At 38.5% G+C, this 108,572-nt stretch overlaps 12 protein-coding genes across 17 annotated transcripts; 5 read left to right on the top strand and 7 right to left on the bottom strand.

Moving 5' to 3' along the window:
- Nucleotides 1-414: 414 nt before the first annotated feature.
- On the bottom strand, nt 415-7,144 carry LOC120771366 (alkyldihydroxyacetonephosphate synthase). 2 transcript variants are annotated; one of them, XM_040099325.1, is made up of 6 exons: nt 7,037-7,144; nt 3,261-3,698; nt 3,101-3,187; nt 1,535-2,723; nt 1,364-1,468; nt 415-1,222 (listed from the first exon to the last, which is right to left on the bottom strand). In XM_040099325.1, exons 2-6 carry the CDS (start codon nt 3,452-3,454, stop codon nt 824-826), a joined length of 1,974 nt encoding a protein of 657 aa, XP_039955259.1. In that variant the 5' UTR covers nt 3,455-3,698; nt 7,037-7,144; the 3' UTR covers nt 415-823. The 2 variants fall into 2 exon arrangements, with proteins under 2 accessions (XP_039955259.1, XP_039955260.1); XM_040099326.1 differs by having other exon boundaries at nt 3,261-3,695.
- A 1,724-nt stretch (nt 7,145-8,868) lies between these two features.
- On the top strand, nt 8,869-10,650 carry LOC120771060 (DNA polymerase interacting tetratricopeptide repeat-containing, protein of 47 kDa). Its single transcript, XM_040098866.1, has 6 exons — nt 8,869-9,141; nt 9,214-9,503; nt 9,559-9,751; nt 9,814-10,097; nt 10,180-10,344; nt 10,408-10,650. Exons 1-6 carry the CDS (start codon nt 8,989-8,991, stop codon nt 10,511-10,513), a joined length of 1,191 nt encoding a protein of 396 aa, XP_039954800.1. The 5' UTR covers nt 8,869-8,988; the 3' UTR covers nt 10,514-10,650.
- Nucleotides 10,639-13,332, bottom strand: LOC120771061 (lactosylceramide 4-alpha-galactosyltransferase). Of its 2 annotated transcripts, XM_040098867.1 has the most exons (3): nt 12,490-13,332; nt 11,863-12,428; nt 10,639-11,060 (listed from the first exon to the last, which is right to left on the bottom strand). In XM_040098867.1, the coding sequence occupies exons 1-3, from the start codon at nt 13,068-13,070 to the stop codon at nt 11,044-11,046; spliced, it is 1,164 nt and encodes a 387-aa protein (XP_039954801.1). In that variant the 5' UTR covers nt 13,071-13,332; the 3' UTR covers nt 10,639-11,043. The 2 variants fall into 2 exon arrangements, with proteins under 2 accessions (XP_039954801.1, XP_039954802.1); XM_040098868.1 differs by having other exon boundaries at nt 10,639-12,428.
- A 380-nt stretch (nt 13,333-13,712) lies between these two features.
- Nucleotides 13,713-17,213, top strand: LOC120772601 (pre-mRNA-processing factor 40 homolog A). The gene is made up of 7 exons (XM_040101316.1): nt 13,713-14,442; nt 14,512-14,762; nt 14,823-15,874; nt 15,948-16,250; nt 16,316-16,384; nt 16,447-16,533; nt 16,593-17,213. Exons 1-7 carry the CDS (start codon nt 14,054-14,056, stop codon nt 16,881-16,883), a joined length of 2,442 nt encoding a protein of 813 aa, XP_039957250.1. The 5' UTR covers nt 13,713-14,053; the 3' UTR covers nt 16,884-17,213.
- A 462-nt stretch (nt 17,214-17,675) lies between these two features.
- Nucleotides 17,676-20,005, top strand: LOC120772605 (phosphate carrier protein, mitochondrial). 2 transcript variants are annotated; one of them, XM_040101321.1, is made up of 5 exons: nt 17,676-17,749; nt 18,502-18,672; nt 18,741-19,317; nt 19,419-19,606; nt 19,688-19,845. In XM_040101321.1, the coding sequence occupies exons 2-5, from the start codon at nt 18,525-18,527 to the stop codon at nt 19,843-19,845; spliced, it is 1,071 nt and encodes a 356-aa protein (XP_039957255.1). In that variant the 5' UTR covers nt 17,676-17,749; nt 18,502-18,524. The 2 variants fall into 2 exon arrangements, with proteins under 2 accessions (XP_039957255.1, XP_039957253.1); XM_040101319.1 differs by having other exon boundaries at nt 17,714-17,822; nt 19,688-20,005.
- A 491-nt stretch (nt 20,006-20,496) lies between these two features.
- LOC120772603 (ATP-dependent RNA helicase DDX24) lies at nt 20,497-23,590 on the top strand. Its single transcript, XM_040101317.1, has 9 exons — nt 20,497-20,736; nt 20,799-21,200; nt 21,267-21,738; nt 21,795-22,118; nt 22,181-22,300; nt 22,479-22,931; nt 22,998-23,181; nt 23,240-23,368; nt 23,434-23,590. The coding sequence occupies exons 1-9, from the start codon at nt 20,533-20,535 to the stop codon at nt 23,585-23,587; spliced, it is 2,442 nt and encodes an 813-aa protein (XP_039957251.1). The 5' UTR covers nt 20,497-20,532; the 3' UTR covers nt 23,588-23,590.
- A 7-nt stretch (nt 23,591-23,597) lies between these two features.
- LOC120772604 (sister chromatid cohesion protein DCC1) lies at nt 23,598-25,187 on the bottom strand. Its single transcript, XM_040101318.1, has 4 exons — nt 25,138-25,187; nt 24,047-25,013; nt 23,821-23,984; nt 23,598-23,754 (listed from the first exon to the last, which is right to left on the bottom strand). The coding sequence occupies exons 1-4, from the start codon at nt 25,185-25,187 to the stop codon at nt 23,655-23,657; spliced, it is 1,281 nt and encodes a 426-aa protein (XP_039957252.1). The 3' UTR covers nt 23,598-23,654.
- A 520-nt stretch (nt 25,188-25,707) lies between these two features.
- On the top strand, nt 25,708-29,677 carry LOC120772600. Its single transcript, XM_040101315.1, has 3 exons — nt 25,708-26,259; nt 26,321-27,944; nt 28,471-29,677. Exons 1-3 carry the CDS (start codon nt 25,730-25,732, stop codon nt 29,305-29,307), a joined length of 2,991 nt encoding a protein of 996 aa, XP_039957249.1. The 5' UTR covers nt 25,708-25,729; the 3' UTR covers nt 29,308-29,677.
- A 3,290-nt stretch (nt 29,678-32,967) lies between these two features.
- Nucleotides 32,968-36,681, bottom strand: LOC120772066. Its single transcript, XM_040100452.1, has 7 exons — nt 35,932-36,681; nt 35,803-35,870; nt 34,894-35,043; nt 34,543-34,815; nt 34,238-34,488; nt 33,650-34,157; nt 32,968-33,580 (listed from the first exon to the last, which is right to left on the bottom strand). The coding sequence occupies exons 1-7, from the start codon at nt 36,435-36,437 to the stop codon at nt 32,970-32,972; spliced, it is 2,367 nt and encodes a 788-aa protein (XP_039956386.1). The 5' UTR covers nt 36,438-36,681; the 3' UTR covers nt 32,968-32,969.
- A 1,794-nt stretch (nt 36,682-38,475) lies between these two features.
- On the bottom strand, nt 38,476-46,416 carry LOC120770527 (VWFA and cache domain-containing protein CG16868). 3 transcript variants are annotated; one of them, XM_040098074.1, is made up of 8 exons: nt 45,528-46,416; nt 44,491-45,081; nt 43,496-44,435; nt 42,764-43,432; nt 42,355-42,695; nt 41,935-42,259; nt 40,562-41,881; nt 39,662-40,494 (listed from the first exon to the last, which is right to left on the bottom strand). In XM_040098074.1, exons 2-8 carry the CDS (start codon nt 44,986-44,988, stop codon nt 39,662-39,664), a joined length of 4,926 nt encoding a protein of 1,641 aa, XP_039954008.1. In that variant the 5' UTR covers nt 44,989-45,081; nt 45,528-46,416. The 3 variants fall into 3 exon arrangements, with proteins under 3 accessions (XP_039954010.1, XP_039954008.1, XP_039954009.1); XM_040098075.1 differs by lacking the exon at nt 45,528-46,416 and adding an exon at nt 45,167-45,351; XM_040098076.1 differs by lacking the exon at nt 45,528-46,416 and having other exon boundaries at nt 38,476-40,494; nt 44,491-44,988.
- A 54-nt stretch (nt 46,417-46,470) lies between these two features.
- Nucleotides 46,471-47,915, bottom strand: LOC120770528. The gene is made up of 2 exons (XM_040098077.1): nt 47,866-47,915; nt 46,471-47,626 (listed from the first exon to the last, which is right to left on the bottom strand). The coding sequence occupies exons 1-2, from the start codon at nt 47,878-47,880 to the stop codon at nt 46,664-46,666; spliced, it is 978 nt and encodes a 325-aa protein (XP_039954011.1). The 5' UTR covers nt 47,881-47,915; the 3' UTR covers nt 46,471-46,663.
- A 7,129-nt stretch (nt 47,916-55,044) lies between these two features.
- Nucleotides 55,045-76,125, bottom strand: LOC120770802 (pro-resilin). The gene is made up of 2 exons (XM_040098381.1): nt 76,024-76,125; nt 55,045-55,698 (listed from the first exon to the last, which is right to left on the bottom strand). Exons 1-2 carry the CDS (start codon nt 76,123-76,125, stop codon nt 55,045-55,047), a joined length of 756 nt encoding a protein of 251 aa, XP_039954315.1.
- Between the last annotated feature and the right edge of the window lie 32,447 nt (nt 76,126-108,572).

The raw sequence follows: 108,572 nt of genomic DNA, 5'->3' as shown, positions 1-108,572 counted from the left end.
TATGATTTACACATTCAGTTGATATCTTAAGTGTGCCTGCTCTCTCGAACAACTTCACTTAAGAGTCATCGAAAAATAGTTTGTGGACTTTTTTGATGATTTCGTTGGTAACAATCTTTTTTGGGCGTCCACTGACCACATACCAATCCTTGATGGCTAATTTTCCAGATGTTGCGTCCAGAAGCTCACCATCAAGCCATATTTCAGACAGCTGTCAAATTTATACTAAGGCATTTTGAAGGTTATGGCTAACTAAAAATCAAGCCAGGACTTTTCAGTTGACGCGTTATATAATGTTACTACTAATATCCAACTGGCGAAGGTTGTGAGAAGTATCAACTGTCACCTTTTCCTTAACTTTTCTCGGGTTCGAAAATTTATGAATATTGCCTTGCCAAGTCATAAAAAGACAAATTAATTTTTATAACGGGTCTTATTTTATTTTTTTTTTCTGTACTAGAAAACTTCAAACACCTTTTCTAATCGTGCATATACCGAAGTTCCATATGCCAGTAAAGAGGAATAATAAAAATTAGTTAGTGTAAACTAGTGTAATAAATATGAACCGTACGTTTGAATTAGAAAATCACCCATTATAACAGTATATTCCATACAATAAGACAGAATTGAAGTCCTTAAACAAAACATTAAATAATTAAGTAAGAAAATTAAGTTTATGTACAACAACACTCATGTTAAACTAGCGCTAATACAAAAGTAAAAAAATGACAAACTTTTTGAGTTAATTCCACTACATTTCGCTAAAGCCAACATAAAACTAATGTCTCTTATCTGTGGTTTCATTTCGGTTGATACTCGAACTTTATAGTTTCGCCTTAACTAATGAACTCGACTCAACGGTGGTTTGATGCAGCGACGCTTCTACGCCACTCTTTTTGGTCAGCAAATTTCCTGCGGCGAAAATATTTTTCGGGTCGAGTTGTCTTTTCGCCGCCAGGTACAGTGCACTGCCGGATTTGGAAACGGTATTCTCATACCATTGGCTGCGTATTTTACCAACGCCGTGATGATGCGACAGCGAGCCGCCCGAGGCGAGTATCTCGTCGCGTGCACCCGTCTCAATCTGCTCGAATGTGGCGACAGGATCGGCAATGCCGGTGTGCCTAAAGCCGAAGTAGAAGTAAACGCAAGCGCCGGCGTCGTAGGTCTGCGTTACGCGACAGGAAATGATGAAGTTCTTAATGCTACGCTTGTGACATTCCTGAAATACAGAGATAGTTAACGGCTTTCGATAATTGAATCAACATTTTGAAAGTAGAGGTAAAACAGGAAATTGCCACGCTGTGTATTATCTATGTACACAAAACGGCAAAATTGCTTACACAAATGGCAAAGAACTCACCGCTTCCACACGGCGTTTCACATTCCGACACAGCGAACTGCAGCGGTCCCATGGCACAGATGTCTCAAAGGACTCCGCAACGATCTCTTGGTTTAATGCGAAATCCTGCAGCGGAGTAGAAATAAATATTATTACATATACCATTGGATTTCTTTTGTGTCTCGAACTCACCCTTATGTACGCTATGACGAATGTTAGTATGTAGCCACGTTCGCCATTATCACCACCTGCCGGAAATCCTTTAAACTGCTTAGCAATCTGATAAATGAGCGCCTCCTCTCGTCGCACATCTTCCTCATTGCCCTCAAATAGCAAAGTTGCCGCACACATTTTCGTTAAATCCAAACCCTTCCAAGCCGTGATGTAGGTTTTCTTCAATGAATCCAGCAAACCAGCCAACCAGCCTCGCACTGGCTTCAGTGTTTGTCCCATAACGAATTGTTCGTTATCCACTAACCGCACCGACGCCGGTTGGCAGCGGCGACGCGCAACTTCCCGCATAAATTGTACGCCGCTCTCGAAATCGGGGAAAACCAGCGAGCCATAACGTTTCACGGCGGGCAGTGGACGCACTTTCAGCACCACCTCAGTCACAACGCCAAGTGTGCCCTCGGAGCCCATTATCACATGGTTGAAGTCCGGACCACACGAAACACGCGGCGCCATACACTCACGCTCCAGCACCTCTCCAGACGCGGTAACCAAACGGACACGCACCACCAAATCCTCTATATTGCCGTAGACGTTCTTCTTCATGCCAGAGGCGCGTGTCGCCACCCAACCACCGAGTGTGGAAAACTCATAACTGTCCGGTTCATGACCCACAGTCAAACCGAGTTTTTGCAATTCGCGCTCCAAATCCTGTCCCACAATGCCCGCCTCAAAGCACACAGTCAAATTGGCTTTATTCAGCCACAGCATACGATTCATCTGTGACGTATCCAACACGCAGATCATACGTTGCTCTACTTGCGGACAAGTAATTGAGCCAGACACAGAGGTGCCACCGCCATACGGTATAACCACAACATTATGTCTATTGGCGAGCGCCACAAGCCGCACCACATCCTCGTGACTGTGCGGCCAGACGACTATGTCGGGAATACGCTTGAATTCATTGCGCCAAAGATAGTAGATATCGTGCAGCGTCTGACCGTGACAGCGTATGAGACGGTCCTCGCCAGACTGCGAGCTCGTCAGCTTAGTTGCTTCGAGTTCACGCAGGAAGGGCGCATTCACGGTGGGTGCCGGAAACTCGGTAGGCATTTTCGGAGAGGGTAAATTCTTCTCGATACGCAAATTGAATTTACTGTAAACCCATTCGGTGAAGTAGGGCAACATGCAGCCTTCAAGTGGATACCTGTGGAAAAGACGAAAAGCTGCAGTTTCCATACACTGATACGATAGTTTTCTTGGTTGTATATATGTAAGTGAGTACTTTGTTGTCAGCGTGAAGAATTAGAGTACTTCTTAGCTGCATCTACGCAGGTTCAATGACTCATTCAGACGCGCTAAATTAGCGAAGTCACAGGAAGTATCCAATATCGCCGCCAAACTGACTCGCTGATAATTGTAGCCACCAAACTCTGGCTAATACCAGTTTCAGCATAAATAACACACTCGCCTACATACATACAAACAATAAAGTCATTATGTAGCCTAAATAAAGCAAACGTCAGAAACAAACGTGTCTACACAAGCGCGTAAACAAACAAGAAGACGAGCTTCATTACATACTTGTCACCCTTGAAGCCGATGATGCCATTGTCCACATAGAACTGTGAGTCTTTGTAGCCCCAGCCGTACCACTTCAGCACGTCCTGACTGCAGCCGCACGGAAACGATAGAGATTTGTGCTTTTAATACAAATTTTCGTTAAACTTGCTTGAGTACTCACCGTCGCAGCGGATACACACCCTGCACTTGCCGCGAGAAGCGCTTATCCAGCAGCACAGTGGCGGGCGCAGCGACCGGCTCTTTGGCGTCGGCCAGCTTGCTGCTGCAGTTGTTGCTTCTGCATTCGCCGACACTGTGGCTCCCGCAGCTGGGGGCTTGAGGCAGCGCGTTGAAGCGTATATTTGCTGTCTCCATGCTTAATAATAACGCAGTTTTTGGTTTAGTTTTTGGAAATTTCACAAACAAATTGCAATTGACTTGTGTTGACGTGCGTCTCTCTTAGTGTATATGTGTGTGTATGTGTGAAGTATATATTTTTAAATAGCTCCGCCGCCTTGCGCGCACTTTTTCCGTGTCTTGCTCACGCACAAAAATCGATTTTTTTCAATCCGTCGCCAAACAAACTTTCAGCCTGCGTATCTCACGTGTTTTTTTCCTGCTTTTAGTTGTATTATTTATTAATAAATTATTTTTATTAGTATTTGTTTTAGTAAGCGCTTATTTCTCTGCAATTTTCATTCAACTTATGCACTTTGTTTTCGAAGGTATTTTTCCCTAAGTTCGCCAGCCATTCAGTTATGCTGTTAAGCACACACGTTGTCGCCTGCCGTTCAACTAACTAAACTCTAGTAGTGAGTAGCATTTCAGGGGTGTGCAGCGCTTTCGTGGGCAAAGCGTCAAAGGGAGGCATTTTCCTGTCATATATAATGTGCACGCTTTGAGTGATTCCAAGCATTGCCGGCACTCAGTGAGTACGCCTAAAAGCCTAAAAGCGCTCAAGTAGAGCGTCGCCTGCTTTGAAATGCGTGAGAGCGAAGGCGTATGGCTAAATGGTTCCTAATGTAAATTGAAATTCTACTCTTGTTTAATTTTTTTGCACAGCTGTGTGGCCCAGTTTCGCACCACAATATATCGCACAGTAGTTGTTGTATGTAAATACTGATATATATGTATGTTTGTATGTATTATACATAATGTATGTATATTGAAATGTTTATATATTTCAGGTCAGAAGCCAAGCCAACGCGTGTGTGGTTAAATGCTGCTTGTATTTTTTTAATTTTTTTTAAACAACTTATCTTTTTTTAATTTAATAAATTGGAAAGAAAGAGCTTTAGCAGCTTGAACCGATAATGGAAGATTGTTTCGTTAGAAATCTAGAGAGTTTATTGAGTCCAAAATTTACAAAATGCATAGTAGACAGTTAAAAAATGGTTTATGCGTTGCTTATATCATTAAAGTCATTCATATTATCCGCCTATCCACCTATTTTCATACACTTATCAAACCTACATTGGCTCAAAGTCCACCAGCCTTTCAGTATGCATATCACTTTTCAATTTAAAAGGCGTTCAAGTAAAATGTAATCGTTCGATTAGCTTATTATGATAATTAAAAATATATAACAAACTAAAAAAAATAAAAAGGCAATTGCGATAAACTCATGGTCCATTTTGTCACGTTTTTTCTACAAACTCGTATGCGCGCATTGACAAACTTGATTACAGTTAGGAATGCGTAAAAATAATATAAAAAAATTATAATTATGCGTCTACTCACTAGCACTAAACTACATACATATGTATATTCTATTCCTGCTTGCTGAACACACGGCATGATGTGTTTATGTGATATCACCTTTATGAGCCTTCAAGTCGTGCATCAAAAATTTTTATGCGAGAAATGGATAATGTTAAAATCAACAGGTCATAAAAGTATAAACATGAACGAATAAAGTTTAAGTGCAAGGTGTGAGCATTCCGAAATTAAAAAAAATGCCTACATTTTTCTTAGACGACTATGCACATTAGAGCGGGTTGATTTACAAGGAGCCATAAAAAAATGGATAAATCGCGCTTTGGAGATATTTTCTACAAAACATTCAAAACAACTTTGCCTTAGAGATTTTGGGTCTAAAAGGGGTTTCGAGCCAGCGATTTTTTGGCGTCTTTTTTAGGATTTTCCGAGATAGCCGAATAAAACTAAATACGTAGGCGCATTTTGTTATTCTCTTGCTCATTTGTCGAAATCGGTAAGATCGTATAACCACAGCACATTCCCCGGAATAGCCTTGAGACTCGATGAGCATGCTGCTTGGATCTTCTTTCATCGGCCTTTTCAGGCAAGGAAACAAAACCGGTTTTAGACCCACAGTCCCTCATGCAAAGTCGTTCAGAATGATCCGTAGCATATATGCCGCATTCCGAAACTTATAGAAACAAAATCGGCCCTCTCTAATGTACATGGCTACATATACAATAGACGTGTAATTGACTTGGCGGGTAAATATGACGCATACTATTTCATAGAATTCCATACACACTGCCAACCACATTTATATTAATACTTAAAAATGTATATTACTGCGCCCCCTCCCAGAAATGACAACACACCATGTGCACGCTGCTGATAAAAATCAAGCGTACGGCTGCTTGGCTGCGAAAGTGGCGCAATTTCTGTATGACTAAACGCACTCTCGCAGTGAAGACGCTCCAAAGCTCACTCCTTTCACGCGGGGGTGGAAAATGAGTGCAAAAGCTGGCATTTACCGGCTAGTTGAAAGTGTACGAAATGTTAGTGGAAAATATGCGCAGAAAATGAACTTATTTGAAGAGTACTACACCCGCTTACGCTCTGCTAGAAATAACTCAAGAGAAAAGCTAAAAACATGCTATCGCAAAGTATTCTATTAAAAAAAAAAACTGGAGCCCATAAAGCACTGTTATCGCAACGTTGGGTTTAGATAAGAACGAGTTGTTAGTGTGGGGAACCTTACAAGTTAAGCAGGTGTTGTCTTCAAAGGCATTAAAACATAATATAATCTTGCGCTTTGGCCTAATTTCTTTACGATAAATAGGGTATTTTACGGCGGTCCAAAGTAATTACAGATAAAGCAAGTTTTAGGGTACTTTTTTTTATTGTTGTTTAAACTAATTACTGTAGTTGTTGTGGAAGTAAAGGGTGTCACAAAATGAACGTAAGATTTAAATTTGTCAACATTTATGTATGTAGTAAGGTTTTCACAAGCCTAAAAAAATCGAGGGCTAACAGTTTAGGCTTAGAAAAAATGGAGCTTTACACAATGAAACAAGGTGACTTCATTGCACAATACTTCAAAAATAATGAAAGCTTGGCGGCCGCAGCGCGAAAATTTCACACAAAATGTGGTCAACTGTGAAGAGTTTATTTGAAATCGCGGCAAATTTAAATCTTGCGTTCATTTCGGGACACCCTGTATTTTTTTTAAATATTGGATTTTTTTATAGAAAATATAGAAACTTTTAATTTTCAAATATGTATATAAAACTTTGAAAAAACTTTTTTATTCCCCAAAATTCAATTCGGCATTTATTTTGGGACACCCTGTATTTTTTAATTTTGTAAGGTTCATCTAATTTTGAATATATTTTTATTTGAACATTTTTTTTATTCCTCAAAAATTCAATGCGGCATAAATGACTCCTTCAATTAAGGCACAACGTATAGTCAAATATTGTTTTAAGTTATGTACGTAGCACTGTTATTATTATTTTATGCTGCCTTACTATTTTACTATGCACTTAAAGCACTACACATGTAATTTCCATTATCACACTTGCTTTATTATTAGTTCGTCCTCACAGCTGGCGCCTTCACACAGTTAATAATAATGCACAAGCAATGCCGACACAAACTGAAAGAATTTCACTTGTTAGGGGTCACAAAGAGCCCACGTAACCTTACAACTGAGTCTTGAGTTTATGAATTACATATATCTACATATACAGCCTGACTCACGAGGGTTCCCGCGACTGCTGCTTTTCTTAAGCCAATGCAAGCGCTGCACTAAAAATTCTTTCAAAATTCACTTTAGAATTTAGCGTATACAAATGTATGTACATATGTACATATGTATACAAACTACGTGAAGCACAAAAATGCATGCGTTCTTTTGAAACACACTTTGTCGCGTCAAATTCAAATGCCTCCTTGGAATACGCGCCCTTCGCCATGTAAATCGCAACTGGCAGCCAGCAATCTGCGACTTTATCAGTTTCAACGCCCGCCAATGTTGTGTGAATGCTGATGAAACCAACCACATACATACATACATATAACATTGTGTGTTTGTAATTGTTATTGTAGTTGTTAAACACACACACACATAATAAATTGGCAAATATTGTATTATAGAGTTTTAATGCTTTTGCAGTTGTTTTGGTTTTATTGTTTTATTAATCCCTTCTAAAAGGCGGCAAACTCGTGCCAATACTACAATCGTACATATAATGAGTGCCGGATTGTGATCAATATTTGCAAACGTTCGAGGTATCGATATCCGTATGCACACACGCATTATGAATGCAACTACAAATATGAAAATTTACAGTAAACTGCTTTAGATAAATATTTAGATACCTTTGGGTGTCGCCCAATAGTAATAAATGCAAGTGAATGCGCACGCATACTTACGTAAATGTACAATAAGTATGTGTGTATGTGTATGTATTTATATGGGGTATAATTGCAAAATGTTTGAATAACTTTGAATACCGGAAATGGGTACTGAAGTCAAAGTCTCTTTTTTCATGGAAAAAATTTTACAGTTACCATTTAGACCAGAGAATATAAAACTTTACGAGTTTTATAACGACTTTTCAACAATACATTATTTTATATTTCTTAAGGGTGAACATACATACATATATGTACATACATAAGGAAGTATATTAAATATTATACATATAGGGTAGTCGAAAAAGTCTTTTCGTATTTCTAATCAAACTTCAATATATAGTATATGGCATAAAAGGAGTAAGACTTATACAAAAACATGCATATACACATACATACACTTGTATATATACATACATAGCACATAAGCCATTTACCTTCCATATGCAGCGAAAGCCCAAGCCACTTTCGGTTTCAAACGTATTTGACTAACTTAACAAATGTGCATACATTGTATGTATGTACATATGTATGTATAACTGCGAAAAGTGCACTGCGTTCATCAGCAAATTTGCACTATACTTGAAGGTGCTTTGCTCATTGCCGAGTTTGCAACAAAAAATAAAAAAAAAAATAAAAAAAAAATAAATTAAAAAAAATAAATAAAAAAAAACAATAAATATGTAAACACAAACACATTTCTATATAGCAAATACTACGAAGGCATATAATGCCACACACAAGTTTTACAATTTTTTACCGTTACAAATCTGTTAAAGTCAGGAAACAAGAAACGCGTTAACACCGTGGTTAACATGTTAGTTATCCATTAACGATGTTTAGACAAAGCGATAACAAGAGCAAATTTCCGCGGCACACCCTATAACAGCTTAATACTAGCAGTGCAACTAAGTCGGCTTTTGTGTCTGCGTATGTGTGCGACACATTTGAAAAGTTGTTAGGCAGCGGAGTAATTAAATTTCACTGCAAATCAGTTGAAATAATACAACAACAATGTCTTTTTACACATTTAAATCTTTCACTTTTATTTAAAACAAGCGCATATGTACATATATACGCACATAACGTATAGCATAAAATATTTAAAAAACAAATACAAAAAAAGTCCGTTAAAATTTTAGCGCAAGCACAGACTGCTCATATTAACAATTGCAACCCTGCGTTACAGCTGTGCTTATTAAACACAGCTGGAAATAAACATGTGTGTTATATAGAGTTTTGTTTATAAAATATTTTTGGTCGAGCAAGTGTTTTCCCTTTAAAAGTACATAAATATGGCTGATGAGAAATTGGATTTGCAGAAAACGTGGACAGATGAGGAGCGTTTAGCTTTGGCCGCAAAATTGGATGAGGAATTAGATGCGTTCATTGATGGTTTGGAGAAGAAACGCTATGAGGAAGGTTGGCCAGAGGATCGTTGGCAAGAAGTATGTAAACTTATGTTATGAAAGGTATTGCTATACAGAAAAGTAAATAAATATAATATGTTTTGTGCAAAGGAAATGGACAAGCATCCGTTCTTTATGAAAAAAGCACCGCAACCTGGCGACGATGTGCATCCCATGTTCGAGGGTCTGCAAAAGCTGAAGTACGATCCAGAGGAAAACACAGCGGAGGAACTGGCACTTAATTATAAGGAGGACGGCAATTTTTATATGAAGCATAAAAAATTTCGTACTGCCATTTATAGTTTCTCGGAGGGCTTGAAAGCCAAATGTGATAAACCGGAAGTTAAATCTGTGCTATACAACAATCGTTCTGCTGCACATTTCTTTCTAAAAAATTACCGGTAAGACGCGCTTCAACATATTCTATCTTCAGACTACAACTTCTTGTGCTTATAGTTCGGCACTCATGGACGCGCAAAAGGCATTGGAATATAACGCAGAATATGCCAAATCGCGTTGGCGCGCGGCACAGTGTGCCTTTTATTTGGACAAGTTCGAACTATGTGCCCAATTATGTGAAGAGCTACTGAAACAAGATGCAAATAATAACGAAGCACGCGACTTGTTAAAAAGGAATAAAACGAAAAAGGTTTTGTGAACACAAAAAATGCTCAACTGAAATATTCAACTTGGTTTTACCTACATTTGCAGCTGGAAATTGAACGAGATCAACGCAAAGAAGCTGCAGAGGCAAAGAAACGCATTGTGAGCTTTCAACGGCTAACTGAAGCACTAAAGGCACGCGACATTAAATTCGATGATATAAAAAATAATAAACCCATAACGGAGGAATTGTTGCGGCCAAAATTTCTGCCATTAGAAGATCATCCAGTTCATTTGGATAGTGACAATGAGACGCTTGTGTGGCCAACAGCCTTTTCATATCCAGAATTTTTATTTAGCGATTTTCAGCAACAGCTGTCGGAGCATGTGGTGTAAGCACATGCATTTTTTTTTTAATTGTACAGCAACTGTTCTTTAGTTATAAATTATTTTGATTTTTTTTCCTTTTTGCAGTATGGAAGATTGTATCAACGACATGTTTAAAGAGCCACTGCCATGTGACAAAACGAATAGCTATCGACCTGGCAATTTAAACATTTACTACGAGAACCGTAAAGTGGGATGCGTGCATAAAGTGGATTTAAATAAAACTATAAAGGAGATTCTAAACGAAAAGGGGTATGTTGGTCTATTGTACTATGCGATTCATGATACGAATATTATAAAATTTTTGAAATGCAGCTTCTTTGTTACTGGCGGCTCACTGCTGTTTTATGTTGTACCAAAGAATTCTCAGGTCGAGCGCGAATTCGTTAATCAACAAAGAAGACCATTGATTTATGCGTGAGAGTGAACACGTTAATTGTATGTTGAAATTGCGGGAACGAGTTCATGTATATAGCATTTGTAAACAATAAAGTAATTGTATTTTATGTACAGTAGTATATTTTGTATTTGATTAAAACAAGTTGATTCATTTGTGTACGGGTGCATGTATTTCTCATATAACACTTAATATCTTATACATAACAATTCTATATAATACACATTTGATTTCATTGTATAACTTTGATTAGGAGTCTCCACGCCAATTGACACACATATGTGTGTAATCGATGTGATGTCGTAAGTGCACAATGTAGTGCACGCTAAATAGATGTATACATAAGCTATTTCAACGTGTATGCCAATATTATATTTGTCTTATTATCAACTATTGCAAATCGGATTTCTGCTGCGATGTTTCAATCGCTTTTGAAAACAACGTATGTATAAAAATAATGTAGAATTTTTTCTCGTGGCAGGAATAGGTAGGATATTATTTATCTATATTCACCATACAAGTATGAGCATTACTTTACTGTGTTCGAGGTTAGCTTATATTAAGCTTTTTGCTAAAAAAATATAAAAAAACGTGTAATATTGTTAAGAAAAAAACTAATTGTGCGTATAAGAATTCAATGATCATTTCGAATTCAATAATATCATCTACAATGCTCTAAAATACATACATACAAGATTTCTACTACAAATTGATCCATATTTGAACTATAATATTTATGTACAAACTTTGGTTTCTACTACTTGCTATTTAGGGACAGTATTCTTTTTTTTGTTGAGATTCGTTAAGTAATACATATCATGTATATCTATTTACAAAATGTGAATGTGCTTGGTGTGTGGAATATATTTAAGCTAATGAGAATATACATACATACAGAAAAGGGTTATTATTCAACTAAATTGCATGCATGCAATTAGTAGGGATGACTCCCACGTTTATTTAAGGAGAAAAAGTGTGTTATTTGAGTAAGATTTATAAAAAAAATATTAATCGTTAGTGCTAGAAATCTAATAAAAAACATATACAAGAGATTCTACAAATGCTTTGCCTTAGTCGGACATACATATGCATACAATATAACATAAAACAATATAAAATAATTAACAAAACAATTTTCGGGCACAATTATAAATTTCGGTTCGAATAAAGTAAATACGATATGCCATTGGTATCCAACTAAAGTTTAAGGTCTGCCTCCGAATTAAACTTTCACAGATGCATACATACACAGAAACTAAAAACTATTACTTACTTTCGTTTAAACGAAATGCTAAAAATACTTTTTCTTTTTACCTTAACCTTTTTTAACATTAAATGTTCTTGTTTGTTGTTTGTGTTTTAAAAATACTCGCCTGCTGCTGCATACACTTTCGGGCAATGTTTTTCGGCGAGAATACCATAAGCTACGTTTGCACCCACTTTCACATGCCTTTGCTTGGAGTGTTTGTTCCATACATGCGCTATGTACGAATCACGCAACAAATTCAGGGTTTCAGTCAGGTACTGTGCTTCAAAGAAATATTCCCACTTTTTCCAGGGTACCGCATAAAATGCTTCTCTTGGCATTATGTGAAATCCCATACACCGTTTAGCATTCATCATTAACTCAATGTTGGCTGTCTTGCAGACATCATTCATGACACGCGTTATGACACCTGGCCCGTTGTTACCCCAATCACTGCCGTCGAAATTTAATAGGAAATCTCGTAAGCATTTTTCAGCAATTTCATGACCAAATCCATCGGGAGCGAAGTTCATTACCCCTGCTGCGAGGTATGTTGTTGATTCCGCTCCTGTATAATTTGGTGGCAATTTTTCTAAACTACGCAACACTACGACATCCATATCGAGATAAGTGCCACCCCAACGCCATAGTGTTAAATAGCGTAAAAAGTCGGAAAGGTGTGATAGCACATAACTGAAATTTTTACATATTAGATCCGCTAGATATCATTTAATTACTATTGTTTTGTTGTTACCTGGATCGAAAAAGTTTCCCATCTTTTAACCACTGGTACATAGGTGTTCCAGCTGCATAAGTCCATATATTTAGGTTCCGTAAATGTACATTTGGGTAGCTGAGTATCGCTTCTATCACTGGGGGAGTATTATTGTAATCACGGTAAGCGGGACTGGCAAAAAGTACAAAAACACTAAAACCAGGATTGTGTAATGCAGCCGATTCAATGGCACATGCTTCCCGTGCGGTAAGATCCATCATATTAATTGGTGCGCTGCCCAAGTATTGCATCCTACTACGTAGTTTTTCATTTGGACAACTGGTTTCGTGAAAGATAATGCTACGCCCGCTCGCATTTGGTTTCGGTTCCGTAAGCATTATATCGTCCAGGAGATGCGGACCAGCATCAAACTTATTTTGTGCATATTTTTGTTGTGCATATGAAACTGTTGGAGATGCACTGAAGCTATTCATGAAACAGTAGCGTATGTCTGTTTGATTTATGTCTGAACCATAAAGTAGACACCAGCTTATTACAAATAGCGATAGCAGGAAGAGGAGTATCCATTTCAATCTGGGTTTGGCTATAATTTGTTTCATTTTTTTTATTTCAGAAATACATTTAAGTTGTGAGATTCAAAGATAATAGAGAATGTGAAATTCCTATGTCATATTTTATTTAAGCGATATGTAATTGCTCAAATTCCCCCAAACCGAATAAAGAATCAGGCTGTTTCAGGAAGTCCACATCTTCGTTTAATAAGGATAATACCACGGCTTTACACTAGTTTGAACACAATCACTTAGCAAAAATATACAAGTTTTCTTATCGCTGTAATATTTATTTTATTGTACTTTTGACAACCTTGAAATTACCAGGGTGTCAGTTTTTTATACTTGAAAGGCACTATAAGCATTACATATGTATTTTTTTATTATCATTTGAAATGTTGTCTGGAATAAGTAAACAAACTTTTTAATAAAAGTATTATTTTAGCGAATTCAATGAGAGAACGAAAATTAATAACATTTGATGTATGTACATCTAGTTAACAAAATCCAAAACAGACTGTCCAAGGAAAACCTCTAATTTATTTCACATAATTTCGAAATAATTAATCTTGCATATAAAATCGTATAACAATTTTATTTGTAAGAACGACCAATTTTATGCAGTGATAACATGCCTGCCCTTGCTCAATTCACTGTGCAATTAACTGCGTAAAGTGCAACTCTGCTCGACGCTTTCAAATGTCAATTGAGCATTTTCTCGAGCCGGGGATTGTAATATTAAGCAAGTTTTGCATGATAATTTAGATAATGTAAACATTTACGAAATTAAAAGCAAGTACTTGCAAATTGAACAATATTAAGTGACTATATAATTTGTGTGTTAAAATAGCGTATTATTATAATTCTATCAGTCAGACTGGATTCAGTACAACGGCGCTGTTTGAGGTTAGAACAGTTTTGGTGTTGAGAGCAGTTTTTTGTTTGGCATACGTTGACAAGTTTGCGACCGGAAATTTGTCATTTTACCTGTAAAGCGTATTTAAAAATTTTGTCTTGCACAAAGCAGAGATATGAATGTACCTCCGGGAGCGGCGGGTGGTGCAGTACCGCCACCAATGGGCATGCCGCCAATGTTTAACATACCGCCACCAGGTTTTGGAGGGCCACCTCCACCAGAACTGGCGGCAGCATTTGGTGGTATACCGCCTAACACTGAATGGACAGAACACAAGGCTCCCGATGGACGACCATATTACTACAATAACAACACTAAGCAAAGCTCATGGGAGAAGCCCGAAGCACTGATGACACCAGCCGAACGGTTGACTCACCAATGCCCTTGGAAGGAGTATCGTTCTGATGCTGGTAAAGTGTATTATCACAATGTCAACACAAAAGAGTCACGTTGGGAGCCTCCACCAGAATTCGTAGAAATGCAAGCTAAAGTCAAAGCAGAAGAGTAAGATTTTTTTTTATTTTCTAACTTTTGCGACAAAAAACGTAAGTGCACAATTGTATAATGTTTTAGAGCTGCTGCTGCTGCCAAAGCCGTTGCTGCGATGACATCTTCCAGTTTGGCGGGAATGGTGCCACCGGCTGCGCTAGCCAGTATACTTCCGGCAACTCTACCCACCGTGGTAAATATAGCTACACCTGATATTCGTTCACCTATGACCCCAGGCAGTAATGAAAATTCTTCATCCGCCCTTGATCAAGCCATGGCTGCTACATTAGCTTCAATTGAAATGCCACAAACAGGGAAAGAAGAGAAGGAAAACAGTAATCGAATAATAACATTCCAATTTGTTTACGATAATAATTATTGAATGATTTTTACAGATAAAAAAGAATCACCTACGGAAGAACCCAAAATAGTATTTAAAGATAAAAAAGAAGCAATTGAAGCTTTCAAAGATTTACTGCGGGAGAAAAATGTACCATCAAATGCTAACTGGGACCAGTGCGTCAAAATAATTTCCAAAGATCCGCGTTATAGTTCCTTTAAAAATTTGAACGAAAAGAAACAAACATTTAACGCATATAAAACACAAAAACTGAAAGATGAACGAGAAGAATCGCGTTTACGCGCTAAAAAAGCCAAGGAGGACCTTGAACGTTTCCTTATGTCAACTGATAAAATGAACTCGCAAATGAAATATTATAAATGCGAAGAGTTATTTGCGTCCAATAAAATATGGACCAGTGTGCCGGAACAGGATCGTCGTGATATTTATGATGACTGTATTTTCAACTTGGCTAAGAGGGAAAGGGAGGAAACGCGTTTACTAAAAAAACGAAATATGAAAGTATTGGGCGAGTTGCTCGAGTCGATGACCACAATCACTTACGAAACTACATGGGCGCAGGCGCAACTAATGCTGCTTCAAAATGCTGCCTTTAAGAATGACGTTAATCTACTTGGGATGGACAAAGAGGATGCGCTCATAGTTTTCGAGGATCATATTCGATCATTAGAAAAGGAAGAAGAGGAGGAACGTGAACGCGAGAAGAAGCGTCTCAAACGTCAACAGCGCAAAAACCGCGATTCATTTTTATCCTTATTAGATGCACAACATGAAGCTGGAAAACTTACATCAATGTCGCTTTGGGTAGAGCTGTATCCAATAATATCGGCAGATTTGCGTTTTTCAGCGATGCTCGGCCAGCCGGGTTCTACGCCCTTGGATTTATTCAAATTCTATGTGGAAGACCTAAAGGCGCGCTACCACGATGAAAAGAAAATCATACGCGAGATACTCAAAGAAAAGCAGTACGTGGTACAAGCAAACACTTCCTTCGAGGAATTTGCTACTGTTGTATGTGAAGACAAACGCTCTGCAAATTTAGACGCGGGCAATGTCAAATTGACATATAATGCTCTGCTTGAAAAGGTAAATAAACTTGACATATTAAAAAAAATCCTATCTAAAGGCAATCATTTTATATTCTTGAATAAAAAAATAGGCCGAAGCCGTCGAAAAGGAGCGTCTGAAAGAAGAAACTCGCCGTTTGCGAAAATTGGAAAACGAAATCAAAGCGGAATGGCAGGAGGCAAATATTTCTGTACAGGAACCTTACGAAGCTGCAAAGAAGTTGGTGGAGCATTTAGAAGCATTCACTGTTTATGAAAAGGAAGTCGGTGTGAAAAAGATCTGGGAGGACTATATTAAAGAAAGCGAGGACGCCTGCAGTCATCATCATTCCCGCTCGCGAAAGTCGAAGAAGAACAAAAAACACAAGAAGAGAGTGCGCTCCAGTTCTAAATCGGTAAGCAACACAAGTGTACCAACAAGTTTCAAAACAATAACAAATTTTAAAAATATTAATTAAAGGACATTGAAAATGATCAAGATGAATTTGAGCCGGCAAAATCAAAAAAACGAAAGTCCCATTCGCGTTCGGTAAATATGCATAACCGAATTCTAGGATTTTTTACATTAAATTTACATTTATTTTTTTGCAGCATTCGATTAGTTCTAGCCTCAGCATGGAAAGTGAACGCATATCGAAGAAAAAGAAGAAGCGAAAGAGCAAAAAAACCTCACGAGCTGTATGTAGTGTACAATATACAATGAAAAATGTTTGAATAATGTTAATATTTCCTTACAGTCCTCCTGCGAATCTGAACGCGTCATCTCCTCGCCAATTGCTTCGCCAACCACTTCACAATTGGATGATATTACAGTTAGCAGAAAGAAAAAACGCGACAAAAAGAGCAAGAAGGAAAAGAAACATCACCGCTCTATTACACCGATAAGTGCAAATGGTAGCAATCAGTCCGATGTTGAAAATTCAGGTACTAGTTCGCGTAATGCCGAGGAACAAGCGCTAAGCGAAACCGAACTGGAATCAAAACGCGCCGCATTATTAGCACAATTGAACGAACAAATGGAAGATTGACCGACGGTGAAAAGTCAACTATGTTACAAATCGTCTAGACCAATAATGAACAGTCGCAGCAGCCAATAACTAAGCCAAGATCAATAAAGCTTTGTACAGAAATTGCAAGCATTAGATATTCGAAATTCTCTTTTACCATGATACATTGCGTACAGGACTTCTAAGCAACTGCGAGTCTTTTAAGAATAATATTTATTATTATTATTAATGTTAATTTTATGTATTTTATGAATTGCACATACAAACATATATGAATCTTGGCATATACTTAGAAACAAGTAATTGAGCAACTTGTACGATTAAAATAAATATTAAAAATATTGAAGTTCACTGGCGCTGTTTAAATTAAATCTAATTTTTCTTATAATACATACTAAAACTACACGAAATTAATTCGAATTAAACGATTTTTTCACTGAATTTCTCTTTTTAGAGGTTATAACATTTTGTGCACACGCGCTGACGTTTTTCTTGTTTCTTAAAAAATGTGTCACAAGGTCAGCGCCATCCTCACTAATCAGTTCATGCTGTTGCCCGTGAAAACCGCATAAGTTCAAATCAAGCAATTTTTACCACACATACAAACGAATGAGTATTTGTGCGCTGCATTTCCGAGGGATTGCCGCACGAGCAAATATTTGAAAACCCGAAACGTTTTCAATTTTCTCGAATTGCTTTTCATTCAATACACCTAGAAATTATGCTCTCGGCGCAGTTGCACTTAGCATGTGTAGAAAATGCAAAAATATATTGCAAATGCGAAGAGTTCTTTGTATTGGAAAATAATTTCGCCTGCAAGACAAAATAAATAATCCACACACTGCATTTCGGTTAGTGGTTTGGCGTGCAACGAACGTTTCTCCGTGGTAATATTCCTTTTTGAATTTAATTAATTTTCCACTCAGCTGTGGATTTTAGTTTTCGCTATTTCAAATCCAAGTGAGTTCAAAAATACAAGTACAAATATTAAAAAAAAGTTGTAAGTGCATGTGGACAGTGCAGGGGTTAACAAATATGGTTATAAGTGTTTGAAAAATATTTTTATTACGCAATAATCAGCAAATTGCATATTGTGGATGCTAAATATGAAAACGTTATGTAAACATTTAAAAAGAAACGCTAAAAAACGGTAAAAAAGAAATATATTGGTATAGAAGGAGGAGTAGGCAATACTAAAGCATTTTCATTAACAATATACATTTCCGCTAAAAACAATATACAGTACGGAGCAAAATTAATTTTTAAATTATTTTCTCAAACTGGGCTTTGAAATTAAAATAATCTTATACTACAAACTTCGAAGTTCGACTGAAATTCTCTATACCAAAAAATGCATAGACCTTCAATGTGTTAATGACCTTCTCTGTTGAAGCATATGTAGATAAAATAGAGACAGTTGGCCTCTAACTGTAATCAGCGTATTACATCATTTTTGGCAAACGACTGTGCTAACCTAAAAGTCAATAACTGACAGCGTACATTCATTTAAATTTAATTTGAAATATTTATTTTTAAATAATTAATTTTATAACTGAATTATTTAAATTTATGTTTTTATATTTATTGCATTTATTTTCTCTAATTTTGCTTTTATTTTTGTGGGTTCCATAACATGCAGCCTGAACTGTAAACATTGACGAAATGCTCTTCACATCCCTACTTGAAGCCGCCCAAAATTCTCCCTTTAAAACTCCCTTTTCGGCAGCCAGTTGTCAGGCGAGCAGCCGCAGCGATTGCTCAAAACTGACGCCAAACCACCAGATAATGGCTGCCGCAGCCGCCGAGGGAGGTAAGTTAAAACGACATCAATTTTGTTAAGGAATTTCCACAAATATAAATTTCTTTTGTTTTACTAAGACTCCTGCGAGTTCGGTTCGAACACCTACTTTGCACTCTGTGGTCTGGGTGGTATCATCTCGTGCGGCCTAACTCACACCATGGTGGTGCCGTTGGATTTGGTCAAATGTCGCTTACAAGTCGACCCCGTTAAATATAAGAGTGTGTTCAATGGCTTTGCCGTTACACTTAAAGAAGATGGCGTAAAAGGTCTTTCTAAGGGATGGGCGCCAACTTTCTTCGGTTATTCTATGCAGGGTCTCTGTAAATTTGGTCTCTATGAAGTATTTAAAGTGATCTACTCTGATGCGATTGGTGAGGAGAACTCCTACCTGTATCGTACTTGGTTGTACCTCGCAGCTTCCGCATCGGCTGAATTCTTTGCCGATATTGCTTTATCTCCTATGGAGGCGGCCAAAGTGAAAATTCAAACAACCCCCGGGTTTGCAAACACTTTGCGTGAAGCTTTGCCCAAGATGTCGGCACAGGAAGGCATTGCCGCATTCTATAAGGGTTTGGTACCATTGTGGATGAGACAAATTCCATACACAATGATGAAATTCGCCTGCTTCGAAAGAACGCTGGAACTTCTATATAAGTAAGTTAAGTGTTTTCAACAAAAAATTAAATATGTTTCTTATACCATTATAAGAGCACAGTTTTTCACAAAGTCTGATAAATTGCATTGTACCGTTACAGATATGTCGTACCCAAACCCCGTCAGGACTGTACGAAGGGTGAACAACTGGTCGTAACTTTCGCCGCTGGTTATATTGCGGGCGTCTTCTGTGCCATCGTATCCCATCCAGCTGATACAGTTGTATCCAAATTGAACCAAGCCAAGGGCGCCTCAGCCTTCGATGTGGCCAAGCAACTGGGTTGGGCTGGTACGTACATACTTTTCTGTAGCATTCTCTTATATTTATTAAGCTTCATATTTCTTATGACTTTCTCTTCCCCCCTAATAGGTCTTTGGGGCGGCCTTGTGCCTAGGATTGTGATGATTGGTACTCTAACTGCCGCTCAATGGTTCATCTATGATGCTGTTAAGGTATACCTGCATATGCCCAGACCACCTCCACCAGAAATGCCCGAGTCTTTGAAGGCTAAACTGGGTGTAGCTTAGTGTGGCGTATGAAATAATTAAATATTTAGTGATAATTGACAAGCGGCATTGTTAACTGTAAATTTACCCATGCAGTAAAAAGGCAAATATATTATACAATTCGCGATATCATAAGAAACGAAAGATTATGATGGAATAAAATTTATTAGAATTAAATTAACCAATGAATTATTTGTTAGTACACATTGAAGGGTTAGTTTCGTGAGACATTAAGACATTGCTGCCCTTAATTAGTAATGATCGCCGGTAGTAAAAATACAGTCTTCCCTTCTCTTAGATAAATAGATAGAAGCCCCAACCTAAGGTCTATTGTTCCTTCTCCTCTATCACACAGACTTACATAGTCCAGTACTCGGATAAATTCCAGTACCCTGATGGCTGTCATTTAGGCGATATGATCCTTTTCAAATATATAGATCCCAAGGCCTAGACACTGGGTCTACAAGCTCGCCACTCAGTTCATTCCCGACTACACTTTGTGATCTGGCACCCAGATGAGGAGCATTCGGTTCAAACCAAGGCTGGTCCACAGATTTTGAAGCCAAAATTAAATAAGTGACGGTTACCCTGCCATAAACAACTGATAGTACACTGGCTCCCAAATTTAATGCATGTATAAACAAATGCACGTGCCAGGCATAAATGTCAAAATAAATTTTGTTTTCAATTAAAACACGCACTAGGAAAATGCCTGCAGTTAAAACAAAAAAGATAAAAGTCCATCCGAAATCTAATAAAATAAAAACTATTGAAGATGCGCTGGAGAATAAAGCTTGGGAGAAAGTGAAAATCAAAGGCAATATAATCTCTGATGACGGTGGTGGCTTTGAAGGTCTCATTGGCCTAGAGGTGTTGGAAGAATATGACCCTAAATTAGTAGAAACTGCTAAGGTAAATAAAATATTATAGAGAATGTATTTATGTGCCTACAATTATCACCTTATATATTAAAGGGAAAACGCTCAAGGAAAGAAAAGAGAAAGGAAAGCAAGTTGGAAGCTAAAAAACGTAAGTTGGAGAAGCAATCAAATTCGGAAACTGATACAGAAGATGATGATGATGATACAGAATCAACTACGCCGAAAAACAGAAAGGAACGTCTGGCAGAGCGGAAATTAAACTCAATTGAAAAACGTAAAGCAAAACGTGAAAAACGTAAACAGAAGAGGAATGAAAATAAACAAGACGCTAATGTTCAGGTCGACAAAAGTAATGAAGAGGAATATCCTCCAGATCGCTTTGCTTTGCTGAGACCACCAGTTGAAGATAGTGATGTAAATATTGAAACCAGTGATGAGGAAACTGAGGCTCCACAGTTGATGAATGCGTCAGCGATAAGCGTTGATGACCTTGAGGTAAGAATAACTTATTTTGAGAATAACTTATTTATGATACAAACATGCATTTCAATTTAAATGCAGGGCTGGAATGGATTAGGTGTGCCACAGGTCATTCTTCAAGCTATTGGTGAAAAAGGCTTCAAATCGCCGACGGAAATACAGGCTATGACACTGCCTGCAGCCATTTTGGGCAAAAAAGACATACTTGGGGCGGCGGAAACTGGCAGTGGTAAAACGTTAGCATTCGGTATACCGTTATTAGCCGGTATCATGGAACTGAAATCGAAAAACCTACGTAGTGGGATACGTAAAGCGCCTAAAGTAAAGGGACAAACTCAGGATGTGAAATCCAAAGCAATTGAAGAAGATAGGGAGCTAACTCCACCACCAGAAGAACTTGATTTTTATCCGTCTTTACCTACAGAGGACGAAGCAAGTGATTCGGAGGACGATCAGGAACACAACGGACCACTGTATGCGGTGGTGCTCACACCAACTCGTGAGTTAGCAGTACAAGTACGAGATCACTTAGTAGCAGCCGCGAAGTACACTGGCAAGAAAATTCAATTATATTGATTAACTTATAGTAATAAACGCATTGAACCTTAGGTATAAAAGTTGCGGCGATTTTTGGTGGATTAGCTGTCGCTAAACAGGAACGTTTACTGAAACGTTGCCCCGAAATTGTTGTTGCGACTCCCGGACGCTTATGGGAGCTCTATCAACAAGAAAATCCACATTTAAGCAAAATTGAAGACATAAGTTTCTTGGTAATCGACGAAACTGATCGCATGGTAGAAAAAGGCCACTTCGAAGAACTTCGGAGCCTTTTGAAAGTGCTGAACGCAAATGAAGAGAAAAAGCAAACGAGGCAGAATTTCATATTTTCAGCTACTTTAACACTGGTGCATGACTTGCCCGACCATATGCAACGTAAATTGCTTGACTAAATTTATTTAACATATGTACATATTTTGATGATATTTAATTTGCAGGGCGAAATGTGGGAAAACGGCCCAAGTTTATAAAACAAACACCCGGCATGAAAATTCAAGGTCTTATAGAAGAGTTGGGAATTTCACAGCCCAAAATTGTGGACATCACCAGCAGTCAACGTAAGTTTAACCAAACCACCAACAATGTGGAAAGTTGGAAAAGTGGTCCCACTACTGAAACCTATGTATGAGACCCACCAACATATTGAGTCTTATAACAACTTACCACCCAAATGAGACTAGATAACCACTACAACAACAACAGCTTCCATGTAATTATTAAACCATTTCATTGCAGAAACGGCACATAGCCTCACCGAATGTCGTCTCATATGTTCAATCGATCAAAAGGACTATTATCTATACTATTTCGTACAGCGTCATCCAGGTCGCACTATTGTGTTCTGTAACTCAATTGACTGTGTGAAACGCTTGACAACACTCTTTGGTTTGTTGGAATGTGCACCTTTGCCGTTGCACGCAAATATGGTACAAAAACAACGTCTTAAGAACCTGGAGCGATTCCGCGACAATCCGAATGGATTCTTAATCGCCACCGATGTTGCGGCGCGCGGGTTAGACATACCAAATGTGGAACATGTGATACACTACCAAGTGCCACGCACCAGCGAAAACTATGTTCACCGTTCAGGGCGAACTGCTCGAGCAAATAAAAACGGCATAACCGTAATGCTTATGGAGCCCGGCGAAGTGAAGAACTATGTAAAGCTTTATAAAACCCTGGACAGATGTGAGTGCATAGTCGATTTTTTCTTTTTTTCGAATGTATATGCATATTAAAATTCAATACAAACAGCGGAAGATTTACCATTGTTTCCCGTTTCCGAGAAGTATCTACGTGCGGTAAAGGAGCGTGTGAACTTGGCCAGGGAGGTTGATAAGCTTGAACTTAAGCAACGTCGCACACAAAGTGAAATTGGTTGGATGAAGAAGCATGCGGAGGAGATGGATATGATAATAGATGGATTTAATGACGAGTCGTAAATAAAAATAGTGCAAATAATTAATGGTATGATATTTAAATTTTCTACATTTTAGTGGCAGTGACCAAGACGAAGACGCTTTCGTGATCGAACGACGACGCGATCGGATGCATTTGGAAAATACCCGTGGTCAGCTCAGGTCTTTGTTGTCAAAACCAATGTTTCCAAGCGGGTTCAGTTTTAAGTAAATTATTATTATTACTTTTTTAAATATATTTCTTAATTTAATCAACTTATTAAAATTCGTAGGTATCCAACTAGTACCGGACAATTGCAAATGCCGGCCATTGGCAACACCGTTACAGATACTGATAAAGGGAGCGCTGTAAACGTAATGAAGGCGGCAATAGAGGACTTAAAGGAAGCAAAGAAAAATCGGAATAAAAAACGAAAACTATCATAAAAATACACAGTTATTGAATAAATGATGTTTTAAAAATAATTATTAAATAATGTAAACTAAATATAAGTCAGTGTTTTGATACGAAATAGCGCACACCATTCTCCGTAAGAGAGCGTGCATGTTTGGCCAATAAGGTCGACACAGAGAGGGTAGGTGTACTAAAGCATCTACAAGAATAAGATTTATATAATGGGTGTTTGGTGTACTGAATTGTAACGGTAATGTTTACTCACTCAATATAAGGCTCCATTTCATCTTTCGTCCAACGCGCTTTGTTTTTGAACAAAATTCGCATTCTTTCGTGAATATTTGTTGGCAGCAGCTCTTCGACGAGCGATCGAATACAAGGAGTAACACCCTCCCTATCAATAATGCCCAGGCCACGTAAAAATTTTTCCTAAATTCAAAATAAAAAAAAAAAAATTTAAATATGAAAATGCAACTATTTTTTCTACTTACATCACAACGCATGCCCTCTGGTAATGCTTCTTGCCAAGTGCTCATAAATTCGTCTTTACGAAACTTTAACTCCGGTTGCAATATATTCTGTGCAATGATACGTGAAACAAGGCTCTCTTTATAGGTATATTTTCCTTCTTTGCCCTCAGTCGGCGCTGTGTAAATGCGGAAAAGTCCTTTTACAATTTCAGTTGGCGCGATTCCTTCCAAAGCCGACAAAGTCTCTTCATATTGCACTTCATCTAAAGGCCACGAATTTTCACTCAACAATCCCAACATAAAATTCACTATGCGCATTTCATATTCACATTCGAGTACGCGCATGCGTCCTTCGAATTCCATAGCACGAAATTGTATTAAGCCTTCATCGAATTGCTTACGACTACATTGTACTGTATCCAACAGTTGATCATATGTGAATAGCAATTTGCGATCAATATACTCCTCGTTTTCCGGTCCAGAATAACGTGTTAACTGTAACAGTTCGTATATCTTTCGGTAACGAGGTCTTATTTCGCGACATTCAAAGTATTCGTGAAATATTTTAAGCACTTTACGCTGCTCCAGTGCTCGATCAACCGAAATATCGTCATCATCATCGTTCAAACTTGTCTCAAGTGAAGAAGTCCCGGCGCGAGGACTCTTCAACGGTGATGTGCTAGTAGCAGCGGCGAATTTTAAATCCGGCACCAACAACAGACTGTTAGAGATCTCTGCGCCCTTCACGTCATACGTTTTCTCCTCAGTACATAGCACAATTTTTTCATTATGACCCCCTTTAAAGTAGAGCTTCTGACCAAGACGTATTTGTTGATGCATATGTGTATCCAACTCTAGCAGTTTTAAATTATCATCGTCCATTGTAGAAGATGGGTAGTAAAGTGCTTGGGTAACTTGTGTGAGATTTTTAGCATCCAATTTGGCATGTTTAATGATACTTTGGACATCTTCCAAGGTTCGCACATATCTAAAATATTGTAAAGCTATAGCTAATGCATTTCGCTCAATTATTTGTATCTGGGTATTACTTTATATCACTAAAATGTGTACCCAAAACCCCGAATGTTTTGATTTAGATCAAGATTACTTACGGTTTTTCTTCATTTTCTCCTAAATCTACTTCCATTTCCAACTCACTCATGTTTTCAGTAATAACCTTTAACAAACGTTTTATAAAGTATCAATTTTACGAATTTTGCGCCAACATGAAAACAGCTGTGTTTGTTTACAATACGAGTAAAAGCCATGTTCCAATGAATCATTTTTGGATCCCATACAGTTTTGAAAGAACTGTAATGTTTTTAGATTGTATTCACTTTTTGAATGATGATTAATGTGATTTAGCGCTAAAAACTTAAATTAAAATTGTAAAATAGATATTATTTAGATTTATGAATTACAATGTTCAAATATCAATATGGTTTCAATCAACTTAAGAATTTTACTAAAATAGTACTGATATTATACTAGTGTTGGATTTTACATTTTTCAAATTGTCGGCAACACTGAAAAGGAACGGTATCCTTCTTGAAAGTCTTGATGGGCATTCATTTATTTGTTATTGTACATACAAATTCAATAGAATTTTTTCCAGTGGCTTTTCTGAAAATATTGTTTTGAGTTATGAATTTTGTACTTTATACTGCAAAATATTAATTTTGTTATCAAAAAATAGTGTTTAAAATGGAAAACAATGAGATTACAATGTATATGGATGTTAAACTGGATATACATAATAAACGCCCAGATTCACTGAAGTTTAAGCAATGGTCCAGATGTGAAGTAAAAATTGAAGGCATCAAATGCCTACCTAGCTACTTACGTATCGCAATCACGGGATGTAATGATGCTGAAGGATGTCTGACGGAGGAACAACGTTTCCAATCCAAAAGATATATTAGTGTTTCCATTATAGTGCCGGGTGTTAGCATAAGTTTAGCATCTTCGCGAACGAAAGAGTTCAGCTATGGGCTATTCTGGACACAAAATCGAAAGCAGTGTTTCATTTATTTTGCTTTGGAAACAGAGATAAGTTGCAGGCGTCATATGAAATGGATAAAAAAGACTATAAAAAATTTAGAGTTACATCGGCAATTAATGCTGGAGCAGAATAGAATGAGCCGCGATCCAAGTATGGGCGTGGCTGGCAGCAACACAAGGCAGTTCGAAAAGGAAAATATGCAGATTCCGCTGCCAAAAAATTTGAATGAAGAGTAAGTAATCAAATCATTTAGAATATATTATAATATTATTTACAATAAAATAAAATTGCAGTTTGACTGAGGCTATTTATTCATCACTTGGACCTTTGCCAAAAATTCCTATATGCCATGATAATAACGAACACGGTTGGTCTAGGCACAATTCAGATATTTATGAAGAAATACTTGAATACGTTGACGGGCAGCCACGTCTTTCAAGGCGTGTGTCACGAGCATCAATTGCTTCCGGTATTTATGAGGAGATGAAACCTACTACAAAAACATTTAACGCCATACATGAAGAGACCGCTGAATCACAGCAGCGGTCCACAACTGGAACTACACCACCGCCACTGCCACCGCTTCCACCACCCCGCAAACGTATAAACACTTTCGATGGTCAAGGAATCTTAGGTGAAATACCGCGTTCGAATACAAATCCTGAGTCTGAATTAGCCAAGAAAAAGAAATATAAAAATGTTTTGGACAATATATTTGGTAGTGGACGAGCCAAACGTGCTGAAAGCGTAAGCGAAACACAGGCTTGCACTGCAGAAGATATAATTAACAGTATTACGCCGACTAAGCCGATTAAAAATTATGAAGGAACTACACCTATTTATGCAAACGATGTCATTGCAATAGCGCAGAAAAAGTCATGGACAACAACTGTGTCTGCTATATCAAAACGAAATAGTTTTTCCTCGCCAGACCTATCAAAAATCAACTACTTGGACACGTTTGATGAAAATGAAATCGTTGGCGGTGCATCGCATGATTCCATTGCAGCCTGTGATGATCTAAATTTAAGCGGCGAAAGTCTGCATAACGCTTGTTTCGTGCCGTCCAAAGAAGCATGTTTATTAGCCAATGGAAGGATATCAACGGATAGTCTAAACGTGTCTGAAAAAATTCCAAACAATTTTAATTTTTCTGCTATCAATTCGTCTAGTATAAATTTAATAGGCTATAATGGTGCCACCATACCTGCAAGTAATCAGAAAAGAAATAAAATATTGGTAGACGATTTAACAGGATATTGTGTGATGGCACCTATCCAACCCAAGAAAACGGAAGACACGGCTACCGACAAGGTACCTACCGACCCAACCACATCCGGTTACTCCACTAACTCATATCCATCGACAAGTTCTTCGTCTGCAGAAGAACCGAAAGCATCAGCTCCAAAAGTAAATCATAAAGACACTGCAGAAGAGAGTGCGATTTATGAGCAAATGTTGGATCTGCACAAATCTAGCACCGACGTAGATACCACATCAAATAAAAGTAATATGAAGCAAATCGATGATTCGGCTACTCTCAGCTCAGCAACTGCTTTGATATCTACCTCCAACGTTGATGATTTTACCGGTAATTTATACGAGAATTTATTGGCAGTTAAAGCATCACAAGAATTGGAACATAATCTGCCACCTGCGTCGCTAAGCACAAGTACCCCAACAGAGTCGCCACACACGCAACCAGCTGTGGAAACAGAAAAGTCGGCAGAGGAAGAGGAAAACTACTATCAAACGCCGCGAAAGTCAATTATCAGTGTCGATGACAAAATTCCTTCTTACTATCCGAACAGCTGTGATACAGCCAAAACTCGCCGCCACCACATATTGGCCACAGCGAGTCCGCAACAAACAGTGGCTAATTCTTCACCAACAATGTCTGGTGCGGGCACAACCGAGGTAGGCACACACTGTAAAAAGAAGAAAAAATACAAACTATTTTTGTTAAAATACGTTTTGTTGTGTTTATTTTACTTTGTATGTTTTTATTTAGTTGTTTTTGGGAGTTCGTCAAACTCTTTCGATTATTGTAGATTGTCTTCATTGTTGGAAACTTAGTTCGAGCGTTATTTAAAGAAATTCATAATTTATTGTTGTTATTATTATTGTTGTCTCTTGTTGCTGTTTTCATTTTGTTACTCCGGCTGTTGTTGCTTTTCCATCCTTCCTTTGTTGTTGGCGTTTCCCTTTCTAATTGGTGTTGTTGGTTGTTGACATTTTGTTGTTGTTCTTGCTGTTAACATTTTGTTGCTGTTGACATTTTGTTGTTGTTGACATTTTGTTGTTGCTGACATTTTGTTGTTGTCATTTTGTTTTTGTTGTTGACGTTTTTGTTCTAAAGGCAAAAACATTCCAGACAGTTGTTAGATGATTTCTCTCATAATGTTAATTTATGAGAAATGTTTGATATTTGATAATATTTCAGAAATCCAATAACCCCGCCTCATCGGTTGGTCTACGTCACTTAGTGACTTTGAAAATAAAGCGTGAGCGCAAAGAGAACCTTTACATGTCATCACCACAAAGCATCATAGAGCAGCGACAATGTGGCAATTATGCGACGGAGGCAGACAACAAAAGTGCACCGAAAAGCAGCAAAGTACATAAAACTCTACGGGCGGGTGCTTTAAAAATTGCCGAACATGTCTATACCGTTAAGCATGCTAAGCAGAAAACGAACAGTGCCGACAAGAATTTCAACAATAACAACAATGAAGCAGATGTGACGAATTTGGCCGATGATGTGCGTGAACGCCTGCAAACGGAGCTGCTACAGTTCGCACTGTTGCAAAAGATTGACTTCAAATTTGATGACACAAAAATAGCTGCCGATCAACCGAATCCATTGGATGGTCTTAAAACACCCTCACCTACCGGAAGGCGACAACCAACCAACGCCACCGATAAGGAGCGCATCTACGAAAATCTGCTGCACCACCATCTACAGTTGCGACAAACTGAAAACCGTTTAGCTGCTGGTATTGGCAGCAATTTGTCCGCCACACCGGTGTCTAGCAGCAGCGTGACAAACTCCAAATTGGAAATGCATCAGAGCTGCATGGCGGGTGTAGGCGATGAGACCAACATGGTCGACGGTGGCATGGCTGAGGCGGTTGACAGCTGCAGCGCAGACGCGGCTGGAGGCGGCCTGAGTGGTGTGAAAAAATTTGCTTCGTTGCCGCGTTTCAAGAAAATCGACTTTTCGCCACTGCGCTTGAGAATCAACAATGTGCTGCAACGCGGTCAGCAGCAGGATTTTTAATTGCAAGCACCATCCCACCCACAATCTATATCGGAAAGGGTGTGTTATGTAATGTAATTCAGTTTAAACGAGCGAATCGTTATTAGTTTAGCTGTAATCGCTTTAAAAGTGTGCTTATGTAAGCTCTAAATTATTTTGCACTTGTTGAGTTTTCTAAGCTATTTACCATTTTACGCAGCTTTAAGCTCTTGCGCTTGTGTTTAACCTCTAGTTGTAAGTTTTTATGTAAGCTTTCTCTCATTTCAAATAAGCTTTGGCTGTTCTATATATGTAAGTATGTATGCATTTGGAATACTGTATGTTTAACGCTAATCTCACCATATCAATTGTTATTGTTGCTTTTATTGGCCGACATTTAGAGTACAAAAACGTCGAAATTCGACTCAAAAATGTGATTTTCCGTGAATTATCGTATTGATACTATGTAACACTTATTTTTCCATAATTTTCACAATTTGTGCTTAATTTATATGTAAATATATATATTTTTCGTTTTCTTTATATAATTTGTATTTTAAAATATGTGTGTTTATTGTGTGCTGTATAAAAAACAACATTGTACAATGTACAAGAATTATATGCTCAAAATGAATTTTTAAATATTGCTATTTAATTTAATATATTATTTTATTTATATTTTATATTATTATAATGCTACTTTTACATATTTTTTATTTTATTATTTATATTTTTTAAAATATTTTTTTATAATAATTTTGTTTAATATTTTTTATAATTTTTTTTAAATATTTTTTTGTGTATACTTTCTCATTTTACTATTTATATATAACTCAATATTGTTTATCTTTACCTTACTTAAGCCATTTTATGTAAATATTTAAAATTTAATGCTGTCATTTGCTACTATTTTTTATTGAATTCTTTTAGTCGATTTTATCGCCGGCGTTTCTAATGCCTGTTTGTTTTTAGTGTAACGAATTATCTTGCTCAATCATATATGTATGTATGTGTGTTCAATAAGGAAAAGTCCAAAATAAATATCAACAAGTGTATATGAATGCTGCGAGCGCATGTGTTATATCGCATATTAAATAAATTAGATACTCAAACTAAAAAGAAGCGTACAAATACTTAACCGCCGATTTAAACGTTCTAAACATAGTTTATACATTTGTAACAACTAAGTAAATAATATTAGAAAAATAACATATAAATAAATTCGAGTTGTGTTAGCTCAAAATATTTTAATAACGAAATAGACTAAAGAGTAATATTATTGACAGCATGTTTGTGCTGCCAGCATGTTTTTAGCGAAAATATCAAATGCAAAGCAAAAATCTGAACGCAGCTTCATTAAAATAACAACTAACTTATAGTCTATATATTTAGGCATAAAAATATTCCTACAAAATCTAAAATTTAAAATATAGCCAAGCGAAGCATAAAAACAAAAAAAGACACACAAATGTTACTAAAAGCATATCCCATAAAATATCCGAAACTGCTCGGAAATTTAAGCGCAAACGCAACGCTTTGCTTATTACTTTATACAAATAACTACTATATAACTATAAATATCAGTATTCAATTTACTAAAATAAATGATTTAATAAAAAATGTGAATTATTTGTGAGAAAAATACTCAACACAGTGGTACTAAAATGTTACTTAAGTTAGGCTATTGCTGTGTTTTGTAAGTATGTAAGCGTATTTTGCTTACATTTGGCGTTAAAATACTAAAAAATATGTAAACAATGTCGTAAAATATGCTTAAGTAAATGCTTTTTGGCTTACTATTTTTGTTAAACTTAAACATATCATTCAAGCTGCAAACGAACTGCAAATCATCACAGAAATTCCAAGAATATCACTCAAATTATAAGAAGTACACATACATATGTATGTATGTTTATACATATGTACATATTATATACTAATTTAAATAACTTATTATATACATAGACGAAAAATGCTTGTAGGCAAACTAATACGCGCAAAATGTGTTCAACGACTGTTAAAATTAAAGCTAGCCATAAATAAGTTTAAGAAAAATGCCGAATATTACAAGCGCTTATTGCCAAAATTTCTGTTTCGAACAAGATTTTGAAATTTTCTATATGTATCATTAGAAAAAATTTAAAGATTTAAAAAAAAAAATTCGAAATTTTTCGAAAATAAAATCGGAATTTTTCGAAAAAAAATTTCAAAACCAAATTTCAAATACAAAACAACAAAAAATTTCAATAACAAATAAAGTTTTAAACTTTTTTCGAACATTTTCAATTTTGTTTTCGAAAAATTTCGAATTGTGTTTGGAAAATCTTTAAAAATTTTCTCAAGATACATATACATACAGAGAAATTATTATTATCGAATATTCCTACCGATTTGCAGATATTTCTTTTTCAAACAAAATTTTGAAATTTCTTTTTCGAAAAAATGTTAACACCTTTTTTAAATTTTTGAATAATTTTGTTCAGAAAAATTTTGAATATTGTTTTCGAAAAATCTTTGAAATCTTTCAACAATACATACTACATATACTACAAACATACATGCATACATATGCATGTACATATGTATGTACATACCTACTACATACATATGTATGTAGGATGTTTGAAAAATTTTGAGATTAATTTCTTTTTTTTCAACGAGACGTATAGAATTATTATTGTCGAATAAAGCCTATGGCTATATAAAGTCAAAATTTTGAATTTTTTCCATCGAAACATTTTTTTGGAAGAACTTTTGAATTTTTTACGAAAAATCTTTATATTTTCTACAAAAAATGTTCGGAATTCGTTTAATATCACATACGGAAATTATTAATATTGAATATTAAAAGCGCTTTTGCAAGACTTCTTCTTTGAACAAAATTTTGAAATATGTCGTTTGAAAATGTTTCTCAAGCTTAAATTCTTTTTTTAATATATTTGAGATTTTTTAACGATACGTGTAGAAATATCGAAAATTGCAATTATTTTTCTACTTTTTTTTTAATTTTTTGTTTGAAAAAATTTGGAATTGTTTTCAAGTATTTTCTTTCCGAAAAATTTTTTCGAAGAATTTTCGAAAATTTTTTAATGTTAGATATACAATTATTTTTTTATGTTTTTACTTATGTTATATAGAGCTTAATTGTTGTTGGTAGCATCTACAAATATAAATGTAAGAAAACTATTTTACGCTAGATAAACGTGTTGCAAGCGTATGGAAAGTAAGATATCAACACTACTGACGCTGAAATAGTGAAATTGCCGAATATTACAAATATAGAACATTTATAAAAATAAATAAATAAATATGCACTCGAAAAAGCTTTGTTTAAAAAGCTGTAGAAAACAAAAATGGTTTCGAGTTTTTAATTTGGAAAATAGTTCGAAATTAATTTTACAGTTACACTCACAAACCCATTAAACACACAACTGAAAATAAACGGGATAAACGCAAATTTTCTCACATTTCTTTTAAATTTTGTTTCATTTTTTTTTATTTTATAATTTTTTATTTTTTTTTATATTTATATTTTTTTTTTTTTTTTTTTTTTATAATTTTTTTATAATTTTTTATAATTTTTTTTTATAATTCTTTTTTTATAAATAATTTATTGGAATCAATTTCAATATAAAACACACTCAAACACACAGTCTTAAACACTAAAAATATATCTACAAAAGCACGCTCTTCCAACGGCCTCGTCACATGCATTCCACCTGCTGATAGCGCAGACAAGCGCCTATATTATCCTCCGCGCTGCCCTTGCCCGATCCGCTGCCGAAATGCACGCCTACATAGAAGGGCGTCACGGTTGATTCGATACGACATGGCCACACGCCGCTGGAGCAGAATTGTGTGCCACAATGCACCGGTTCGCAGCCGGGCAATGTCGGTGAGCCCAGCGGACCCATGCCTATGAAGTCTTCGATAATACAAGGCAGGGTGAGCCGATCTGTGCAACGCGAATACAACTGACGGGCGCTTTTTGGTGGTCTCTCGCTACCTCTGTGGTTTCCGTTCTTTTCTACCAATTGCCGGCTACTGCGTCGAAAGGTATGGAAATCGAATGCGCTGCGCAAGAAACCGAGCAAATCGAAGCCTCCACGCACGGGTCTAGGTCGACGCGTTGGGGCGCCAGCAATCGGGTCGGTATCACCGCCGCCAGAACCTTCATCTGCAATTTCATCGCTGAGCGTAGTAGAAGAAGTAGCCGGAGTGGTGCTGCTACGCGTGTCTAATGTGGTGGCGCTACTGCTGCTGGCCGGTGTTTCTGTTGAAGAAGCAGGCATTTCGGAGGCAGCTGGAGCGGCGGCTTTTTGAAAGCAATAACACGTCCAAATATACACACAAATATATATACATATTTTATGAAAATACTCACATGTAACCTCTGTGCTGCTGGGAGGTGCCGCGCTACTGCTCGCAGCCTCTGTTGGCATAGTGGCGGCGCTACTGTCCGTTGCTGCTGTGCTGGCATCCATTACCGCGGCGGTAGTAGTTGTGGCAGCATCCGGGGATGCGGCGCTAGACATCATAGCGGCTATTGTTGTTGCATCCATCATTTGCAACATATTGGGGTCGTCTGCAAGCACTGTAGACTGCATTGTAGGCATGGCATCCAACGCCGGATCGTCGTTAGATACAGCGCCTGTTGCCCCGCCACCGCCACCCATCATGGTGCTCATCACCCCAGCCAACATAGGATCCATCATTATTGCTGGCGCGCCCATATTAAGCATGCCTGGCTCCGCAGCGCTGCCTGGACCAATGCGAAACGATTGTTCATCACACGGCTGGTACATAATCGAACACATGTACTGTGCCTGACGCATGCAGATGCGATAGTTCTGGTTAGCCAAATGACGACCGTTCTCAGCGAAATTGAAAGTCTAAAGTGGAGAGAAAGAGAGTAAAAAGAGCATAATACCAGTTAGTTTCCTAAAATAAAGTCAGTCGGATTGACGCAGACCTGTATGATGCCTTCGGTGCCCGTGTGGTACTGCAAACAACCGACCGGCGCACGTTGACTGAAGGGAATTTGCGCGATGCGTATCTCCCAGAGGCGTATCGGTTGGAAACGTTGCGTAAAATTCATGACGATCTCAATAATCGGCATCGCGCCGTCGCTGCTGTTCGGATACAGCTGACTGAAGGTGAGCGGACGCAGATTACCAAAGAGTGTCTGTCGAGGCGCAGAAGCGCCACCCACTTCATAATAAACTGAAAGCAGAACAAAATTAGACACTCTCGCACTTTCGCGGCTCAATTACTCACTGTGCTGCCCGCTGTTTTGCCCGCACAAGGTCAGCGCGCCACTTGGACCGCCATTGACCGCAAACACGTCGCCGTCGCAAACGCCAGTTCGTCGATTCGGCTGCCCCATTGAAAAGTGGTAGAAGTCTATGCGCAGCTGACTGACCTCATTGCTCATAAGTTTTATTTTGTAGCTACAGGGTGCGCTATAATTGCTCGGCATAAAGCTGGGGAATTGCGGCGACACCAAATATGTGATGTTGTTACTAATGGTGGTGTTGCAACTGGCGATGACTGCATTGATGAAAGAAGCAATTTGTTGAATTTGTTGATATATAGGCATACGAAGATAGCGGTAAAGTCTATACTTACATATGCAACACACGCCAAAGCCCATTGCACAATCGCCCTTCGCGATCCCGCCTTTGGCCCTGCATTCGTATATGTTGAAGCAGTTGCCGATGCGTCGGCCATCATCCGAGAGACACTCGCCGTCCACGGGCACAGGAAGCAGGTGTATCACTAGGTAAATGTTAACTCAGTAAATAACTGTAAATTCTTTACAATATTATGTTTATATATTCGTTATTGCCACGCGAAAATTAAGCTATCTGTACTCCGGTCCGGAAAGTAATAGGACCGAGTCGATTTAAAAAAAATGTATTGGACCAATCGAGTGTTGAGAGCCGAGGTGCATGCTGCTTGATTCCCTTCTGTCGTCTCAAAATGCTTGCCTTTTATCGGCCTTTTCAGGCAAGGAACCAAAAAAAAGTCCGAGGAGGCCACATCTGGGCTGTAGGGCGGCTGCGGAAGCGTTGAGATGCCAGTATTGGTTAGGTAGCTGTTCACAAGAAAGGCGTTGTAAGCCGGGGCGTTGTCGTGGTGCAACTTCTAATCGGCTGCGATATCTTGTCGGACCCGATTGTCCCTTCGTTTGAGTCTCTTGAGAACTTCCACGTAAAACTTGGCGTTGATGGTTTGTCCAGGAGGAACAAATTCATGGTGGACAATGCCTCGTTCGTTAGCTAAGAACGCCCTCTACCGAATCCAGTCGTTGCACGTGGCTCAGAAGTACAGTCGTGGCGAAATAAAATCAGTCCTATTACTTTCCGGACAAACCTTGTATCACATTTCGTACAGTTAGAGCAACATTTTGTTTGCGAATAATCATTCATACTCAAAATTTTCGTTTGCACAGTTATGGCTAACGGTGCAAATGAACTTTTTTTGCCAGCGGAGAAAGTTTCCACGCAGAATTTGCATGCACACAAGGTCACTTACCGCGATTTTGGCGACTGTTTGGCGGGTCCAGTGTGTCTTTGCTTTTCAAATGCTTTTCAATGGTATCTCTGACTGCAAATAGATTACAATTGCATAATTTCGGCTCAGAAATCACATCTCTACTCATGCTTACCACGTTTTGGCTTCTTGTCCACTTTCTGCTGCACTTGTGTACCGTTAAGAGCACCGGATGTGTGTTCGTGGGGCGCTACAAAATCAGTACCAGCATGTTGAAAGTCCTCAATAGCATGCCATGACTGCACTTCCGGCTCCTCCTCAGCCGCCAGCTCAGCTCCGGAGCTCGACAGCTCTATTGCGCTCCAAATATCGATGTGCTGCAGGTTAGGTGGCCAAGCGTGTTCAATGCTATGCGTACCATTTGTGCGCAAGTCCGATTTAAGCCAAGCAAGACTGGGCGCAGCTTGCACCAGCAACGCTGGCGTGTGCGTACAACGGCTATTTAGCGCCAATAAAGTGCATGTCAAGCGCAACAAAGTCTGTAGCGCCAGCAAGCAACGTTTCGTAAACAAAGTCCAGTTTATGGTGCGTTTATCTGGCACAGTTCTACTTAAACAGCGTGTATTCCTTGCATTTGCGCTTAATACAGGTCGCGCATGCGCGTTTTCACTTTCCATTCTGGCGGCTGCGATTAAAATGCAAATGACTTCAAATCGAATATATTTTTGTGTGTCTGTTTGTCTTGCTGGACAATTGAAAATTCGCGCGTCTGCACCTCGGTAACGCTCAAAACAAAATGCACGCAGCCTACATTGTTATGATTGCGCTCAGCTACTGAGCCAGTGAGCCACTTGGCCGATTGGCTGTGGCCGCGACTAAATATTGTCATCAACGGGAGTCGCCGCAGCCTCCAGCAGCTATTATCGGATATGGTGGTTAGAGCGGTATTAGCTTGACGATTGACTACATGCGAGCATGCAACTAACAACAACAAGCTTTACAATATTGACACACTGCCACAGAGAGTCTCGTAGTTAATCGTGCGGTGAAATGAAAGTGGCGGTGAGAGTGTTTCTCGTTTTTCACGCCGCCACCGTTTGAAACGTGTTCTTTGAAAATGCTTGCTCTAGCCGATGGACACACACACCACTGGCTGCGCTAGTGTCGGCCACAGCGCTCCGACCAGACTCCTTGGTGCGTGTGTTTGTGTGCGTCTAATTGCACATCTAACGCACACGTAGGCCCAGCTACGTCTAAATCTTGGTCGCACTCCACATTACCGCATTTATTTGCTCATCGCTCGGTTTGTCCTCTATTGACGTCTCACTTTGCAGCACGCTGATTTGTTATCGTCCGCTTGTTGACATTTTGCTAGTTGTTTGTTATTGTTGTGCCACTGGAAGTTTAACGTTTATTTTGTATTTTAGCTTGTTTTGAAAAATTTCCAATTTTTTATGAAGAATTTCGAATTTTTTTAAATCTTTCAAACTTTTCTAACGATACATATAGATTGTTCGAACAATTTTGAAATTGTTTTCTTTTTGTTTGAAAAAATATTGAAATTTCTCCAACGAGACGTATAGAAGTTATTAACCTCGAATAAAGCCATTGCTCTAATAAAGATTTTCCCCAACAAAATTTTTAATTTTTTTCATCGAAAAAATTTTGAAATTTTTTTAAAAAACTTTTGAACTTTTTTCCGAAAATTTTTTGAATTTATTCATCAAAATACAAATAATAAAAGACCGTTTTTTTCTTTTAACAAAATTTTGAAATATTTCGTTATAAATTTTTTCTCAAATTTTTTATTTTTTTTCAAAAATATATCGAAATTATTCGTTTGAAATGTTTTCTCAAAGTTTTTTTCCGAATAAATTTTGATTTTTTTTTTCGAAACAGTTTTGAAATTTTTTTTAAACAATTTTTATTTTTCGAACTACTATAAATTTCATATTTGAGATTTTTATAACGATACGTATAGAAATTAATAACATCGAAAATTACAATCTTGTCAAAATTTTTTTCGAAATTTTTTTGAAAAAATTTTTAAATATTTTTTCGAATTTTCTTTTCAAAAAAATGTTTAAAAATTTAATTTTTTCGAATTTTTTCTTTTCAAAAAAAAATTTCGAAAAATTTTGAAATTTTTACTTTCGAAAATAAATTTATTTCAAATATACATACATATTTAATTTTATTAATAACATCGAAAATAACAAGAGCTTTTAAAAAAAAAATTATTTTTAAATTTTGTGTTTTTCAAAAAGATTTTTTGTTAAATTTAATTCTTTTAAATTTTTTCTTTCCAAAAAAGTAAAAAAAATAATTTATTTCGAGTTTTTTCTTTACAAAAGAATTAAAATTGTTACGTTATTTTGTAATTTAGCTTGTTTGTGTTAGAGAAATAGACGCAGTTTGATCAAAAATCGAAAATATGTACATATGTACATACATATGTAAGTGAAAAGTTCGTTGCTTAAGTCTTTTGTTTTGGTCCGGTGAAATACTTCTTTCGAAGTTTAACGCTTATTTTGTGTTTCAGCTTGTCTTCTTTGGTTAAATAACGGCATTTTGATCAAAATTCAAAAATAAGTGAAAAGTTCGTTGCTTAAGTCTTTTGTTTTGGCGCCGGAATTTGTTTAACGCAAATGAACTGTGGCACGGAAACCGCTTTACTGCTATATCTCACATATTTCGACAAAAAAAAACACAGAATTTTCATTCAATTTCTTACAATTATTTTATTCATAAAAAACTTCACCATAGTTCTGCCCTCAGCGGCAGCATAAGTTTGTGTAAATAATGAAGTGTTCATATTCAATAATATTTTATTTGAGTAAACAATTAGTTATTAGCTTAAAGTAATTACTTGGGTAAACAACGGTACTTTTTATATGCATTTTACTACTGCACAATTTGTTTTTGTATACATACATAAGTACATAGTACCTCACTTTAAATATATTTACTATATTTTTTAGACATAAAGTCGAAATCAAAGACATAGAAAGCATACAATTGCCGAGGTGCCGCCTTAACGACAGACTAAATGCAATTTATGTACTAGTTAATAGACGACTATATGCGGCAAGAAACAGTTTAAGTCACTCAATTTCATTACAACAAATTTCTTTAAACACTTTAATGGGCGAAAATCGTATATCTAATGGATGGTGGCATGTAATACTTATTTAATAGAAAAAACAAAGCCTTTGCTTTAACAAATCAAGCAAAGTCATGACATGAGATTGCCGTTAGTTAGTGTTGGCGCATGGAAAACAGTTGACGTATTGTTGCTGTGAACGTGCAATTGTGGTAATATTAATAATTAGAGTAATAAAGAGAGCGATTTCGCGACAATTTCACTTTCACATGAATTCGCATTGGCGATTACGATATAAAGTGATTTGCAGCGTTTTGCAGGTAGAGACGGTGTGTGATGTGTTCGTAGGTAACTTGTAACAGCACAGCTTTAAATGCAACATTTATGTGTGTATATATGTATGTATGTGTGTATGCATGCATTTGCGAGCTTAAATATATACACTAATCAATAGCTTAAAATGCAAACTTAACGCTAATAAAATTTTTGTAAAAAGCTGCAACAAGAAGCGATAGCTGGAGACAACTACATGCATGCATGCTTTAAAAAATTGACAAACAAGCGTGTAGGCCTAAAACTGTTAGACAATAAAAATATGTAAATATTTGCTTAAAACGTAGGCGCTTGGAAGTACTGATTGCGGTAAAGCATTACACATGATTTACGCAGCTTAAATTTAACTTATGCCCACATTTAAGTTAAGCAAACACTTGCTGGGTTAATACTTTCAACTTATGGGCTAATCTATAAAGAGCATATGCGATCAGTTGCCATAAAACAGTTTCGTCAACGCGGTAACTACGTTTCCGTCGGTTCCATATGTCTATGTACCGTTACCGGCGCCAGTATGTAGCGCGGCGCCGCCATGCAGTCCTCGGTCGAGTCGTTTAGCGGCAGTGTTGTCTGGCCATAGACCGGTGCAGCGTCGCCAAAGTGGCGTGTGGGTGTCACCGCCTGTTGGTACTTTTTCGGTGAGTTTATTTGGTAGCGCGTCGGCAGGATATCTTTTGATTGCGTCGGCGCTGGTGCTGGATGGTTGAGGTATGGGTTTTGATAGTGTGGTTGATGGTGGCGGTTTGTGGGGCTCGATATGGATGTTGATATGGACATGGTGTCGGACTTGCTGTGGCGTTTGTCATGCAGGAGGAGTGGTTCGGCCAGAGCGAAGCATTGGTGATCGGAGGAGTCTTCGTGCGGCGTCATAGTGGAGTAACCGTGGTCCGATTCACCGTTCGGCGGCCGGCGGTAGCTGCTGCCGGTGGACATATGGTAGGGCGAAATGTCGGCGGGATGTATAAGATTGCGCTGTGCGGACGGATGATCGTAACCACCATTGCTGCCGGGTGGTTCGTCATGTGCTTGGCAATCGTCGAAATTGAAGCGCGACAGTGGCAGACCATAATTCTCTTCTTGCATCGAGTCCACATAGAATTGCTCTTGCGATTGTGCGTCCATATTGTGGCGATAGCAGTATATGGCGAAACCCATTACGAAGGCCAACACAATAATAGCGCCACCCACTGGACCAAAGGCCGAGTATGAGCTGGGCTTTTGCCCGGGATTGTAGCTGTGTGCGGCAATTATGTCCACATCGTCCAAATCACCATACGGTGTAAGTGAGGAGAGCACACCTATTTGCGAAATTAAGAATGATTATTAAAACAAAAAACTGAAAATATTTGTGATTCGCGCACTCACCATTAAAGCAAGATGCCTGCGCGGCACAAAAGGACGCCGTAAAGCCATTGCCGTCTAGGTCTTGCTGGCACCATTCACAACCCATCACACCGAGACACTCACTCTGCGTGCCATACACGTCACAGTTGATGCTGACGCACGAATGCAAGAGCTGATATTCTGCGCTGACCGGCGGCAAGGCAATGAAATGTTCGCTGGGCGGTTCGCAATACGAAAACTGTTGCGTGTAATTTAGAAAACGTGCTATGGACGACTCCGCAGGGTCCGCTTGTTTTGCGCCCACAGCGCCATTGAAAACCTCCATTTCCATGGGGCATTCACACGGGCACTCGCAGTCCATCTGGTCCATACGATTGCAGTTCAAACAAATGCGATCAATCGTGCTGCAGGGACAGAACGCACCGCCATCGCAGGTCGAATTGAGCACGGCGGCAAATATGTTGCTGCCATAGACCAGTGCGATGGCGTATTTAGTGCGTTCGCCATGCACTACATTCGTGAGTATGTCGCTCAGCGAGGTGTTGAACACGTAGTAGCGTTGCAGCGTACGATTTTGGTAGTTCGCGCAAGCCAATTTGCGCACCAGCGATTTATGATTGAGTATATCGTTGGCTAGGTAGGATTCCTTGTGTGTGAGGTGCTCGTGTGGCCGCCGTTGGTTGCGTGTTTGTGTGCTCGCTTCTAGCATACTCGGATGCGCTAAAAGGTAACCTTCGTTTTCGAAGAGCAGACATTTGATATGCTTCATCTGGCAGAGGGGCGTGGAGTCAAGTATCATTTTGTAATAGTATGCGTAAGGCAAGTCGAGTGCAACAATGGCTACCGGTTCATCGCGTTCAACAGAGTGCAACGCATTTGATTTGCCCTCGAAAATCGTATGCGCAATGGTGACGATGTACCCCGCGCCGCCAGCATCCAAATAGGGTTCGGTTGTGATAATTTTACCAGGCTGTTGTAGAGCCTTACGGAACCACGGCCGACGTGTCGGATCATAATTAGTGCTAAGCAAACAACCTGGGTAGACTTGAAGTACGCCATTTACACTGGCTATGTAACGGCGTATGATGTAGTTCTTGAGTGTGCCACGTGCATCCTGATGTCGTTTCTTCAAGTGTCGCATGGCATTATAAAGCGCACTCACTTCTTGACGTATTTGTGGGCGCAGACCTGGATTCGCCAGGAGGCCAGTGGTGTCTTTCAAGTAAGCCATTATACTCTCCACCGTTCGTATCTGGGCACGTGGTGAGTTCACACGATTGTTGTGTAGAAAGGTGAAGGGCGACATGAAAGCGGAAGCACTCAAGAAAAGCGTGGGAGTATCTGAAAAAAGTAATTTAGTGTATTTCATTTTTGAGTAAAGACAATTAACATACCCATAGTGGCCACTTGGCGAAAGTAACGGCATGCCTGACCATTAGATGGTGGCACCAGGTCCAGCCGGTGATAAAGCAATTCCATGCTGGAGAAATAGTCATAATTATTGTTGTGGAACCGAGCTGTGTTCTCCTTGGTTATGCTGAAACGCTGTAAGTTTAATGGCAAGCCGGGTGGCACCGTTAGAGTTGCTGCTCGCAAGCTGTTATCAGTATTTGCTGCCGTGGAAGAGTTGCTGGGACTTGTTTCTGCTTTAAAAGTAGACACGAGGCACAGTATGTAGATGCCCAATATGGACTGCCATTGATAAATTCGCTCAAAAGACTGAAATTACAGCAAAACAGTGCGTCGGGTGAGAAGTTTTGTATTAAAAGGTACATTCATATAGTAAAAATTGTTTTATGTTTTCATGACCAAACCTCGATTTTACGGTCCCTGGTGAGGTAGACGTTCGTCGTCAGGTTTCCACGCTCTTCGTGTAGAATTTGTTTCCTCGTATATGCAAAATCCGTTGAGTTCTCCAAGAAGGCTATATCCACGGGAAATGGTGTCTGTTGCTGTGTCATGGGACGTGGAAATGCCGGATGCGCGATGGTTATACCGTTACGATCGATAAGGAATGCGTAGCTGAACTCATTTTTATTGGCGTTTTGTGTTGGTTGTCCATAGCTGATTACGTCCTCTACCAAATCGGTCAAATAAAGATTAACGCCCACTAAACCGAAAGGCGGCACGGCATGTGTGACTGATACAATAGCATCTGTAATGCGTACATATATTATTAATTCTATATAATTGCGGATTTTTATTTTAACAAGCTTTACGTACCACCACTATTTGGCTCCACCACAGGCAGCTGCACCTCCAGACTCTGGCTCAAATATCGCTCGCTAAATGTATGCTGAAATAATGCAACGCACAAGCGCATCAGTTCGTCCGTTTGTGTTTTAGTCAACACGAAAAATTTCCCGACCAATTCTTGGCGATCAGCCTCACCTTCTAACCATTCGTTTACCGGTATTTTGTACTTAGTATAGTTTTGTGTGGCGATATCAGTGAGAAATTGCTTCTCATACATTATGCGCTTTTCATCGGTGACCACCGCGCATGTGTGTATAACTATTGGATCTATTAATTGACGCTGGCCGTTTGCAATCACTTGGAGCACATGCATCGTGTCGGAGAGATTGGTGAGTAGACCACGCGTGACGTAAATAAATTGTATCGGATTTTGTTCCGTTATCACACTGATGTTCTGAAGCTGATATAGTGTTTGGAAGGCATATTCGAAGCCGAGCGAATGGTTTGTTTGGCTTTTTGTCACAGCGAGTGAATGTATATAATTCAGAATCTCTTCTTTACGTGCTCGGGTAGCATAGAAGACGCCGTTTGCTGCGTCGTTGGGGTAGGTATCGAACTGCATAAGATGTGCCTCATCGGACACCGTCGCTATGGAAATTAGATCGCTAGGCGATAGTAGTTGCAAAATATTTGCAGCTGAAATTAAATGGAAAAATCATGTATATTGTTATTTTTAGTTAACGGACTAAGCGAGTTTACCCAATGCCTTCGTTAGTTCCAGCAATTCCATATTCATAGCCGAACCGACGTCAAGTAATAGAAAAACGTATTTATTTTTTATGGACGATACATACAATTGCTGGAAATAGTTGTCTTCGTAATAGTGTGTGCGCAGATCGTCAGCATGATCGCTGCGCGATAGGAAGTATATATGTTTAAAGTGGTTTCCTAGGAATTTCAGTTTCGCGTTAGTTGTGGCTGTTGTTGAGGCTGTGCTGCGCACATTTGTCGGTAATTTAGTAAGCTCAATGGAAAAATCACTTTTCATTAATGCATTCTTCAAAGTTTGTAGTTTTTCGAGTATGTACGCATTGGCGCGCGCCTCAAAGGAACCTTCATCCATAAAAGTGTTGGAATGATCGAAATGCTGTAAGTACTGTGATTTATGGCTTGGTAAATCAGTCTTAAGATAGTTTAGGATTTGTATTTGTTGCTTGTTGTAATTTGACTCCGCAATTATTTGCCTATTGTTGGCATTGCTTTGAAAAGCCTGTATGCATGTGTGCAAATACAAGCGCAAATTACGCATGTCATGTCCTGTGTCCACCAATCCATCTAATTCATCGATTTCAACATCAAATTCGTCCTCTTCACTTTTAGCTTCGTTTTCTTCATCATCTTCATCTATCTCTATATCATCTGCTTCAGTATCGACATCGTCGTTTTCATCACCATATTCGGTTGTCTGCAGATGTTGCTGTAGCAGCACTTTTGTAATGTTTGTACGAAAGAAATCTCGCAGTTCCAGCACTACATGCGTCGCCTTTTGTAGCTTCTTAGCGAGTCGCTTGCCGAAGATCTGCAAATCTTGTTCTAGAGTGGCCGACAAAGAACTGTACAGTGCGTCGCTACTATTCTTCTGTGCGCCCAGGTTGAGTGCGGCGCTATTGCCACTAAAATGCATCGAGTCAAATAATTCCTGCAAAAACAGCGTTTAAGTTAACGTTATTTTATAATTCCATCTAAAAATTCACCTGTATGGTCGCAATACGCATTTCAACATTGCGTATAATCCGCAAACGCGCGTCAATGTTGCGCACCAGCTCCAGCACATTTTGCTGATTAATATAGTTTGTGAAAAACACGCTCGCTGAAGTTTGGGTGAATGGCGAAGAAGCCGATGGTGCGATAATACTGCTACTTACAGCGCTAGCATTAGATTCTTCACTTGTATTGTGTCTCAAAGACACTTTTTGAGGCGCCACACTGGTTGAAGACGGCTTTGGCACCGGTAATGCATTGATATTCACAGTGACAAAGTCCTTCGCCACTTTCGGCAATTCCGTGGTTACTTTCTGATATGCATTAAAGCTAGTATTACTTAAAAATAGAGGAACATTACTGTTAATGTGATTAGTAGTATTTGCATTGGAAGCTGTAACTGCATCACTGCCATCGAAATCATCCAGCACCACTGCGTCACAGCTGAAGAGCAAAAGCATTACAAATATCCACTCCATATTGCTAAGCATTAAAGGCGTTTAGTTTATAGCAATGTACACATAACCAGCTACTGAAATGTTCTGTAAATAACTTCCATTATCATTCTTGGTACGGTTGATACGCTGTAAAAGAAGAAGTATATATTTTTAAACCAATTAAAAGATTTGTTAAGCAAAACTGGTTCGTCAAGTAAGTTTTGTTTTTTACCGCTGGTACATGCTAGTTGTTTGTTAGTGAAAATAAGATGTAAATGTGGCCAAATTTTTGTTAATAAAATAGCTGCAATTTCTTATTGGTATAAATGAGTTAAGCTGGAGTTCATGTTTTATTAGAAATGTAGAAAAATTGCTTATTTTCGCTCGTCTAGCAAGCAACTATGTATATGCATACATACACACTATCGCTATGAACAAAAGTTATTGCGTTCGTAAATAAGCACAAATCGCGAAATTAAATGTAAATATTTATGCTTATTTCGTTTTCGCACACCATACGAGTTATATATATAGCAACAACAACATGTAGAACATATAAGCGGCAGACTTCAATCAGTGACTTGTTTTGTTACCTTTTATATTTTTTCTCGGGCTGGCTTTTTTGTTTATTTATCTATTTCCTTTATAGTTTGCCGCTCCGAGCAGTACATTCACACAAACTAACATACACCAAAAAGAAAAAAAAAACACTGAAAAATTTATTGACCATGCCTTTACTTCATTGGCTTCTGATCACTTTAGACTTATTTATTTCAAACTCCATTTAACACACAATTGTCTGATATTGTTTTAATACAATTTCTAATATTTTTACAGAAAATAAAAGCAACTTTTTCTCAATAAAAACTTTAAAACATAAATGTTACTATCGTGCTATGCGCAACCAAGCGATGAAAAACAGTGCTATACTGCGAATGTCATATAAAGCGGAAGGTGATAATTTTGATAAGCAAAGGCACAATAGAAAGTGGTGGATTTTGGATTTGGAGCGATTAGTGAATATTGTGAATTTCTTACAGCAACGGCAATAATATCGAAAAATTTACGATAATAATATAATTAATATCCAAATTCTCATAACTTTATTAGTTACCGTTTGAATATTCCATATTACTGAATATAGATTATTTAATCGAATAAATTCATTTTTTGTAGCTTGGCAACTTCAAAACTCTTGTGTATTTCGTTTTATTTTCCTTCTTTCCTCTTTTAGTGTTTTTGACAGTTAGCTCAGTAGAAAATTTACCGCTTTCCGGTGGCGTCGGTAACTGATTTTAACTTTATTTATTCTAAAAATTAAGCTAATAGAAATGAAAGTGGTAATAAATATCGATTCAGTGCAAAGTGTGAGTTCTGCCAATTCTGTGAGTGATGTGGCCCTCTTTAAAAAAATGGTGTTTGCAGAAGTCATTCGCCAGTTCTTTCAAAAGCTTTCATGCTAATTCGTGTGTGTTGTGTGTTTTTAAATTAAGTGTTGCAAGGGGAAATCCTGAAGTCTCGTTATGAAATTAGGAGAATTTATTTCGTCCAATAAGAAAACAAACACCAATCATTACATCTAAAAGGTATGCACTTATATATGTATATTCATTTACATACATATGTATTTACATCTGTCCATACACCTTAACCTTGATTTCAGTTATACATAGCTATAGTTATGTTTACACAGCCAAGGTATTATGTGGCGCATCTAACGTAAACGATATTATTTTTTAACAATTCTGACTAATTGCCCATTGCTGTTGGATTTGAAAATCGGATCGTTAATTTCACCTACAGGCGTATACTGCAATTGTGCAGTGAAACCACCATTCTTTCGAGCCTCCTCCTCACTTTGTGTAGTTGTGAAACGCACCAACTGCAGGCGATTATCAGGTCCCAAAACATAATATTGACCACGAGTCGCACGTGAGGCGGGGTAGCCGGCACTTGCTTTCTTTGTACCGTCAACGTTAACCTCCTGCACATCTGCCTCTGATGCACCGTCATCACTACTCACTGCATCAGCTTCGAGTTGACGATTGTAAGCGTCTTTGGCTGCATTAAGTGCTTCGATGGCAATACGCGTTGCTTCCTCCAATTCAGCATCCGCTTGCCGTGGCTCTAAATCATCCGGGTAGTTAATGGCAAATGTTTGCTCTCCTCCACTGCTTGGTGGCCCATAAGTTTGTGCTGGTCGAGATAAAGCAGATTGTTGTTGCACTCCGAAAGCGAAGTTTTTAGGTTTTTGTGGACGCAGAGGACGTTGTTGTCCCGGCAATTGTTGTTTGGTGTTTGATATTTGAAATATGCGTGTGTTCTGTTGCCCTTGTGGTCGATAGCCCGCTGTTTGCAAAACGAACTGGGGTCCTGGCTTCTGATAAGGAGGGCGTTGTACTTTTAAGTCAAAATCAGTGCTCTGTCTCCTTGGTGGCAAGTGTGCATTAGCCGGTCGCCTATTAGGAGAATTCAAAGTATTTTCTTGTATTTGTCCTACATATTCAATACGCTGTTTTTTGAGTTCTACTTCAAATATGGATTGTTGTGGTTGTCTTTGCTTTTCAATATCACGTGCTGGAGGCAAGTAGTCGGTAGGCAAGTTAAAAGGGCGCAGTGGACGCCAACCTGTGGCGGCATATGGCGCTTCAGCTAGAACACAGCTAACAAATAGTAAGCAAATAACACCGGTCTGTGGAAGAGAGCGAACGTTTGGTTAGTGTTTTAGCTTTTGCTTCAGAATTTAGCAACAAGATGTAAAGATAATTTTGTGAAAAAGGTTCTAACACATTAATAATTTCAACTCAGTTCATTAAATCCTAACCGTAAATTGATTTCATCACTGTTTAGTGGAATTTTAATAATATTTCAACTTTTTATTTATGTTATTAAGTTCTGTATTTTGCACATATTTCTTTTGTTTTCACCAACCTTAAAGCACAACATTTCTTGACTGTTTTTAGCACCGCAACACAACGAATATAACCGACAACTGGTTTCGTGCAATGCAACAAAACACATTTTTATACCCGAAAATGCACAAAGTTTAATGAATATGCATTAAAAGTGCAATGCAAAATATAAAATTTATTAAGCTTCCAAGCGGTACATTGTGATAATTGAAATTTCAGGCACGTGATAATCGAATGCACTAAACTTTGCTAAGGCGCTATGCATAATGTTCTCTGCAATGTTGCGGCGTTGCTGAGTTGCTGATGTCAACGCGGCCGACAATAAAAGGGTGGGATTTACGCATGTGCAAATTATTATAAAATATTGTAGAAACATGCAAGCTTGCTAATAAAACAAATGCAATGTGCAGTGATAATTGTTACAACAACAACATAACTTAAAAAAAACATTAACCGAAAATGGCTACATCCTCAGTGTGGACGCCGATGAATATTAATATTTTGTTTTCATCGTAAATCGCGTATATATGCATGTTAATGTGTGCATATTTTTATTTATATGTGTGTATGTATGTATGTATTCCTTATTACCGTATCAACACCGTGTACTTGAGTGTGCTTATGCTTTTGTGGATCTTGCGGGGTTGTCACGTTTATGTTTTACTTATTTATTTTAAATAAAATTTTTTCAGACTAATTTGTAATGTGATTACTCAGATACTCATGTGTTAAGCGTGGCGGCTTTTTTTGAGCGGCTGGAGTGAAGTCACTGGAGAAGAGGCGCAGCGAGCTTTTTTAAGGATGTATCGAAGATAGTAGGGAAGTTTGCAGGGGAAATTTTATGTTAGGCAGTATTAGCTTTAGGCTACCGGGCCACTGTAGTGGCTTTCATAAAGAAAGGTTAGAGGGGGACTTTTCTATGAGGAGCTCTCCGTCAATATTAGCTTTCGGACACCGGAACAGTGTAATGTTTTTCATAAAGAAAGGTATGAGGGGCTACCGTAAATATCAGCATTAAGCTACCGGACCACTGTAGTGTTTTTCCGGCAAAAGTTGCTGCTATCAAGGCACTACTACAAAGTGCTGCCTCTTTTAGGGATGTGTCCACTCATTGCCAAAGCAGAGTGGCAATACTAGCGCTGATCTCGCTAACTGTGCGCTCAAAACTTGTCAAGGTGTGTCTGCTTTCACTAGAAATCAAGCTACTTTATCATCAGACTCGTTTGGGTGCCAGGCCACACAGGAATTGCTGGTAACTGCAAAGCTAATGAGCTAGCCAGAGGGAGTAACCTTGCGCCGCTTACATCGGAATGGAACCGAGTTGGAACTCCATTGGCATCTTGCGCTCTAGCACTGGGCCAAAGAACTTCCGGTGCACTTAGCGTGCTCTTTTTCACCTGGAATAGAATGCAAGAGATCTACTGAACTACTTGCTTTGAGCAAAGCTCATCTTGTCATAATCCATATTCCCTTTCTCCGCTAACATAGAAAAGGGACCGAATTGGAACTCCATTAACATCTTGCGTTCTAGGTTTGGATCGATAGCTTCACGAGTAGCTTCTCTGCGACTGCGTGGTTCTTTTCACCGAGAATAGAATGTAGGAGATCTACTGTACTACTTGCCTTAAGCACAGCGCATTTTTCCATAATTCTAGGTGTTATTACGGGATACTGTCCGGTAGACATTTATTCGATGAGGTTAAAAATTTTGTGGGACGCTAGTTGTAAAAGTTGTATGGAGGAAGATAAGGTAGATATCCAGGTACTTTCTCCGCCATTGTCCAGCATAGGCGAGACTGGTATAAGCCGTCTCAACAAATCTGTGTTAGGCTCAAAGGGTTTTGTCCACTTGTAAGGGTATTATGATCCAGTATATATGGGTTTTTTGGGTACCACAATGCACCGGCGTACAAAAGCTATCCAAGTGAGACCGCTATTAGCATCGACGACTTAATCTAACCTGACCTAACCTAATCCAACCATGTGTTTACTTGTGTGGCAACTGTAATTATGCTACTTTACCGCGCGGTATATAACCAAATTTGTAAAAACTCATTCATATTTATCGTACAATCACACATACCAACACACACAACTCCAATTGGAGTCGCGTAAAGTGGACAGACAATTAAATTAGTTTGGTTAGCGCGACTACTGGTCATGCTACAGCATTTCGGAGACACCGGTAATATATGTATGTACATATAAATATTTATGTAAATAAGTAAGCATATATGTATGAAGATGTGAGAAAATAAGTGTCTTTATACTAAATGTTACAGCTGATTGTTTCGTAAGCTGACGAGCCAATGTGATTGTCTTGTAGCGCCACCAGTCTTTGACCTTTGCTTGTCTTTTTCCAAATTCAACTTCAACTTGACCGTCAATGTCGAGTGTGTCAATTAAAGATGAGTGCGCAAATTGTTTCTTGTTTACACTTGTTCTGGGATGGCTTGTCGTGTTTTATTATTGTAGCTGCATACATACATACATACATAAGTAAATGTATAATTTTTTAATAGCGGTAAACGGCACGACAAGAGGAGTTGAGCGAAAATGTGTAGTGCTATATTGTTAATTGCTTCTTTTGCCAAAATATTTACCATCAATAAATACTTTTAATAATAATTAATTTTTTATAACAATTTTCGATTGCCTCTTAATTGTTTTTGTCCAGTTTAAAAGTGATATTGCACCTTTTGATTAATAATAATTAATATTATGGCTTTTCAAAGCACTTAAAGCTTCTGCAATAATTTGCAACAACATTTAAGCAAAGCAAAATTGAAATTAATAACTCAGCCAAAAAATACTTATATTTCACCTTTAGCTAATGTAATTCATTTTAGATTAATTTTGAAAATTTAATAATTATATAACGATTTAACACTTTGAGTATCTGAAATTACAGACATTTCTTTCACTTACAAATCCAAACATTTGCGAAAAAGACAAGGCTTGAATAGCCGCGTGCTATTTCAGTGCCCCTTACAGCCTATTTAACTAAACACATTGCAACCGCTAATTTAGTATTGTTACAACATACATACATATGTACGAACAATAACCATTGTGCGCGCACAAATTGGTTTTATTGAAATTGCTTCGAAATTCGCTCGCATAAAATGCCTTTGCTTCATTGCCTATGATTTTGAGATCTGATGTGATTATTACGCCTACTTGCCACAAACACAAACTGTTTTTGTTTTTTTTTTCAAACAAATATGCATACTTAAGTGCTGCTATTAAACGGCAAGTGCACTCATACATACACACATTCAAATGTTTTATTTGCTCTCGAGATAAACCCGCACTTACTGAACACTTGTCTGAGGAAAGATGAAATCAGCTTTTATTTGTTTTTGCTAGAAAACAAAAATTTTTGTAAAATCGTGGCAATTTCAACACAGCAGACGTCACAACCTACACCAACAATGAAACGGAAAGTAAAATAATAGACTTTTGTATAGCAACAACAAAGCAATTGTAGCACAACGCCTGTGGCAACATGAAGCCTTAAGCATACAGTTCCTCACTTTACTGATCGAGTGCGCAGAACTTTTTAATTATTTCTTTGCTGATGTTGATAATATGTATTGCGCTAAGAGTGCTGTTAATAGTACCGCTACTGTTTCCATTCTTTGTAACTTGCGTGCCATCGAGTCACTGGCTTCTCTGAGCTCATTAGTTACAAAAAGTAATTGCGCTAAAGTGTTCAAGATTTAATTCCATTTTTGGCTGAGATGAGTATTTTAAGTCACTGTAAACAACACAAAGAGCGCTCGTATGCCAAATTTTCTTAGTATAGATGCCATAATTCGTAACAAACTGGAAAATTCGCCAAAACATAGGTCGCCAAGACCAAAATGCCTTCAGTCTCTGTCACTGAAGCGCAAACTAAATAGGTAAACCAGGGCAGTTGCAAGTGATAAAGCGGTAGAAATCAACAAGCGGCTCGGAAAAATGATCGGCTTAACGTTTGTGATGAAAGAATTCGCAACGTCTTTGCTAGAATTGTTCAAAGGGATGTTCCAAAGTGAAGAAATCTCTTTTAACAAAGCACTATATGAGATTCGCAAAAAAGCATAAAAATTTCACAATTGAGGATTGGAAGAAAGTGATCTGGTCTGACGAGAACAAAATAAATCGTTTTAGATGAGTTGGAGCAATGGGAGTGACGTCGGAAAGCTAAACAACTGTCGTCGAGGCACGTATGACCAGCCTAAAATTTGGTGGCGGTCCTTTGATGCTATGGGGTCATACAAGACTTAAATGGAATGCGGTCGGAAAATGTCACAGGATTTTAAGCCGAATGAGCGCATTCGATTATATTCATATTTTCGAACAAAACATCTTAGAAAGCTTGAGTTAATGGGTTCTCATTATTGAAAACTCAACTTTCCAACAGGATTATGATCTCAAGCATACCACAAGAGCTACAAAAAGTTGCTTCCAAGATAAACAAATTAAAATTTTGGATCTGCGCCGCAGTCACCGGACCTCAAGCCAATAGAGCACCTTTGGGGAGAGCTCTAAAGGTACTTGGCCAGTAGCGATACAGTTCGCCGAAATCTTGGCGAACTTTGGCAACAAGTGACAGCGCACGGGAAAAAATGACAACCGAATTCTGTCAGAAACTATTGAACGGAATGTCTAACAGAATAAAAGCTGTTCTATTTAAGGGGTGGCTATATTAAATATTGGGGTTAAACTCGCATCAATGATCGAAAGGCTTTATCTTTGGTTTGCTTCACTTTTTGAATGAAAAGGGTTTGTGTTTTTGAAAATATTAACCTCCCCTTTTGTTAATAAAAAAATTTCGATTTCATTTTGGATTTGTTTTCGATCATTTATTTGAGGAACTGTTACTGCCGCTGATGAAGCGCATCCTCTTGTGTATATGAGGAGGCAGCTACAGATGAAAGCGTTTATATACGTTTGTTTTTATGCGTGATTTTTTTTATCTTTTGTAATTACTCATCGATAGTGTGGCGGGAAAATACGTATTAAGCGCTTATAACTGTTTGCCACTTCAACTTGTCCGATTGTGTAATGAGCTTGAGACTGCGCATACGCCACCGCTTGGTTTGTAACGACGTCCCCTCATGTCTTGTCTTGTAGATATTTATATATACCCGTATTTGATATATCGACACATAAGCTGATACAGTTAAATGCCTCTTGACATCGTTTTTGAGAGCTCATTTTTTTCTTTGGCATTTAACTGCTCGTAAATTTTATCCAGCTGTCAAATTTTAATTTATTGTCTCTCATTTATTGACGCTTGGAGTGTGGCCAGACCAGTTTTGACTTCTTTTCTCCTGGTGCGCCTACAAACTATCTACGTACTACTTTTATGAGCTTTCTGTTCAAAAGCTCTAGCCCTTTTTTCTTCTTTTTCAGAATTGTATCTGTGACAATTTCTTTCACCTTTTTGGAAGTAATATGTCTGTTATTGTAAATTTTGCTTAGTGGTTTTGAGCATAAGCTTCCGCTTCCCCTACAAATTATCTGCGTATCAAGCTACGACCTCGATTGCTCGCAATTGCTAAGTTAATCACCGCAAAGGTTACAAAAGGTGGCCGCGCGAAAATGTTCATGATTTAATTCTATTTTTCGGCTGATATGAGTATTTTGAGTCACTGTAAACAATGCATAGAGCGCTCGTATGTCAAAACGTTCTGAGGATGGATACCATCAAAAATGTCAGACTTTACGATAAAGTTGGAAGTTGCCAGATTGCAACACTAGGCTTGTCAAATCCCTAAATATAAAAGGCAACCTAAGCACGATTGTCTTCTTAAATGTTCGTCAGTCAGTTACCAAAGTGTACTGCTGGCCTCTCTACAACATAGTGATGCAACAGTTGTTCTAAGCTGAAAACATGTGTCCAGTAAATCTTCAAAAAAAAACAAAATTTATAAGGTATAAAGATTTTTGAGTTGTTTTGGTGACAACTGCCATTATTGGCATTGGTTCAGAACCCTGTCTAATTATTCAGGCTAGAACTGTGCTGACTTATCAATCGAAGTTTTTTCAATTTTTATCATCGCAGAACTTACACAATTTATTTGATTTGTTTTAAATTTCTAATTATTCAATTATTTATTACCGCTTGATTATAAAATACTTTTGTTTTCTCTTCGAAATGAAATCCAGGATTATTTTTTAAACTTTGTTTTATACAAAAATGCTCTTTATTGATATTTTTATGACATGCACAATTGTTCTGGCTTACACGTTATTACATTATTAACTATTGTTGTTGCTTCACAACGACAATTACCGTTTTACATAAGTATTTTTGTTTTGTTTTTGCATTTATAAAATAAAAAATCGATGATTATTATGTAAAAAGAGTATAATGAATCTCGTGGGCACACTGTGTGCTTCCTCCTAAGTTTATGGGATGCATATGTGTGTGGATAGATGGGAGTATGTGTGTGTATGCTGGTATTTTATACAAATTGTATGCTTTTGTGTTGTGAGTTTTCAAAAGCTGCAGTTGAAATATACTAAAATGAGAGTGCTTATTGGCTAAGATAGATGGAGTGATAGCTGCTACGTTTAACGAATAACAAATTTTACAACAAGTGTGTTCCGCCGCAAAGCGCTGCTGGCATTGCTGCTTGCTGGTGTCTCGAGTTCTGTTGCTTTGTTTTGTAGTTGTTGTTTTGGTGACGGCGGAAGCAAATGGCAAGTGACGGGCATCGTTTGATTGATTAGTTGTCGTATGCTTTGTGGAGTTGCGTTGAAGGATCAAGTGTGTGTGTTGTTGTTGTGGCAGTTAGAAAGAGAGATACGAAAGAGGCGAGCCGATATTGTAACGGCGGGTGGTGTAATGAGATGAAAGTGAAAGCTCTTGTGCGGCGCTTTCGAAGCGCTTGCAAAGCGCGCACACACCTACGTATTAAATGAAGCTTATAATCTCAACTGTTTGGCTTAAACTAACAAAGAAAACCATGAAAACGTAAAAGGAGCAAAAATAAACAAAAACGTATTAAAAAACTTAGACACTTGGCGATAGGCCGCGCAAGTCACGGTAAATGCTACATAACGATTTCATCTCTACCACTAACGCACATCCTCTCTCACGCTCTTCCTTTCTATTTCGCTACACAACGACAAACCGCACTTCAACTTCTGGCAAAAATCGTCTACACTTGTTTAACGACACGCGTCCTCGGGCCTGGGCACCTTATTGGTAGCCAGCGAATTGGCCACCCTGTGCGCCACGTCCACCGGCGCCAGCATTGCCGTTGAAACCGTTGTTGACCTGTTCGTAACGGATGGTGGGACGGTAGCCATGTCCGTCAGCCTCGTAGTCGACGATCTGTTTGCGGCCATCGGGCAAGAGCACGTAGTAACGGCCAACAGCCAAATCACCATCGCGTTGTTCCATATGTCCGAAGTCATTGCCGGATTCGTAGTCTTGCACGTCGTATTTGAATTCGTATTTAGCTGGACCGTATTGTTCCTCGCCAGCATAACCGCCGTTGCCGCTGCCGCTGCCATAACCGCCATTACCGCCTTGCTGCTTGGAGAAGATGGCACCGGTCAGAGCAGGAGCACCATATTGCGAGCTGGGCGCTGCTGGTGCACCGTATTGTGAGCTGGGCGCACCGGCAGCGGGCGCGCCATAGCTGGTGCTGGGTGGAGCGCCAGCAGCGCCGCCGCTACGTTGTGGTGGCAGGTAGTTGCTGGACGGCGACTGGAATGACTGGGTGGGCGGCAAGTATTGGGCTGAGGGCTGTTGGCCACCTTGGTTGGGGGGCAAGTATTGGTTTTGGGGCACTGGTGGTTCGGCACGGGCGAGCGAGACGCAGGCAAGGAGAGCTATCGTTGCGAAGCACTGCAGGAATGAAAACAATTAAAAAAGAAAAGAATTAGCAAATTACAAAAATTACAACTGGCACAGTTAGGCAGTTAAGTTTGCATTTTGATAGCTTAATTAAAATGTTAATAGCCCTTTACGCATGCAAATGTGTGTTCTCAAGCGTTTAATGTGCTTAAAAGTTGCTGTATTATTGTCGAAATATCCAACTAAGCACCGCCCACTCGCTTATCTGCTGCACAAATCTTGCACGGCGCATTTTCAATTAACTTTTATAACCCATTGTGGCTTAAAGTCGACGTTATTGTCTGCCTAATTGTATTACATGAAAATTCATAAACTTAATTAACATTTGCATTCGGGCGAATATGAGGCAAATCTGCACGAGAAGACAAAAAAAGGGCAAACTACTCAAAATACTACACGTGAACGCTGTCAAACAAGTGCAAACAATGGCAATTAAGTTGTCAGATCTAATCTAATAAATCTGTCAGATGCGCAGCGATAACGTGCCTAAGACGCTGCCAGACGCCACAAGACGCCCCAAGACGCCGCAAGATGCTGCACGACACCCAGGGCGACTACAGCGCCTTCGCCGCCGCCACAGCGTGTCCGTACTCAACTGCTTTGGCGGCAGTGCGGGGAACGGCTGGCAAACTAGAACTGCGCCGAGCAGTGGAGCAGTGAGTGAGCCGGAACGCTCGCGGCGATTCGCATGCGCTGTGCAACTTGTAATTAGAGGAAATTAACATTTTATGCATGACGATGACAGTTGAGCTTTACAGCAGTCCATGCGCTGCAGCGGCGCGGTGTGTGCGCGCGAAATGGAGAAGCTGCACAAGGCTGGTAATGCGATACGGACCAAGCGCGCGCGCAGCCGCAGTCAAGCAAAAAGCGACAGTCACCTGCTGACGCTCTGCAAGCGCCGCTAAATCGAAGCGTAGCAATTGTTGTTGCTGTTGCTGCGCATGCTAATGCGCTGATGCATTTCGTAGGCCTGCGACAGCGTACCAGCGGCGACGCGCATTTGAATGAGCGATTGCAAAATTTTGACTATTTTCGATCTTTTTTGCCTTGTCGCCGAGAATTTGGGTAGGAAATAAGTTGGATTTCACAGCAACGGCGCGACAAATTGTAAATGCTGGCAATTGGGTCGCCAAGCAATGTGCATGAAGCAAGAAATGCAGCGCGTTGAGGCGGCGGCGGTGCCATTGTATAAGTGCAATGTTGCAAAGCGCTTGGTTGTTGCTGGAGCCAGCTGAAGTTTGTATGCAGATTTTGTGCTTACGCGCAGGGGCAAGGAAACTAATATTAGCAAAAAATGCTAATTATTTTATATTTGCGTTATTGCATTTGCTGCAGCATGTGACTGATGGCGGGCTAATTAAAGTCTCCGCCGCATATGACAACTTTGCTGCGCTTAAGCCGAGAACATATGCCGCCGCTGCTTCGTGCATTTTAATTTATTGCGCTGCCGTTATCTGCTACACGTTCTGGGAAATACAATTAAAGCGAAAAACGTTATGTGGCAATAGCAGTAATTGAGCGCTGCTCTTCTGCCACAGTTTGTGGTTGCAGCTCAAAAAGCGAAATATTACAAATTTGAAAGTGGCGCTTCATTAGTTGCCGCAACTGGCAATGCGCTTTAATGAGGAGCTAACCAAAAACAATTTTCGACAGGGTAAGCCTGAGTCTTTGCCTATTTGCAGCGTTTTTATTGCAACATTCGTGCGAATGGTGAACGTGCAGCATTCTAATAAGTGCGGCAAGGTCTGAAGTTGCAAGCAACCGCGCTAACATCTTCTGCGCCGTTAGTTGTCATTCTTAATTGAAAGTCGACCATGCGTTTGGCTGCGAACGTGCTGCCGTAGTTTTTTGCCTGTGGCCATATAAATCATTTTGATGACCATCAGCGATGTGTTGATTTGTGATTGCTTATGACTGATAGTTTTTGCTTCTTTGCCGTTTTATGTGTTCTCTTTAGTTTTTTTCAGTTTAGCTTTTTATTTCTGCGCTCTTTTATGTTGATTAACTGATAAATTGTTTCGAGCAAGCGTTAATTGTGTTGGCTATTAATTTTTATTGCTGCTTAAGTGAATGATTTTAACACCAACACAGGAAATATTGATAGTTAGTGTGAGAGGAATGTCTTCATTGCATAAGGCGCCTGATTTCAGCAGATAAAAATGAGGCGCCTTAGTTTGACAACTTTTATCTTAAAAGCCAACGATATTTATAATTATATGACTTGAGTCTCACCACAAGCTTTGATTTTTATAGCTAATAAACAAATTTGAACCAAAAATCCTAAATTATAACATTTCAATAACAAATATCGATAATGGCGCCAAATCATATTAAGTGAAAGTGTTTTCGAACCATTTTGCAAAAAGCTTTGATTTTTAAAAAAGTGCACTTAACTAGCACAAACAACATATATTTCGATTAAAATTTTGTAAAAAGTGCTCATAAATCAATAAATCATTTATTAAGCGAACAGTGTTGCACTTATACGCAGCTACCGTAACTCAACTCCGTCGAGGTTCGTTGCTTAAGTCTTTCGTTTGCCTTGCCACACACGCCAGCCGTGTAAAACTGATTGAATTTTGGCGTGAAAAATTCGAACGTAAATATTATACAAACAAAAGTAGTTGGAAAAAGTAACTGTGACATGCTATTTATTGCATGGCGGTTCGCCGAAAATCAGCAGCGAAAAAAGGTTAAGCATTTTAACGCCTCAAGACGAATGGCTTGTCAAATTAAGCGCCATGTATGTCTCGTATATCAGCTGAGTGCAGACGAAAGTGTGTATAAACGTGTTTAAAACAGTAATTGTTTCTATAAAACTGTTTGTTAGAGTGGAGGGGAATATAAGCGTAGCTAGGCTATTGGCTCTTACAACAACTTAAAGATCTTTTAATGACTTCTGCTGCCGAGTTTACTTCGAATAATAACTGTAAGTTGCTGCGAATGCAGGAAGCGGGTAATTTTGAGTTAAGTTTTCGCTTTTTTGAATTGAGATTAGAATAAACATATGAATACTAATCATTAAGCTTTAGGATGTTTGAACTTTGGTTTGCTGCTTGATTTTGCTTACTTAACTTTAGATTTTTTTTATTTAAAAAAATTAAAAGCTGCAAAAATTCTAAGCTTAAAAATTAAATTTCTGTGATAATCAAAAATTTATTTTAAAAAAATAATTAAGAATTTTTTTTTTTTATTTTTAGATATTATTAAAAAAAATAACTAAAAAATTAACTTTTATTCAAAAATAAATTTTTTATAAAAGAATAAATATTTTATTTAATTTATTTAAATTTAGTTTAATTTTTTTATTTCATTTATTTTAATTTATTTAATAAAAAATTTATTTCTTAAACAAAAAAATCATTTTTAAAAAATCAAAAATATTTAATTCCTTAAACTTTTATTTTTCAAAAAAAAAATATAACAAATTACTACCAACACCAAATTCATGAGAAAAAATATTTTTGTTTTTTCACAATTTGCAGCAAGTAGCAAGTTCTTTAAGCGAAATAAAAAAACATTATTTTTAATTATGTAACTTGTCTTGCACTTGTTGTTGTCGTAAGTTTTCAACAGGTTTCTTGCTTAAGTCTTTTGTAATGTTGTTTTAAACTAGATTATAGTAATTTTTTTTTTAATTTATTGAATGGGCAAGTGTTTGCAGAGTTTTACGATAGAAAGGATTAAATAGCCAGAAAAATTATGTTGGAAATAGTTTTTTCTTTTATATTTTTTTAAATAATTCTTTTAAATATTTTTTTAATAATTTCTTTCAAATAGTTTTTAGTTTTTTCTTTTAATATTTTTTTTTTCCTTTAAGCAAATATGTATATTGAAAAATTATTTTAAAAAATATCGAACTGTAAATTTTATTGTGAAATTGTAATGTTAACAAAATTTCAAAACAGTAAAATAATTTTTATTTGCAAGAGCACTGCAATTTTTTTCATAAATTTTTGTAAATAAAAAAAATTTGTTCAAAAATTTTATAAAAAAAATTTTAATCGTTATGATAAAAAAATTAAAAAATAAAATAATAATTTTTGTGTGCAAGAACACTGTAAATTTTTAAATAATTTTTTGCAATTTAAAAAATACAATTATTCTGAAATTTAAAAAATGTAATTTTATAAAAAAAATCCAAATTGTAATGTTAAAAAATTGAAAAAAAATAATTTTTATAAATTTTTGTAAATTAAAAAAAAATTTCAGAAATTTTATAAAAACAAAATTTTATAAAAAAAAAATCAAATTTTTATGAAAAATTAATATTATAAAACGTATTTCCTTTCCAATTTGCTCTTTGAGTTCGCCTGCTGTAATGAATCATTATTTCTTCCAAAACACATTTTGCTTTATTACACACAATACTTGAAAACAAATTGACTTTTACGCTGGCTCCCTAAAGCCAGCAAACCCTTTTACACATTTCTATCGATGATGTCCTTTAAAAACTCTAAATATTTGCCAGCATACAAATTACTGGGAGCACTGTGAGGCACTTGCGCATTTTCGCAAATAAAATATATTTTTCAAATATTTTTTGTATAAATTTTTTTAAAAACTGTTCTTTTGTGTTGGCGTACCTTCATTTTGTATATTCACTGGTTTGGGTTTTGAATTATCACACACAAAAGTTGTTTAGCTACTTAGCTGTTTGTTCTTCTTGCGAAGATGGTTGAATTGAATTTGATACTGAAACAGTTTCGTAGGCCACTATTTATATTGTTTGAAACAAATAGTAGTGCAGCTAGCAGTTAGCAGCTAACAGAAGGCAGCTGGCTGCGGCAGGCGAAGAGGCTGCCGAAAGCGTTGGCCCAAAGTGGCAGAAGGCAAACGCGGCAGCGGCATGAACAAGTGCCACCGCATGGCGGGGTGCAAGAGTGTTGCGGTGGCTGTGCTTAGGGAAGAGCAACAGATAACATTAAGAAGACAAAATTGCGCGCCAAATTTTTCAAAAACTACAACAAAAAGGCAGGCAACACAACAACGCCGAGACAGCTTAGAAACCAAAATTGTGCTTAGCTACATGCCAGCAAGCAAAATTTAATTGTATCCGGAGAGCAAATGAGCAAGATGTGTAGAAACACAAATGTGCAACAACAACGAGCTTGAAATGAAAAAGTAAGCGGCAAAACTGCGAGAGCACAGCGGCGCTGAGGTTGTGCAGATCGAAGTGGCAAGCGGCAGCAATGTGATTTGAGCGGTTGGAAGAGCGCTGGCGGCTGCAGCGAGCTCCCGCGAAACATTAGCAACAACAACATCAAACAACAACAACAACAACATCTGCAACTTAACGTACGAAGAAGCAACCATAATGTCGGCTGAGCTCACAGTTAACGCTAGTTGTTGTTGCTTTTGCCGCTGCCACTGCGTGTGCTGTTGTTGCTGTTGCTGTTGTTAGCATCGCCAAAACAACAGTCAAAGGTACAAAACAATAAACACTTGAATAATAGTTGGCGGCAACAACACCAAAACTCATTCGCAAATGTACGCAACAGCACAATGTGCGCTGCTTGAAGGCGCAAACACAAACAACAACAAGGGCATATAAAGCACGTTGCCGCTTGGTAATGATGTTGCTGATGCACAGCAATAAACAGTTACCATTATAGTCGAGCGCTGCTGGCCATTGCTGTTGTTTGCATTTGCGCTTCAGTTTCATTTTTAGGTTTATGTGAGCCACACACACGCACACTCAGGCGGCCGCCGCTTGGGCCACGAATGGGTGCAAATTTTTGTGTGTTTCTTCTTCTGCGTTTTTGGCAGGAAACATTGTTGTTTTCATGCGTTGCGTTTAGTGGCTTGTTGTTGGCGTCGGAGGATGCGGCGAAAGGCGCTTCGAATGCGTGCGAACACGAAAATTCCTGCAAACTCTTCGCACGGCGATAAAATTAAATGTGCTTTTGTTCACAGTTGGAGTGGTTTTATTGCGAGAGTTCGGGAAATTCATTAAAATATTGCTTCTCTTTTAAAATTAATAAAATTTTATTATTTTTTGTGCAAAATATGTATTTGGTAGTCGAAAAAGTTTTTTCGTATTTTGTTAATAGATGTTGTCGCAGGCGTATATCTCCAGCGCAAACAATCACATTGTGTCATACCATATAGTGTTGGAAAGGTGAGATTTTAAGTTTCATTTAACCAAAATAACAATTCGGGGAAGTTGAAAAAAAGTTACAGCTATTCAAAAAAGCGTTTAAATAATGAAGAAATTCGCTATGTTTTGAAAATTTTGTATAAAAAAGGGAAGAATGCTACACAAGCCACCGATAAAATTTGTGTGTGAATGTGGAGACGATACTGTATCAGTTCTCTCGCTTACGTTCTGGAAATTTCGAAATTTCGATTTACACTGATGAAAGTATATCTCTAACGAAAAATGGCAAAAAGAGGTCGACCAAAATGATACTTATTTGTTTTTTTATTTATTAGTCTAAATAAAAAAAAAATAAGTTGAAGTTTGATTAAAAATATTAGAAAGTCGACTACCCAATATATTGGTTACCATACACTAATATTAAAAAAAATTAGAACTTTCGTTATAAAATGAAGTTGAAGTGTGATTAGAAATACTAAAAGACTTTTTCGACTACCAATATTATTTGCGTGAGAATGGAAGTGCTTCGAATTCGATAGACATTTTGTTGATCTTTTTAGATCATGTGAACTTCTTTCTCACAGTAATTCTGGCAAAATAAGTACAAAATGGATGTAAATGATGTCTAACCAAGGGCAATAAGGACGATCTCTAGCTTAATAGATTTGGATCAAATTTTTCGTCAGAGAATAATATAATGTGTCATCTGTGGCACAAAGAAGGGACAAAAGAAGCAGTTATCGCCGAAAAAGTTCAAACTTTTGTTTATTTGGTAAATTTTATAATTTTTTTATGCACTCAGTGGTTCAGCATGGTTTACTTTGGTCAAATTTCATTGCTTCAATTCTTTTCAGCAATGCAAAGAACAAACAGGGCTCAAACCAGGCAAAAAAGATTTGTTTTTGAATGATCTTTAGTTGCCACACAGGCCGCATGAGCACGCAGGAATCATAACAGCGTCAGCACGCAGCAAAAGCATTAATACACGCGTCGCCTAAAACAAAAGCCAAACATAAATGCCAAATGCCGATACGACGTATGAAAAATAATGAAAAATAATCATATTCGCAATATGAGCGCAACAATGACTGCACGAGTGTGTGTGTCACTACGTGCAGCGCTTCACATTTGATAATGAGCTTTACACCGTTTTTCATTTGCCGAGAGAGCTCGCCAGCGCATACAACGGCGCTATCGCGTGTGTGTGTGATAGTGGCTCAGCAGAACGCTCATTCATCAGTCCAACTCCACTTAGCGGCATATGTGCTGTTGTTGTTGCCACCAGTAAAGCATACAGCAGCTATTTGTAAAGCAACAATAACATGCTGCAAAGCGGTTCGCGCTGCGCCTGTTGTTGCTGCAGTTGTTGTGACTGCTAACAAATTAAAAGTTTCATTCATTTGTAATTAATGTGCTCGCATATTCATTTGCATGTTGTTGCTGTTGCTTTAGCTTCATATTGCTGATGCTGCTGACTCGCTTGTGTTGCCGCAGCGTCTTCGCTCTCATAGCTTCGTCGCGAGCGAAACTAGTGCACAGCTGACTATATGCGATTTCGTGTGTACTCTCTCTCAGTTTGTTAGAAAATATTTTTGGCGCTCGGCCGGTCTGCGCAGTCGCTGTTTCATACTCGGCATGCTGTGTATTTCACTCATACGCCGTGTGTGCCACAAACATTGTTAACTGCTGTCAGTGCTATCAGTCTTGCCCAGTTGCTGACACAGTTTGGAGCTACCATTACAGACATCTTGGTTTAGTTTTTAAGTTTTGGTTAATTTTTAGGGGCTTGGGTAAACTATGAAGTTAAGGAGTTTTGGTTTTAAGAAAGGATTTTTGGAGTAAACTGGTGATTAAAATTGAGGAATAGTACACAATAGCAGCTGTTTACTAATTATTTACTAATTTACTAATTTTAATATATTTATTTATTGAACAAAAAAAAATTGTTTTTAACATTAAGAGCCGTTTTCTTAATGTTTGGTTCGCAGCCTTCACTCAGTTGAGTACTGGTTAATTTAATCATGACTCCTTTTTTCGGTCATTGAGAAAACAGCTCCTAGAGCAAGAAGCAAAGGTTGCTAAAGATTCTGATTATTGCAAATGATTGAATTAATATAAAAATAAGAATAAAAATATAAAAAAAAATTTAAAAAATCACGCATACCGGATTCAAAAAAAAAATAATAGTCCCAAAAACCGATTAAAAAATAATTTTTAATCTTTTAAGCGCTTTTTTTTTATTAAATAATTATTATTAATCCGGGTTTTGGGATTATTATTTTTTTAATTTTTTTAAAATAAACTTTTAATTTTAAATATGTTTTTTAAAAATTTAATAATGAATTGAAAACTACAAAAGACAAATCTTAACCTCAACAATATAATTTAAAAAAAATGTCCTAAAATTCGCAGTTTTTCGAATAAACATTAAAGAAAATTTAGTTTTTAGTCCCAACATTGCAACTAAAAAAAAAATTGAAAAAAAATTTCAAATGCTGTTTAAGAATTTATTTTTATTTTTTTTTTTTTGAATTGAAAAGTAAAAAAGAAAAAAAATTTCTCAAGTAACAAAAAAATAATTTCTCTTAAACATTTTAACATTTTTCGCGTTCATTTAAAATACAAAAATAATATTTTCAATGCCTACATCTTGGATTAAAACACGAAATTATAATAATTTTTAATCCCCACATCGGGATTAAAAGACGAAAATCCAATTTTTCCAAATTTTAAAGAGTAGGTAATTGTTTTTTAATCAAATTTTTGTAATTAAAAAAATTGCAGCCCTGTTGACAACAAATGACAAGTAAGTTGTTTCCCAGCAGGATTAATAAACGTATTTTAGGTTGGGGGTTGATATCACAATAAAAAAGTATTTTTTTTGAAAAATTTTGAAAAAAATATTTTTTGAATAATTTTTGGAAAACTATTTTTATTCAATAAATTTTTTTTTAATAATTTTTTTTTTTTAATAAATACATTTATATAAAAATTTTCGTAATAATTTTTTTAATTCTAAAAATTTTTAAAGCTACTTAAAATTTATTTTTTTTTAATAAATTTTTTAAAGCATTAGGCTTTTTGGTCATGTTGGTGATCAGTATTTTTTATTTTTTAAAATATTTTCTCCTTAAAATTTTTTTGTAAGATTCACTTTCAAAAATACTTATAATATTTGTAATTTTTTTAGCAAAAATCAAAAAAATATATATGTAGCAAAATATTTGAGGAATAAATTTCATACATAGTTTAAAAAGTAATTTTAGTATATTTTCCGTAAAATTTTGTTGTTGTAAATTTTACAAAAAAAAATAAAATATTTGCTATTTTGAAATCTTTCCATTCTAAATTTCCTCAGCCGCGCATTCACACGCTTCTTAATGTCACTCGCGTGCATTGAAGCACAAATCCGCACACTTATTGCCACAAATTGCGCAGAGCGCATGCGTGCGCTTCACAAATATGCATAAGTGCAAATAGATCATTTAAAAATACATTTAATTTTTTTATTAACCGCACGGCGCTCATTTGTGCCGCCAACGACACGCAATGCCCGCGCATGCAACATAACAATGGATGTCATAAAAGCGTACAAATATTTGTGCTGAGCAAATAAGCAAAGAGGGTGTTGAGGCCGCCAGCCGCGACCGAACAATAACGGTTTATTGTGCTTTCAACTGTCAGCGCCGGCTGCACATCGTGCGGTGTGCGGTTATGCGTGCGAAGTGTAATGCGAGTTGGCGCACAAAAGACTCAAGCAACGAACTTGACTCTGCTCGACGCGCTTCTAAGCGCGGCTTGGCAAATATTGACGAAAAATATAACAGAATATGCCGCAAAAATCGACGAATATGAAACGCGTATTTATGAAATTGCAAAATCTTGCAAGAAAAATGATTGCCGGTAAACAATACTAATAAGCAACAACAACTGCACATTCAAAGAACGCAATTATGGTGCGCCATAGTAGCAACAAGCAACGCAGATTTGTAGAAAACGAACAGACGTTAATTTGACGCAATTCGCACACGAACGCGGCATGCTGCGCTCGCGGCAGCTGAAGGTGCTGGCAGTTATGGCGGCTGCGCGCGGTGCGTCTCGCATTGAGAATCGAAATTGAAAATTTTGCAACTGCCTAAAATGAATTCGCAAAAAGATTGGGGCATTCGAAAGAAATAAATGCACGTACGCGCGTCTTTTTTCGACCTATCGAATGAATGGCTGGCAACAACAATGCGCAGCACAATCACCGATCGGCGACACACGCTGTCAGTGCATCGATTGAAGACGAGCGCGCCGTTGAGTTGGCGGCCTTTTTGGATGCAAACTACGGACAGCCGGCCACAGCCGCTATTGCAGCTGTTGTTGTGCACCTCGATCTGTTGTTAGTGTTGGACGCGCGGTGGCAGGGGTGCACTTACTGCTCGGCGGCTGCTCGTCGGCTGCTGGCAGTTAGCGCGTGGCTCACCCGCTGCCGGTCATTCTTGGTACGCTTCGCTACGTCGACTGAAGGTTTGGCTGTTTTAAGGCGCGCGAACCAAATGAGATTTTAGCCGCCAACTGTGCTGCCGTTTTTTTGCTACATTTTGCGAGTTTTTGAAATTGAAATTATAAATGTAAAAAAGCGAAAAGCGGCGGCATTGTGCAATGCGGCGTGGAATTGTTTATGCATCGCAAGGGTGTTTGCATGCTGATGAGTTCATGCGCTGCTCGCCGGGTTACTGTAACATGCGCTAGACGCTAGACGCTTTGTTGCTCGGCAGTCACAATCAAAGGCCGCCACTTTTGCTCGAATTTAGGATTTGTTTTTATGTCTGTTTCTACTTTTCTGTTGTTGCCACCAGCGTTCTATGCCAGATTTTGTGCTGTTACGATTTTATGAGCAACGCCACCGTTTGTTTGTGTTGTATGTGTGTAAGCTGTTGATTGTATTGCACCGTTTTATTGTTCTAGACAAAAAATTTATGAACACATTTTATTGCCTCCACCGCTTTGCGAAATTTCGCTGGCATCGCACCTAGGCCAAGTTGCAAGTGTGCACATGTTCCCATATGTATATCGTGTGCGGCTGTTTGACCCAGCTGCGTCAAAGTAATAGCTATAAAAATTTGCTTAATAACTGTAAGAATTCCTAATTATCCATAGCTATAAACACATTCACATTAACATTAGTTGTATTGCGGTGTGGTAATATTTTAAATATAAACAAATTAAGTTTTGCTATTAGATTAGCTACATGGAGGCATCTTCACACGATCTCCAAAACTTTATTTTTGCCGAAATTGCTTAATTATGATTGAATAAGAGGTGATGGTAGGCGGGTTCTTACAGCAGCAATACGTGAGAATGTTAGTAATGCAAGATTTTAATGCTTTTTGTACTAGAATATGAGTTCAGTATAATAAAAAAATTGTTAAATAAATAAAATCATATTTTAAGTATCTAATGTATTTTATTTTAAAAGAAACTATTCAAATTTGAAAATGGTCAAAAAAGAACTTTTGAATAATTGGCTTTTTTCAAATCAAATTGAGCTGTTTCGATTCATTTCCATACGTAATTTTTTGCCAAATTCTATTCTAAAGATAATCTCAAAATTTGAGGTCGATCGAATAAAAAAATGTTGCTTGAAATTTTTATCGCTTGAAAATTTTTTCTTCGCTACAAATCAACTTGAAACTTATTTTTAATGACAAGAAATATTATTAAACAAAAGGTTTTTTTCTAATTCTAAAGTCAAAATTCATAGTATGAGAGGAAATATCAGCAACTATTGATACTTCAACTTATTTTTTTATATTTATTATGAACTAGAGATATTATTGCATCAATGTAAAAATTTTCTGGTTTCTCGGCGAAAAACTGCGATAAGTAATTTTCACAGGCTTCTTTTGAAGCCAACTTTACTCCATTAAGAGAGTTCTGCATTGAGCGAAACAAATGGTTGCGCGATGATACAAGGTCAGTGCTCTATGGTGCATGCATCAAAACTTCCCAACCAAGCTCTCCCAGTTTTTGTCGAGTAATCAAAGATGTGTATGGTCTTGCGTTGTCCTGATGGAACACGAAGCCCCTTCTGTTGATCAGTTCAGGTCGTTTTTTCGATTGCTTACTTCAATATCATCAGTTGTTGACAGTAAATTATAGAATCAATCGTTCGACCGGGCTGGAGCAGCTCAAAGTGGATGATTCCTTTCCAATCCCATCAAACACTCGGCATAACCTTTCGAGGCGTCAATCCTGGCTTTGCGACCATTTGTTGAGCTTCACCACACTTGAACCATGATCTTTTTCGCACATTATTGTCCTATTTGATCCACTTTTGTCTCCTGTTACCATTCGCTTCAGAAATGGTTCGATTTAATTTCGTTTCAGCAAAGAATAGCAGATGTTAATTAAATTTTTTACAGACAATTCATGTGGTACCCAAACATCGAGCTTGTTTTTGTATCCAGCCTTTTTTAAATGGTACAAAATCGTTTGGTGATGAATGCTAAGTTCCTTAGCGATGTCATGGCGGCTTATGTGACGGTTCTGGTCAATGTTTTCCATAATTTCAGCGACTTTTTCAACAATAGGTCGCCCAGAGCGAGGTGCATCTTTCACATCGAAATTTCCAGAACGAAAGCATGTGAACTATTATTGTGCTACACGAAAAAATTTCAAAAATAAATTTCACAAATTTCGTTGGTGGCTTGCGTGGCATTCTTCCCTTTTTTATACAAAAATTTCAAAATATAGCGAATTTCTTAATTAATTTCACTCATTTTTGAATAGCTGTTAAGCTTTTTCAACTTCCCTGAAGTTAATTTTTGTTAAATGAAGCTTAAAATCTCATCTTTCCAACACTATATGGTGTGATTTAATATGATTGGTAGCACTCGAGATATACGACTGCAACCTGTTGACAAAATACGAAAATACTTTTTCGACTACCCAATATAGAGTAGTTGATTTAAGACGGATTTAGTAAAACATTACCAACTTTTTAAGCTCTTTAGATCACTTTAATTTTGTTAGGTTCACAAATCTGTAATTAAAGAGAAATAAAGCTTTAAAAAATATTTTAACAACTGCTAAAAATACAGTTATGCCATTCTTAAACGTTTTTCTAAGTGATTAAACGTGCTTAAGCATTTGCTCATAATTTTGTGCGCATGCGCCTAACCTCTTGCACTTAAACTTGAAACTGACCGCTTGCCGCGCTAGTTTGCCTTAGCTTAATTCTGTTTTTCTAATTTTTATTGCGCTAATTAAGCGATTAAAGCAAGGCGCTGCAAACATTATATGCCTTAAAGCGGGTGCAGGCTTGTCGCTTAAGTCTTTAGTTCATAAGTTGCCTGAGCAGCCATATGCGAGGTCTCATTTACTGGCATGTATAAGCGCAAATATTTGTAAATATGTAAGTTCGCTGCGTAATTTGGCACTTACATCAATTACTTTTCGCACATTATGAGCCCTTAAATGAAAAATTTCGAGCCACTTTAAGGCCTTTTTAGTCGAACAAGTTTTATGGCACTGCAAATTTGGCAGCGTCAAGGTCACACGTGCAGAAAAATCGTTGGTTTTTCATTTCTATGATTGTGATTTTGAATTTCATTTTCACATTTTGAACTAAAGTAGATGCTTGTTATATCAGCGCGTCAATTCTCTTTATATTATAATAAGTATTAAAAATTATATAAAAAAGCAGAAGTTCATGATAGATTGAAACCCATCGGAAACGAAATATAAAATAGCAAACATTAAGGGAAAAATAAGTAATTTAAGGGAATAATAATTTACGGGCGGTCTAACGTTGGCAAAAGAGATGTGAGGAGCGTGGTTATTAAGCGTTTGACGTGGTTTATCTTGATTTCTGGCAAAACTACGAGTCCTCTAGAAAAAAGTTATATGGCAATGTTGTATGTAATAAAGAGGTATATAACTTTTGCATACAGACTTCCCCATATAACCTCAAAATATATGTGAAAATTTCACATTACCAAATATTTGGGTTTTTTATTTTTATCTTGTACAGAAAAAATCTCAAGTCAAAATATCAAATTTTAATCAAAAGGCAGAAGTAGTTTCGCCAGAAAAATCAGATTGCCAGATTGAAATAAATTATTTCTATTTTTTAAATTTTTATAGCTAAAAAATGTATTTTTTTAAATAAACACTAAAAAATCGCTTTAATTGAAATTTCTTCTATATTATATGCCTGTATTGACATTGAAATTACTGTATTTCATTTGTGATAATTTTAAATTACTTTATAATTACATTTGTAATCAGATTGTTTTGGGCTTAAGAAACTAATTTAATCTTGAACTTCAACTTACAACAACTATGCGCACAGAATAAATAACTTACAATTTGGGACGCCAGAAACAACAACAATGCATTTTTGTCAATTTAATTAAGCAAATAATTAAAATAGTCCCAAAGAAAAACACGCATATGTACATGTCGGCAACTCTACCTATGAGTTACCTAATAACCGATGCCAGCTGGTTGTTTTTGCCTTTGTTATACCCTGAACAGTGTATATTAAGTTTGTCACGATGTTTGTAACACCCAGAAAGAAGCGTCGGAGACTCTATAAAGTATATATATAAATGATCAGTATGTTGAGCTGAGTCGATTTAACCATGTCCGTCTGTCTGTCTGTCCGTCCGTCTGTATATATACGAACTAGTCCCTCAGTTTTTAAGATATCTTCAAGAAGCTGCTCATTTGTCGGAACGGCCGATATCGGACCACTATAACATATAGCTGCCATATAAACTGAACGATCGGAATCAAGTTCTTGTATGGAAAACTTTCACATTTGACAATGTATCTTCACCAAATGTGGTATAGATTATTTTCTAAGACAACAATGTAATCTCCGAAGAAATTGATCGGATCGGTTAACTATAGCATATAGCTACCATACAAACTGAACACATAGTTACTAAAAGAAATGCACCTGTGAAGGGTATATTAGCTTCGGTGCAGCCGAAGTTAACGTTTTTTCTTGTTTTTGTTTTGTTTTTGTTTTTGCTTACATCACATAACGTCCATATGGCGAGCATGCTTACATCATAACTTCTTACTGTAGGTTTTAGCACTCGATATGCTGTAATGACAGTCGGTGCCACAGGTGATGCGCCCACAGTCGATTGCTTGGAAAAATGTTAAATAATTTGTAAAAATTAAAGAAAAAAGAAACGAAAATGGAAAACCATAAAAATAACTACACAACTTTTGCCATTCTATGTATAACTCATGGCTGCTTCGGCGCTGTCTCTGCTGTGTTTGCTGTAGTTGTTGCACTGCTGTGTTTATTCAGTGTTGCTGTAATTTTTCAGCGCTTATTGTTGTTTCGTTTGCCTTCAAAAGCTGCAATGCGCCGCAATTGAACCGCATTCGTCACGACCCTTCTCCATTTCGGCGCATTTTGTCATTGGTACGTGTGTGTTTTGTCACCAAGTAATTTGCAAACGGATGCTCTTCATTTGCCCCATGTGCTTGGCTTAGCTCACTATGCGCTGCATCGAGAATAAATCGGCACACAACACTGGCAAGTGCTTTTAATGACAAATTGTTTAGAATTTTTCACAAAAAATCGGCAATTTTAGCTGCGACAAATTGGTTTACGTGCAACACGGGCCAAGCGACACGAAGCGGATATTGAATTGCCTGCCAGTGGAGTGGGGTTAGGGCCTGCTCGAAACTTGGTGGATAATTAAAGCAAATGTGCAAGTATATCTATGTATATAAGTACATTTTATGCATACATTTATTTAACTGAGTCGAATCGTTTGCAATTTTTAACTTTTGGAAACTATTGGAGACATGTTTTTCTTTCTAAAATATTTTTATTGTAGAAATGCGAGTTGTGAACAATATTACAAGCTAAATACTCCTACAATTACATTATGCGCGCATTTGATAATGAAAATGTTAGTTTCTCTTGATATATTTCATGCTCTTTCAATATTTCATTCATTCGCGCATAAATTTTTAATTCTCAAACGGTTTATAAATTAGTTGGAAATTGTCAATAGCTGCGAAATATAACAGCTATGTAACTGTAAACAGTAACATATATATTTTCACACCTACATAGCAACAAAAAAGCAAAACAACAAAAATTTTGTTGCCCAAGTGGCAAAATACAATTTATACTCAACAAATTTGAAAGCTTTACATGGAACGGCGTGTCAATTGATTGCATTTGAAATTTGGCGTAGAATTAAAGTTTAATTTGCGCTGACAATTGTTGAAATCCTCATTTAATTGAATTGCCCAATAGTTTGCAAGTAATTCTGGTTGCTTTTTTTGTGCTCCCGAGTTTGGCGAATTTATCAAAATTAACAAATTGTGTAATAAAATCAGAAAATGGTAATTTTCCATGTTCTGTTGCTGAAAATATTTAATTTAGTGGAAAGATATTTGTCGAGTTTATAAAGAAAACTCTCTAAAAATAGGTGAATTAAGTAAATCGATTCAATGGAAGCTGAAAAATCGTGGTTACCGAAATAGGTTGGATGCCAGATCAACAGCATACCGACCATCACTGAAAATAATTTGATTTTTGAAAAATTCTGTTGTAGACATATTCTTGAAAAGTTAAGTCTGGAAGATTTTTTGTTTTTGCTGTGATATTCAGCTTCTCGTGAGTTCATCTTGAGATTTCCAAATGAATTCACTTAATGACTTCTAATCACATCACGTCAGGGCACTAGAATCACAAAAGCACTGACCAGGCATGGTGCTGCTTAACTCATATGCAGCCAGCTGGCAGCCAGCTTCTCTTGAGGTCATCTTGCGATTTCCAAACCAAATCACATCGCGGCGAGAGTTAGCAGACAGCCATCTTCCCCTGAAGTGACCTTGTGACTTCCAAACCAAAGCGATAGGCACATAAATACAGTTCAGGCACGGTCCCTGCTTTACTTATGAATATAGGCAGTTAGCTCCCCGTGGAGTCACCTAATAACTTGTAAATCACATCACATCGAGGTACAAGAGTAACCTATGTACTGGTTAGGTACGGTGCCTGCTTTCCTTATATAGAGCTAGCTGACAGTCAACTCCCCCTGAAGGCGTCTAATGAACATTTTCGTTGTCGTAAGGTCACCTTGTAACTTTCAAACCAAATCACAGCAAGTCGCGAGAGTTACCTAAGCACAGATCAGATCCTGTGTCTGCTTTTCTTATATAGGTCGGCTGTCAACCATCTATATTTTACAATTGACCATTCAAAATCAATATGGCGATGAATTCATAACGGTAAACAAATTTTAACAACGGTATTTTTAAAGAAGTTCCGATTGCTGTTGTAAAACTGGAAGAGTTTTCAAGTAAACAATTAATTTTTTACTAAAACATTTGCAGTTTACACCTTAACATCGTATTTTTTTCTTGAACTGCCGCTGCCACTTGCTACTCCTACTAACTGGAAATTCATTTCTGTTGCCATTACTAAAACAATCGCCACTGCAACGCTTCTATAATTAATCAAATGTGCAAGCAGGTGAATGGGCGTTTAAGAGGTGTTTTCGAAAAGGTGTTTCCAAATATGTTAATGCTGTCCAAGTGGAAGCTGCAACATTTGAATCAACAACGCTTTGAGCAATTCGCAAATCAGTTTGCTCTTATTTAATGCCAAATCACGTTGCTTCAGGTGCGACAGTGTGTGCGAAAACACACATGTAACGCCTTCATGCAACTGTGTATGTGTATGTGAGTGTGTAGTAATGAAGGCAACAACTGTATCGGCCGGCAAAATAATGAATAATCGCTTTGTTTGTGTGCGATGAAAGCTGCTTCATTGGACACTATAAATATTTTCGTGTATTTGTGGTGCACTGGTTGGTGTGGCGCAAGCGCAGCGGCACCAAACCTTGAATTATGCTCCTATTTTTCGTCTTTAGAAATTGTATTACATATTTTCACTTTATTTTTAACTAGGGCATTAATACAATGGCGTGTAATAAGTTCACGCTTTAACACAGATGCACGATATGGCTATTTTGGCTTCGATTGGCCGGCACCTGACACCGCATTTCTTATTATATTATTTAATATTTTTATTGGCAATATGTTTTTTGACAGCTTTTATGCGCAATGGAGCGTTAGATAGGTTTTAAGCGGAGCAAAGTTGTGATATGAGCTGCGCATGCGCCGCGGCTATCTATTAGCTATGGGTAATGAATTGCTTTTCCTCTTCTTTATAGCTTTTATATGCTGTTATTAATGGATTTTGTTATTTTTTAAATATAATGAAATTAAATTCGTAGAATTTTTCGACAAAAGTTAAAATATTGGGTAGTCGAAAAAGTCTTTTCGTATTTTGTTAATAGATGTCGAAAATAATCAAAAGAAATTGCTATTTTGGGTTTAGCTGAATAATATGTATGTGTTTATAATAATTTTGGTACACAACTTCATTTCAGCTTTTCAACTTAACTAATGTAATATAATTTAAATATATCTAAGTATTTCTTTTTTTGAGCAATTGTTCCAAAACCCTCCAAACATCTATGTAGTTATGAGTAAGAACAACATTCCTGCGCGCCTCTGCCGCATTTATTTTTACGTCTACGTAGTCATTTATAATACACGAGACATGCATATGTGTCCGCTTATGCGGTCACAGCTAAGAAAAACACTGAGAAATGCGCGCTTTGCCGTCAAATGCCGACAAGCGTCGGTGATGCGTCAAGTGTCGATGGCTGGCGGAATAGCTGTTTCGTTTATCATTTTTCTTGCTTTTTTCTTATGCGAAGTAGAATTTTTGTTCTCGTTTTTCATTGTAGCGCGTGGTTGGTTCTGACTGCGTTGGCAGAAGGGCACTTGACGGGTCTTAGGCAAATAGTTGATTACTTACTTAGATTAGTTGAGCATGCGCTAAAGCGGATTTTAATGCAAAGCATTTTGAAATTCTATCTACACACACACACTTTCATATAGTGTAAGCATGAATAATTTGCTTAAGTTCTTCTAATTATGAGCATAACATCATTTGGGTAAACAAACAGTATTTGCATGATCTAGTTTGAAGTTGAATACGGAAGCGTTATTATGATTCACACCTACGAAGTGTCTAATATACTTACACATTTGTATATATATACGTAAACAATTTAGAATTCTTATGCGATCATTAATGAAACAGCGTGAACACGCACTCACCTCGATAATGACCACTCCTCATGTGAGTGTTGCTGGGAAATCAGACATATTATTTATCATACAACCATTTTGGCATCCGATTTAATTTTGAATATTTTATGTATGTTTGTTTTGTGAAATTCGAATATTTTTTCCATTTGTTGCCGAAAAATATATAACAGATCATTTGCAAAGTCCGCGGGCCAACATAGTAAAACACACTTTTTTCGCAAAACTCGTTTTGTTTTTGTATTCAACATAGTTTCCTTCAACGGCGAGAGACTGATTATAGCGATCCCTCAACTTTTTGATACCTTTTTTGTAGTCCCATTTGTCCTTTGTTTCAAAAAAGGTCTCAGTTTCGGCGTTTACATCTTCATTCGACGAAAATTTTGTCTCAGCGACCATTCTTTTGAGATCTGATAATAGGAAGTTGGGGTCCAGAACTGGAGGGTACGGTGGTTGCAAAAGCGATTCGAAGCCTAATTTCAAGGTAGCCAATAAAAATTATTCCATACGCATTCTAAAATACGAGTACAGACGGCAAAACCTTGCCAGTTGACTGTTGCATTTTTCTATGTTGTAACGGGTGCATCGTATGACTGTCCCTACGTTGTTACATATCGACAAAAAAGATCGAGTTTTTTACGGTTTCAAATCTCCAAACACATGTTCGTAATTTCTGTCCAATATCTTAAAAACTGAGAGACTAGTTCGTATATACAGACGGGCGGACTTGATTTAACAGTCCCAACGAGTCATGTTGATCATTCTTATAACGGGTTTTTCAATAAGAGTGCTTCCTGTGAAAGTATATTCGAAACCATTATGTAAAGAACTTGATTCTTTACATGGCCACCACGGGCACGCTTGCAGAAGTCCAGACGCTGAATCCAATTTTCGACAGTTTTCAAGCATAAATCGGCGGATACTGCTGCAATTTCACTTTTGACATTCGAATGTAGTTCATCAATCGTCGCTAGCTTGCTGGCATAGACCTTAGGCTTGACTTAGCCCCACAGGAAATAGTCTAACGGCGTCAAATCGCAAGACGGAGGCAGCCAACTGACTTGGCCTTTTCGTGAGATAACACGTTCACCCAACTTGGTTACCAATAAATCGATCGTAACATTCGCTGTGTGGCGTATGGCGCCGTCCTGTAGGAACCACATATTGTCCAAGTCCTTATCATACAATTCGAGCCAAAAATCATTGAGCGGTCGCGATTCCCGTTCACAGTAACGTGTTGGTCTTGATCATCACGGAAGAAGTATGGCCCAATGACGCCGCCCGCCCATAGACCACATCAAACCGTAATTTTTTCGGGATGCAATGTGACTCATAAGGTACGTGTGAATTGCTGTCTGACCAATAACGCATATTTTGCTTATGAACGAAGCCATTCAGTCAGAAATGAGCCTCATCGCTGAAGATGGTTTTGCTATGAAAATCCGACTGATTTTAAAGTTGTTGCTCGGTCCAATTCACGAACACACGACGATTCTGGTAGTCAAGCGAGTTCAGTTCTTGTATCAATTTGATCTTGTAAGGATGTATGTCAAGATCTTTTTGCCGGATCAATTCGCCACAACGACGTCACAGAGATGCCGAACGCTTTGGGTCTTTCTCAATTGATGCGCTAGCGGCAGCAATACGGGTCCTTCTTTGTCTCAATGGCATGGTAACCTTTTGTATTGTGCCTGTGGATTCAAATTTTTCTTCTTGCTCAACTGTTGATCTGACAGGACGATTGTGATGACCATAAATAGGACGTAGCGCTCTTAAAGTTGCGGCCACCGACTCCGAATTTCGGTAGTAAATTTTAACAATTTCGTTGTGGAATCGTATATCTTTCTATGGTAAAATGGTAAACCTCACTGAAGATAAATGTCAAAAGTGCGGGGAAAAATATGGCGTCGTTTGCTGTCATTATAGGTCTACTTTTGTAGCGTCCCTATTGAAAACCTCGTTTTATATATATACATATATCGTCGATTGGGGAGAAAAGGACGTGTGCGTGATTTCTGATCTATATGTCAAAAACTGAGGGACTATTTCGTATGTATATAGACGGACGGAGTGATCCAATGCGTCATGTTGATCATTTTCATAAGTGGTGAATATAATATAGTATTTCTGACGTTTCCTTCTGGCGTAATTACAAATTTCATCGCAAACTTAATATACACTGTTCAGGGTATAAAAATCGGCTCTTTCCCCCTCTTCATTGATATACCAAAACTCAGTTTTTCTGTCTTTGAGCTGCCTTCAATCAACATCTACTTCTACCACCTAACGAGAGCAATTTTTTGAGACTTGTGATATTAAAATAATTAAATAAACATGGTTATTCTAAATTACCGTGGCAAATCACTTATTTCTCTTCTAAAATGCTGTGTAATTAAAGCAGACATAAATCAACATTCATTAAATTATTTTCAAGACATTTGGGGCATGCAAAGACGGCGTCATTAGTTACACGAATTCGTGCCAGTTGTAACCGAAGTCCTTCCATATTACATACTCACACAAAGCAGGGAGTGTATGCTGTAATGTGAGCATGTGTGTGGGGCCTTGCCTTCGCCACTCGAAGATAAATTCAAATTATCTCATTTCAACTTTAACTTGCTCGCCGTCGCTGCAGACAACAATTAAGTGCATATTATGTAAACAGATTTAGGTGACAAGGTCGCGAATGCCAAATCATTGAAGCATACAATTTAATTAAAAATTTTCAGCGGCAACAACAACAACAACAACAGCAATGACACTTTAAGCATGTAAATAAAACATAAGCTAATTTTGATTAGATAAAAAGAGACACAAATTGAAAAGTGGTTGGAAAATAAAACGGTATAACACAAAAAACAAAAACAAAAACGACACTCACAACAAAATTGATTTTCTTGAAGGTATGCAACAACAATAGCGCAGCATTTGAAATGCTTTTGGGGACATTAGGCGCAAATGACGATTCATGCAGGTCAAATTTACACACTCACACACATACATATGTGCGTCTCTATGTATGCAGGCAAGCACGCATGTGTGTATGTAGGTGCATGAGTGCAGACCATTTAAAAACAACGTTTCCTGCATGAGGGTAACGAACATGCCGTCGTTTATGCGCGCATTATCAAGAAGACTGTAATTATAACTGAAACAACAACAACAACATTAACAGCAATTGTTGTAAGCCCCCAAATCAGAGCAGCCATGCCACGAGCAATATGCAAAAGACAACGACAACAACAGCAGCAAACGATTGCACGGCTGCTGTAGCCTTTGCATTATTCGCCCGCAAAGCCAATAACTGTGGCCATAACAACAAACATGTATGCATGCTACAAACAAACACACATATGTGGCACATGCGCGCCGTATTGACAACTAAGCGCTGTTGTAATTGCACACACCGCCGTCAACAGCACCAGCATTATTAACGCTGTTGTCATCAGCGGCAACGGTGCTGACTGCCGAAGCAATCGCAGCATCTGCGCGACAACGGATCCGTCATCGCGCAGCTCATCACCACATCAGCGCTGTCGACAACATCATCTCATTGCTGCGCCGCTTCAAAGGCATTCGAAGACATTGAGCTATGGCATTCAGGCGTTCAGACATTCTGGCGCAGCGAATTAATGTCGTCGCTGCACAAATAAACGGAGTAGCCGAACGAAATTGTCGCGCTGTTGCAACCTGCCACCACATGTATGTATGTGTGTTTGCATGTGCGCTGTCTTTGGGGGGTGACCCAATTCCGAAGGTCAAACTCAATGTGCATATGCTACGAAAATCGTCGATAAGTGCCGAACCAAATTGCCAATTGCAAAAGGTAATTTGTTCATCATCGTCAATCATTCGCACAGTTGCACTTCGCGGCATTTCGCTTCGTTCGTTGCCGCGCCGCCGCCATTAAAAACCAGAGTAAAATCGTTTGCTGTCGCGCGAAATAACAGTTAGCAAGCGATAAAATCATCACGAGCAACAACAACAACAGCAGCGTTGCTCTAAAAACATCAAAACATCGTTTGTATAATATTTCAGAATAATTCTGTCTTTTATGAGCGTGGCAGGGTAATTAAATGAAGCGTTTAGTCAGCGCACTGTGTGTGTGTGTGTGTGTTGCATGTTGCAAATATGACTTACCTTCATTCTTCAATTGCGCAGCCACGCGCACAGCTTTGCGCCTCTGACGGCATATGTGCTAAGCTGGCAAGAGGCCTTAACAGCAGCCCAAATGCGCTTGAGAATTTTTGAAAAATCGAAAGTAATTTTCCATTCACATAATAAAACCGAGTGACCGCTTGAGTGCGTTGTTTTTGCATTTGTCACATTCTCGACTTGGTTTGACGGATGGGCGACTGTTTGAGCGCATAAATTGACTAATAGGCCGTAGAATGCTCGGGTGTTTGCGTGGTTGTGTTGGCGCTGCGCGTGTGTGTATGCGTGGCGATTCTTCTGCCCATTTTGGTCGACTTGCCGCACTTGAGACACATTTTTGTGGAGGCATTGGTGCAAAAATAAAGCAACAACACGAAAATTCGCAGCGCATGCGCAGCTGACTTGATATATGAGGCCAAGAGAGCTGTTACGAACCCAATCACTTCTGAAATGCGCACGTTTTTAATTTTTTTTCTACGAAAATGCAGATATTTTTAAACTTGAACAGAGACCATTTAATATTCTATTGGTCTCTCGACGTCAATCGTAAATTTTGGGATGCAAAATGCATTTCCTTCGACAGTTATAAATACAAATGTTCTCTGTGATATGTTGAACAAATAGATGGGTTTAGTAACAGATGAAAAGTGGTGAACGAGTGGTGGAACGAACTCGACCCATTTTTGAAACGGATGGTGACTGGCGACGAAAAATGGATCATATACAGTGGCCAAGCCGGGATTGATGGCCAAGAAGGTTTTGCTGTGTGTTTGGTGGGATTGGAAGGGAATCATCCACTATGAGCTGCTCCCATATGGCCAGACGCTTAATTCTACCATCTACTGCGAGCAACTGGACCGATTGAAGCAGACGAGCGACCAGAAGCGTCCAGAATTTGCAAACAGGAAGGGTTAAGTGTTCCACCAGGACAACGCCAGACCACACACTTCGTTGATGACTCATCAGAAGCTAGGGGAGCTCGGATGGGAGATTTTATCGCATCCACCATGTAGTCCAGACATAGCGCCAAGTGTTCCTGTCCATGGCGAACGCCCTTGTTGGTGTAAAGTTGAACTCAAAAGAGGCTTGTGAAAAGTGGCTGTCCGAGTTCTTCGCAAATAAGGAGGGGGGCTTCTACTAGGTGGTATTATGAAGTTGCCATCTAGATGGAAACAGATTATCGAACGAAACGGCGCATATTTGAGCTAAATCCGATCACTGTAACACTTTTTATAAAGCATTAAATAAAGGCCAAAAAGCGGAAAGGACATATTAATATTTACTTATACGAGTAACACATATTTTTGTACACACTTTTTTATATTTTTAGTCTTATAAATATAATAATTTTGGGGTAAAGAAAAGAGTTCCAACGAATAAAGAAACATGTATAACAGTTTAGGAGTGACAAGTAAGTTACAGGAAAATAAATTTGGCGAACTGGAAGAAAATACTTTGCTAGACTCTTGCAACGTGACCCGATACCAAAAGAACCACGCCAAAGCCGCTCAAAAATCAAGGTGATGCTCGTTGTTTTTTTTCTCGATATTCGTGGTTTGTTGTATCATATCCTTGTTTCGGAGAGACAGACGGTCGATGACGAGTTTTATTTGGCGTTTACATGAGAGCATCCGTCAAAAATGCCCGAAATTATGGAAGAACAATTCATGGATTTTATACGATGATAATGCACCATCGCATCGAGCCATGATTGTGACCGAATGTAAAGCCAAAAACGCAATGAATATCATTGATCAACCACCGTTTTCACCAGATTTGGCTCTGTGTGATATTTTCTTCTTCTCCAAACTGAAATTGCCGCCCCATGGAACCCGTTTTCCAATTTATTTGTTTACTATATTTCTTTCATTTCATTATTTCCAAGAATGCTTTTTTTTTGTTTAAAAAAAAAAAATGTTTAAAAATATTTCTTGCTTGTCAATCATAACAATTTGCACAGACTTCAGCAAGAAGCGTCTGCTTGTACATTAATTGCGTGCCACCGTGCAAATACTTTGCTTTAGTTCCACTTATTTACGTATGTTTATAAACTGCTAAGATCGCAAAGATTTCTGCTAATTTAGCCGAAGCCAACTTCAGCAGATGCTTCAATTGACTTTTGGTTACAAATACACAAGTACAATAAATCAATTAATTGCACACCAGTCGCTTGAGAAAAAATATTGTCGAACTTGATTTATGGATTTTCGTTGGATTCGCGATTTGCGGTTTCATAATTTGCTCATTTGTTATTGCTAATAAGCTTGAAGGATTTTAAACGGAAATGAGGCAGCCACAAGCGCGCAAACACCTTAGCCTTTATGACAACTTGCAACTTTTAAGCATGTAGATACATATATAGTATATATTTACAAAAGTATGTTACATGTTGCATGTTGCACTACTAAGGCTTGAGAACTTTTTAAGATTTCAAAAGTTGAATATTTGAACTTTTCTCATCCTTCAATTAGTTTTAAGCGCAGATTTGTTTTACAAATGTATTTGTATTTTTGTTGTTGCAACATATTGTGAAGTATTTCCAAATTAACCTCTTCTGTGCGCTTCTGTACGGTGATCTGTAACTTGCTCTTTACCAAATAGTTTCTGTGCTCGTATTTCGAAATTCGTGACTTATTGATGTTTACGCTTAGCGCTGCTGCGCCCAGTTGTGTTTTCGAAAACACCTAAGCGCCGATAACAAAGAAGCACACTGCAACGAATCTCTGCTTGCCCTTACATGCTTCATTATCGAGAGAATGTATTGCCGCATCAGGCACTCGCATATCAAACGCAATCGATCGATCAATGGCAGCTAGTTGACATTGAAAGCGAACAATGAGACGCGGCTCGTAACCGAAGTGTGATCTTCAAAGTGTTTGCATTGCGGAATAGTACAGTGATCACTGATACCTTAAATTGGCTTTTTATTGCTTTACTCATTTACTGGTAAAATAAGAAATATTATCAGCACTGATCAAATAGCATTTAAGACCTGTCAGGTTACAAGTACAATATTTGTTGGCTAACAACATTTATTGCTGTTGTTACTTTCAAACAGGGGTTTCAGTTAAAAGGTTCATTAGAGTCCAGAATTCACTTAGGGAGCTCAGTGGCATAATGACAAGTGTATTTGCAGTGATGATTTTCTGTGCATATTTCATTTTCCTTGAAGAAATTTCACAGGAAGTGGTTTGCAGAGGAGCTTAACAGCCTTGACATAGCAGAAAAAAACACCGTAAATAATTTTGGTTTTTTGAAAATAACAAAAAAAATATTTTTTTTTTATTCAAAATCCGAATTCAAATCAAACCCATTTCAATTATGACAACAATAAATATTCAGTCAACGAATCGGAAGTTTCTTGCTGCTTAAAAATTGCTTGTTGTTTGTGCGCGTGAAACGCAAATTCTTGAGTTGTTTCAATATTTCTCGACAAGTACATAAATACATATGTACATGATTGGCTGTGCCCCTTGGCCATGGGCTTGAAATAAGCATTGCCCGCGGACATTTTTCAAATCTTGCTCGCGCTGTCAACTTAACAGCGTCAGCTTCTGCTTCCATCACTTTGCTTGGTTACTGTATTTCGACAGTCTGCGCGCAGAAACTACTGTTGGATGCCAGCCTATGGAAAAATACAATTGTACTCACTTTGGTATTTTAATATATAATTTTTTTTTTTTAATTTTGGCGTAAATATAAGCTGCTGCCTCAACACACCCTTAATAAGCAGCTCAAAGTGTGCTGAAAGTGAAATTAATTTCGTTTCAACGCCTGTCCATGTTTTCGTGCTTGTGTGGGTGTGGTAATTGGAGAACTCTACTTGTTAATATTTTCTTTGCCATTCTCAGCTTAAGCTTATTTTTCAAAGTCAATTGCTTACAACTTTGAACTCGCTGTCATACATCTTCTCGCATTAATTTGAAGCAGCTGACATAGAACTTTTTGTTCCGTCTGTGGCGCATAAGCATGATGGATCGGAGCGTTGTTAAGTGTTGTAGCTGAAGTTAGTGGGTGGTAATGGTTGACCTTGGAAGTAATACCCAAGTTTGCATTTCCTGAAAGTGAAAAATGTACGTTAAAGTTGTTTGTAATACTCAGCATTTTGAGGAGTTTGTGCTTTAAGACATATTAAATTCGAGTATTTTGTAAATATTGAGTAGTCGAAAAAGTCTTTTTGTATTTCTAATCAAATTTCAACTTACTTTTTCTTATATTTATACTATGTATATGAAATATTTTTTATATGGTGGAAAACTCTCGTCGAAGGTAGTTCTTTGGTTCTATGAAACCATAGTAGTTTAAATTTGGTGGAAGGCGTTTGGAAAAAACATATCCGTGAATAAATTAGCTAGTGTTCAACGGGCTGCTCTCATCCGTACTTGTGGTGCACTACGAACCATATCAGCTATAACTGTGGACTGGGAATGTGGCTTCGTTGGCTTCTCTTGAGGTTTATTACTGCACTGTTCGGTCTCAGACCGAATCAGCAAACGCTGGTCGACTACAGCAATTGTGCAGTCACGAGGCCCTTCTGGTCTTAGGTAAGTCATGAGAAGTCCAGTGAAAACTTCGCCCTCAGCAAGGTCCATCTTTCAATGGACACTGTCCAATCATAATTCATGTAGTAAGATTGAATATCTTACCGGATGCCAGCTACAACAACTATTTGGAAGAAGGTGAGATAATATCATCTCAACACTTTTCCTTAAATGTTCCGCTTTCATCAGATCAAGGCAGAAACAACTCGGATCTCATAATTTTAGACATCCAGGTCAAATAGCGGAAATATAAGTAAAACACCTATATACCTCACCCACAATAACCGATATCTAATTACAGGAGTTTTTCGTTTGACGCTACATAGGGCTGTTCTAACAATCTAAGTGTGATCCCTCCACAATGCTGAGGGAACAGCCATCCATCTAACCTAATCTAATATAAATATAGTTGCTACGAGGTTAGGCTGGATACTAAATAGGCTTGCCGTCTGAGTTTATAGTCCAGCAGTTCCATTAAGGCATATTTTAATGCTTCAACGTTTCAGTTACTCTGTAACTAGCTGGGTTCCAAGCACCTCCGCATTAATGGCATCAGTTTTTTCCGTAAAAATATAGATATGTACCTTGATTTGTCTTTCTACCTTTTCTTCTAATTTGTAGTGACACAAAAATTTTTGTTTCATTTACTCACAGTGGTCAACTCGAAACGAACTCACCACACGCTGACAATATTACACTCGAAATACACTTGTTTGTACAACAGTGTAAACAGCTGTTACTGTCATATATGCCACCGCAAACGTCATTAATTAAACGCAACAAGCGCTTGCAACCACTCGCCTGCGCAGACGCAGCGACGCTACCAAGTTTTGGTCACTTCGGCTGAACTTGTGAGTGCCAAAATTAGTTTTAATGGCGTTGTCGTTTGCCAAGCTGCGAGCAAAGTAGTCGCCACTTCGTGAAGAAGAATGAATGAAGCGACGCATCCGGCTACAAATGCGCTTCGCACGTTTTTTTACATCATAATCGTAGCAAAACAGTTAGAGTTGTCGCAGCTGACACAAAATTAAGTTGCATATAAAAAATAAATGAAGCCCGAATTTGCGCATGCGTGACCACTCAGTGGCTCGGTCGGATATTATGGCGCGTAAGCCTTTCATTTAGCCATCCGGTTAGCCGAGTTCAGCACCGAGCTGCCGATTCGCCCATTCGTGCGTGATAGCATCGATGCGCGTGCGTGTGAAAGTCACGGCGCACGCTTTTAACTGCATTGTGCGTATATCCGTTGCATTACTCAGCCGCCCAGCTGCAGCGGCGGTGATGCGGTGGCTCTAGTGTCGAGTCCATTTGTCTGTTGTCTGCCTGTCCACAACTAACGCGCCAAATTTTCGCCACGCTTGTCCATTTGTCTCTTTAGCAGCCTGTCAGCTTGTTTGTTTCTCTGTCCGGCCCGTCTGTCCGACGTCGGGGCTATTTGTTTTGATTTATGTGGACTTTTGCCGCTTGGTCATTACCTTTTATGCCTCCGCGCTTTGCTTTTTGGCCCACAAGCCAATCCGTTTAGCTGCTTGCAATGTTAAAAGGTTAATTGGCATGATTTGTACACCTTAGCCATTTGCCGTGGCGCCCCAAGCAGTCTACGCGCCGCATGTTGCGTTGCGAATATTCATGTGTGTGTGTGTAATGAGAATATTTTATTAACTCGTTTGCACGCCAAGTTCGCCAGTTACTTTTGATTGGTAATTGAATATGACTACTGCTTGATTTAAATGATGCGATAAAATTGTTTGCATGCGATGATGAGTATGGCAACATGCTGTTTCACGGCTGGCAATGTGGAAGTGGAAGAGAATGAATGTGCATGACTGCATAATTTGATTACAGTTAAGTATCCAACTTATTTGCCGTCGTTACAGTTGATTAATTTTTATTTCGTTTATTACTCAATAAGCATCGTTTCCACTTTAGGCGGCAACTCTTATGCCACACTCGTCGCTCTTGCGACCATCCTCAAACTTTACATGAATTTTTGCAATGAAACGGGTTATATAGTCGGTTATTTGCTTTTTGTCGAATTCAAGTAATTTTAGCTCGAAGTTTCGCACGAATTTGTCTCAGTTGTTTTCCATTTGTCTTAGTTTATAAGGATCTTGCGCTGTTAAAGCCTCTTTATGTGAACCATGTTTTAGGAACCCCTTCAGAATTATGACGAATAATCATCTCCAACCCGCCGCACAACCCTGGAGGGATGGTTCGCTTTCTCACTTTAGCTCGCCTTTAAATGGATGCTCTTTGGCTATCCAGAGGATAGTTGGTCTAAGACAGGAAATAGTGAGCTGCTTGAGCCATATGTAAAAGGATCGTTTCTGGCAATTGAATAGCAATCAGAGAACTTTCCTCTTTTGCGCGAATTTCTACGCATGACTCCATCCTCCCATACCGTAAGCCATTAAGGTAATCCTTCAATTGAAACAAAAACGTGTCTTCATGATGAGTTTCCATACACTGTCCCAAGAAAATTAACCAACAAGGATTGGTGTGCTAAGCTTAGACGTGGTGAAATGAGCACCGAAGACGCTGAACGCAGTGGACGCCCGAAAGAGATTGTTAAAGACGAAAACATCAAGAAAGTCCTCAAAATAATTCTGGATGACCGTAAAGTGAAGTTGTTCGAGATAGCAGGCACTCTAAAGATATCAACTGAACATGTACATACATCATATCATTCACTGATATTTGGGTATGAGAAAGCTATGTGCAAAGTGGGTGTTGCGCAGGCTCACTTTTGACCAAAAACAACGGCGAGTTGATGATTCGGAGCAGTGTTTGTAGGTCGTCAAGCGTAATAAACCCGAGTTTTTATATCGGTATGTGTCGAATGATGAACCATGGCTCCGCCACTTTACTCCGAAGTCTAATCGACAGTCATCTGCAACTGAACTCGCTCCAAAGCATGGAAAAACTCAACGGTCAGCTGGCAAAGTTATGTCGTCTGTATTTTGTTACGCGTTTGGAATAATTTTTATTGGTTATCTTGAGAAAGGAAGGACCATCAACAGCGACTATTACAAAGAGTTTTTGATCATTTGAAGGACGAAATCGCCGAAAAACGGCCGCATTTGAGGAAGAAAAAGAAGTGCTGTTTGTTCAAGACAATGCAACGTGTCACATGTCGGTGAAAACGACGGCAAACAACCATAAGTTGGGCTCGACTTTCTTCCGCATCCACCGTATTCTCCAGATCCGGCTCACCACGACTACGTCTTGTTTTCAGATCCCAAAAGACTGCTCGCTGACTTCAGAGCAAGTAAAATCTAGCAGAAAACTTAAATATCGCGCTGCTGATCCATAAATCATCTAAGGTATGCGATTTCGGGCAGAAAATGAGTTTACTACCGCGAGGCTTGTGGGTTGAATCGCATCTTTCAACACTTTCAATGTTTTCAACGCCAATAATTAAACGAAGACGCAGATAAATCAGTAAAGAAAACGATAATTGAAAAAATACAAAAGGCAGCGCTGAAATTTAGTAGCAAATGGACTCAATGAAACACAAATCTACATGCAAACAAACTTAAATGTGCATACAGCGCCTTAATTGCGCATACTCTTTTAGTAAAGTAACCGAAAATTTGGGATGCCATAATTAGCAGTTGCAACCACAAGAAAATCAGCTATACACTAATGAGAAACAGTTGGAAATTAGCCGAAAAAACCGTGAAAAACAGAAGCAGCAGCCGCAACAGTTGAAGAAGCGCAACGGTTCAACCATTACTGCGCACATATTCATACGTATATGTGTGTATGTGTGTTAAGTAGAAACCGAAATCGCGGAGAAAACTATGTTAATGGCAAAAAATGTTTGAAATTGCGGTTAATTCACTTTTGAACATTTGTAAGCGCTGTTGGAATGTGCAAATCCGATCGATTACAAACGCGTGGCAGTGATTGGCAGCAATGGCGGCGTCAAGTGGGGGAGCGATGAGTGAGCGTGAAGAAGACGAGCGCGCCAACAGGCATTTTTTGAACCACAACCGTACAGAGAACACATTTAATAGAATTTGTGGTGTATATGTGCATAGCTTTGTGTTGAGTCGACTGTTGTATGACACATTTCGATGCACACGCGCATTCGTTTGCACCTCATTTCGCTAGCTGTTGCTGCGGCAGCCGATAATAGAGACAACATGTCAGGTTTTGCAAATCAGCGGATGTCAAAATTAATCTGTTGCGCCTGCCACAAGTGTCGCAGCTCAGTACGAATGCTTGTAAGTGAGCTGCCTCATATGTGGGACCACATGCACTTATGCATGCGATTGGCGCCGTAGTTGAATATGACGTGCAGCTGGCGGCAGCACGTTTTGAAACACCCTCAAATATGCATTCGTCGCGTTTTTCAATCTCCAATAAATGCATTTTTTGGTTGCCAAAAATGCACCTGCAACATGAGATGGCACGGCAGGCAGGCAGGCAACATGCGTTACTTTCGGATTTGTGCCATATACAAAGATGTTGCCACATGCGCGCCTAGCGTCATATATTACAGTAAGTATGCTTAGTTGAGGAGTCGACAGTGATTATCGGCGTAGCATTGATTTCGTACTAAATTCGGGTTGAAATTATCAGTTATGCTCCTCCAACAAACACACACATTTGCAGCGGAAAGCAGCCTAGCAGGAATGCATCGAATGCGATATTCGCCGTGGCCCATGCGCAAAGGACCATAAATCTTCCGCAGAACCTTTCTCTCGAAAGTTCGTAGCGTCGTCTCATCAGATGTTGTCATCGTCCATGCCTCTGCACCTTATAGCAGGACGGGAATAATGAGTGAGTTACAGAGGTCTTCGTTCGTCGAGAGAGCACTTCAGTTCTCAATTGCCTACTCAGTCCGAAGTAGCACCTGTTGGCAAGAGTTATTGTGCGTTGGATTTCGAGGCTGTCATTGTTGTTGGTGTTAATACTGGTTCCAAGATAGACGTAATTATCTACGACTTCGATGTTATGACCCTCGTTCACTACCAGACCAAAAGGAGCTTTGAAATCGAAGAAGAGGTGGTGTGTAGCGATTCTCTTTTCACGGGCCTTTTCCAAGATTTGACGCATGCTTAGTATCTGGTCGGTTATTGATTTTTCATCCCTAAAGCCACACTGATATGGTTCAGTCAGTTTGTTGACGGGGGGCTTCAGCCTTTCACACAATACACTTGATAAAACCTTATACGGGATGTTTAGGAGACTTATCCCACGGTAGTTGGTGCAGATTGTGGGATCTACTTTTATGAGGATTGGCAGAGTACACTTAAATATATGCTTTCGTATGACATATTCTACAAATAAGCTGCTGCATGCTCCTTATCAGTTTTTCGTCGCCGTGTTTGAATAGCTCGGCCGGCAATCCATCGGCCCCCGCCGCTTTGTTGTTCTTCAAACGCATATTCGAACTGCTTCATGGTCGGGCAATGGAACGTCCGCTCCATCGTCAGCGATTGGAGAGTCGGGTTCACCAACTCCTGGTTTTATACTTTCACTGCCATTCAGCAGGGTGGGAAGTTTTTTGTGATCAGAATCAGCATTCAAGCTACAATCATTTCTAATTCATTCTCCAAAATTTCCAATGGGGTTGCTTAATACAGACTCAAAAAGTATGATAAGCACCCATACATCTATACAAAAGTATAAGTTTTTCAAAAGTGATTTATTTGTTGCTCGCAGCTATGTATGCATGTATGTATGCCCATCGCCTCCAACTACATTGCAATGCAGAGATGATTATGTGGTTGATGTCTTATTACGCGCGTGCAACAAGCAACCAATGCGTGCGTCAACAAACAAGCAACATAGAAAACTAATTTAATCTTTTTCCTTCAGGCGAAGGAGCTTAGCTGCAGAAGTTACTAATAGCATGACAACAAAAACAACAACGAAGACCAAAAAAAACATTTTACAACTTATATAATCGATATTCGATTGTTAACTAAGCATTTGGCGATTTCTGTTACACTTGCACCGCCGCAAGACCGACAACACTTGAGCAATGCCCTCTCTTTGGCAAGCTTAGTTGCTTAGCAAATTAACAATTTCCATTTCTGCTTTAGTCAATTGTTGTTTCGCCTACTTGGATTAGCGTTTATGCCGCATTGTTGCAAGTTGTTGCATGCAACATGCCAATGGAATGTGTTCAAATGGTAAAGTTGGATATTACTTGGATACTTCCATTTTATTCAGATAACTCACATATTAACCGATATATGCGGCATAAAGTCAGCCGGAAGTTCGGAATTTCTTTATTTTAGGTATATGGGGACAAAGGAAGTGTGAACCCGATTCAATCCATTTGTAATACACGGACATACTAATTTCAGGAAATGATGCTCTCCAAATTTCAATTATATATCTCACACATTCACCGATATTTTGGGTAAAAATTGAATTATAGGCTCTGGAGTCCACTTATTCGGTACCTAGAGGCTCGAACAGTTTTGGTTCGATTTGGTAAATTTTTGGTCATACGGTGACATTTTCATTCCATTTTCACACTGTGACATAGGAATGTTAGAAGGATTTCATTCTCCAAATTTGGTTCAAATCAGTGGAGTAGGTCCCGAGATATGTGATTTTGCCTAAAAATGTTCGGTACGACGCCCATTGTCCAATTTTGACCACAGATACTTTAAAGCCTTTTCATACCAGCTCGGGGGTAAAATATAATGTCTCTTGTGTTTGTAAACCTATTAGAGGGCGGGGCCACACCCACTTTTTCAACACTTTTAGGGCACGGTCGCCCCATACTACTGTGATCCTTTGTGCTTGGTAACAGTTCTATATCTTAATTTAGTGTTTAATTATGGCACCTTATAGGTTCTGGTTTAATGGCGTTTTGTGGTCATAATACTGGTCCGATTACGTCCATCTATGAATTCGTCCTATTTTTTTTGCAAAAAAACATTTGTACCAAGTTTCAATAAGATAACTAAATTTTTACCTACGGACAGACGGGCACACAGAAATTCACTAGGAGGTCAACACGTCTCAACCCCCTAATCCTTTACATTATCTAACTCAATATTTTGAGGTGATAAAAATAGCCGTTAGTCAACAAAATTATTATGCTCTGTAGCAACATGTTGCAAATGGACCAGTCCGGGTCAAATTTGATCAGTTGGTATATACAAATTTTTATCGTATGCAGGGCAAAACTATTTTTATTAATTTTTATGATTTATTTTTCAAATAAGTGAATGCAAAACCAGCAAATATGATTTTGCTAATTTTCTAAGCAATACGAATCGAACAGTTTCTTCTCATTCACTGCCAAGAATGAAGTGATTGCTTCCCAGCTACAAAAGGAATTCGATATTTAGTCATATGCTAGGCGCTAATGCAACATTTAGTGGCATTCACTTTGAAACTAAATACCCGATGATATGTTTGTCGCACTGTGTGCTTCTCCGGTTATTAATACTTCGATTTACCGACAAATGTACGAAGTAGAAGCGCAATTGCTTTTGCAATGTAGGCGGTAACTGACGATTTAGTGTTGGAAATTATTGGCACACGAAAACGTTTAAAGCAAAGGCAATTACACATGAGGTTAATAACTATTAAAAAGCCATTACATAAAAAAAAAATTGAGCTCACACATAATAAATTGAAAGTATGAATAATCAACTAAATTTGGTTTGGAAAAAATATCAGTGATGGTTCAAGGCATATGATGCGTTGCTGGGATGTAGCGAAAAGGTTCTGAAATTGTATGAGAGCAATTGAGACAGAAGCAGCTGTGCACTTTTTTTCGACTGACCTGCGGGGAGACTCCGCATGTGGCAATAGTGTGCGTCAGCGTAGTCAAATTGATTATTGAACTTAGTATTCATAGATTTCTTTCACATTAATTTACTGTAAAAATGATCAATTATTTCATTTATATGGTAGACATAGATACACATGTATTAGGTAGCATCCTCGGATTTGCCATGACTAAACGGTGTGGGAATGCGCGTTGATAAGTAATTTATGCTGCCCACGCCCTACTGTTATTATATTTTTTGTAATTTCCGCATTATCTGAATAGTTGTTCTTCTTCTTTTTTACTGGCGTAGACACCGCTTACGTGGTTATAGCCGAATTAACAACAGCGCGCCAGTCGTTTCTTCCTTTCGCTGTTTAGCGCCAGTTCGAGTTACTAAGTGCAGCCAGGTCCTTCTCCATCTGATCTCTCCAACAGAAGACATCCTATTCCATTCCTCTTCCTCCGCTTTCATCAACTGGTACTGAATAGAAAACCTTCAAAGCGCTCTCTTCCATCCGGATAACATCACCTAGCCAGCGCAGTCGCTGCCTCTTGATTCGCCGAACTATGTCAATATCGACGTATATCTCATATATAAGGACCATAAATCTTCCGCAAAACCCTTCTCTCGAACACTCCTAATGCTGACTCATCAGACGATATCATTGTCCATGCCTTTGCACCATATGGCAGGATGGAAATGATGAAGGACTTCTAGAATTTGGTCTTTGTTCGTCGAAAGAGGACTTTACCACTCAATTGCCTACTCAGTCACATCTGCTTCGCTGCCTTATCCAGTCTGGAGAAAGCTGAACTAACGGAGCAGTTGTTGGACAACAAAAGTGGGGTCTTCCATCCGAGCCTATAGCTTATTTTTCTTTTGGAGTGGTTTCTACGTGGCGTGTCCCAAACCCAGCGCACAAGCTTGTTTTATAATTTTATATAGCGAACCGCTTGTTTCAAAACCTCCGACCGTTCGCAGCCGCAACTCTAGTGAACAGACGCTGCAATATGTTAGAGTGGCTCCGCTAATGCTTACTCTCGTTTAGTGACCCCAGGCTCTTTACCGCATCTTATCTAATTGGGCAGCAGGAGACACAGTTTTTCTAGCGATGCAATTTAGCTTCTTAAAGGTTTGTCTGAAGCAGTGGACTCTAAAGGAACATATCTGGTTTTGGCGCACAAGCAACACAAGTCATACCACAAAATTCCTTTGGCGTATTATTTATGGTGGACATACCAAAGTGCTGCAGCTTCTAGGCAAAAGGGAGCTTTGCAACGTTGTTGGGGTCATCCCAGTGCAAGCACCCTTAAGATACCACCTTCAGAAAATGGGAAAAGTGGATTTGGCGGTATGCACGGCATGCGAGAGGATGATGAGACACTGGAACATTATTTATGTGAATGCTTAGCCTTAGCCGGATAAGAAGGGGGATAGTTCGCGGCTTCCAATACTACAACTTAGAGACATTGGGCAGCTAGGGTGGGAAATAATTTTACCAAATCCACTGAGTTGTTGAATAAGGCTTAAATAGGTTACTTACCTGAAGCACTAAATGTCTTTAATGGCCTAAGTGCTAATGTGACGTCATCAAAAAAACTGTATCTCCCAAATTTATTTAAAAATATACATATATGTATTACAATGCCTTCTGCTATTATGACTGAAACCCAAATTCAATATCAGGACCCATCAACTGGTAGCCACTCGCACATTTCTTATACAATGAAGGTCTCCTCCCATGATTTGCTTGATTGATTAACACAATAGCGGTAAAAATGCAGATCAATTGCACATTTGATGACTTAATATTTGTGTAGCAAGCGCTGCGGGTAATAGAGATATGAGAAGTCAAATAACAAATGGTGTGGGCGTATTTTGAAGACAATACATTCACCGAAACATTGATTTATTTTGCGGTTGTGAGGGCAGTAAAAGTAAATGGCCTTGATAAAATGGGTTGGGTGAAAGGTAATTGTATTTCGAATCGAAAATAATTTTTTTACTTGAACTTGAAATAAGTTTAATATGAAAATTTTTACCTCTTAAAAAAAAGCGAATATTTCCATATTTCCTCAAAAATGTATAAAAACTTTTTAAATTATTAAATAAAATATAAACCGCTACTGCATACCAAAGGTATTCGCACATCTCTAACTGCATACCGATCTATACCGAAAATAGCAACAACAAGGCTAAGCTATAAATAACTATAATTGCCACTAATATTACGGTATTCGGTTAATGAAATACCCAAAATAATTGCCAATTGGTCACATGCGCCTTCAAATCTTGTTGGCAGCTACTGTTGTTGCTATTGTTTTCACTGTGCTTATTGTTTCTATTGCTATTACGTTTATGCCAGTTGGTGTGCGGTAATTTGCCGAGAGTTAGGCACGCAGACGCAACATTTAAGAAGCGTTAAAATCAGCTTAAATCGCCAATGATATAGCAAGTCTCCGATATGTGCGCTATATATCGGCGATATGCGGCGTTTGTGGTGCTCTCATATTAATTGAATGAGGCGAATGGCTAAACGCGACGTATCAGAGCGGTGGCGCGATTGCGCATGCGCGAAAGCGTTGGTGCAACAGGCGAGTGGGCAAATAACAAACGCCTTCGGGGTTAAAGTGCCAAATGTACACGTAGCAAGCGCGATTATATAGCGCACACACATATGCGCTGTTGCGCTTATGTATGTGTGTGGCTTTGAATCACTGACGCTCTGCATGCGGTGCCACTAAACTGCTACAATTTTCCATTTTTCACCGAGTTTTCGTTATTTCGTATATTTTCAAATGCCTTCGCTTTTTATTGCTTTGCCTGCCGACGCGCACCGCATAAGTTTGATGTCAGTATGCCAAAGAAGTGCGCCTCTTCATTGCGCCGCACATGCATATGCTATTGTTGTTGTTCTTTTTATGTTTTTAAAATGTGTCAAAAATCGTGACCGAGAAGTTTTTTTGTTGCTGGCTCAATAGCAATGCAGCAGCGGCAATGTGGCGGGCGACAACTACAAATTGCTGTGTGGCATGCAGATGCAAGGCTGGCTGGCGCATTGTAGGCTGGCGCGCGGGCAGCAGATGAGCAGATGATCAGCGCAGAGTTAACCATCAACAATAAACAGTTTGCAGAAAACTAACAACTTTTTGTTGGTGTTGCCACATTTTGTTGCAATACGCATTTAAAGTTGGTGTGTGTGTGGCTCAATATGAGGCCACTCTTGCAAACGCGTTCCCACACACAAACTCTACATGTGGGCCAAATGCCGAAGAAAAAACATTAACAAATAATAAAATGTAGCAATTTCACAACAGATGGCCGCGCCACGTACCCCCACAAGTGCCTAATCGCCTTGCTGCACGCAAGCTGCTACAAAATGAAAATCTTAAAACGCAATGAAATTTAAAAAAAAGTTTTCGAAAATTAAAAAAAAATCTTCCTCTGACAAACTGCTCAAATTTGCGCCGATGAGGAAGTGCTTGCGATGCTGTGATTTATGGCAAAATTTTCATAATTCGGCGCTACTCGGTAGTTGCTTGTTCCATTCAAGCTGCCACTTGCTCATATGCTACATATACATAGTACATATGTATGTGTGTGAAAAATACCGATTCAATAACGCATGGGAGAAAGGATAATTCGTCTGCTTCATTTCTTTCCGATAATTTCCCCCACTCAATTGCCATAATTTATGCACAATTCGTATTCCCGCGCGAAGCTAGTCAATGCAACTATGAGAAAAAATTATACTACTTATATAATATAAGACGAATAACTGTATGTAATTAATCACTCATGAAATTGAAAGTCGATTTTTCGCCGAAGATGTCGTAATGAAGTTGGCAGCAAATCCTGCTTCACCATTACTGTTAAGCGTATCAATGGAATCAAATTGTACATAAGAGTGACTTTGGAAAAATATAATGGGCACGAACATGTGAAATTTGGCAACATAGGGAATCGGGCGCCTAATATAATGGAAAAGGAAGATCTCAAAGGACTAGTTATTGTAGAATGATGCATTTATAATAATTATCAAACGAAATTTTTATCCTTAAAAGCATATGTTTAAAGAACCTTGAAAGACTTATGCAATTTTAATAATTACTAAACGAAATTTTGATCAAAAAAAGTTTATGTTTACCGGTAAATGCACACGTATGTATCTGTATATTAGATTTATATGGGAAGTTTGGCAACATAGGGAATCTAACTTTGAATACAGTAGAGATCTAAAAGGTCCTCGTAATTGAAAAATTATGCAATTAAAATGATTTTTAAACGAACTTTGATCTGATAAAGTATATGTTTGGAGTTAAATGCATACATAAATATATATGGGAAATTTGGCAGCATAGCAAATCGAACTTCGAATACAATGGGCATGATGGAGATCTCAGTGGACTACTTATGGGAAAAATTGTAAAATGATTAAAAATTTGAACTGATTAAGTATATGAATGGAATTGAGTGTCATCAAGAATAATATTGCATAGCGGCAACAAATATCGAAATTATTATTATTTACGCTAGGGTTTCAAATATATTTGACTGAAACTTTAGCCCGCTAACGTCTTTAGTACCGCTAATTTTGATTTTTCGTAGTTCATCCGGAATAATGGGCCACGCCTAAAAAATACCTGGAAATATATTTTTTAGAAAAATGCAGGGAAAAGGTATCAAAGGTCCGTTTTCCACGAACAAAGTAGCGTTCCAACAATTAATGACACTCGATACTCAATACAATACAAATGTTATGATTTTATTATTGACATATTACTTCGAATAAGTAAATGCAAACTATTTATATAATAATAGTCCAACAGCACAAGGCTTGTAATTAGTTCCCAATTGGCTAGCCACCTGTTAACGGTAGGCCTATTAATTTTAAGGACCTAACGCTTTGTCGACTAATTAAATGCCGCCGCTGGCGAAAGACCTCGATGGCTGCGTCAAATTAATCACGAATTGACATTGAAAACACCGTTAGGTAAGTTTCGAAGTCGAATTTCAATTGCAAGCAATTCGATATTTTTGTATTTTTCAAACAAATGTCGGTTGGTCAAATAAATGACTTTGTGGTCAGGTAATCGCTTTTTGTCTGCCGTTTAATGCTTTTTTTGTAGATTTCTTCAGTTTTTGCAGTTTTTGGCCCATCAGTTTTACCAATACTGTTTCAATGCTGGCTTTTGGCAGCTGAACTATGCCATTGTGCCATGAAAAAAGACGACAGAAAGTGGCGAAAAATTAAATCAGCTTAGCAGCGGCGCGAATAAGTGCTGGGCGCATACTTCGTTAATACATAAATGCCATTTGTAACGGTTTGTCGATTTTGTAATCATCAGTACTTAAAAGCGTTTTTTTTATTTCTGATTTTTATTGTTCGTATTTATTGCCAAGTTTCAAGTTTTTTTGCTGTGGTTTTTTCAATACAAATTTTTTCACCAAATTGCTTCAATGTTGTTGTAATTTGATATTTATAAGTCAAGTACTTGTCAGCTGCGCCGTTGGAGTGCACACCTTTTTGGATGCGGCACAACAATTGCATAAAAGCTGTCAAAACTTTTGTTGTTGTTTTTGTTTTTGTATACATTTGATAGCGCGCTCGAAAACCGATTGGCAACGAATTCAAGGTTCGCAGTCTGGCTTTGTTCAATAATTGATCGGGTGAAGCGATTTCTGTGAATTTTTGTGCTGCATACACACAATCGCCTCACAAATAATGTGAGAGTCGGTATGCTTTCTAATGGGGTCTTTCCTTTATTTGTGGTTAATATGTATTGGCATTTTTATAGCAACTATGATGTTACTTTGGAGTCGTGGTCTAGCGTATCCACGCTTTAGCAACTAAAAGAACCACAAATATTGACTAGCTTAAAGTAATGATTGCATATTTCAATTTATCCATTTATTTATGGCTTGTTTATTATCTACTACAATGTCCTCAGCAATTTTTATGCCACAATAAAATATATCTAAATTAAAGAATTTACTATCTTTTTGAAATTTGTATGATCTTTCAGTGACTCACGACATTATTTATATACATTTAAAAGCGTGTATACTTGTAATAATATTTTATAGTGCCACATTAATTTTATGCATAAATATATAATTATGTTATATATGTACATATGTACTTAGCTCAGCCAGCAGTCAAATCAACTAGTTACAAACTACTTACCTTAGAGCTAGTATTGTTTGTGCTTTTCTCAACTAATCAACCGAATACTTTTTCCTTACAAGGAACTGGGTTTTTTACGAAATGGCAATGGTTAGATTTCGCTAAGAAATATAAGGGTCTACCAACAAGAATATGGGAAGTTTGGCAACATAGTGCCACATAGGGCATCGAAAATAGTGGACAAAAATGAAGATCTCAAAGAACTAATTATTGAAATCATGTAATTCTAATAATTGATGTCAAAATGAAATAAACACTAAAATTTGGTAAAAATGGGAACCGTAGTTTTTTTGTTATACATACATCTTTATATTGATTATGTGAAATAAATGTCCATTTGCATATCTCCACCAGTTTAAGCCAATTTTCGGCCACCCGGTGCAGCATTTTGAATTTGCGCGCCACGGGACTGATTTTGCCTGATACCGATATGGTAACCCTACTAATATCAGAAGATGATCTTTCGAAAAACGCTTTTTTTAACGGTTTTTTCGAGAACTTGAATTTGCGTAATTATCTCGAGCAATTTCCAAGCACTGTACCAAAGGAAATGTGACAACATGAAATGGCAAATGAACACACTGATAAAACTTGACGGAAATCCGTTAACAAACATGGCCGCTACGAGCTGTCACAATCTCGTCATGCCTATTGGTGGACGCTGTACCTGTTTCAGAAATTGAAAAAAAAAAGATTCTGGTACGTGTTTGAAGCAAATCTTTATTAGAAAATAATTATCTACGATAAGCCTGATGTATATCTGTCTACTTTATTTGGTTTTCACACGGAAATTTCTCTTGAAACATGTATAGTTCCTAACTAGTGTAATGTTTCAATGCAGTACATATGTACATATGTTTGGTAGCGTAAAGTTATGACCACTTCGGGTGATTCATTTAAATGCATTGATTTTATATTACTTCTTAGCAATAAAATAAATCTTTACAACCTTAGTGGTTCTTATATTACTTTCATGGTTATATTTCCTTTACGGCTAACCTCTTGAATTGTTTACATAACCTCAAATTGCCTTACTGATGTGGCATTGTTCTGCAGTAATCTCAGTTAAGTACAGATATTAATTTAATGAGCGACTTATGCACTCAATTAAAATTTCGTAGTAACTACTAACGGTGTTCTAGTGCCGTCATAAAAGCTTCAAAATATTATATTAATTAATAGCAAAATCAACTATTTTAATAACTGTCTGCCTTTTAATTATAAATCGAATGTCATATGCAAGCTTGGAGTACATTGATCAAATGCCGGAAGCCACTTTGGCGCAAGTGACGCAAAGAGATCAGATAAGAGATGAGGACCTCTTGCGATCGATCTTGGGCCAAAAGGTTTTTGCGACTAGCGCATGTAGTGATGGTGACCCAGCACTGGACAAGTTTCCGCGAAGCCTGGCTATCTAGCAGTATAATACAAGCGAATATGGGAGCATCGACCCGCTCCCATTCTTCTGATAGCGGTTCTAGGGTGCCTTTTCTTGCTTGCTCTTCCCAGTTTTCTGTAATTCCGCTCTGGCCTGGCACCCATCTCAGTGTTATTACAAAGACGTTCTATACTATTGATCGCGTGGTTAGACACTCCTTACCAGCCCTGAACGCATTGTTCATCAGTTCAAGGCTAGTATCGCCGAACTGCTATCTGAGAGGATGGTCATTTCTCAGAAGGAGGCTGCACTCCAGAGCAGTAAATCTGCTGATACTTTATTGGCTGCAACATCTGAGTTCAGCCTGAAGCTGGAGTTGATAGAGAGCTCCTGACGGTAAACCCCTCCACCAACCTTCCCACTAAGCTTTGATCCATCCGTAAAGATGCTCTTTGCCCCTCTCTTTCAAGGGCTTTTTCCCACCCACAACTCCCTCGGCGGTATATGAGTAGAGAAGGAGTCATCGGTGTTCGGTTTAGCGACTCCATTATCCAAGTGATCTGGTATGAAGTCGAGGTAAGTGAGGATTTTCGAGTTTACCGACACGTATTACGCCAGCTGTATGCTATAGTGTTCCGACAAATGAGCGGCTTCTGCGTGAGAGAGGGATTAGTGGAAATTTGCAGATTGTTATTTCAAAAACTGAGGGACTAGTTGGCATATGTACTGACAGACAGACTGAAATAGAGGCAGACAAACCGACATGGCGGAATCGACTCAGTTTGTTTTGTTCATCATTTATACGATCTCTGACGTTTCTTTTTGGGTTGTCGTTGCAAGCTTGATATACCCCGTTCAGGGCATAAAAAGAGTCGTTGGTGTCTGTATACCCTTACATATATCCATGCATATAGCAATTTTAAAATCTTCACGTAGCTGTTTTTTCCAAAACTTATGACCACATATTTTCAATGTCAGCAAACGTGCCATTTTATAGGCGAGATAAATCGGCATAATTGCGTTCTATAAACATTACTGCCAGTATTTGGTAATTGTATATCCGCAATCGCTACGCCATAGTCGCATTGCCCTCAGGCCTCAATTGTCGCTGTAGTGTTTTCATTAAATCGCCATACAGTTCATTAAATTAGTGCAAAGAATTTTTATGTCAACAATTTAAGCCGGCAATTGCTGACAGCAGCCTCGGTAATTGCGTTCACCAACACAAGCGACAACTTAGAGACCACACCGGGGATGATGCTCTACGCGGATATTCGCCATGGATGTGTCGTTGTGGCCGTTTGACCTTTACGCAGGCGCAAATACACTCCTCGGCTTAAGTCGAGCAAACAGCATCGCAACAAAAACAGTTATATATATTATGTTGTGTGTTGTCCATGCAATTACCGCACACTGTCGAAGTGAATGGAATTTTTTGAGCTGCCTCAGCGCGAATCAATAGGCAGCCGGTGGCATGCAGGCAAACACCCGCCACTCGCTTGAGATAAGCGTTTGTTAACTTAAAATAAATGAAAAAATGCTTCACTAAAACACACCGAAAGCAATTTATTTGCCACAAAACACACACATGCGTATGCAGTTATGTGTGCGTGTGTGTGTATGTTTGTACAGCGCGTTCACGGTTGTGAATGAAGTGCGTTGTCTTCGCTCTTTTTCTTTGGCTTTGCTACTACTGTTACGTGCTTTTATGACCGTTTTTTATGCACAATTAACTGAACATTTTATTTGTAATTAATTTCGTACTTTTGTTTTGCCATTTTGCGCTTTATTGCCACTTGTGGTTGTGAGTTTAAGGAAGTTGTCAATTGATTTCGGCTGCTTGAGCCATATTCCCCACTCAAAGTGCTCGACTTGAAGAGGGCAGAGTCAGCTGATGCTTCTGCGATTTTTTACCGCTTTTCATGCATATATATATGTATATATATGTTATATATATATTTAGAGCACTGTTAGTCAGTTAAAGCGCATTTGTTGCAGAAAAAATTTATTTGTGAACCAGGCAACGACAGTAGCAATGCGAAATAAGATAAATTTGGTTTTTTGCTGAATCAACTATATGTGAAATCATAGACATACATACATATATGTATATATTAAAAAAAAATACTAATAAATGTAGCAGAAGCCCCGCCATTGCATCAGACATTGAAAATTTATGCGCCTACTTGCTTGTTTGTCTGTGTGTGTCCGTCTGTGGCTTGTGTGGCACAATGCAATCTCCGCATCAAATCTGTTTGTATCCCAACCGATCGCATTTCGTCACATCTGATCGGTTCCCAAGTACATGCGTAATGCCGAAGTGATGGTCTTTTGTTTGCCCTCACTCTTCTTTTCTTGCAATAATTGCGTTTGTTTTTTCATGAATTTTTCTTTTTTTGTTTATTTCCAGGCGGTGCTTGTCAATCGCCAACGATGAATTGACAAAATGCTTGAGGTAAGTGCTTATTTTTCTTTTATCTGTTGATCCGATTTGCCAACAATTGACTTTTATTTTCTATGCATAAGTAATGAGTGAGATTGTGGCCAGTGGCGCTGCCATATTATGCAACTTACCAATGCAATTGATATACATTTTATGGGTATACATGCAATACACGCCCCAATAAGACTTTCTTTACGTGTTTACAGAAAATTTCATATGGCAATGATGGAGTACCCCGAAAGCCATTTTTTTTTTACTCTTTCTACGAAAGCTTTTTAAAAATTTGTTTAAAGTTAAGTGTAAAATTTGATAGGAAAAGTTCAAAAGCATCTACATGATATCATAATCAAAATATTTCAGCGTAGCTGGGCTTTATAGAGATCAAGCCATAAATAAACTTTGGTAATTAAATTTTTTCTTTGCTCACCTACCGACGAGGGTAATGTGGATGGGTAGAAATCGCTGGAGAAGAGAAGTTTCTTACAGATAAGCTCTCCGTCAATCTTAACTTTCGACTCCCGAAGCACGGTAGTGTTTTTCATGAGGAAAGGTTGGAGGGGGACTTTTCTGTAAGCTCTACGTCAATACTAGGAGGGTTTTCAAGCAGAAGTGGATGCTATCACGTTGGCGGAAGACATACTGCTACGAAGTAAATATATCGTTTTTCAGGAAGGTAGGCATATACTACAACAGCAGAGCAGCAATACTAGCGCTGAGTTCGCTGACTGTGAACTCAAAGCTAATCAAGGGGTGCCTGTCTTCACAAGAAATAGTATGAAGCTACTTTATCATCAGACTCATTGGGATGCGTGGTCACAACGGAATCGCTGGCAACTGCACAACCGATGAGCTAGCCAGAGAGGGCACCCTTGTCCCGCTCACATCGCAATGGGACCAAGTTGGATCTCCATTGGCGTCTTGCGTTCTAGCCCTGAACCAATGAACCGCGAGGTAGAACTTCTCAATTACTTGGCCTCAGCACATTTCATCTTGCCGCAAAAGTAGGGGTTCTAACGGGACGTTTTCCAATAGGCATTCATTTGAAATGGTCTATCAAGAATATAGAAATTTCAGATAACGCAACGGACCGGCGTTCTAAGCTGTGCAAGTGAGGGCGCTGTTAGGACCGACCTCTTACTCAACCTAACTTGCATGATATTGTCGGGACTATTGTCATTTTTCCATACCTTGAGGTCTCCAGATATGACTGCCGCGTTAGCAAGATTTCTATATACGAAATAAACATAAGTAGGTAAGCTTATAAAGAAAACTCTCTATATATCAGGTGAATAGCTCCAATAGAACCTGTGAAATCGCGGGTATCGTTTTGAAAAAGACAATTTTAAGAAAAACAGGTGTAATGTTTTGTGAGCTGGCCGAACCAGTTTGACGGATCACCAAAGTATAAGAGAAGAGCTGTATGAGATATACGGAGACATTGACATAGTTCAGCGAGTCAAGAGACAGAGGCTGCACTGACTAGGTTGTCCGGATGGACGAAAACAATCCAGCTTTGAAGGTTTTCGACGTAGTACCCGCCGGAGGAAGCAGAGGTAGACCTCCACTCCGTTAGAAAGACCAGGTGGTAAAAGACTTGGCTTCGCCTGCAATCTCCAATTGGCGCCACATTGCAAAAAGAAGAAACGACTGGCGCGCTGTTGTTAACTCGGCTATAACCATGAAACAAATACTGATTTTTTAATTTCTGGACCAGCACAATATTAAGTAAATATGATAATATAAAAGCTAAGCACACTCCACCAGTCATTTTAGATTTAATTAATCTGTTGCAAGTTTACGTAACTATTGTACTTTTTGAAGCATTTTGTTCATGCCACTTGCGCCTACCTACATCTTGCATTTCGCAATTTGTTCAGCAATCCTCACGCTTTTCAACAACTCTGGAGTAATCCGATGAGCGACAACAACAAAATGCAACAACAGACCCACAATTTCTGCTCCAATTCTGAAAACGATTCGTTTCGTCTCCTACTGGATGGGCAGCTGAAGTGTGCGTCCACAGCGGCTGGCCTGCATAAACACATGTATGTATGGGCGGGTGTGCGGCAGCCACCGAGCGAGATTGCTATTAGCATAAGCTGAAGTGGCTGCAAGATTTATTGCGCCGCAGGCCAGCGCAACAGCGGCGAATTTGCATTTCGAAGCATTGCGCCCCGTTGAGCAGCAGACAAATTGTGCGTTCATGTTGCACTTGGCATGTTGCAGATTGCCGTTAAGCGTACGGTACAGTAGCCAGGCGATTGCTATCATCACGCTGCTTTGCGCTTACTCGGGCAGATGCGACGCTGGCGATAAAGTGCCGGACCCAGCGAGAACTCCACCCACTTTTCACAGCCCTGCAAGCATTTGAGCTGCTGCACGGACCAGTGGCACTCGTGTGCTCGTTGTGGCAATGTGCTGTTGTTTACAAATTGCGAATTAAGCGGCCTGTTGTGGCAACTTAATAAATGGTTGCACGTTTGCAACAGCAATCGCAAGTGGCAAGTGACCTATCTTGCCACAAATTAAATTGCAACTCACAGCTTGGTAAAAAAAACACACAAAAGAGGCAAATGCTGGTAGCATAAGCGGCTGAGTTTATTCTTAGCAGGTGCTTTGGCAGGAGTGGCAGTGGCGCATGTGTCGGTGTTGCCGCAGCAGTACACGTGCAACAATCTGTTCATCTGCCCAACAGCTTGTGGTTGTTTGGTGGTCGCACGCATTTCTATTTTGCTTTTGTTGCTGTTTTCGTCCACCGCTTTTGTTGGCCGCCACTTGTTGTTAATACGCAACAACTACCATAAACGCAACGTGCAACACTGCTGCAATAATGGAAATATTAACGACAGTGCGGCTGGGCTGAAAGTCGTGCGCGCGCAATGATGAAATCGCCTGCGCACACACAAACCAATTGAGCTCACAAGTTAGTAAGTTACTAAAGTTGAGTGTTGCGTTTTGGTGGCAACATAAATCACAAAGGATTACACAGTTGTTTTGGTTGTTGTTGTGCGTTACGTAATCGCTATAGCAGAGCAATATTGCGTGGTTGGGGTTAATGGTGTCAGTTCTGGCAACGGGAATTTGACTTGATTCAGGCGCATGCGTGACAATTGTTTGCGCACAATCGAAATCGGAATATGTTTGTTCGCTTGGCAGTCTGAAAAAATAACTTGTTAGACATCTCTAAGAATGCCTCTCCAAGTAAGAGCTCTGAATTGTGACGGGAAAGTCCACTGCCTATGTTAGGTTAGGTTAAGAGGTCGACACTGAGAGGGATCTAATTTGGACGGCTTAGAACGCTGCTCCGTCGTAGTACCTAAAAACTCCTATATATTGCTGTCATAAGACCTTTACTAATCGATAAAGCGCTTTAAGCCCATCAAAAATTTGTAGATACGGCTAATGCCAGTTTTGGCCATGTCTTCTGGTTCGCCGAAAGTAAGACTACCGAGATGTTTCAGCTTCAATCTTGCCAATGTAGGACAATGGAAGAGAAAGTTGCTGGATGTTTCCACTTCACCTTCTTCCATACAACTTTGACAACTAACATCCGACAAGACTTTTAACTTTACCGCATGAATGACTATTGGACAATGTCCTATAAGGACCCCTAATATGAACTTTGCTCAGGGCAAATAGTTTCGTAGATCTTCTGCGTTCTACTATAGGCCAAAAGTATACCGATGTCGCATAGGATCTGGTCACCTAATAGCGTCTGCTAAGCGCACACGAGGTTCATTGGTCCAGTGCTAGAGCGCAAGACGCCAATGGAGATCCAACTTGGGTTCATTCCGATGTGAGCGGGACAAAGGATTACCTCTCTAGTCCAACGGCTACTCCAGTTAGTGAGTGCAGCGCCAGTATTTCCGCTCTGTATTCGGAGTAAATGCCCATCTTCCTGAAAGAGGCTGCATTTCTAGTAGTACATATATCTATTGCCATCTTGATAGCAGCCACTTTTGCTTGGAAGCCATACTAAAATTGAAGGAGACCTCCTTACAGAAAACTCCGTCCTTCTCCCCTAGTTTCAATTAATCCTTGTAAAGCGCACTGCTCTCTTCTCAAGCGACATTTCCCCATCCACATCTCCCTCGTCGATATGAAAGTAGAGAAAAAGCCGCCCCGAGTGGCCTCTGCGATGCGGTGATCCAAGTTTTCAGGATTACAGTTGAAGGAAGAGATAATTTCCGCGTGTCCATACCCGGATCCTTTCATATACCCAGCATTACTGAGCCTTAGAGCACACTTAGCGACAATATACCTGCCGGCAATGTCAACGGGTGGTACGTTTCGAGCACCGGAGATACCGATGGGAGTGGCTCTTTAGACACGTTCATGCTTTTTGGCAAGAGAATCTTTGCAGGTGCTCTCCACCAGACGATTACCCCAAAGCAAGGGGGAAAGTAGCTGCCATTTTATGAATCCAGTTTGTTAGGGTTTTGAGATGAGCACGGAGTAGAAATCGTGACTATTAGACATGACCTATTCCTAAACTATTTTAACTTCAAATACTTTGAATTACTAAACAGAAACCTGTTGCCAAGTTCGAACTTCGACTTGTGATCTTGCGCATAGTTGGCAGCCTTGGAAAACCATGTAAAAGTGGTTCCAAAGTATAAATTTGAAGCTAAAAACTTTCCACAATTATTAGACACCCTGTATCATATACAAATATGTTATTTATTATATTTTGTACAAGTATCAAGACTATAATTTATATGAGACCATGATCTCGCAGCGCTTTGGTAAGCAAACAGACACTTGTCAATTTTTAGGAATTTTGTACTATAAATTCCGTTCGATTTTTCGACCGTCATTATTAAAGTAAAAGTAAAATTATAATGGTTATTTCATTACCGAAAGACTTCTCGGTATTTTACCAATTCACACTCATTTCGGTTTATTTTTAGCTCTTTCTTGGCAATTTTTTTCAATAAGCTTGATGAAGCTCTGTCTTAAAGCAGCGTGCTGTGTCTTTGTTGACGCTACAGTTGGTATTTTAAAACAGAAGACCCACCTCATCATTACTCTTTTTGTATCTACAAAATACTATATGAGATATATATGACTTTAGTTGTTACTTTGTTGATTAGTTAGGTTAGGTTACTAGCACACAACTAATGGCACTTCCTGGTGTTTTAAGCATATTTTAATTAATATAAAGTAACGAGCATCATTAATATCATCCAAAATTTAGTACCGCTCCTCTTTGCCGGCCAATGCTGATTCATTCGCTGTTAAATGGTCAAATGGTGTGACGCGCTGCTCGCGGGCATTTTAACTGTTACTTTGTTGAACAAAAGCGTTGTTGATTGATGAAATCGCGCCACGACAGCTCTGGTTTATTTTCGCCTAATATCCCCATTATTAATACACAAAATATTTTCTTTGCCGTCCGTTTCGTTGCCAAAATAGTGTGGCGTTATAGTTGAGATCTATTGTTTCTCGTTGATTTATGACATTTTAATGTGTCCGTCGAGTGCTTTGAGTGCGTTCGAAAATATGTAGATATGTCGCAGTATTCACAGCTGTAATAACATGTGTTGCATGTACCCTACTCTACTTTCCGTTAAATGCCTTTCTATGAACTTGTGCCGGACTTGTTCGTAAGAGGAGGAAGGTGGAGGAAAGTATGAAATTAAGTGTTGGAAGTAATTTAAAAAATTTATGATTTCTACGAAAACACCGCAGCAGAAACTGCGTTGAGCGCAGTTCATTATGCTCCTTAACTGGGAGTATACGGGCCTCACTGTGCAGATAGGAGACATCAAAAGGCAACCTGTTATAGTCCGGAGTGCAGTATTTTGACATGTCTGAAGCTTCCTCGTCTGCGTGTCACTGCATCCAAGCGACCATATTGGTGCGGCGTAATTAAGGACCGACCGGCCGATTGCATTTGGTAATAATCGCGGTTGTTTAAGATGTACAGGCTGTCGAGTGGCAAACCTAAAATCTTAGGATTACTGATAGTCGGAATTTCAACGCCATCGACTGCAATATTAAGGTCAAGTCTGTAATTCTTCGTGCAGTTACTGAATATGGTCGCTGTGGATTTAGTGGGGGAGAGTGTTAGGTTCCGTGCAGCGAGGAAGGGAGAAAGGTCGGAGAGATAGCCGTATACTTTTCAGCCATTGATTCCGTTGCCTGACGTCATTATCGAGTAATCACCAGCGCACGTGGTGATAGAAATTCCCTCTGGTGGTTGAGGGAGTTTCGAGATGTAGAAGTTAAACAGCAACGGGGAGAGGACACCACCCTGATGAAAACCTGTTAAATTCTTCTCAATTTACAGTTTTTACCTCGGAACATTGCGGATGATTGCGACCGCTCAGGTAGTTCAGAGTCCACCTCTGAAACCATTTAGGGAGCGTAGATTTTTCGATATCTTCAAGTAGTGCTGTGTGGTTGACTGTGTCAAAAGCTTTTAACAAGTCCAACGCTAAGAGGATCGTCCTCTCGAAGGGGGTTTTGGCTGAGGCCAAGAACTATCTGGGCTTTCTTGACGCTAAGTGCTGTGGTGGTGCTGTGCACTTTTGGGAAGCGTTTGCTAGATTTAAGTGGTGCGTGAGGGTCGGACAAGGCCTCAAGTATCTTCACTGCTGGGGAAAGGATAGTTATCGGACTCCTCTTTGTTGGCGGGTTTCCCAGGTTTCATAGGTGCCACTCTTCAGATTTTCCACACATCGAGTATTTGAAGAGTGGTTAGCGACATCGAGCCTTGATGTTTTAGCATTAGCATGTTTATTTCATCAGGATTTGGAAGATTTTGTTTTATTGATGACACTTAGAACTTTCGGTGAAAGTAAATGGTGTGCAGTCTTTTGGCATTTTGCGCTTTGTCTAGCAAAGAGTACAGTGTAATTTACCGGCTAAAATTGCTCGCGCATTTCTTCAGGTCCGCAGAGGCATGACCATTGAATTGAATTTGAACTCGGTAATCATGTCTCTTCGGGTTAGACAAAGCCTTAACAGTTGTCCGGTAGAGAGGTTGCAAGACTTCAGGTGCTATATCTATTTTGTCCGCTTGTGTTGATTTACCATTTGCCCAATCTCCAAATTGAGATCCCTTATTCGGGGATCACAGGGATCGGCATAGCGTAAGGTATCGCCCTCTTTAGCTAAAACAACTGCTTTGCATGGAAAATTGGGGCGGAG

Source organism: Bactrocera tryoni, chromosome 3, assembly GCF_016617805.1.
Source record: "Bactrocera tryoni isolate S06 chromosome 3, CSIRO_BtryS06_freeze2, whole genome shotgun sequence".
Lineage (NCBI taxonomy): Eukaryota > Metazoa > Arthropoda > Insecta > Diptera > Tephritidae > Bactrocera > Bactrocera tryoni.
The sequence above is the reverse complement of the archived record's forward strand: the minus strand, read 5'-3'. Positions and strand labels throughout refer to the sequence as shown.

What these genes read in the sequence shown, in the direction of transcription:
- LOC120771366 (XM_040099325.1), bottom strand. Translation starts at nt 3,454, where the DNA reads ATGGAGACAGCAAATATACGCTTCAACGCGCTGCCTCAAGCCCCCAGC. An exon ending in ATCGGCTTCAAGGGTGACAA is followed by an intron (nt 2,724 to 3,100) that starts GTATGTAATGAA and finishes TCTTTTCCACAG; the next exon opens with GTATCCACTTGAAGGCTGCA. An exon ending in TCGTCATAGCGTACATAAGG is followed by an intron (nt 1,469 to 1,534) that starts GTGAGTTCGAGA and finishes ACTCCGCTGCAG; the next exon opens with GATTTCGCATTAAACCAAGA.
- LOC120771060 (XM_040098866.1), top strand. Translation starts at nt 8,989, where the DNA reads ATGGCTGATGAGAAATTGGATTTGCAGAAAACGTGGACAGATGAGGAG. An exon ending in TTCTTTCTAAAAAATTACCG is followed by an intron (nt 9,504 to 9,558) that starts GTAAGACGCGCT and finishes TTGTGCTTATAG; the next exon opens with TTCGGCACTCATGGACGCGC. An exon ending in AAAGGAATAAAACGAAAAAG is followed by an intron (nt 9,752 to 9,813) that starts GTTTTGTGAACA and finishes CTACATTTGCAG; the next exon opens with CTGGAAATTGAACGAGATCA.
- LOC120771061 (XM_040098867.1), bottom strand. Translation starts at nt 13,070, where the DNA reads ATGAAACAAATTATAGCCAAACCCAGATTGAAATGGATACTCCTCTTC. An exon ending in GGGAAACTTTTTCGATCCAG is followed by an intron (nt 12,429 to 12,489) that starts GTAACAACAAAA and finishes TAAAAATTTCAG; the next exon opens with TTATGTGCTATCACACCTTT.
- LOC120772601 (XM_040101316.1), top strand. Translation starts at nt 14,054, where the DNA reads ATGAATGTACCTCCGGGAGCGGCGGGTGGTGCAGTACCGCCACCAATG. An exon ending in ATAATGCTCTGCTTGAAAAG is followed by an intron (nt 15,875 to 15,947) that starts GTAAATAAACTT and finishes ATAAAAAAATAG; the next exon opens with GCCGAAGCCGTCGAAAAGGA. An exon ending in GAAAGTCCCATTCGCGTTCG is followed by an intron (nt 16,385 to 16,446) that starts GTAAATATGCAT and finishes ATTTTTTTGCAG; the next exon opens with CATTCGATTAGTTCTAGCCT.
- LOC120772605 (XM_040101319.1), top strand. Translation starts at nt 18,525, where the DNA reads ATGCTCTTCACATCCCTACTTGAAGCCGCCCAAAATTCTCCCTTTAAA. An exon ending in TGCCGCAGCCGCCGAGGGAG is followed by an intron (nt 18,673 to 18,740) that starts GTAAGTTAAAAC and finishes TGTTTTACTAAG; the next exon opens with ACTCCTGCGAGTTCGGTTCG. An exon ending in ACGCTGGAACTTCTATATAA is followed by an intron (nt 19,318 to 19,418) that starts GTAAGTTAAGTG and finishes GTACCGTTACAG; the next exon opens with ATATGTCGTACCCAAACCCC.
- LOC120772603 (XM_040101317.1), top strand. Translation starts at nt 20,533, where the DNA reads ATGCCTGCAGTTAAAACAAAAAAGATAAAAGTCCATCCGAAATCTAAT. An exon ending in AATTAGTAGAAACTGCTAAG is followed by an intron (nt 20,737 to 20,798) that starts GTAAATAAAATA and finishes TATATATTAAAG; the next exon opens with GGAAAACGCTCAAGGAAAGA. An exon ending in CTTGCCCGACCATATGCAAC is followed by an intron (nt 22,119 to 22,180) that starts GTAAATTGCTTG and finishes TTTAATTTGCAG; the next exon opens with GGCGAAATGTGGGAAAACGG.
- LOC120772604 (XM_040101318.1), bottom strand. Translation starts at nt 25,187, where the DNA reads ATGAGTGAGTTGGAAATGGAAGTAGATTTAGGAGAAAATGAAGAAAAA. An exon ending in GGAGAAAATGAAGAAAAACC is followed by an intron (nt 25,014 to 25,137) that starts GTAAGTAATCTT and finishes ACAATATTTTAG; the next exon opens with ATATGTGCGAACCTTGGAAG. An exon ending in GAAATGGAGCCTTATATTGA is followed by an intron (nt 23,755 to 23,820) that starts GTGAGTAAACAT and finishes TTATTCTTGTAG; the next exon opens with ATGCTTTAGTACACCTACCC.
- LOC120772600 (XM_040101315.1), top strand. Translation starts at nt 25,730, where the DNA reads ATGGAAAACAATGAGATTACAATGTATATGGATGTTAAACTGGATATA. An exon ending in CCAAAAAATTTGAATGAAGA is followed by an intron (nt 26,260 to 26,320) that starts GTAAGTAATCAA and finishes ATAAAATTGCAG; the next exon opens with TTTGACTGAGGCTATTTATT. An exon ending in CTGGTGCGGGCACAACCGAG is followed by an intron (nt 27,945 to 28,470) that starts GTAGGCACACAC and finishes ATAATATTTCAG; the next exon opens with AAATCCAATAACCCCGCCTC.
- LOC120772066 (XM_040100452.1), bottom strand. Translation starts at nt 36,437, where the DNA reads ATGGAAAGTGAAAACGCGCATGCGCGACCTGTATTAAGCGCAAATGCA. An exon ending in CTTTGGCGTGTGTTGCATAT is followed by an intron (nt 34,816 to 34,893) that starts GTAAGTATAGAC and finishes TCATCAATGCAG; the next exon opens with TCATCGCCAGTTGCAACACC. An exon ending in CAGCAGCACAGAGGTTACAT is followed by an intron (nt 33,581 to 33,649) that starts GTGAGTATTTTC and finishes GCTTTCAAAAAG; the next exon opens with CCGCCGCTCCAGCTGCCTCC.
- LOC120770527 (XM_040098074.1), bottom strand. Translation starts at nt 44,988, where the DNA reads ATGCTTAGCAATATGGAGTGGATATTTGTAATGCTTTTGCTCTTCAGC. An exon ending in TGCGTATTGCGACCATACAG is followed by an intron (nt 44,436 to 44,490) that starts GTGAATTTTTAG and finishes CTGTTTTTGCAG; the next exon opens with GAATTATTTGACTCGATGCA. An exon ending in TCGCCAAGTGGCCACTATGG is followed by an intron (nt 41,882 to 41,934) that starts GTATGTTAATTG and finishes TACTTTTTTCAG; the next exon opens with ATACTCCCACGCTTTTCTTG.
- LOC120770802 (XM_040098381.1), bottom strand. Translation starts at nt 76,125, where the DNA reads ATGTGGTTCCTACAGGACGGCGCCATACGCCACACAGCGAATGTTACG. An exon ending in TTATCTCACGAAAAGGCCAA is followed by an intron (nt 55,699 to 76,023) that starts GTCAGTTGGCTG and finishes TCATTCCTGCAG; the next exon opens with TGCTTCGCAACGATAGCTCT.